Source organism: Anopheles ziemanni, chromosome 3 (assembly GCF_943734765.1).
Source record: "Anopheles ziemanni chromosome 3, idAnoZiCoDA_A2_x.2, whole genome shotgun sequence".
In the NCBI taxonomy this organism is placed as follows: Eukaryota; Metazoa; Arthropoda; class Insecta; order Diptera; family Culicidae; genus Anopheles; species Anopheles ziemanni.
This window is the reverse complement of record NC_080706.1, coordinates 54,945,969-55,090,147: the sequence shown is the minus strand read 5'-3', so window position 1 is coordinate 55,090,147 and position 144,179 is coordinate 54,945,969. Positions and strand designations below refer to the sequence as shown.

Sequence of the window (144,179 nt, the reverse complement as noted above, 5' to 3'; positions counted from 1 at the left end):
TCGATTAGTTGTAGTTGAGAGGCATAAGGAGGGTAAGCAGTGTGGGGTGTTTCAATGATGTTTGACCCGATCAATTCCTCCGATGCTCTTTGCGCGTGATTTACTGTGGATAGGTATGTCCAAAGCACTGAATCGTAGTACGATATTTTCTGATAAAGTTTCTTGATTACTGAAGACACTGCACATTATACACTTCTCCATACGCAAAATAATTCCATAAAATTTTGTAACAAGCTTCAAAAGCAACATATACTACCAGGGTTTTTTACCACTTGTCGCCGTCTGGCTTTAAATAAGCTTTGGTCAAGTGGTCTGCGATAATTATGGGTGTTTTAATATGCAATCAAACGAAGTTGGTTTAATATTTTGGCCTCGGCGTATTCATTTTAAATGATACAGTTGTCAAATTTGTTCTAAATTTAAAAGAAAGGCTACTCTTTATTTTGCTTTTAACAGAAAGTTGCTAGCGTTTTACGTTTTTGAATGAAAAGTCGTAAAAACTTGTCTATGTTTTTTTATTGCAAACGTTAATAGCTAGTAATGTCACTCAGTTTATCTCAGCTCCATCCGTTGAATATTATTTTTTGCAGAAGTTATCTATTAACTTGTTGTATTGTAATGTGTCTCAAGTTTGTAAAGAACTAAACCGATTCGTCACCGATGTTTATGTTTTTCTCAAAACTATTATTATTGATGAGTCACTATAGGAGTGCAAAAACATTATAAAAGTAATCTTTTTCCTTAGCTAACTGCTATACAGACTTCAAAACTACATACTAAATTACGATCCTGCCTGTACAGTAAACAACATAATTTCATTCCAAGATGGTTACATCTTATGCGTATGCAAGTTGCAAGTTTTTCGTCCCGTCATCGGTCGGTTATAAATTAAACCATCTCCACTATCAAACCGCCTGCCGTGGACTGCAAAACCAGAGCATCGTGAGTTTGGGTACCGTGCGTGCCTTCATAATTCCCGCGCCCTAGCTTCCCTACGGTCTTCGCTTACGGTGAAAATACAGTCTTAAAAGCATGACGGTCAAAAACAAACAAATTTGTTTTCCATCAACTCAACGCGGTGCGCTTCGGTGGCGTTGAACCGACGACAGCGCCGGAGCACGGAGGGCATAATTGTTGCTTCCCTTCGCGCACTGTCGTTCCGCAGGACGTCGGCCAAGACGCTAGAAAGATTTTGCGCCACCCGCCCGGGCGCGCCCACGGCCGTGACTCCCCCGTTTCCCACATTAAACTGTCGTTTTGTATGTTGCTTACTCATCGGGCGGTGGCAAACTTTCGGGGCGATGATATTCGTCGCTCAGGTAAGTCTGTCTCCTTAATGCCCATCATGCGGTTATTGCGTTTTGTTTCATGCCCTGTAGCCGCCACAGCCGCACTCAGGTTTGGTTCGGGTTGGCGGATAATGTATGTGCCCCCTTCGGTGCGTCCTTCCCCCACATCCTCACGAAAGTCCCCTCAACGGACTGCGATGAAGATGTTCAGACAGACGCGACGAGAGCCTTCCTAAACTATGCTCGCAGATCGCGAACCGTTGGAAATCGGGGTTAATTCTTTTGTTTTGTAGGCCTCGCGGAAAGCCTACTTTCGTTGATCGTGCCCATCCAGCGGCGAGGACAGAGAGTTGAACTGAAAAAGAATAAATGCGATCCCAGAGCGCCCTGAGTACCGGGCGAAGCCCAATTGAGCCATTTACCGGATCCGGGCGCGGCAGATCCTACGACCCTGGCCCAGAACGGAAAATAATCGCTGATGGTTGCGATGAGTTGGCCCTTTTCGGCTCACCTTCTCCGCGCTTCCCTCGTGCACCGGATCCGAACGCCGGTAGATTCGTGAATCGTTACCACTTTCAAAGGCATCGCTTGATCTTGCGATATGATCGCTTCCGGTTGTAATTACTAAAACGATCTCGTTGCCTGGCTCGGTGTGGGATAAGTTTCTCCAATTGCTTTTTTTCTCTCGTGCCCTCCATCGCTCGGGCCTAGGGTTGGGTGTGACCAAGGTACGCAAAGTGAAACAGTTCCATTCTCCGCTCCGGAAAAGCATTTGCTCTGATGAATGGGTTGCAGGTTGGGTCGGTTATTTGGGGATGGTTTTAATGATAGGGTTTTGCAAACTAACGGAAAAGTTCGTTCAGACCGTAGCGGAAAGGGCTTTGAAAAAGAATAAACGCACTAACGCTGCGAAAGATTAGAAGGATGATATGCTGCCTGAGCAATTAAGTTACAATAGAAATAAAGTAGAGCTGTATCTTTAGCTATCATTCTTTTTGAATATTTGCTGAGTGGAGAGAAATTAACATCCAAACGAGCGACCAAACCACGTATTTAAGATTTAACGAATAAAATATTATTGCTTCCACATTCCGCAAGGATTTAAAAATTTCGTCTTACGTCTTGACTCCAAACCTTAGAACAATTGAAGCATTTTTGCGCTCTTCCACTGCCACCGAGCCTCCGAGCGCACGAAACTAAGGGGTAAACCATCGTCCACGGTTGTTTTCATAAATTATTTAAATTCCTCGGGAGGATTGCATAAACATAATATTAACAAACCGATGCTTGCCAAACGGGTGAGTCCAATCCTTCTCCTACAACTAGAGTTCTAGGCCCGACGTCGGCGGGGACGAGGTCGTGCAGGAGGGCGATAAAAATGCGCTGAACCTTAAATTCAATTAGATTCAGCCCCAAGAGGATCACCGCTGAAAGGAATATAAAATGCAACCGACAACCAGGAGTCCAATGTGGGGAATAGTCGGACCCGTTTCAGGCGAAAACGGGATAAGTTGTTATTGTTTGTTTTTCTTTTCCTTTTGTTCTTTCTTCCCGTTCTTCATTTTTTTATCCATCATCCCGACGGTGGTAAGGATTCGCGGATGGGGTTACGTATCTGAGGGACGAAGGAATGGAATGTTACGCGCCTCGTTTATTAACTTGTTTGCGGCAGTTCGCTCGAGCACGTTAAGCATCCTGACCGAACTGTGGAGAACTGTGGAGTTCGTACCGCGGTCATCCATTTCGGCATGGCTCAACCCGTCTCGTCCTAATATTGCATACAATGGCTTCGGATGTCCTACGCGGGTGGATGATGATGGACATCATGTCGTCGCTTCGATGGCGTGGGCTCATGAATTCTCCCCTGCAAGTCCCCCGGGTCGCTGGGAAAATGCAAAAACAGCTCGGTTTATGCCGAAGACATCTCAGCGTCTCACTCACGTAGACGTTTCGTAAACGTCCTCCTTTAACCCTTATCAGCGACGTGAACCTTTTGCTTCTGGGGTTCAGGAGTCCCCCTAACTGAGGAGCTTCAAACCAGCAAACTTGGTGGACGCAACATTTTGCATGATAAACATAGTAGGGATGCAGCAGAAGGAAGGTAGGCAAAACGACCTCAAAGTATTTCTCGTCCAAGAATGCGTCTTCCGCTTTTGAAGAATGTGATGCAAGAAGATGAAATTTGCATTTATCAGTGCTTTCATCATAAATACGTCTTTTTCGAGTCGTCGCGATTTTCCCCACGGGCGCCGACATTCCCCTGGGGGATGCAAAGCAACCGGGTTGCTGGGGAGGGATTATCAACCCGACAGCCGATACGATGCCTTAGAGACCCATTCCCTTCTTGGGGGAAGGCAGCAAACAGGACAAAACTTTTTGCCGTGACGAAAGACTTGGACAAGAGTTTGACCAAATCGCAGGGATTCTGTTTTCTTTCTCTATGCCTGAAGAATTTTCCTCCAGCTTCCCGGTTTGGTTGAGAGCTGGTTTTTATGAATAATGTCCCCCGGTTGGTTCGATTCAAGGGAATGAATATTAAAACAGCACAATTCGACCGAGCAGCCGAGCGGCGTATATGGGCAAAGGAATCAATCTTCTTCGACCGGTAATACAAGCACTCGGTGGTGCACGTCAACAATCAACCGCAGAACAATGGGCTAGCAAATCTAGCCCTCAATCCATTTTCCCGCAGACGACGTGCTCTGTATGTGTGTGTGTGTATGTTTTAGCGATGATTTCTCGCATCGAATGGTAATTTTCCCAAGACCGTTCCTGGGCCGCATCAACGTTCCGAGTCGGAAGAAATAGAGCTGCAGGGCTGATACGGTAGCTTCCACACTGTCGTGATCAATGATTTGGCAGAAGACAACCCTCGGTTGCATTGGACGCCTGCGGGCTCGCCAGTTTTCCGCATACTAATAAACTCCTTGAGTTGCCCCTGGGTAAAATCAATACTACGGAAGTAATAAGTTGTTTGTGAAAACCAGTTCGTTTTTCACTTTTTGTTAAAATTTCTGAACGTTGGCGAGGGACCAGCTTTTTTCTGTCTTTCGCTCTTTTCTCCCAACTGTTAACCGTGACTTTCAAGTGTGCGTTCCGGGGCCTGTGGCGGTAGCGGATTTGCACTTCAATCGTCCACCAGACGCCGAACGAAGATGCCGGAGGAGTTTTTTCACGTACCACGACTGATCCCTCTCCAAGCACCGCACGAAATTGGCTTTGGTCACATGTTGCCAAATTATTATGCATTACGCCCGGAAGGTGTGATACAGTTGCAGGGAGTCACTTGGGCCAATCGAGACGTGGCCGGAACGATCCGCCTGCGGTTATTCTACAGATGAACGCTTCATTTACACAATTGTTTGCAAAAAAGTACAAATTGCTGGAGGCTTTCCGGTGGGCTTGTTTTTTCATGCCATTTATCTATTCTTTTCACCGATAGGTTTTACCGGACTCGTTATCGTTTACTTGACGACTCCTTTGGGTATTGGAAGACATTCTATGATATTGATACTGATACAATCAAACGATATGCAATGTTTACCAAAATGGGTATGCTATCATTTTTATGGTTTATTATATTTTCTAATCAAAAGACGTGCCTAAGGCATCACAACGTCGAAGTTTTGGATGATTCCAATGTTTTGAATCACATTTTCTATGCTCCGAAAGAACTCTAGAACAGATATTCAAATGTTTCAAAATCATCATGAATTTCGTATTTGATAATTTGACAAGGCGTAAAGCTTAACGTGACATAATCCACCGAATGTTGATAGAGGTAAAATAGGAAGTACAAAAGATACAGAACAACAAAGGACAAACATTTGTTTTAGTTTTTTATTAAAGATTTGCTTTTTTAAGTTAAACAATATATTTGGTGTTTTTTTTGAAAGATATGCTAATACAAATATCTTGATTACTAGAATTTTCACAACATAAAATTTAAGAAATCATCTGGTAAAAAAAGGGAGCTTAATTTAAAGAAGGCAAAAATGATACGATTACAAATCCTACATATCTGTATATTTTTAGTATATACAAGATTATACTTTAATCTAGGATAGATAATAAGTCAGTCATATCCTTTCGTTTTAGTTATAATAACCTGCAAAGAGAAATGCGGAAGATCTCAATGCTTCTACATCTGTTTGACTGATTTTGAAAGATTTCCTTCTCCCTGCAACAGTTTTTATGGCAGAGAATTTTAAAGGACCATCCTGCAGCACTATGAAAAGAAGAAAAGAAACATAATGAAACGCTCTATCTCTGCAAAAGAAGAGAGAAAAACAAATTCCCTGCATGCTTTCACCCCCAACCAGCACGTGGCATAGGGTGCAAAACAAAACAAAACAAAAACTAAGCGAAAGTACGATCGGAAAAAGCGGAAAAAACAACTACAACACCATAAACTGACTGAGGAAGATTGAAAAACCAAACCATCACCAGTCACCGAGGAAGGGATGGGGGAAAAAATGGCCAAAATCGAGATTCGAGGCTGGTGAAGCAAGTTGAAAGAAAAAAATCAAACTCCCAACTAACTCCCTACGAAAAAGCTAAATGGAACCGAAGGGAAAAACATAGAGTTGGAGGAAGGGCATTAAAAAAAAAGGAACCTGTATCACTGCCACCCCACAATAGACATCATTCGCACACACATAGACACATGCATACACACCCTCGGGAGACTCATTCAACAAATGTCCTTTCGGCGGAATCGACTAGGTGTCGAACCGGATATGGCTCAAGTGCGACGCTTGTTGTCGGAAGGGAGAAAGAGTGTTCGAGTGCCGTCCTGGATGATTGAGGCGGGGCGCAAAACACCCAACACCCTAAACATTACGACGCGGCCCAATATTCTTGCTCTGGCTGCAATGCTTGCGCCTCGCTGCAAAAAGGGGGAAAACTAAATCAGCTTCCATTTGGAAAACAACGAACGGGGGAAAAAAAAACACAGCAGCAACGTAGAGGGGAAAATGGCTATGCTTGAATTTTTGAACCACATCGCGATGAACCGCGTAAGGCGTCTCATGATAGTAGTAATAATGTTATTGTTTCATTTGCCTGGTAGGATTTGAATGCCAAAGTGTTTTTCGCCGCGCGCGATCTCTGTTGCCATTTGCCACCGTTGTTTCAGCCCGCCGGCTCGTTGGGAGCGTAATGCGACTACGTAAATAAATGGAGTGAACGAATAATTCCATTTGCCAGTCCCTCATCGGCGCAGCGGTTCACTATAGTAACGATATTTTCCGGCCGAACAGCACGAGCCCGTGAATGTACGCCAGCGGTACGGTTGTAATCCTTTGTGAGGTTGAAACTTATTCAAACACATCCGAAGCGGATCCTTTCGGTGTAGGAAATCCATTCTGAAACTCCATAAAGGCGCGCGTAAACGAAGGGTGAAAATAGTAATTTATTATTTCTTGATTTTTTGATTAGCTCTCGCTACCATGCGTACCCTCGCTCCACTGCTCCTGATCATCCCAACCCTACCCGATATTGCCGTTGTCGTCAATGATGATGATGATGATGATGATGATGGCAAGTGAAAGGACGACGAACTATCCGAATAAATGAACCAGCGACGTTGAACCATTCTCCTTCTAAGCGATCGCTTTTTGCCTCGCACTGACTTCCAAACGCGGAAACCACGCTGCTATTTATCTTCCAACCCACAGCAGAACCACGCGTGGTAGGCGCACGACTGAGGCAGCCAGTGGAAAGCCAGGCTTAGCAAAGAATCCTCGAATCATCGGCAGGGACGAACCCGTGTTCAACCCCGACGCTGAAATGAAATGATGCAATGATTGAGAATTATGTTTGACACTTTAATTTTAGTTTTGTTCGCAGCTCCGCACCGAAAGGCTTACGCGAAATAGGGACGCAACCGGGGCGCCCTAGACCCCGACGGCGGCTCGAGGCTGGGGTGGAACAAGGGGTTAAGGATAACGGGGACGATGATGGACGGTTTTCGAACTCGTGCCGGGTGATCCGTAGGGTGCACAGGCGCACCCGGACCAGCATCGGGTTTGGGAAAATCGATGGTGAAAAATGAAAGTCCATTTCGAATGCCAATTTCCACCGTTGTGCACCATCACCGCAGCCGAAAACCGTTTAGTATCCGTTTTGTAGCGGTTCCATTTTATGGCTGATCGACACTCGTTCCTTTTCCAGCCGTTTCTCTTCTCTTTCGCTACCCTGCGCCGGAAAGGACCATCGGTGATGTCGCCACACTTGCCTGCCAGAAAGCCTACACCGCCAACATGGTGATTCGAATCCGCCTGGATTGGATATGGATTGGGCGCGGAAGCTAGAAGGCGCCGGATTTTCATCCCTTCCCTATATGGTGCGAGTAAAATCTGTCACATTTCCGATAGCAGTTTCTTTTTTTTATGTATTTCAACCCTCCCACAGCCAAACGTCACAGGTCAAGATGCTACCGGCCTGCGGGCCGACGGCATCGAAGGGCAGTCGAGCATGATAAACGATATTAATTATGTTGCCTTATCACGTCGGCGTGGTGCGGTGGGCGCATCAATGAAAATCAAGTCGTGCGTTCACGCGTCAGTGATAGCAAATTGGGTCGGGAGGTTGGAAAATAGAGCGCAACAACGACAGCTGTTAGCACCGATAAGGAGAGAAGGATGCAAGCCATTAATAACCGGGCCAACAGTATCGGAAAGTCCTTAAACTTCATTTCCACCAACTCGATACTCGTGCGGTTTGACACGCTGGGATAAAGTCGGTTATTTTATTAGTTTGATATTAGTTTGACATTAGACAGTGGCTAAAGAAGAAACATTTTGCTTCGCTCATGTTAAAAATGAATGAAAATGTACAACTAAGTGATCATCGTTATTTCAAGTAGAGGTTAGCAGCAATTTTGAAGAGAATGAATATACATTTTTGCAATCATTATTTGTAAAAGTAAAAACAATCCTTAAACATATTCTGTGAAAATTAATAAATAACTAGTACCACAATAAGAGTTTAAGCATTCATTGCAAGAATATGATATTCTTAATAAGTGTGGTCACTAGCTACATACAGAGAAAAAAAAGACACAAAATATAAAAGTTAAACGTTAAAAATATATAGCTAGTCCTTATGAAAGATAAAAGTTATTTCATCTATTTATGATCCTGAAGAAACCATCTTGAAGAATTTGTTGTAGCATTGTCGTATTTACCAAGAACGGATGAGAATGATCACTAGACATCTAATATACCAGATTAATTTACAAATCAGCAAAGTTTATCGCTGCTTCAAATCCAAAAGTGGATTCCCGACTATTTCGATGGTAAGTAAACGAAAAAGAAACTTCGCAAACGCGCATTCAGTGCATTTCCCAGTGCTGGAGCAAATCAGACCCAAAAGCAGACACGGCGTCCGACACGAATAGCTCGCTTCCACCGTCACTTACCCTTCCTGTCCACCAACGAACGCGGGCTTGCGGGGAATGGCACGCGGGACTCGCGAAGAATATTTATGTCGTTATGTTAAATCACTCTTATTCTTGTGCTCGCTAAATTGAGTTGCTGACTTGCTGAAAACGTTTGTATTTTTATTTATGTTTACGAGCGATGTTTCGCTCGTTCCATGTCCGTCCGTGTATGCCCCCCTTTCCCCCCTTCCTCCCGCTGCACAAGGGCTCGTCTGCATCCGGGGTAGTCACTTTTCGGGACGGTGCACGTATACAATGGGGGCCAAATGCACTGGCCACGGGACGGGCGTAAGCACTGTCGGCAGAGCTGCGGTTAGAAGTACCCCAAACGCGCGAACTGACATGGACGAGACACGAGCATGAGAATGTTGCCAACGCAAGAGGCGCGAATCGCGGAACGAATCATCCGCCGTAGTGGGCCAGGGGCCGCGACAGGTCGTGGGGTGCGGGAATGCGGGAAGACTTCCTGTCACTTTTGGCCCGTCGGGTCCGGGGAAACACGGTCGTAACATTAAGCGGCAGGTCGATGAAAAGCTGCGGCTGGTCGCGAATTTTCTTCGTTTGTGCGGACGTCCGCGAGCCAAGTCTAACCAAATGATATGTATATTGCGCTATTTAAACGGAATTAATGTAATTTATTTGTATTTATTGTTCTGTCGATTTGTGTTTGTTTTGGAGCTTTCGCGGCCTGTTTGTGCGGCCGCAAAAGGCGCCCTCGGCTTCAGGAGGCCTGTGAATGCTCTTTGCTGAACGAGAACTGCAAGCGAGCAACGAAAATGTATCGTTAACGATGTAGATGGAGTGAGTCTCCACCGAAGCAATGGGAAAAAATAACACGAACAATCATCAACCGTCCTCCAACGAAGGCTACGATTCGACGCCGACGTTGGCACAGGTTGGACACGCCGATAATAAAGTACAGGTTTGTCAAGTTCTGTCGATGAAACATTCGAAAAATGCATTCATCGGATGTTATTCTTTCGTATCGGTGTCTTAGAGCTCATCATGTTTGGCCTACGAAAAGGCTTTTTCTTGCCAAATTTGTTATGTTTTTATTCTCTCTTACATTCGTTTTACAAAATCAAATTTAATTTTTTTATTTAATTATGATTGAAATTTGTTCATATTGGATTGAAAGCATAAGAAAAGAAGTATAAAACAGATGGATGAACAAATCATTTAAAGGTTTTGAAAATTAAAATTTTGAAACAGTTACACAGTGTTGATAATTTCATATTATTTGAAAAATTTACGCCACGTGTTTAGTTGAGTTTGTTTTTGCCTTTGCACTATTTCCATTATTGTGAACCTTTTCTTAACATTGGAAAAATAATGAAGCTTCGCTTTTATAATCATCAAACATTTCTAATAAAGTATAATTCAACTGCCTTGCTCTCAATGCGTAAATGCACAATTGATTTTTAAACTAAATCTGTACGTCTCGTTCATTAATTAGTGCGTCTAACTAATAAGTGCATGCTTATCCACTTTTTCTTCTCTTTACCTGCCGTACCTACCTCTTAAAAGCTTCACAATTTCCGCTAGCGTACGTAGCCAGTCAGTCATCTTGTACAAATAAGGTTTTGGTTTCGGTTGACATATGATAGAATTCTTTATTTTCAGTTTCTCTCCCGTCTATGGACCTTACACTTTTATAAAATAAACAAGCTAACAAATAAACAAAGACACCAATAAAAACATGTTGTTAAGAATGCCTTTTGAAAGTGACCAACTATTTCCTATGAAGTCGTGTCTTATTCGTAAAGTATTATTAGACATCTCCTTCATTCATCACATGAATAACACCAGCAATGTTAAATCCTCCTAGAATAGGATCAATTGCTTTTAATGTAATTTCACATGACTTAAATCACACAGAACTCCTCCCTTTCCCCTACCATTTCAAACCCAAACGATAGGATTGCCACCGTTGGCAACCCAAACTTTCCGACCCCAAAAGCGCAAAGTCATAAATTCTCATTTGAAGGTGTCGAACATCAAATCCAAGCTGCCATTTCCGTCGGCTTCTCGACCGAAAGCCATCGGCTAGGGTACGATAATCGTATCTTGTTTTTGTTTGATCCGGTATTAAAAAGTTTGTGTCTTCTCACCCGACTTCCCGCGCCATAGACCACCCTTCCAGAGGGAGGGAGAAAGGAGGGAAATTGGCTCCTGGTCGCCATTTACACGCCTCCCTTGCCAAGCGAGAGACTGTCATTGGGTGTCCCAGGGATTTGTTTAAAATGCAAATAACTTTGACCAGCTAGCATGGCCAGCGAAAAAAGGGATGTCGTCCGCTTCGGTAGCGACCGAGAGGAAAATTACGAACACTTTCAACACTGATTATCGCAGCCCGATTGAGCAGCAGGGACGCGCGGAGCAGCGGGGATCGTTATCCACTTGAACAAACACCGCTCAAACGGGACATCGTCGAGAGGAACATTCGGATTATGACGATACGCAAGGATCGGAATTCGGAAGGATGTGAGCACAGCTGGGAAAGAAATGATGATGATGATGATGACGACGACGACGATGGCAATGAATGACTCGACAGTTGCCGACTAGGGAGCCGAAAGCTGAACTGATCCAAAGACTGCCGAAAGCAAACCGAAAAAAAAGAAACAAACAAACTTCAATCTTTCGCTTACCGCTCCTCTTCCTTCACACCTCGAAGGACAGAAAACAAACTAATGGTAATGGCATTTGTCGGAAATTCTTCAGCTAAAGAACATGTCGAGAACGGTGCGCCCTCGGTTGGGCAGTTTTTGGGCGCTTCGGAAGTTTCCCGGGCAGATAATTATACACCCAATGGCCCAGCGGTGAAACAAATCATGCAGGCACGACTGCCCGAACTGCAGTTGCACCTCAACGGAGCTCAGCCCCACACCGGGTCAGAGCAGGAAGGAACACACAGGGAACAACCGAAGGAGGAAAAGAGATGAAAGGGCAGCGGGAGCATTGCATCGAAATTGAGTCATTTTCTTGCAAGCAAACGGTTCAGTTCCCGCGGGGTCCGTTTTCCTTCCGAGCAGGTGTGGGCCATTAACCGGCGGACGGCAGGGCCCGAACCGGACGCGTCCCTCGAATGCTGGTTGGGCTTTTTATCTTATCTTCCTGAGGTGTCCCATTATAATGATTATAATCATCATTCAAACGGACGAACGATCGAACGTTCTTATTTGTTTGCTCCCGGCTGGCAGCCTGATGGCGGATGGTAGCGTTCTGTTACATTTTTATTTTTTCCTCACTCGAGGTCCTAACTTTATCGCAAACGAAGATGTATCGCTGTTTCTGACACTTTCTACACAACCTGAACAAATAATCATGGAAGATGCTTAGGAATACAGCGAACACGAAGGAACCCGCATTCTTCGGACGCGTCGTCGGACAGGATGTGTGTTGTGTCATAAATTTAGCGTCAAACATTAAGTTGCAGTAATGATAGTGGCGTTTTTATTTTCACGAAAGGTACCACTTTTTTGGTGTTTTAAGTATCATTTATCTAGCTTTTGATAAGTTTGATCACACTCTCCTTCCAAAACACGCAGCCAATGCACATCCCAGCTGCTCGCGTCAGTTAGGTTATTATGCAAAATAGCAGCAACATTTTATACTTTCCGCATTCAACGATGTCGTTGTTATCTTTTTTACGAAGTGGAAAACACTACATTTCATATCTTACCAAACCTGATATTCAATTTCAAATAAATGTCCATGGAGTTTAAAATACAAGCAAAAAGAACCAAACCGCTTTGCACCAGAGGTATCCCATCGTGAATTTGATGTTAAATACTGCAGACACTGCTCCAAATAAGACATCAGCTTTCATTTTGATGAACTTCTTGTCGATCTACGATTAAATGAGATCAGGTCAAGTTGGCACCCTTCCAAAGCCGATAACAAATGCGAGTTAATTCACCAGCACTCAAGGTTTCATATTTCAACCAGGTTTCAAAGAGGGTGCATCACAAATACAAACGACCATGTGGTCAGTCAATGGAGGGAAAATTCAGCTCATTCCTCTTTTGGAAAGGAACGATTTGACTTATTTTAGCAGAGTTCATGGAGGCTTTACATTTCCGCCTCCTTCTCTTCTTTCTTCTTCCTCCCTTGTTTCTGTTATGGTTTGCAAGGTAAAAACACGTTGATCTACACCGATAAAATTATACGAATAATTGAATAAGTGTTTTCCTTTCTACAGGAAAGGAATCATTCCTTGGTTGGACCTTTCCGCACCAAAAACAATCACACATGTACCAAGTAGAAAGACGAAAACCACACAATAAAACCTATGATGTTGAAATTGGAACCAAGACAAAATGCCTAATTTCTAGGCATTACAATTCGTCCACGCCTTCGCAAATGTAGTTACAATCGCTTCCGTAAAGTTGTCGCCGCGCATGTTACGTGTCTGCTTCAATAATTTACGGTCCCGTGCTGGTTCACGTTCTCGTTTTATGACATCTCCCTTACCACATTGACTTTTTTTGGACACCGGTCATTCGAAACGGGTTCTGCTGATTGCTTGATTATAAGCGACGGTTCGGTCGGTGCGGATTGTTTTCCAACACAGCGAGTGAGTCAATCAAACCGTCCGAACACACCGGCCATAGATTTCACTCTTCCGCACACATCAAAATCTCAGCTTCGATCGGCGGCCACTCAACGCCGCACAGTTCAATTTTAAAATTTACGACCCCATGCCCGAAAAGGCCCCACCTTTCGTGCCGGCGTGGGTACCTGCGCCTGAGAGCATTTTATTGTTTTATTGATCCTGATCTAAATTTATGATTATCGATAACAGCACGATCACCTGTCGCAGTTTGCTCGCCGGTACACGATAATCAATCTTTATTTCGACCCCCCGAAAAGCTATTCTTTCCCAAAATGGCGCCGCCACCCGAAACACGATACGCCGCCGACGGACAGGTTCCTTATGCGTCAGCCAGCACGGAAGGAACACTCCGAACTGTCTCTGACAGGGAAGGTGAATAACAAAGTTTGACGAAGAACAAAATTTATAAAATTGGCCAAACCAACTCAGTGGAGTCGAAAAAGAAGTCATCGGGAAGGTGGTGTAAAAAGAGCATCAAAAATCGTGGCCTTTCAATGAAGCAAACAAAAACACACACACACACAAATTAAACCTTCCGATAACTTTTGCCACCCGAACCCTTCTCAATTTCATCCACGGAGTCTAGGTAATCTATCACTGCGATAAAAATCTTTCAATCATAATTTATTCAATTACGCTTGTCAAACGCAGTCATTACTCTTTCCACGGTTTCGTTTTCGTTTAGGATTTTGGTACTGGAAAAGATACATTATACAAAAAAAGAACTCACGCTGCACTAAGTAAGCTACCACATAACGGACATTACTCGCGCAAGTGTTGGTCCAAGGAAAAAAGACACACGCTATACAACGCAAAAGAATCGGCACAAACCAGTGCACCGGCCTCAGTTCGGGACAGAAAAATACACAAAAAATGCAAAACAAAATTTAACGAATGATTTATTCGTCTCGCAGCCGTAAACTGTCCAACGCCGCCACAGCGCACGGAAGAGATGCCAGATTTCGCATAACGGCTTTGACAAATCGGGCACACTCTAATGTTGATCCCGCGCTGGTTGGCCGCTGGTTGCGGACTCATCAGTGCCATTACATCGGCCGTCTCCGGGTGGCCAGCAACATGTCCACGGCCGTCGTGGTTGTTGTTTGTTTTGCTCGCTTTGATTTACGGCCCCATCCCGATGGTGAGCCGCAAGTCCGGCGACCGCTGGAGGTGCGAAGGTAACCGAGACGAAACTACCTAATGGCACCAATTTGTCTTCCTCTAATGACTGACCAGGTTCTTGGCCGCCGACTTGCTACCACGGATGGGGAAGAATATTTTATATAAATTAGCTACCAGCGGAATTACTTCCACGCGAGCTCAACTTGCAGCTGATTGCTCAATTTGAGGTGATGGCATAAATATTGTTCGTGTGATAGTTCCCGTTTGGAAGGTGCCGGTTTTAAATGGCTAAACGAAGTCTTACAGTTGTTTGCGCGCTTAAACTATTCATTGGCCATATTGGGCTCGGGGCATTGGGGGAATGCTCTCCTACAAAACCGTTGTTGTTGTTTGGTGACGATAGCAACAAGCATTAATACACTTTTCCGCATTGGTTTCAATGGCTATGAAATATGAAGCCTCGCGTTCTGAATAAAACAAAACTGTGTTTTATTCAAGCCCTACGACGGCGGTTGCCCTGTGCGACACCGACCGACCGGAAGTGTAATGGAGCTCCCGGTTCCCTGGGTCACGTTTACTGAATTTTTAACTAAAGCCGACCAAGCATGCGGCAGCAGCGCGCATAAATCGCACCGGGAAGCGTCGGTTATCCTGAAAAATGTTCCCAATACTGAAGCCGCTACCAGCGTGTCCTGGGCGTGAGTGGAGGCCGGCGTTCTTTTTTCTCTCACGTGTGTTGTTACGTTTTGTTTGCGCGCCCGTTCGTCTGGGAATTCGGCCATCTGCACCTGAACTAATGAATGCGACTGCGATGCGATTCCTTGCCAGGACGGACGGACGGACATTCCGGCGCACGGATCCGGGGTGGTCGGATTTACGGCCCACCAGTCACCACCGCCAGTCGACGAGCGTGTGGCAAAATGGCGGATGCAAATCGTTGTGCAGGCCTACGTAGTACTGGTTGGAGCACGTATCGGGCTGCTAGTACTGCGCCAGCCGTGAATAATAAACGAGGACTAATGCTATTTTTTGGTTTACCTTGGGCTTCTATGTCCCGTTTGCACAAATGTGTTTTGGTTCCTCTAGCCAGCAATTTTTTGTCCCACCAAATGAGACGACTTCTCTGGTTGGCATTATCGTTTAATTCTTTCTTTTATAATATTTATTCATCGGTATATTTTCCGGCTTTCCTTTACTACAGGTACCCTTTTTTCATTCTTTTGATTGCCTTTTTTTTGTTGAATCCGAATTTTTATTTATAAAGTTCCGGAACCCATTTCACCACCAACTTTGTTGTCCCATTTTTTCGATGACTATGTCCTTTTGTCTGTATGTCTTGTTGTGCTTCACACTCAAACATCACACACAAAATGGTACGAATATCGCTTTCAGATACGAAAGTTACCGCTTGGTTTGAACCATTTTTTGCCGTCCGACCTGCCCGAGCTTTGATGCTGCCAACCCAAACAACCAGCCATTACAGCTCGGATGCACTTTCATGTATTTTTTAACATTTTTTTTTAAAACACATTTTTCGTTTGTTGCATCGTTGCAGCGCACACGCGTGTCGTACGGAGATTGATGATCGTTGTAACGTGGAATGATTATTTCGCACATTAATTTTCCCCACCGCTTGGCGCAAATGGTCGTTTTGGGGATTTTAACGAAAATTATTGCACCGGTTTTGTTGTGCGTTCGGTTTATAGTGTCTCACGTTACACGGCCACACCGAGTTTTGTTTCGCTCTCTGTTTTCAGTGTTACAAAGTACGTGAAAAGAGATTAAAAATATCGGTAGCAAATCTGATTTGGGAAATAACATTGTTGCAGTATTTTAAGTTTTGTTTATTTTATGTTGATAATATGTTTTTTGGAACGGATTACATAATTTATAAAGAACTCCTTTTTGGAACTTTGTTCGCTTTTCTTGTTTGTATGAAATATGTACATCAACTCTATTTGATCAATTCTTTGTGTATAAATGTCATATTTTATTATTCTACCCCTAACTCGTTCAATATTGTTTCAATATTCCCAAGATATTCTATTTAGCTTGAATATGACATCATAAATGTAACTAAGCCTACATTTGTCATTAAGCTTAATTTGTTCAAAAGTTCTCAAACCAACATAATGATCCAGAATGTTTGGTAGCTTTAACCAAACAATCCATTCAAACTTTCAATGTTCGTTCATCAAAAAGATCTTCGAGTCCACTGACCCACTGCCTTAATCATTATTTATTTGAGCTGGCAAGCAAACTGGAACATAACCCTTTTCAGCCCCTCGTACCCTTCCCGTATCATCCAGGTAGTGGGTTTTGGCCTGCACCCAATGTTCAAAGTGATTTGCTTCGTTAAATTGAAACAACCTTCTCCGATTATGCCTTCGGGTGCGCTTGGCAATCGGTACGCCCAATAACTTTTGGTTTCTTGCTTCATTCTGTCTCTTTTGCCGCGAACGCCTTCACGTTCCTGTTCCTGTTGATCAACACCCACGTCCTACCTCCCCAGCGTAGATTAGACGCCAGATGCACTAACGAGATCACGCAAAGGTCTCCCGCTCGTCGGGTCGTTCTCTTTGTGGAATGCGATACCGCACTTACCTTTAACTAGCGGCCCAAGGGGCGGCAGCATCGCGTTATGCGTCGCCCGAAGGTACTGGCTTGATTTGCGTACTATAGTTACACTTTCTTCCACCAACCCACGCAACTATACACACACACACTCACACACAGCCGAGCAAGGCGAGAAACGGTGACTATCATCATCGTCTAACAACATGATGATGGCGGGCGGATGGCGCAGCGAGGCCAAAAGTCGTTGAAAAGCGAAATGGCACCAATGGCATCGTTCCAAATGGTCACCGTGGCGCGATTTCAGACAAAGTTCCGGACCGGTGGTGGAGCATTAAAATTTATGTACCGTGATGATTGCCTTACAATAAGTGCAACAATTGGACGGTGTGATGTTGATTAGTGCCCCATCGACATCCCAACAACCGGGATGTGGTTTATTTTTAACTCCTTATCTGCATTTTCTTTATGTTATTTTGGAACGCGAACTGTTCCCAGCCACATGGATGCACGTGAAGCGGAGCGCTTAGTTCAATCTCGCACTGTCAGCAGGAATGCAATGACCGAGCGCACTCATGATTCACGAGCTGTTTGATTATTTTGTGACCATGCTTTAGCCATGCGGGGCGTCCTTTTTCCAAACAGCAAACCAATCGAACCGATAGGACAGTAAATTCTTCGGTTATAAAATAAATAATCCAACGATTATCGTCACAATTGCGCCGGTTGTCGTTTACGAGCTCAAAAGGCGAAATAAAATGAAGCTCCGCTGGTGCCTTCCTCTTTCGTCCAAATCCTCCCCCCTCCCCCCAACAGGAAGATCTTCGCACGATCCGTAGCCGATTGTTTGACTTTGATTTTATGGCCATTTTATCGTGCGTTTGGTTCCGGACACCTTTCCGTATGCACTGTGCAAGCTTACTCCCTCGGTTCGATCTTAGTTATAACTCCATCCGTTGGCCAAGGACCGAGTGTCGCTGGGGAAAGAAATCACCTTTCTAACCGTAAAGCTTGCAGTCGATTTCCGTTGATTGCAAAGTTACGACGGCGTCACTCCTTTCCCGTTCTGTTTTATCAGACGTTGCATGTGGCGATGGCATCAGCCGTACCGATCCCTGCAGCTTCTCGGATATGTTCATTAAAACCAAAGCATAAAAGATCCAAGTTGAATAAACAAAGGGCAATGGAGGAAGCAAGCGTAGAAGTTGCATCGGAACGCACTCAAACGTGAGGCTGAGGCCGAAGAGTCTGAGCTTTGCATGGAGTCATGTGGTCATTCTGGTTCCGATTGTGGCATGTTGCGCCGCGGAGTAAATGAGCGTTCCCGTTGACTTAATCAAGTCGTATTAATGCGTGTCGAAATGAGCTTATTTAAATGCAACTGCAGTCTTTAAATAAGGAAAAAAGCCATGAAGCAGATTGTGTTTGAAAGTATATTTCTTCAAATAGCAAGGTGACTTATTAGTTTGCAATTATTAAACCTTTCCTGGTTTGTTTAGAAATTGACTACTTGCTAATTTCAGTACTAATTATTTTACTCAAAATGTCAGCAACAAAAGTTGTGATGGATTACTTTATTTGCGTCAGTTCGCCTTGACAACATTGGTGGATCATGGGGTAAGCAAACTAAGCAGCTGCTTGGGGCCTGAGCTTTCAAGGGCCCCGATCTTTTGACCCATATTTTGTTAACTTTTCATGTTGAAATCATTTTTATTAATTAGCGACAAAGTTGATTGTTTTACCAAATACGTGATGAATTTATGAATTTACTGTTGTTGAAAGAAAGAAAATGAAGACTATGAAAATACGTGAACGCTCCAACTTAGCTGCATTGTGTTTTGATGCAGAAACAGAGGCGCGTTTTTTGGATAAAAATGATAGATTATTTACTAACGTAAATTAAGGAGATCAGTATAAAGATTTTATTAAAGAAGAGGAACATTCTCATAATAGATTGAGGAAAATAAAAATTGATAATGCAAAAGTAATATCCTGCATATTTTTCAAATACAGAATTTTGCTGAACTCTTTGAAAACTAATTTTCAAACATTTTATGATAGTCAATGTTAAATCGACTATTAATAAATTAATCAAAAAGTAAAAAAGTTAATTACTTGTCGAATTGGTTCAAAGAAAATTATATTCGTGAAAAATGATTGTCTTTGAAAGTTGGTTTCGATTGATGATGGCTTCGTATGAAATATAGCATTGAAAATCAGGTTTTTGGCAAGGAAAACTTTCAACTTAATAAAAATATGTAATTAAAGCGAACTTTAAAATTTAAAAATTTTGAAATATAAAATTGCTGCTTGGGGCCTTAAAGCTGCTTGGGGCCTTTAACGCTTACTCCGCCTCTACTTGACGACTTAGTTTGTAGAGACCGTTTTATCTTATACTGATGTCTAGTGTCATGGCAGAGAGTAATCGTCAGTTACTCGAGGTACACCTGTCGCATACCTTTGTAAAAGTTTTAATTCTAAATTTATGATTTATCGTTTGATTATCATTCAAATAAAGTGTTATACTTTCGCTAGTCATATAATTAATAGTTGTACCTCGTTGGATTTTCTACTTCGGATCTAAGAATGACTAACTGTTTACACACAATCAGACAAGAAAACAAATTTCTACAAACATGTATAAAAAGTTTCATGTTTTTGTTGTTTTAAATTACTTAACATTTGTTTTGAAAAAACCAACTCGTAATCATATTCCAAGAAACATTTATTACCGTATTCGCTCATGCAAACGGCATTGATGCAATTTCGATTGCATAAAATATACATTTAGTGCGCCTAGCAGCAAAGCACCATAATGGCGTGCACTAAACCGGATTATGAAATTCGCTCGGCGAGCATAAAATGCTAAACAATGACACCAAATTGAATCAACTGAATCACTGGAAAGTGCCGTGGCGTGTAAATGGAAAATAAAAAGAATAAATTCTATCACCCACGCAAATAGTTGTTAGTATTGCATGACTGACTGCAGGCCCTCCCGGTGCATTTGGGGTGCGTTCGGTCGGTTAGTCGGCCGGACCAGCTGGCAGCCGGAGCTGAGCTGCAATCCAATTTACACGAACCTTCAAATGCCCCCTCGCTCCCCGACGCCCCCCAACACCGATGATCCGATTTGGTGCGGATTTCATTCCATCATCATCGCGCCGATTCGCCGGTGACCAAATTACCGGAAAATTCATTTTGTCACGCAAAATATCGACACATAATGAGCCGGGCAACCGGGATCCTAAGCTCCCTTTCGGAATACCCCACTCCAAGGGTCGGTTCACGCCGGGACGTGTTTGGCATGGTGTTAGTCGCTGCGGCCGGCTCACGTGCACCATATACAGATACGGTCAGCTGGCTAAACCAAACCGACTGCCAACCAGGTGCAGTCGTTATTGAAAACCGGCCCCAAACCTCAAACCGACCGTTACGTGCAAAAAGCCTCTTCCGGATGGGTGCTAGGCGGGGAAGAGAGAGGGTGCTAACCAATAGGTATGCAAATGTTTCATGAACCACACACCAACCACCATTCCCAGCTCACTCATTCCCCCACGCTCTCGGACCGGACAGCATGATGCCCCTGGAAAACCGATTCGTACACATCCCGTCGTCGGTTTGGTCCAGCAAACCGTTCCCTACAAGCCTCTCCCCGCGATACACTCCCCCGCCCAACAGCACTCAACCACGGACGAGGTGAAAATACACAATCACTAGCACATCGAGTGCAATCGGTGATCGTTCATAATAAATAATAATGACTTTATTAGAATGTTTATGCACCGTTTCATTTCTGGAGCGAAGTCGTCGTCGCATCGTCGTTTGGTTTGCTGTGAATAGGATGGCCCCACTTCTCCTTCACCAACACTCGCCCCGGCCAGTTTCATGACCGGACCGGACTTAACGAGCCCGACCGTGTGTGCACGCAGAGTCGACTCCACCGAAAGGGGCCATGTCCAACAAACGAAGCCGGCAAAGGGTTGCGAGGCGGTGAGTTATATTATTATCATTATTACTACCATTATTAGTGGTACGGACAAGCGATACCGTGTGGCGCTGGCGCTCGGTGGTCCATAAAGCCCAGCCGCTTCGCGAAGGAACAGGACTGCGACCGCCGGGAAAGAGGTGCGCACTTTCGAAACGTCGAAGCATATGCTAATGGTCGCGAAAAAGGATCATTGGATGGGGGAGCTGTATTTACGATTGCCTTGAGTTAATTTAACTGTTGCCTATTTTTTGCCTTGGCATGGTAATTTGCCGTAGAATGATGGAATAGTAGTTGAATAACGCATATAAAAAAATGCACAGAACAACGGTGGTGCTTCATCTCGAGATGCTTTACATAAAGCGTTTTAATTTTGGAACTGTTATTGCATTTTTAACAAGATGACTGAGTATGTCGTATGGAATAAACATTCTTCGTCAACGTCCAGCTTTCTTAATAAAACAAATCGTAGAATGCATGACATGTAAAATTCATTGATTATGTTAGGAATTCTACAGATCCCTTCATTTGGTTTATTAAAATATGCAATATTGCAAACAACGGCTCAATACATCAAAGGCCCAAGTCCACGACTACCGAGAATAGATCAAAGCATCTACACGAATCACCGTGTCAAACCAAAGATGGGCCCAGATATTTATAAAACACTCGCTTTCCTTTAGGTACTTTGATTCAATTAACCCTCCGATCAATAAAGTGCATCCTCTTGGACGGAGGTTGGCTAATGGATGAAGAGACGCCCCTAAGACGGCCCTTGACATCCTTACTATGCTGCGTCTTATTACTGCCGACCAACAGGCGCACCGTGATCTAGTGAAATGAAGTAGCTGTAACCGAGCCGGTACCCGGGAGGGGAGAATGCAAATTGGCTCGGAGAATGCAAAGTAGAGCACGTGGGCCACCGTCCGTCAGTTGCGGGAAAGGAGGTTGGCAAGATGACGTCCGTCGAAAGTCGTTGAAGTCCTTGAGGAGGAAGCTATCGATGTTTCAAAGAAGATGCTCCAGTTCAATCGACATTGCCGACTCGCAATATGCAACGGAATCACCCCCGTTGGGGATCATTGCCCGGGGGTCAGATTCAATGGGAGAGGCGAAACTATGCTGCAATACTATTACACCAAACCTCAGCCATGCTCTGAGGGCCGAGAGGGACTTGAAGATTAAAATTAATGACCTGAAGCAATTTGGTGTCACTTCTGTTCTAACCTGGCACGGTGCATCGGTGTGCGAAGGGAACAACCACTTTACCGGGTCATCCCCAAGTATTCTCCGGACTCCGTGTGTGCATGTTCGTTACCTTTCCAATCACGTCGACATGGCCGGGATAGCCGGGAGGGGAAACAAACCGAAACTTAAACCAAACCTGAGCTGTGAACCGGTGCACGTCTTGCACAATCAACCACAAAGTAATTAAATAATCTGTCAAAATGAAATTGAACCATCATCTGGAAGTTGCTCGAAGTATCCCACCGGCATTCATCCTCGTCGTCATCGTCGTCGTTGTCCTCGTTGATGATGCCAGCCATTGTCAAGATGCACATCAGCTGCACATCTTAATTACACGCTCAATTCACAGGGACTTGGTAAATCCAGAGTGAAATGCTGAGAAAGTGAGTCCTCTACGTGCTGCTTTTATCATCAGATGCAGCAATGGCAGTTAGTGCAAGCAATATAAATCAGGGAACATGATTTTCTTAGAAAGTTAGTCTTTGATATAACTTTGCCGCTAGCAACTAATTCTTCGCATTTATCTATAAAAAACATATTTCCAACATTCTCGCAAATTCAACATAGAACGTACCTCGAATAATGCATTATAATTTCATATATTGATGCATTATTTGCGATACTTCTACTTTGAATTTTCTCATCATCCTTTTATCATTCCCGTATCGCACGGCCTCGATGGCGACACTGCGGGTTTGAAGGAAAACCGGCAAGGTTTCTGCGGCACATGAAAACAACGCGAACCGACTAAATCAACCTGTCAATCATAAGATTTATGTTTACCCACGTCACCGGAGCTGATGTTCACGGAAAATGTGCCTGTTTTTTTTTCCTCAACCACTCGAGAGGCCACATCGGCAGTGTGAACGGCAATGACTCTCCGGGGAGTTCGATGTTGCCATCGAAGTCGACAATGACGGTGGCCAATCACGATCCTCTTCCGGGGCTGCTCGGCAGGATCGTACCGCCTCCATCCTTCCCTGGACCATATGTTTGTTGCTCCTTGGAGTGTCATCAGTTTAAATTATTCATACGAGTGCCGCCATAGTTTGAACGATGACGTGTGCGCCTGGAGTATGTGTTGGGGATTGGAAGCTTTTTTTTTGGATAGAATTCGCCAGCTGATTCTCCCACATCAGCAGTGACATTTTCGTTTTTCTCTGTCTAGGCGTTTTTGCGGAGAAGTGGAACGTATCAACCGTATAGAACGGTTGTCTTTTGTGCCCTTTTGTCCGCATCAACACCGACAGCACATACTTTGAATAATAAATGTATCTCGAGTGACATTGACACAGATCATCCTCCGTGCTTATACATTTTTCATGACCCGGAGCCAGCCAACCCGGACCGCTACGGGTTGCGAAAAACTATCGCGGGTGCAAAAATTAAGACACCGGATCGGCCGATCCAGCAAACAAGATATCCATCACCAGACGCACCATCTTCGCACGCTATCGACGTCACAGTGAGGATCGGGGACGCACAGCGACAGATAATGTCTTTATCAATTCGGCAAGAATGGGCAGGAAATTGACAGAGTAGCGTGACTGTGCGAGTTCCGTTTGAGAAAGAACTTTATTTAGACTTCGGTCCCGCAACCGCAGCAGTGCGAGGCCTCTCTAATTAAGACATCATCTGAAGATTATTGCGCTAAATTGAATAATTACCCGAGCCGAACAACAATCCGCGCATATTTTCTCGGTAGCCTCATGCGAGTTGAGTATCAGCTCAGCCTTTCCTTGTTTTACCCAGAACACCTACTATATAATTAACCACTGTGCGTTTCACACAAAGTTTTATTCAACCCGCATCTCGGGGCCAAATAGCTTCCCGCGTGGAGCATCTAAAAGGGAAAAGACCTCACCATAGGCGTTGTTTTAACAGCCTTTCTGCTTAAAAATGTCTAGCGCTCGAGCAAGTTCTTCAGTTTAGTTTCCCAGTTTTAGAAGTAATACACACCCCCGTCCATTATTATACGCACAAACAAACCAAACTCAAACGAACCACCCATCCATCGCAAACGAAAACAATATGGCCGGATAGTAATTACTTTCTGGCAAACTGTAACTTCTAGCGGCGGGCGGAGTCAAGCGGTTCGCCTGCAGCCCCGGTGATAAAAAATAACCTCAATTACAGGATTATTTATTCCGAACGGCAAAAAGCAATAGAAGCCGTCATGGAATGAAGATTTTAGAATGTCGACGTACGAATTAAAATTGATGTACATGTTGGAAATTTTGGGAAACTGCTTTCGTATGCAAATTCGATTCAATGCAGTCCCGAGTGCTCGGTTCAAATGTTTATTCATGTAAATTTACTTATTTCGATTGCTTCCTGTTTCTTGAGAAATGTTAAAGATTCGTTTTCAACGTACTCGCAGAATGATGCCATAACACCTTATGAAAACTGTTGGGAGCATTAAATTGGACTAATTGTCTGTATACAAATACGCAGACAAAGCAAAGCTACATGCTACATAATCCTCTTCTTCAAGGTGACAATGAGTTCGCCATAACTCCAGTTAATTAGACCCAGATCTTGGAGAACCCTCTCGTTGGTCAGTTGGGGAAATGCCTTCCAAATTATCGGTACCTTTCTCAATCAGTCGAGTTATCAGCCCTCCTACACAGGAATAGCTAGGATTCGGTCTTTTCAAAAGTGGAAAGGCTGGACAAAAGCCAACATCTTTCACGCCCCCCTTGATTGAGCGGGTGTCATCCCGCCAAGACCCACCTCGTTCTAACACGTCAGGTAGAATCGTTCTCCGAAGGTTCGGTAATGGCTTTGAGGGACTCAAACCAATCGAAAAGAGATCGGAAGCCTAGAAACGAGCCCCTTCGAACCGGCGCAAGGTTTTGTACGAAACTACGTGTAATACCTTCATTTGGCGGCGGATGAATTTATGGAAAGGATCGTGGAGTTTTCTTTCTCCGTCGGAGTACCTGCTCCGGTGCGGGGCAGCAAGTTCGCACATCCTGTCCGAGGTCGGGGTCGGAGGGTTAGACAACGACTACACGGTTAATAAAACAAAACCATACATCTTTCCATTGATGGGTTCCATATTTCAGCCGGGACCGGCACGGATGTTGCTGAAATTGAGGATGGTTCTGATGGCAAACACCTCGCAAACATGCGAACCTATCTCACCAGCCGACCGTGAGCCCCGCGCGGGCACTGCTTGTTAGCATAGGGTTTCCACGGTTGACCTCGTTGCCCGAAAACACCGGCAATGGTGCTATCCGGAGTCGCAGCCTAATCCCTTTGCCCATTTGCCGCCTTCCTTCGTCATCTCGCCGACAGGTCCTTTGGCTCGCGGTTCCATGTATTCTTTTTACTTTCAGGAAGACTTTATTTAGCTGCAAGGTTGTTAACTTAACGAGCCCTTAAGTGACATGTACAATAAAATTGTTTGTGATCATCAAACGTCCGGTTCGGTTGGCACCGGGGATTTGTGATCCTTGTGTTTCTCCTTACCCCCATCGGTTGACCCAAAATTCATACCTATCCGTATCGGTGAAACAAAACACACCGTTGGGACCGGCGATGGTGGTAATTTACTTTTTTTCCTCCCGAAAATTTATGGGAAAAGCCGAAAAGGTGCCAAGTCACCCTGATTACGACGCTAAGATATCCCATATCCGTCCGGCTGGCGTGAGAGGACGGGGCGGTTCTGGCGTCTTCATTTGTTCGGTTTCGTTTTTCCGTTTTTGCCTCGCCGGACAATAATACGCACTTTCCACGCAACCGGTCTCCGCCGCCCGCATTCATCAGACGGAACTGCCGGCCGTAGCTTTCGTTTGATATATTTGAGCGAAGGCGAAGGTAGATCCTTCCCGGTACGCGCCCCGGCATCGGTGGATCGGTGCAGTGTGTTGCGGCAAAGGTGTCAAAGAAAATACGGTTGCTGGCTACGGTACGGGCTTCCTTGCCGGCCTTGCGCATGGTTGGCTTTGCGAGGACGATTTATTGGTTCGATAATATTCAACTTCCGCCCGTTTGGTTTTCGGACCCGGTGCGAACCTTCGTTTGATTGTGAAATGTTTTGTGCCAGCATCGAAAAATATTGAGGGCCTTAAAAAAATACGATTCCATTTCTTGGAAAAAATACTAGAACGCCAGTGGAATCTTTTGAAACATTTATGTTAAGCTGTTAGCAGTATTGGCGTCAAAAATAGAACAATTATAGGTTTGACGTAAAATAACTGCCTCTATACAACAGAGCATGTAGCTCCGTAAAACATTCAAATTTTTACGTATTTTTACAACATTTGTTCTATGGAGTAAGTTTTGTCAACATTAGAATTGCACCTTCTTTCGAAAAAATTAAACTACAGAAAAAATGAACTTAGTATAGAACACATTGAAATCAAAATACAATTCCACTCTAATCTAAAGTGACTCACGTACAATTGCAGATGGTATGTTAAAATGTTTAGCTAAAACCTTCAATAGCGATTTCTTTGAAATTTGTAACAAATAGAACAGTATCTTTTAGCAAGTTTTGTTAATATCAGTAATGTTTGTACTGGCTCTGGTATGGTTCTTTTTACTGTTATGTAAGTTATGTGATTGATCTTCCTCTTTCGAGTTTCAAGTGTCAACTAACTGTATTCTTGAGTGCTTAACGACGAATACAATCTATTAATAACCTTACACTACGCACACTTATACAATATACTAACTTATTACTACTAATTCATACGTGGCATTCAGTGCCGTCGCGTGTATTTAGCGTTACCTATCTAATTGATATTTCCATTTTTTGTTTTGATTGTTTATTTTTTTCTCTATTTTCCAGCTCGTTTAAACTCTCTGAATCTTCAAAGTGTATTCAATATAGCTGTTTTTTAAGTGCAAGAAAAGTATAGTTTGTTTGAAAGCATTCAGAGCAAGATTCAAGCGAACTACACCAATCACCGTTCAACAATATTCTATTCCTCCAAGAATATATTTCCATTTCATATCCTCGAATCACGTAACAAATGCCACGTATCTTTTCCTTTCCAGAGCAAATTGCTGTAGCGTCTGAACAGAACGCTGCCAGTTGTTCCGTAACAGATTTCGCATTAGGCAAACGATCGTCCTGATCTCGTGCCATAGTTCGCCTTGAACCTCGTTAGTTTGTGCTGAGGTGGTGAAGGAAGCAAAAAAAAACTAGTTGAATCGAAAGCAAATCGACACAGCCAGGCCGATTTTACGGAAATGAAAACCTATCGACATCACGTTGCGAATCGTTTCTCAATCGCAAATCACCACGTTTCGGGGCACGTTTTCCGATCATCATCACAATGCGCATTAGCTCTGTTAGCGCACCAGAGCCCGTAGCGCTTCCGACACGCGAAACCAATTTTGTGCCAACAACGTCCTTTGCTTCGAGCGAGAGTGAGTATGTTTGTGAATGTGTGTGGGTTTTTTTATGTCACTACTCTCATCTGCTGTTCGAAACAGTTTCGATCAACGCGCGCGGCTCAAGACCGAGGACACACAACTAAGGACATCCGTGTCAACACGGCAGCAAACATCACATCAACCCGAGATCTCGAGCAAATTGCAGGCTGTTTCCTATTCCTTTCACCCCGCTCCTGTCCCACTATCCCCGCTTTCCCATGTGCAACGACTTGCCGCATTGATTTCCGGCGAAGATATTCCGGCATCTGTTCAAATATTTGCGCTCCACTAAATAGCAAACAAGCAACACAACACTGCGACCGCCGCCGTTCCGCCAGGACGCTACCTTTTAATGAGCTCCGAGCGAACCGTTGGAGGGTCCGGATCGGATCCGTGCAGATTCGTCCTAGTCGGTATCGTGGGCTCATCCTCGACTGCTAGCCTGCTTTCGCAGGGACGCGCGGGACTATCGAGTAGGATCTTGCAGCGGCTGCATTTGAGGCCGCGGGCTCGTGTAACTCCAGGTGGCGGTTGCAGTTCGCGCTACAGTTTGCTGATGTCGTTGCGCTCGGAAGGCGAAGCATTCGTCGGTGTCACATATGTGAGCGCGGTGGAAAACGCATCCGAGAGGGTTGCGCTTCCGCCTCGGAGGAAGCAACCGTAAGTAAATAATTGAGCTTCATTTGTGTCAATCAAAGCGACAGCATCGCTCGATATTTAACCGTAGCCCATCGTCGGCTTTGCGACTAGATTTGTTTGCGTTTCCACACGCCTCGCCGTGTGCGTATTCCCCGAGGGTTTAACGGTACGCTAAAAAATCTAATTGCGTGCCATCGTGCAGTGCGTGGTATTATTCTCGCTGTTAAATTGAGGTTTTATTTAACTATCGAGACGAACGGGCGAAACATTTCAGAGTTTATTAAAAGAGTGTTGGAAAACTGAATCTCCTGCAATAGGTCGGATCAATCATGCAGCAAGGTACTTGCCTTCAACAAGCATGCAAATATAAATAAAGCCAATACATTACACCAATATTGATTGTATACTTTATAAACCGCTTGCACAAATTTCTACTGCCACGCTTTTCCTTCCGAACGGTACGGGGCCCGCCCTCGAAAGTATTCAATATCTGCACTCAATTTGCGAAATTTACACTCCACCAGGCACGTGTCTCACCCGCCCCTTGGGGAAAACGGTACGCTGGAGGTGGAGAGAGAAAAGAGACCGGATTGAAAAGTCGTACAAAGCAGGATCCACCGCGCGGGTTTGATCGAGGAGGTATAATGCGGTTGGCCCGGTGGAAGTAAAATGCGATTTTTCAAACCACTTTTCCATACGCACGCATGAATGATGCTTTTTTGTTGTTTGTACGACAACCCAAACCGGGAACTGGGAAAGTCACATCCTTCGCTCGTGTACATACCGCGTTCGGGTCGATGGGTTTCCCAAGCAGTGGGTCTTCCCACACTCGTACACGAGGTTTTTCCTTTTCTTCTGCGCCGCGTGGAGCGTCTGGCTCTGCTTTATCGTGTTTCCTTGAACCACTCTTGCCTGAAGTGTGGTTTCCCGGGGACATCCGTTCCTGAATGACACTCACGAAACTAGAGTATGGTCTTAGAATAGCTTCTACTCAAGCAAAAAAAAAAAAAAAATAATAAACTGGATGACATTTTTGAGGGATTTGCCTCAAAGAATCGATCCAACCAATGCTTTTCAATAACGTTTCACGAAATAAATAGCATACCCGTGCGGGAAGTGTCACCGCTCCCGAATGGGGCAATAATTTGTGACCCCCTCCCTTCTCCGCCCTTTGCCCTATTTCTTTAACATTGGAGGCCATCATAAATTCAATGGGAAATTCTGTTTTTTTCTTCTCCAGCGCCAACGGACAAGAGTTTCGCATGAAGTAAAATTGCGCTAAGTGAATGAAAAGCATTGAAAAATAAGAATAATGTACACCACGGCTCATGTGTACGGGCACTCGGGCGTGTATGTGTGTGTATGTGTGATGTAGTACATCGTTCAAACATAAATTCAAATTGGATGAGATCTAAGTGAATTTATGCGACGAGCGAAGAAAGGCAACACGCCTTCCGTTCGGAGAAATGAAAATCACTTCCCGCTCCAAGCGGGAGCGTTCCGTTCGGTGCTTATTGCCCATTTATTGGCAGCCTATTTTCATTTTTCATACATCCTTTACCGTGTAAGAGCTGCTCGGCTGATGAATATTAAATGGAAAGCAATTTTTCTACCTTTCCGTAATGTGTTCACTGCTAGGCTGTGAAGGACGCTTTCAATTTTGTAGTCTACCATATATGTATTTTTAATACATGCGGACTTCAAACAAGTCGGAAATTATTGCTTTCAACCTTATATTCATGGGTTGATTGATGCATTTCGAATCATGGAGTACAGCGTTCGTGTCTAGTCAAAATCACACTCTAAACAACGCTCCATGCCGTGAACATGTTGACACATTTGACGAAAACGCCTTCCGAGTCTCGGAAAAGTATTGAAGCCCAATGCTGCGTGCAATTTCATTTCCGTCCATTTGTTGTCCGTACTCCGTATTGGCTCTTGACTTCCGGTTGGACTTAGTCAGGCTCGGCTAAGCGTAGAAATTACGCTTCGTACTATGGATTTTACTGACAGCCTGTCCCCGAGCGACTGGCACCTCCTTCACGTATCCCTTTCGATTCCACCTCCCTGCTCATGCTCTCAGCAGCAAACATCATACCCACTTTCGGTCGAGGGCTTCGACGTTCTATTCGTCGTTTTTTCCATTTAAAAAGCATTCCCTTTAAGAGGATTTGGAAACGAAAGGCTCCGGTCGCGGCTGCATGTGAAGGGAGGGATGATCGATTAAACAGCGACGCACCTCTGCCAAATCCTTTTGGGTACGTCGGAATTATTTTGCTTTCACTGAACATTCACGAAGAAAAAATGAACCATTCTTAAAAAAAGGGACAACACCGGTTTTACCGTTGACAATGCCCCAATCGGGTGGCGCCCGGGACGTATTTTTACTTTCCATCTTTTAGGTTTCAGGACTTCCCTTTCTAGATCAATCATCGATTCGTAGCCAACCCTGGGCCGCATCGACGCAGATTGCCGGCGGTTCGTGAAGGGACGCTAAATAGGAAACGGAATGCTCGAAAAACGTCAAGAACATCGATGATTTTTGAGAGAGCTTACACGGTTTAGATGTCAGAAAAATGTCCAGCTTGTAAACAAGTGGAATTTTGAAACGAAGTAAGTTTATCGGACAACGACATGAAGCATCGATAGACGTGTTGTACAGCTTATCTTAAAATCGGTACGAAAATAAGTGGCTGTGGTAGGTCTCTGCACCAATCAGTGTGGTTCATGTTCTCACTTGGCTGAATAAGATTGATTACATTCTTTCGAATAGAAAACCTGATAGAGTCAACATTTAACTCAAATATAGTATAAGTGACGAATAAGGTAAGGAGGAAACTTTTGAAAACGGTTTGGTAAACATAAGATATTAAATGATAATCTTAGCATTAATTTTATTTCTTGTTAAACTCTTAAACAACGACGAATGAAATAAAGATTTAAGTTTTTAGCTTTTCAATCAAGATTTGATTGTATATTTGCCCATGTAAATTCAAATTAACCTGACAAAACAAAACCTTATTGACTCAATTATTTTGCTATTGTTCCCCTTATGCGACTCATCACTCTTCTCCCTTCGAAAGCCATTATTTCTCATCAAAATAAAATACTAATCCGATCACCTAAATTACTCACACGGATTTGGCCACTGTTGTTGCATCTAATTTGTCATTTCCTCACGTACATTTCCACCGCCAACGAACGTCACACGCTTGGCAATTATGATCAATTATGTGCAAAAATATTATGCTAAGCATTGGCCGCCAGCCGAAGGGTGACTCCTTGGTGGTGTTAATAAATCGATTAAACGCCGATGGCCGATTCGCTGCTTCCAAAAACGGTCCGCACATTAATGACGGTTGATAGCGCCGAACCCGATGCTGTCTCCAGTTTCCCGCTGGTCCAGCGTTAGGCCGGGTTCAAGGTCGGTGTTAATCTCTTCGATTATGCGCTGCCATATGGTTGGAATTATGCGCTTGCCGTGCCATACCGTATGCCACTTTACCTTATTTATTGACCAACATCCGTCACCACAAGCACCAGGCGTCCGTCGACGAGGTCAGGAGGGACGCATTAACATTAACGCGTCCTGATCCTTTCGCATCGGTTGATTGTTTTGAAAGCTGGTTAGCGTTTTGCGGGTAAATCGATAAATATATTTCCAGAATATACCATTCAAACAGACTGGCCAACCATTCCAAATACCATCCCATTCTATCTCGGTACATCCCTTCTACAAAGCATTATAATATCCTTGCTCTTCAGAGGGTTTTTGGACGGAACTTTGTCAAACGCCGGGGGAAAAAAGGTCCGATCCAAACATAAACAACACCGTACACTTTGAGCCCTTATTTTCTTATATTCTCTCCGGCCTCTTCTTTGGTATGTATCATTAGTTTTACGGATTTTACTTTTCGACTCTTCTCAAACGGCAAAACATGCTCGTTCGCTCCGAGCCTGAGTCCTGGGTAAATCCAAACCTAAATGCGAACGGTCCGGCCGGCACATACTGTTTAGACTAATAATGCAAAAATATCTGATAATTTATAGTCTTCCTGCAACCATGGGACGGTCATGTGGTCCGTTCATGTTTGGAGTAGAAATGGCCACAACCGTGACGGACCGTAGTCTACCGTCGAGCATCGCATGTGCTTCCGTCGGGGTCATCAGCATCAGCAGACCGTCATCATCTGTGTCCGTACATCACTTACGATTTCGGCTACATCTGGTAGCCTATACCGGGGAAACGACTGCAGCTATTTTTCGATTTTTTCCCGTCTAGTTCAACCGAAACCAGACATGTGGAAGGACACTTCGCATCGGTTGATTTATTGTAGAAACCCAAAAAGGCAAAAACATATACAATACGTCTGGTACCAGGACAAAACGCACTTGTCTAGATAATCTGTTTAACGGCAAAATGTATGACAATACGGTAAGACATAAAAGTGTTGTCAGTTGAGAAACTGGACACGACTTTCCTGAAAACCAATAAATATTTTCGGTGAGTTAATCTTTTCTTCTGCAAAAACCTTAATGTTTATTAAGTTTAGTTTATTCTTGTTTCCAAAATAATTATACGGTAAATTTTTCTTCAAGCAGCTATAAGCCTTCGGTGGCTGCAAACTTAACATTTTAGAGAACAGCTAGGGTTTTTTTATTTTATTTAAGTGTAGTGTTTTGCTGACGAAAATTGAATTACTTTGTCACAACAAAGCCAATTCCCAGGAGTTTCCTTCCTTCGTTCTGATGTACACCGCTTCCGGTTTTAGGGTGAAAAAGATATTGCATTTCTCTTCTTCAAATATAAAGAGTTTACTTCTTTATCTTGTTTTCCCCATTCCGCTTCGTTCACGGTGCGATATTGTTGAGGTTCGCTTGGAAAGCCAAACCAAACACCCTATTTTCTTCTCCAATTTAGCCCAAATTACTCACTAGAGTATTTTGTTTTACCTATGCTTTTTCGTCTTCACCTCAGTGGCCTCTTTCATGCACACACACACACACACACACACTCGACTGAAGGAAAGCAGTAAAAGGATGCCTGGTCTATTCGGCGTTTTCGATTGCCATTGGGGGCGGAAAACCTCGACCCTCGACGCTCGCACGATGAGGTGCCAAAAATCCCGTAAATCTTTCCTCGTCGGCCAAGAGAAAGACGAGCGAGTTTCATCAAATATTAAAAAAGTCGAGACTAACTTGCCCCTTCGAATCGGGCTCCCAACCGGCCCCGGTGCCATTTATCAACACCGGCTAACACCATCTTCGGGATGCTTCAAGCGACTTCGGCAATAAGGACTGCCGATCTATCCGGTTTCCCGCGGCAGCAACGGTTCTATTTCTTCCACGGGTTCGGAATGATTCCCTCGGGAGCTGGCCCCTTACACCTTTGGAAGATGGTTTGCTCTGTTACGGAAATAGTAGTTATCAATGAACTTTGCCCGAGCATCAAAAGAACAATGGTGTAATGGGAAGGGCCCTGCTCGAGAAGAGCACGCGGCCATTTTGTCCGACCAAAAGGAAGGAGAGTTCCTCGAAAAGGATCGGCGCTTGGTTTAGGATGATGTTCGTCTTAAATGAGTCATAAAATATTTAATAACACCGCCTGTTGCATTATTCAGACTAATGAAACTCTTTGCCAAACAACTGTTACAATTTGTTGCAGTTAGACCAACCGTAGAGTGACGTGAATTGATGGCCTTCGACTGTAATTTGGTTGCCGTGTGCATGCCGTTTGGAAGCCGGACCTGTAGCCGAATAGTCAATTAGGAGTGGAAATACTAACGAATGGAGAAACCCTTTCCGATGGTAAAATTTATTATTATCGTTCTGTTTCCCTCGGCGCGGTTCCGCATGCGGTTCTAGGAATACCGGAAAATTCTTGATGTTTCCTTGTTTGGAAAAACCTGATTCCCATCGAGCCGGTTCTGACAATCTGTCGCGCAAGCCAACGAGAACCCATCCCGATGCTCTCTCGCTGACAGGTGAGCAGAACACTTCTCGGTGTGTTTAATGTGGCAGCAGAACAAATAAGTTCGCATGTCACACCGGTCAGCACCCAGGTCCAGGTTTGGGTCCAAACTTTAGACCCGGAGCGGAAGAGGAAAAATGCTGCCTGCTGAAAACAAAAAGATGAGCCCGTCACCGGCAGCCGCCTTCGACGATGTGGTCAATCAAGCTTCGGGCGACCGGAGTGAGGTTGAATAATTCATGAATGGATGAAAAATTCCAAATTAGATTAGAGTTGCCGAAACTTTGCAAGGCCTCACAAAAATGTCACCCGGCTTTCAGTTTTGACGAGGAAAGGTTCGACGTTTCTTTCGCTTGCTGCAAGAACTTGACCAGCCCCGAAAATGGCACCGGTTTTTATTATCTTCAAACCGGCCGGACTCACCACTCGCAACTGCTCCGGAGGTCCGTTTTTGGACACTGTTGTAAAAGTGATGCGCATGATAGGCTGGCTTACGGGCTGTTCCGTGAAAACTTACCACATTCTGAGCTTCTTAACAACGAGAAATACAAATTCGGGAGGTCTTCGAAAAGGGAAAAAATCATCCCGAAAAGCGCATGCCGTGCCGGCATACGGCGTGAGCACCAGGTTGCCTTCCAATTATCATAACTCATGCCACACCGTCCGTTATTGGTCCAATTTGGGGGCGCTTTTTGCCGTGGCGGAACCGTCACACCGTCGGCGCACACCGGGCACCCGAGAGGAACGGATCGTTAAAGTACAAATCACTGTTTCCCGAAAGTTTTTCAAATCTGTCCCAGCCCGGCCCTCGGATGGTCCTTTTGTTATTGCGTGTTTTTATTTCGCCTGTTTTCCACTCAGACCAGATGATATTTTTTTTGCAGTTTTTAGTAAGGCGTTTTTTTTCTTCCTTCTTAAGGTACATTTTACGATAGTTTGCCTTTCTTATCCCGCGTTTTTTCTCACCTTAACACCGGTAGGATGGAACCGTTTTTTTTATTCGAGAAAGTTTTCGTTTATCATTTATCGTGTTCAGTTCCTTCCAAGACTGCATCGACGACGACGGCGACGCTACTGTGCATCCGCTCGGTACATTTCCAAGGCTCACTTTTTTTACCAACGGCCAAGACATTGGGAAAGTTTCCGGCGAGTACGATGCTCGTGTTAAAATTATAACGAACGATTTGACCAAAACTATGCCGGAATGGAGGAATTCAACTTGTCGCGAGTTGTTTTCCAGCGCCGGGACAAGTAATTCAACTTCAAAATTACTTTAGTTTGATCGTATCGAAACAAATAACAATCATGTGACAATGGCAAAAGTTGTTGCCATCATTATCATATGGCTGGCGGTTATACGTGTTTTTCCTTTAACGATGAGCGTTTCTTCCACTCTCCAACTAAAAACGTACAGGGTAGGTTGTTTTTGGGTCTTGTATAGGTGTTGCAAGCTTTTTCGGGGGCTTTTTTTGCTATCTAATCGTTTCCTATCGATCGCCATAAATCTTTGCGCTGCATCGAATTCCGGCATTACCAAAATGAGAGTTTATATTCTTTGATTTTTATCAAATGTCATATTTCAAACTGTTGTCAATTTGGTACTGCAGTTTGATTAATGTCGCTCGACCAATATGTACGACATGATAAATCCATATAGGCTATAACATTTCCAAATTCAACCTACAGAAGAGTGCGATATTTTTTAATCAAGCCTGCTTACAACCATCGTCCATCGAACAGATGAAAGTTTCTGGAACAATAAATCAAACCCTGGCAATTTATAAAAAAAATTCTTGAAAAATTCTATTAGAAAAAAATGTTTGGTCATGCTGAACAAGGTTCAACTCAAAAACACATTTAAAATCCTTCACCATTTAAACAATTTTGCATCACCCACATTGAATTGTGACGCACAAACATCGACCGAGCGACCTTATTCGTTTGTTCAATTTGAGGAGTTCACGGCGGAAGCGCACAATCTGTTGATGGAAAGGAACCCGGTAACGATACCGGTAACAGCACGATGCTTTTCATTAAATCTAGAAAATGCTCTAAGCACAAAAAGCTCTTTTCCAAAACGATCGGAACGATTTTCTGCTCGGAGGATGCCTTCTGCTGATCTGACCAAAAGAACTTAAAACGGGGGAAAAACTGACAACACCTGCGCCAGCGGGGATTACGGGGAGTGAAACAAAATGAAAAAAGTCTCCACCGCTTTGAACTCTTTGATGCTCGGCACAAAAATGAACATCCACTCCGGAAGGAAAAACTATAACAAACAACCCTGCGGAAGCATTCTTCTATTCTACTTCTAAATCTAACTCCGAACGGTAGCAGCTCTCTTCAACTAAACAGGAACCCAATCGGGAGCGAACGATGTTTGCTGTGTGGGAATTGCTTTTGTTTATATGGTTTGTTTTCTATGTTATCGCTTGTGAAGATTTCACTTTTTCAATCAGAGCTCTATTTGCTTTAAACTGCTGCTTCTTCGTTGTGCCAAACTATCCTTTATATTCGCTACATTAGTTGGCTCTAAGAGTTTAATCTGTTCGACAACAGTTCATGTTCTTCAATTCTGCGCTCATGCAATCGAGAACGTGATTTATTTTTTTATTAGAAGAGAATCAAATTCAGTTAATTGAATGCTTAAAACCAAACAGTGTGAAGCTAAAAGTATGAAATCCATTTCGTTTAACCAGTTTCACACAGATCGAACGGAGATTCACAGAAAACCTCAAACCTCGTCCTTGATCTCCCATCGTGTAGTACGTTTCGCACAGGAATGTGATACTCTTCATCAAGCATAAGGATAAAAAACTGCACACCCGTTCGCTGTGTTCTCGACAGATTCATTGATGATGGGTTCAATGACAAGTGGGTGGGTACCCCTAGATCATCCTAGTCTTCAGCACGGTACAGTATGTGTGTTTTTTTTTCGTGTTTCCCCCCTTTCTCGTTCACATTATTTCCGCTTTGCTTCAAACGTTTGCGCTCGTTTCCGTCGAACGCAGGACATGGTTTGCCGTCGTCGCTGTTTCGAGCCGACCGAACCAGACGAGACGTCGTTCGTGGGACTGGTCCGCGCATGAGACAAACAGTCCTGACAACCGGTTGAGAACTTCTTTGATCTTCCGCTAATTTTACGTACCACCACAACCGGTGCCGGTGCGCTGCTTGTCCGTGCACGTGCACGGATATGGAGTTGAGGCGGTGGAAATTGGCCGTACGATTCCGGCGAAGAAAGAGATTGCAAGCGCTTATCGATGCATTGCATGGTCCCCGACGAGTGGCGCGAGCATGCGGGACGTTGAATTAGTCGCCTGCAAAGCGGGTCTCCCGTCATATCTTCATTTTATTTTCCTTTGGCAAAGCAACACCACAAGGACTGGCGTTGGATGAGCTTTGATCGGGTTTTTATTTCCTTTTTTTATGATGTTGTCTGCCCGCGTCTGCTGTGAGCTAACGACACTAGTGGGCGTTTTGTGCGTTTAGCAACTCGTAGTTGAATCGAAAACCTCATAATTCATCTCTGAACACATTAATCTGGAACTGAAAGTGGTGAAAACATCATAAATCCGCAAGAAGTAACCTTGACGACTACACATTGGAACAGTTCAAATAAAACGGAGTTTTGAAAATTCCATCATGCCATCATTAAGATCATATGGTCACAATGCTTCAAGTCTCTTCCCTTATGCCCTTACCCAGGCACGCCCTCCTACACCCTTGACGGATGCAGTCGAATACCATGTGTCGCCTCCATTCGTCGAAGTCACCAGATTCCTTCCGTTTGGTAGTTGGACCCAAATTCCAAGACATCCGACCGTACCGTTCTCGGTGATCGGCTCGTACAAGATCATATGGCCAGATTGCTGTTCGTGCGACGATCAGCAGCCGACGGATGGGACGGGCTCGGAGAGAAGGTTTGTAATTTGAGCCAATTCACGCCTTCCCTGTCATCAAGAGCGGACAGAAAAATTACCATAAAATATCATCGTTTCGACACCCGGATAAGCATTTCGTTCAACAGCAAAGCATGCCTCCATGCCTCTCTGCCTTCCGTCCTACTACTTTCCCGCTGGCAGCCATCCGCAGCCCGAGTGGCCAAAACCTCAACGCCAGATTTTACGTTCCCAGAAGCGTGCAGCGGTGGCGTAAAACGGCCAGCGTATTTTAAAAAGGTCTGGCCGGAAAACCACCGAACACAGCCTCTTGCAGCGGTCCCCGAAGAACATAGGCTAACGTTAGAACAGCCCCGAGGGGCACCGAGAAACAAAGATTAATTACCGCCACAAATCACAAACCAATTTCCCGGATTTGGGTTTTGCGGAGCCGTGTTCCACTTGAATGGGTTTGAAATGGGTCTTCGGGGTGGTTTTAAGGTGTAGCGCTAAGAATCTATTGAAAACGCATAAACACACGGTAAGCAGTATCATCGTTACTAAACACTCGCACCGACGTTCCAATCTTAACCCTGTGGGATTTATTTAAGTCGCTTAACGCCACCTTACAATGACTAGTGACTAACAACCATCTCAAAGGTTTTCTTTCATAAGATTTAATTATTAAGATACAAACAACCTAGCTACAGGTACAATTGTATGTGTCAGTTTGATTTCTATTTTTATATCGCAAAATATCCAAAGCAAATTAAATTCCTTTCATTTACAAGGTACTAAGGATTTTTATAAATAAAATTAAGCCATCCGTTGTATGCGACATCCATTTTCGCTTCGGGACAGCTTTCCCCCTTGCACAAGACAATAAATTACCAAATGTAACTCCACTAACGTGGCATTGTTTTGAAACAGTACGCCATAAGCCGGAGAAAAGTGAGTCAGAACGCCTTCTTTTTGTAGCAGAAGATGACAGTTTAATTTATGAACTAGGTTGTTCGTTTTGGTGAAGTTATGGTCGTCCTTTAGTTGCGTCTAATAGCCCCGAACAAGTTTTAACTATGAGAACCGTTGAGACTGCACCCAATTGGTGTTACGTTTCGGCCAAACAGATGTTGCCATAGATTGTTGAAAGTTCTTTTCGAAAAAGATGTTTTGTTTTGAGCCTTCACGGTATGACTTTTATCTTATAGTAAAACGTATAAACATGGTCGCACTTTCAGTATCCATCTTCAAGTGACTCAAACAATCCATCCGCCAATGGATTGTCGCTGTTGATTCCTGGCCCTTGCGTAAGCAACGTATCGCAAGCTCACCGCAATCAATGCAACCGATTGCAATGCCTGCGTTCAATCCATACGGTCAGCTGGAATGCCACAACCGGTGGTGGAAGCGGTTGATGCAGCGGGGCCGACACTGTTCGGGCTTAAATCGACCATCACGCAACCGCATGATAGTGCTAGAAAAGTTGACCAATGTTTTGAGGCTTCCCGTGGCTCGGAGATGTCCTGCCCCCGGTTGCACCTGGACCCATTCCCAGGTCCTTCCGGCTACAGTTTTGCGAGCAATGTTCGCAGCTATCTCCATTGGCCGCTACTTCCGTGTCAGTCCCCTTTCCCACTCCCTGCCCATGATGCATTTCGAAATGTTGAATTTGCCTCATCCCGGAGGCGTTAAAGGCTACAGGACATAAACCGAACAGTGAGCACACTCGTTGAGTGTTCACTCGGTCGAAAATAATGTACAAATATGATGATGGCTGCGGTCTGTCGATGGATTATTAAATTTAATTACACACATTTCATTACCCGGCCGCCCCGGATTGACCCTAGGGGGGAAACTTCGCTGGAAGGTAGGACTCAAATAGCCGGAAGATGAGGGTGTGCGCAGTGAATCGTCCTTTTAGCAGGATACACTTTTCCCACAACATATCCGATGCCCGGTTGGTTTGCGAAAATAATGGCAAAGAATGCACATTCAATCTCATGCAATCGGTTCATCCAAGCGCATATCGATTGCTTATGGGTCACTAAATTGTGAAACAATTTGAGCTTTATTTACATTTTTGAATTCCCACTTCAAATGGAGTATAGACTCGTTTCTGTACGGAAAGGAACGTTACTTTTTAGTAATTAAATTGAAAGTTCGTCCGTACTGGCTGGTTTTTATTTGTTTTAAGTATTCCTTTCCTTCTACTTAATTTTCCAGTGAATTTATTAACTCGCCCGGAATTTGTTAGCATGCATGATGCTTTATACTCAAAGTGAAGCGAGTGATTAAAACAATTTTGATAAGTAAATTAACATTTCTTAGAATAATTTGTTCGGTTTTTAACATCAAATGTCTAGTATTGAACAAAGTTTTAAATTTTCATTAAATTTTCATTAAATATATTGTAATTTTACCTCAGACAATGCAATAAACATAACTGTGGAAAACGTTTAAAATTCATCATTCCCAGCACCTTTTAGTTTTACAAAATCACCCTTAATCTGTTCCATTGACCATTTTTGTAACATCTGACCGTCAGAGGAAAAGCTTCAGCAGCAACCGTTCCCCAAACCCACACCGGCCAATTAATCATCCTTAACGACGTCGTGTCGACGTAGGGCCGTTGTTATCTGCGTCTGATTTTTATTTATAGTGTGCATCGTATCATAAAATCAAACCATACGAAGCGGCCATCTTCCCCACGCGACGCCGAGAATGGCCATAAAAAATTCCGAGGGAATCGTTGGACCAACAAAACATGCGCATTATGCTGCCCGGATTAAAACACCGATACTTTCCTATAGCAGTTTTCACACACACCCAGGAGTCGTTTTCTTCGGCAAAGGCTAGCATTATTTTTACTGCCAAAATTTCTCCCACGAAGGTGATCGTGTTTTTGGAGCACCATTTTCAGGACGACCACCAAAAGTGTGGCGATGGACGATGGTCTGAAGTGGAGGAATCCGTCACGAGCCTTCAGTCAACAGGAACCGTGACATTCTTCCGCATGATTTATGAAGCTGACCGCCACAGATTGATTCCACTACATCGGTCCAAGCTCGTGCGATCGTGTTCGACGAGAGCGAGGGTTTGTTTGAAACTTTTATTGCCACCCCGCCATGGAATGTCGTACCCAACCCCGGTGCGTTTGTTTAATTATTGTTTAACGTCCTGCGATGTCCTGCAACATTGGATGATAAAACTTGTCACCCAGCGGGGGCGCTCGTGAGGCAAATGGACATGATAAAAATCCTCCCAAGCTGCTCAGCAACGAGAGGGAAGATCTTTACTGTTGAGTTTCGTCAGAACCTTCCGGCAGATTTCGATGTCCAATGATCGACTCGACTAATGTCAGCCCTCGAACTGGCACCGGTTCGATCTTCTCTCGTCCATGCTGGCCAGCAGGGAAAATACAGCAATAAAAATGGCGTGAAATTTATTGTTGACACATGTCCCACTAATTGGCCATAATGAACGCTCGGCGATGAGTCGCTGGGAACTCCAGTCGAAGCGTAATGATCCTCAACGCAGCGCTGGGGTAAATGGGTTGCAAGTAAAACTTAATCACTCGATCATCCGCACCACACTCCCAACTAAAACAATTTGTTGCAATATCGCCAACGCCCATTTGGAAAGACACAAACTTCCTGCCATTCGAGTTCTGCAACGTGCTGGACATTCTTTGGTTTGGGGCCAGGAAAGAAAGTGGCTTGCCAAAATCCTCAACAGACGCAAATATTGTACTACCGACGCCGAGAAGCCCAGGGGGTGTTTATTTCCTTTTGCATCCCTGCAGCGCCAAGCACCAATTGGAACTTGCCGTCAGGCCATCGAATCCACCCTCGGGTCTGTCGTGAACTGGAAGAGCACATGGAAAATGTATCCAATTTTTAAACTACTCAGCAGGAATAAGGAATTATATTCTGATGTGGGGATGGTCAACGAGTGGAGGATCGTTTTCCGCTGCTTTAATTTTTCCTCCCTCTTCAGTGCGTGATGGTCAATTTGTCCAATGTCACCCGTTTTCCCCTTTCGAGCTACAAACGGTTTCTTTTCTCTCCACTGCCTCCGTTTGGGTTCTTTAAATCGTGTTCTTTAAATCGTAAGCAATAAGGCCGAAAAAAATGTCATATAAAAGAAAGACTAAACGATCAAAGTTTCTGCTCGCAGTGGGGCTACATGCAGACTGCGCCCCGGAACTTTCCCCGCGTGTACATCAACGGTTTTCCCCTCTGCCATATCGCAAGTAACACAAGGGTTATTAATGTGCTGAACGTCTTGTGGCACGACCAAGTCGTTAATTATCGACCAATTTCACAGTCGTTATGTTTTATGATCTTTCATCCCGCGGGCAGCAGGTTGGTCTCGATGGCTGCTGGAGGTGGTGAAAAATGCGGTAAAGGGGGCCTTAAGTGGCCACGGATGTATATTTACTTTCAGTCAACAATTTATAAATTCCCGAAGTATAATGGAAAGTTTCCGCGGGTTTTCCGCACGGCGGTACGGAAGCAATAAAAGCGAACCCACGCCCGTCCCGGACTTGTTGCGCAATCAATGCCATGACGCCGGGGCGTCCCCGCCTGTTAAGCAACCAGCAACCAAATATTGCGCCCTTATTGGCGATTTGGAACCAAAACTCTCTGTTCCTGTTGCCAAAATGAAGGACCGTTATGAAAAGGTGGTAAATATTGACCGGGCATCCCAGCGTCTCAACGTCCGATCTGCCTTTGGCCGAATGTTTCTTCGGGTGGAATATTTATTTTTTAATTGTTCAAAGCCTACACGAAACCCTCAGCTCAGGCACCGCGTCCTGCCGGAGGACACAGCGTGGACTTCTGGTAGTTAATTTAAATGATTCCTGCGTCCTGCGACGTGTTTCGTGTGACGTTTCGTGCCGTTGTTTGCCGGTTGGGTTGGCATGATTTCTGTTGATTTTTTTCTTCTCCTTTTCGTTTTCATCGTCCACGCACTTCTGGTACAGGTTGTAAAAGCTGTTTATGGCTAGTGTCATTTATTTTATTTTACTGAATTGCTCGCGAACCGATGCCGAAGTCTACAGCAGCAGGGGACGAAGCGCGGAGTTTATGATTGAAATCTTGTTCGGTAGTGTAAAGGAATCTGCCCCGTGGGGCGGAATGTTTGTAGGTTGTAAAATGCAATCATGACTATGGTAGCAATATAAGGTATTCCTGTCGATAGTGGCGAGTGCGTCGATGAGATGTTTGAGATACCGTGTGTACCGAAATGGTGCAACTAAACTTTACGTCATAATTTCACAACCTTTTGTTTGATAAATAAAACAAATTATATTACCTTTTTAGCTAATGATAGTTGTGTACAGAAGTTATAATTTTTTCCTAACCGCAACTTTAGGTATCTAATTTTTCTCAAATTCGATAAAGAAAATATCAAAAACACGGGTCGTTACTGAATAGAACCAAGAAAATATATCCGCTATTCAATAATATGGACTTTCCCTCAACTTACACTCAGTGGTCGAGTGGTCGTAAACGATTTTACAAATTTCTTTACATGTTCATGGGCCTGGAATCCCCAGCGGTTTACCGTCCGATGCCATTACGCTGGCGACTGTCATTGGCCTAAGAAGGACACATCTTACTGCTCATAAGTTTGAAGCATAACTTTGGGTCTGTCGCGGCGTCCCAATGCTTACCTTTCTTTGGTACATAGTTCCAACCCGTACCGGGAGAACGCACTCGAAATATGCAAATCCACCGCACGTGGACTGGTAAATCCCAGGCCCGGTGTTTTTCGGGTATGTTTTTGAAAAACCGAAAGCCTCTCGGCGTGCCGCATGGTTACAAACATTGTCGTTTTATTTATTTATTTATTTTTTCCTTCGCGCACAATTTACCCGTTTGTACTTTTCCAGGACGGGGAAATATTTTTGCGACTTGCTTTACTCCCAGGGGCCAGTCCCGCGTAACCACAGGCTTCCAACAACTGATAGCGTACGATAGCGAAAGGGCCAACCTTGTCTGAAGATTTTCCTTCACCGTCCTTGAAGATCCTGTCGAGCGGAAGCATACGGTACGCGACACACGGACCACATAAAATCCAGCTTCCTTATACCTCGTAAACTCCACCACCAAACGAGGACGGCGTGCACACCCGGCAGCGGTGCCTTCAACAGCGTCCCTGTAGCTGTCCGTACGGTTGCCGCTGTGACTTCCGATGCATGAAAACATGATTTTATGTGTCGACAACATGGCCAATATGGCATCGCACGGCATGTCCTCTCGTGAGACACTGAAGACGCCATCCCGGGCTGGTCGGAAATAACATTTGAGACACATATTTGGCATGTGGCACCAACCGGCAGCACCGGGGCATCCCCCTCGGGAGAACGTTATCGGTTGAAGTTTAATATGTTTTGAACACATTTGATTCCAGCCACGACGGGAAGTGTTCTTCGAGACAATCCGCCTTGTCGCGCGCCATATCCCGATGGATGATTGAGTAATGAGCAGAGGGAGTTTACTGCAATATGCTCCGGGTGATTTACAATCCTTACCGGATTGAACGAATGTGTTTAGCATGACAACTCCCAGCGCTGGTAGTGTTTTGGGTACGACAATCGTTAATTTCCATTTGGAAGCCAGTCGGTTTGTTACCCCGGGACGATATGAAAATCCAACGTTACAAATAACAGACACAGGCTCAGTTTAATAACATTTTTATAAAGAGATGAATCATTTTCAACGTTCATATTCACTTGAGAACTGTCCTGTTCTTCGATCCTTTAAAAACACTTTTTCCACAATAAACTTTAAAATAAGAACCGGGCTCAATAATTTGTACGCGTCTATAAGTACATATAACCTAAAAACGGGTCCAACATTGAAACCCAATCGTAAAAGTTAATATAAAAAAAATCTAACCAATGTGTTCTAACAATTAATTCAACGAAAAATCTACCAGCTAACATGAAATCGACGACTAAATCACGAAAAATGTCAGATTGAAAAAGACCAAATCTATCAACTAAAAAATTACAAAAAAAGAAAAAAAAATCAGGAAAGAATTTTCAGATAAAATTAAAGATGACACGTCAATTCTAATATGATGGATTTGCGAGGCTCACACTACCTTATGCTCCTGCATGATTATCAAAACTATTTATATTTTATTGGGGTTTAATGTCCGTATCTATTTACGTATCTATTTAACAATACGCTGGCCTTCCCAACCATTACTTCTAACATTACACATTAAACATTTATCAATTGTAGCCTAACGGAGTTCCTTGCCTCTCCTAACGATATATAAAATCTAGGAATGAATTATCTTTCAAAATGTAAAATTAACAGTCAAATAATGTGTTGCATTTAAGTGAACTGCCCCACATACTTGTAAGAGTTTGACACCTCTGGTGGAGATGATCTACTCTAACTGCATCGGCAACGTACCTACATTGAGCTGATAAGCCTTGTATAGCCTTGCCCTAGAACCATCGGCAATAGTGCGAGAATGCAAAACTACGCGCATATTTATTTGCAACCGATTTGCTTCTAGGTTAGTCAGGATTTTTCAACCGATCAGTTGCAATCAGCTAGTTGTAGAGACAAGTATTGCGTGGAAAATCAAAAAGTTAGTGGCGCCATGGTTCGTTTGTTGATTTTGTGTTCTTTCGTGCTGATTCCGGTGGTCTTCGGTGCTCCCACTGTGGTATGGATGGTTGATAATAACCTCACTTTCAAGACTAAACTCCTCTGAACCTTTGCTTATAGCACCTACAGAATGAGTTCTACGAAAGTGCGACGGTTCCATCAACTCCCGACAAGAACGCTGTGGCGCTCGATAACCGAGGATCGTTCAACCAAATTCATCGAATTCCAGAAAAACCTCACATTGTGGAACCAACGTGGATCACCGTCACGATGCCACCGTCCCTGCCCGGCCAGTTCGGCCATTCCGGCCAGCCACCGATAATGCAGCCGTACTACACCTACATTCCCGTTCCACCGCTAAATCAGCCATGGTCCGGACCGTGGCCCACGTACCATCCACCCATGCCGGTGCTTCCTCCACTGCCAAGCAATCAGCTCTGTAACCAACCATCGAACGCTTATCGTGTGACATACTAAAACTCGTGCGAGACTCGCACCGAACATCTTCAAACTGCATTTTTTCACTTCCTCGTCCCTTTCCGAAATATGGCTCCCGGGGCACCACGGTTCCATCCTTCCCAGGTAGGATATCGATTACATGCTTCTGGTTAATTTATTCCTCCCCGTGGAATCATTTTTTAAACCTCAGTTTATGCTGTGGAGCTTCTTTAATACTTGTTTTTAATAAAAATTCACCTTCCCTCAACTGGTCGATGGTGCAGCGTCGATGTCAAATAAGTTCATCACAGCTATATGTTTCGGTGAATAAAACCAACTCTTTCCGCCCTTTGCTCATTACCTACCGCAAATCCTTAGTTTTGTTTGCAAAATGCAATAATCTTCCGTGTGCAGTAGAAATCGACGTCCGATTCATGCCAACATGGTTTATCGGAGGTGAGAAATCTCACGAAATTCTACGGACAAAAACACCAAAGCATTCCATTCAACTCACTGCTCAGTGTCATATTTCAAGGTTGTTATTCATTACAGGATTTGTTTCTGTGCATGCGTAACATCGTTCATATCTGTGTGACAGCTTAATGTGAAATGATTCTTTGATAAATCTCTCCTATAGGATTCGACAAGCTGTAAAGTGTCTATGAACATTTTCATTAACTAAACAAGAAAAAACAAATTAGTAACATGGCGAGGTTGGTTGAGACTGTTGCAACGTTATGAAGCCAGCAATGAGCAATACAAATTTAAACGCGCATTTCACATCTGGTGAGCTGATTAAATTGTGCCTTATCGATTAAAGGATTGTTTAGACTCCACGGACACTCGTTTTCATAGCAATTTACAATAAACCATTACAGTCATCGTCGAAATGCAGTGTGAAATTAACAATGGTACAATGTTTAACCAACCCAATAAAAATTATTGCAACAAAAGCTGCCTAAAAATCCATTAACGTTTAAACGTCGGCCTTCAATAACATGATGACAAATTTATTTATCATAAATAAAATCATTAACTGCTTGAACAATTTAGTATTAAATTATTCCACACCGAGTTGGTATAATGCAACAATTATTGTGCAATAACTCTCTGCCATTTTTTGATTCTGAAAAGTAAGTATAAGTATATTATTTTATTTCATATGAGTAAATTTACCATTTTCTTATATCTATTATTGGTCTTAAAAAAATCATTACTAAAATCGTGATCATGAAATAAAGTCACTTACAAACACCCAGCAATTCTGTACGGAATGCATACCTCATAGTTTTTGTTAATTAAATACAGACATCGGTGTTTGTGTTTTGGTTCACAACTTTCTGTACCATCTTTCCGGAACTACTGTAAAAAAAACTTGCAACCCAAAGGAATCGTTTAGCTGGCCATTTTCGGCTTATTCAAATGAAAACCCCACGCGAACCGAACGAAATTTATTAGCTGACCACACTCGCTGCACTTTGAGTGCATCCCACAGGAACCGAAGCAAACTCATCTTTAGTTCGTTATTTTTTGCTAGTGAGCTTCATTTGCACAGCCCGGTTTATTTTTTCGTTTGCCCAACCGTAGCACTCAAAAGGCGCGATTATTCCAAGCACCGAACGTTGCTAGCCGCTCGGTGGGTAAACAAACCCTCAACTTCGTGGTGCAGCAATCCTCCCAGCCTTGTCGAATGCAACCTCCATCAGAGCGGTAAGACTGACGCTTACGAAAGCTCTAACTTTATTTGTAATAAACACCCTCCGCAGCATACTGCCTGCTGCATCCGCATCGATCGCCCGGGCGCTGGTGGCCACGCTTGTGGCGGCCACAGTTTCATCCGCGAGCACGGATGAACTAAGAGTAAATTAAAGTCGGATTACGCTGATAATGGGCACTCGACAGAGGGAACACCCGACAGTTGCTGGGTTGGATGAATGGCCCACTTTTTATGTTCTTTTTCGAAAACATGACGAACGCAGTGATGTTACCTTTGGGGGGTCCGCGACAGCCGAGCGGTAGCGCCGGTTAGAAAATCGGCCCATGAGCGCCGGGGCTCACCACCTCGACGGCGTGGGTTCGAATCCCATCCGAGACCGGACCCTCCCCTGTACGAGAGCGACTGACTATCCACGTACAATAGGGAAACAAGTCTCGTAAGCCCTTAACGGGGCAGGCATGACCAAGAGGTCGTTACGCCAAGAAGAAGAAGTGATGTTACCTATCCACCAAGGACGCATCAAGGACGGTTTTACATTGATTTCAGTGTAGTTTTCAGATTTATTCCTGTATCGGATGAAAGGAAAGTCATGGTAGGATTCAAAAAGCGTTCGTTTACGCATTTTTTTTTCTTTAAACATCAATGTATTTCTCAACCTAAGGCCTAACATCATATGTACTCAACCTAAGGCCCGATCCGCTGAGCCCAGATGGTGGAAGAGAGACACCATACAACAACTTTCAAATTCAGCTATCGGACGCACAATTGAGCAATATATAAAGATTTAAAATCGAAAATTTCCAAGATCAGCCGAAAAATTAAACCTACCATTTGGTTACCCTTAATTCATGCATTTTCCAGATGCGTCCTTAACATGAAACGCTTGTCAAGTAGAACGCCAAGATCACAGAACGTCTCTGCACGATCCAGAACACAGTTTTCCACATGACAGTCAAACGAGACTTGAACCGTGGACCGAGCAAGCGACAGGACACTTTTATTCACTATAATTACACCAGACACTAAAACTGGTCAAGACCTGTGAAAGGTGCATCAAATCGTCAGGATCCTTAACTAAACCTATCAACTAAATTTGCTAAAAATTGAATCTTCTGGTCGGAGTACATCAACAGAGCATCATCATTGATGCGATAGCGTCGCAACATCGGATCAATGCGATCGCCGGAATACCGTCAAGGCCTACGTTGGTAAATAGTTTAAGTCTTCTTATACAAGTAGCCACCGAGCTGCGTTCACATGTAGATAAACCATATTCAGAATCTTGGAAGGTGTGCTAGGTATCAGCAATTGATGACGGATCCAGTGTCGCAGCGGTAAATAGAGCTTGAAATCTGGGATGGTTTCGTAGAGGGGAGTCTCCTGCTGTCATGGTCTCCCGAGTTAGTGTTAATGATATTAAATTATTTCTGATGATATTAATCTATTTAAAAAAAAAGCTATGATACACACATGCTATGAGTTGCTCCTTCTGTTAACAATGATAATGAAACGTTCCTCAACCCATTTGAACATCAAAATTTAATATTAAATGTATTTTTCATCCTAAAAAAGTGCTGCATTTCTCGCCAAAAGCTCTTTCATTATTCGTTCCATCAACTTTATTATATTCTTGTAGTAAAAATAATGTACACCGTCGTTTGCTCTCAGATTGCTTGCGTGGTGACCACAAATTGGCTTCTCTAAGATATCTGATGAATGAGGTTGAGTGTTTTTATTTTATTTTTTATCTGTTCCATTTTTCTACCGTTATTGTTACATTGGAAAACTCTTCAGGCCTTAGCATTTCTTTCTCACCTTTAAAAACTAGTCTGTGTATCGAGCGTTCCTATATACAACATTTCAATCCACAATGTCCCATACTTTATCTTTTAGTCCACATAGTCCATTTGTGGACTTCCAATGGGCTGTTATCATACATATATTTCAGATGGGAAAATCAGTGGGTTTTATCAACTTTTTTGTTTGTCAACAAACAAGAACACGAGCCGTAAGCCCATCCTCATTAGCAGTTTGAGGAAACAGCGATAATAGGATATCTCTGGCGAGCAGCAATCAGTGTTCAATTTAATTTCATTAAAACGCCATCATTGCTGCCTCCAATGGATTGTTCTACATCTCATTATCCGGTATATCGTTGGTACGGACTAGTTAACCATGAAGCGTTACAGTGAATACATCTACTTCTGTGGAGTGGTGCTCGGATGGTTGATGCCAGCCGTACACGTTAGTACTATCAGCCGTATAGCCAGGATCGTTGTATCTCACTGTTTCATCGATTTCAGTCTCAGTCGAATGAAATATTTGTCTCTAACGAGCCAGCTCAGAGCATGTTACTGGATGAGTCGGTCCACCCGAGTGAAGAGTCCGTCACGAATTCCACCGATCTGCTGCCCGAAAACATATCTAACAACGGGTTTTCAACGGAACCACGATTTGACTATGACAACGTAACGCTTACGAACGAGATACTGGATTTCGAAGACGCTGGAGCAAGCAATAAACCCGACCAGGAGCCAGGAGAGTCAAAAACACCGATGGCAATAAACTACGTGAATTCGTCCAAGGATTTCGACTATCGCTACCCACCATCGTACGATTATTCGTATGATGGACAAAGGAATGGAACGAACCGGACAGATTATGGTAATCCCTTCAGTAATGAATACTCCAAATTCATTACACCTTGCTTTGCAATTTATTCCCATTGCCTCATTGTAGGGGTCATTCAGACTATCTTTGGCGGAATTGGAAGCGTGTTGGCGAATCCATTCGACCCTGCGTCGCACCAAGAAGCAGAGACCAGTACTGAGACATCGGAAAAGGCTAGCAATGTAACGGATAGTATTTTTTTGTACCGCAATGCACCTCCGGCGAATAGCACCTTCCCCAGCGTGTATCTTTACAAAGCACCCGTCATGATGGACATTCCGAGTAGGATGGTCACACAGGACCCTGAAACAACCACTTTCAGGGTGGGTTTTGTAGTACCGAACCCCTTTGGGACACTGTATCGTGGTAGTTTTTATAGTGCCAGTGGTGTACAACCCAGAATAGCCCAGAATAGACCGGAACTCGCGGTTGGCGGTGATACGCTGCCCGTCCTTCCGCGGATGCGTAGTCCCACAGCTACGACAAGGAACAAACCTAAAACCCCCAGAACAAGCAAAAAACGAACGACCACAGGGCGACCGAAAAAGAACACCGCGGCTCCGACGGATATCAGGCGGTTCCGAGCGTTGCAGCGCACAATGCGGACTACAGCGGCTCCGTTGTTGCGAATTGCAAGGGTCGGTACAAGAAGCAGACGTCTTACAACGACCAAACAATCTGCCATTCGGTCGCGGAAGCATATGCGAGGCTTGCGGAATACGCGCACTCGACGCCGGATGCAACCTACCAAACGGATCCGGAAACGACCCCGGACAAGGCCAACCAAAAGGGTCCGAACGTTAGCCAGGCCACGGCAACGACAACGTCCTGCAACGTCCCGGTTCCGGTCAACGATTTTGGATTACGATTTTTGGTATTTTTGAATCGTGCATAATATAAACGTCTCTTATATACATGAAAAGTAAAAAGCAAGGAACCTTCATACTAATTGTTGTGGAGGCTTAGTTTGTAGAAAAAAACACCGATTAATCGATCGCTACTGCAATATATTCAATAAAATATTTCACCATTCGACAATTTTTAAAACACAACACAATTCATTTCATCTATGTGCAGTATAACACACATACAGTATTCGAGAATATTTCTTTCAGTGCAAGTAAATATTGTCAAACCAAAAATAGTCCGAGAACAAACAACCAACATTTCTACAGTGTTTCGGAAAAAAACAACGCAATGTAGCGTTGTCTAGTTTTTAAGTTTGATTCTGAACAAAATAATATGCGTAGGATAAGCCAAAATCTAAAATATCACGAGGTAATTGTTACCAAATATCAATCGCATTATCCTGCTGTCTATGCGATATCATACATTGATTTCTGTGCATCAATTTTATTTCTCGGTAATCAAACACAATTACAAACGACTGCAAAGGTTTGCGAATGGTTTTGCGGTGTACTCCGTCGGCAGTTATGCTCATCGTCTTACAATAGATGTTGGTCAAGCCGCGAATGGGGTTCCAAACTGTAGTTTTTGTTTACAAAATTGTGAAAGGCCTGATGCTAATGTATTCGAAGGAAAGAATAGTTGTTGCGTCTGAAGTGCACTGGTATCACACTCGTAATGCGCATGAACCAAGACCTCTCTATGGTACAACAGGATGCCGAGGAAGATTAAACATGCTCGAAATCTAAGGGAGTTCAAACGCCTATGCGCCGTATATGTGAAACGGGTAGTTTGACCCATGCTTGTAGTGTATTTAGTAAAGGTTGTAGTTTTTGAGCCCGTATGTCAATTAGTCAACATGGTCCGTTGATTACGGTGATGATAAGTAAAAAACGAATAAATACTTTTGGTTATTTATTGTTTAGTTTAAATAAATGAAATGTAAGAGTCTACATAGTTTTGACACACGCGCACGTAAATGAGGACAAAAATGACCATACGAAAAGAACTAGATGTGTTGTATTTCCTTTCTGTTCTTGATAGTGGCACCACATTATCCACCAATTGGCGGTGGGAGCTACAAACAGAGCAGTAATACCCTTTTACACTCCGGACGGTGGTGCCTCGTTAACCTTGGGGGATTCGGTGATTTACCTTTCGAGGTGATTGCTCGGAAACGTTGCATGCAAGGAACAAGATCAAGTCCCTTAAGTAGCACTGGCATGTTTCACCACATTATCAACTATTGGTAACTGGCGACGTAAACTAAAATTATGAAAATAGCTGCCCTACTCTCGAAGTGGTGTTCTCCTTTTGCTAGTTGAGAAATCTAAGATGTATCTCTTTGTGCAATTGATGGCGACCGTTGTATTAATGGAGCAGAGTTGGATATGAATATTGTGGAGCGTAATGCCCCAATGCTCCCTCTCGTTTGATGATTTACAGTGACCCGTTTTTTTTGTTGAGAAAAAAATAATAAAAACATACATCTAAAAAAATAGTGAGAAGATAAAGTGCCCACTTTGAAATTTCGAGTTTTGCATAAACTTTTGCATTGAAAGCTAACCAATTCATTGTTTTTTAAAAATGTGTTATAGGTTTGTTGGCACCTTTTTTGACAAATTTGACATTTTTACATGTATGATCACGTGTTTAGTACATGTTAGGTTTTAAATGTAAATTTGTTAATATTAGGTTAAGGTATCTAATTAATTTGAGTGTTACCAGAAATTCAATAGCATAAAATATGTTTTATGGCACTTATCTACATTAAAGTAACTTATTCAAAGCACGAAATCCGCATGGCAACGGTAGGAAAACTTATAATTAAATTTAAAACGTACGAATCGGTTGTGGATCACCGTGGTAGAGGAGACAAGCGCAAAACAGATGCGCACATGGCCGCTAAGATAATCTGTAAGGTTAAAAAATGCGAAAGTGACTATCAGGGAGATCTTGGAAACACTTCAGCCATCAGTTTTCGAAAGAACTATCGAAACTATTGTTGCATACTGAAAAATGATTCTGTGGTCTGACGAATTTGAGCATTTTAATCCGAAATGGCATGAACGTGTATGGCGCAAATCGGACGAAGCACTTCAGGATCGTCACATCCAGCGCACAGTAAAACATGGAGGAGGCAATGTGATGGTCTGGGGTTGTTTTGCGTGGATTGGACTGGGAAGCCTTGTGAAAATAGATGTTATCATGACTGCAGATTCCTGCATAAACATCCTGCAGGAAAATCTAGAGATTTCACTGACCCAGACGGACCTGGAAGAGAAGTTCGTTTTTCAGCAGATCAACGACCCGAAACAAACTGCCAAGAAGTCGAAGTCTTTTTTCCAGTCTTGTCTGATAAAATTGTTGAAATGGCTTCCTCAGAGCCCAGATCTATACCCTATTGAGAATTTGTAGTCAATTCACAATTCCAGGCTGGACTACACTGATGTATCGAATAAAAACGACTGTTTTGAAGCACAAGTGCGCGCATGGGAAGAATTAGATCCCCAACGACTAAAATCCTAGTGAAGAACATGCCAAAGCGCGTTCCGCAGGCTTTAAAAGCTAAAAGAGATAAAAAATAAAAATCTTAAATATTAAAATACATTTATTATTATTTATTTTTATGTATACTAATGAATAACTGAAGCGGGCACTTTTATTTTGTCACTGTTTCTAAAGGTACATACTTTTATTATTTTTTTCTCAAAATTTCAATGTATTTGTTTTCTCTAACTCATATGTAAATCTCATAAGGAATATGTAAAATATGAATTTAGTTGGATTAAGAAAAAAATATTGAGCAAAAATCAACAAAAGTTCGAGGTATTAAAAGTTTGAAGATTCGATCACACATGTTTTAGTTTTAGTTTTAGATACTCATTGGGACACTGTTCGGTTCGTTGAGTTTTCCATTACAAATAAACAAATAAACAAATGTGTATTTTCGGCAAATTAAAAATTCAACAGAATTTAACGTTCGCAATTTTGTATCTAACGATTTTAGAAAAAAAAACTACTATTTGTTTCGTAAACCAATTAAATGACCAAAGTAAAATCTATTCTAAACGTATTTTTTGATTAATCGAATCTTTAGAAAAATAGATTATATGAAAAACTGCGAATGGATAAATTATAAATAGGAGCCATTAGTAATAAATTTATTGGATTATTTTTTGAAATTGTTGATGAGCATACAATTAAAAAAAAAGTAAATTTTAATAAAAATAATGATAAAATTTTTTAAATTAAAATTTCAATTATTTTCTGCATATTGATAAATAAAAACATTCAAAACGAATCGATCTAAATTCAGGATTATCCTCCTGTCCTGTAAATCCTGTCTCAAATCTGCTGCCTTGCGAGATGGTACGACAAATTAACAAGAGTAAACAAGCTTACACATATGAGTTAAAGGACCGCAAGGGCACGAACTTTGGCAGTTCCACCTAACTACATTTCCAAGTTTAGAAGGCATTGGTGAACGTAAACAAAACGGTTTCCTTCCAATCTTTCTACACTAGCTTATTTTCCCAAAATGTCGTTGTTTTTAAACGAGCTTTCCTTCTCAGCGAGGGAATGTCACCTGCCGAGATTGAACGGGCACGGAACCCTGGCGCCCTCCAAAGCATAGGAAAGCTAAGGCCCCTAATCCTACCCCTATCGCTTTCTCCGGTAGCAGCGGCAACTGGATAACTACGACACACTGTTTGATCAACGCGTAGACAACTTGAGCAAGCCTTCCCATCCGGCAACACCTGTGTTATTTTTGGGATCATCTCGACCTTGGTGACAGTGAGAGACAATGAGATTGTCGACGGCGCGTTACCGGCGGTCGAGTTGATAAAAGAGTGATAAAACTTTGCAACTCCCGGTACTACGCGACGGTCCTCGGCGCGGCTCGGACTAGAACGGGACGCGCAAAAGCGGCACGGGTGTTTTAATTACGCAGTGTAGTGACGCCATCGCACCGGAGGTGTGAACTTTCGTGCCGACCGATGGCAGCCAGTGTTGGGACGCCGTCCAAGCGTGTCCCGCCGGAGGGTGGCTGGGGGCTCCTAGTGGGCGTCGGGATGGCCGCCATGTTCGTCGTCACGCTGGGATCGTTGCCCTCGTTCGGGCTCATGTTTGGTGACTTCCTGACCGAGCTGGGCGAGGAAACGGGGGCCATCGCGCTCATCACCAGCTGCTTCTTCAGTGCGCTCAGCTTCGCCGGCCTGTTCACCAACACGCTGATGAAGAAGACGTCCTGCCGGACAGTGGGCTTGATCGGGGCCGTCTCCTACATCGTCGGCAGCCTGCTGACCGTCTTCGTGCGCTCGACCAACGAGCTGCTCGTCTCGTTCGCCGTCTTCCAGGGTGAGCCTGAGCTCCCTCCCTGAGCTCCTGAGCCGATGACCACCGAGCGTGTCTAATTATTCACCTCCATCTTGCAGGTGCGGGCTTCGGTCTCATGATTCCGGTGTCGTACACCACGTTCAACGCGTACTTCGTCGAGAAGCGGGTGGTGATGATGAGCGTGGCGCAAACGCTGATCGGCCTCGGCACCATGTTCTATCCCATCTTCATCCAGCGGACGATGGATGCGTTCGGGTTCCGGGGCTGCATGGCGGTGCTGGCCGCCGTCAACAGCCACACGCTGGTGGCCATGCTCGTGATGCACCCGGTCGAGTGGCACATGCGGCGCGTGCCGCTCGTGTCGGAGGCGGTCGAGGCGGAGGCCGAGCTGGACGAGAAACCGGAGCGCGCCGAGAAGGACGCGGAGAACGGGGACGGCCCGACGGAGCTGCCGAGCGCGCAAGCCCTGCACCATCGGGGCCACCGACTGCGCGGATCCCGGCGGGCCTCGTCGATACCGGGACTGGGCAATTGGTCCGGACCGGTCGTCGTGAGCGACAGCACCGAACGTGACAGCGAGCCGGCCACCAAGTGGCAGATCCTGGTCGACTTTCTTGACCTGACGCTGCTGAAGGATCCAATTTACGTCAACATCGTCCTCGGCATCTCGTTCGCTCTCTACTCCGATCTGGCCTTCTTCACCCTGCAGTCGATGTACCTCTTCATGATGGCGTTCAGCAAGGTTAGCAGCAAGGGAGGGGGGGAGGAGAGGGATTATTGGACGAAAATGCAATTTAAATTCGGACCCGGCCGTCCCGTGGCCACGACGCAGCCGGTGGTTGACGCATGGTCCTGAATACTAATACGGCCGCTCATTCCTCCCCGAGGCCGCGGCTCGCTGCATTTCCACGGTCGGAAATAGAAAACCGATCATCACATTGGTTTTTGTGTCCCCCGTCCCCAACCGTTCTACCGTTTTAAGATACTTATACTCACTCCCGGCCAACGGGCCCCTGGTTGGGTTTCCCTTTGTCTTCTCCCATTGCAGGCCGACGTTTCGCTAATCATCGCCATCGGTGCCGGAGCGGATCTAATATCGCGCATCTTTCTGGCCATTTCGAGCACATGCTTGAACGTTAAGGCCCGATACGTCTACCTAGCAGGAGCCCTCTTCACCATTGCGGCACGTTTTGGTAATTATTTAAAATCTATCCGCATCTTGCGCTCGCAATTTTGCTGTTTTTTTTATATAAAAAAATTACTTGCTTTTACTTGAACCGCCCATTTGGTTTCTATTTAAAACGTATCGTAATGTCCGTTTGATACTAAACGTTTTCGAGTTGAAATGGAAGATTGTTTTATGTTTTCAAAATTCTTTTCGGATTTGTTTGTAATACACATGGAATTTGGTTATAAAATCAAACTGGTTTTTTTTTTACAAACTACCGTATATTCGCGCATAACATCACCCTTGTAAAACACATAAATTAGTTTTGCCTTATTTCTACGATGTAAAAGATTTACACATTTGTTTTGTTTTTTTTTTTTTTTTGAGGATAACACCACAAGACCTTTTCGCTTCTTATGTTGATCCAAGATAACATTTTCTTAAATTTTCAAACAGCAAGTGGCATTACAGTTGGACTTATTACCTTGAAGAGCAGTAATCCTCCATTGCGAGGAAAAAATTTTGACAGATAAAAATGTTGTTATACATTAAAAACGTTATTTCCAACAAGTTTCTGATTTCCTTGTTTCGTGACGTTATATACCGTATTTTTCCGTGTATAACGACCCCTTTTTAGTTCAGAAATGATCAAAGTTCGATTAAGGGGATCGTTATACACGAGTAGTAACTTTTCGAATCGATCATAGAGTGGAGGTTAAAACACGTATAACATTGTTACAACTGATAAAAATTAGAAAAAAAAACCTTTCTTTTCATAAACATTGAATAATTTTTTTAAGGGGTCGTTATACACGGAAAACCCACGGTCTAATAGTGCAATAATGAGTTGAACGTAGTAGCGAAATATCCTGAACGTACTAACGAAAAATCTAACGACTACTCCAGATTACTTTACCACGACTATGAAGTATAAGACGCCTTTGTTTATTTGCAGGATTTTTGTGCGTGTTCGATTTCTACGGAATGGCCATTGTGACCGCCATCATGGGTTTCCTTCGCACCTGGATCCACGTCCCGATGCCGCTAGTCTTTTCTGAGTATTTGCCACAGGAGCGGTAAGTCTTGACCAAAGGCGCCCAAACTTGATTGATGCTCAGCATCGATCGGCGTAGTTTCCGTTTCCGAGCGTCTTATCACCACCCGACGTGGACCGGTTCGCATCCGGTTCGGTCTGTTTTTGCAGGTTTCCTTCCGGCTACGGGTTGTTTATGTTCCTGCAGGGGAACATTACGTTTGCCATCGGGCCGCTCGTCGGGTACATCCGCGACGTCACCGGAAGCTACACCATATCGTTCCACTGTCTCACGCTCGTGATGGCGATGTGCGTCATACCGTGGTTCTTCGAGATATGCTACTACCGGCTGAAGCAGAAGGCGCACCGGAAGGCGGCGAGGAGGGAGGCAGCGGACGCGCACGTCACGATACCGATGATACGCGAAACAAAGGAGTAGCTTTAAGCCCCATTCTTAAGACATTGCGACTAAAATCGATCACCAAACTAGTCAACTGCTCTACGATGGTTGAACGCGTCGCCTTTCGATTTCGAAAGGAATTGTTGAACAAATGGCGTTCTTGTTGGAGCCATTTCACACCAAAATAAATTCACTTATTGTCAACCGATGGTTTTCATGCGGACGTTGCCATTAACCTTATTGTACGATACAAGTTTAAACTGATGCTTGTCTGTTTATCATCACCATGTGTCCATTTTCTGTAAGTCCAACTTGATTTTCGTTCGAGTTTCTATCATCATATTGGAAAATTATATCTCATGGATTTCTTGTTTGGAAGCTAGTTAATTTGGGTACACAAAAGACATAAAACGTGGTATATAATAAGTCAAAGTGAGTGAACAGTCAACCATCTTATGTTACAACGATGGAATGTTCCAATTGCGGTGTAAAAACTGCCCAAAACCTATGGGTTTCTGCCGACCAAATCAAGCCACACTATATTTTTATTGCAAGATCCCTTTAAGAAAGGCAGTATGTCATGGTCCAACACTTTGATTCAAGTTGCTTGACGGTTGATGATTTGCAAATGTTAAATTAAAGTCTAAAAATAGGCACGTGAAAATGGTTAAAGTGTCAAGTCTGAAACAAATAGCATGATTTGTTCTCAACCTGTAAAAACAGTATGTTTTATATCCATTTTATAGATCCATTCACAGATTATAGCAAAAACCGATTCGTTCTTTAGGTATTTAACAGAATATTGATTGACTATTTTATCTTCCCGGATGAAACAACGAGGAAGACATGGAAACGCAAGAATAAACGTTATCGTTCCTTCTTTTTACGTTCAAATTGCTATTTCAAATTTAACTGCCAACAATCACTAGCGCCCTCTATTTACATTGTTATGTTCCAGCAAATTTCAGCGCCATGATGTATGCATTACAAGTACAGCGGCTTGCAGCGTTTTAGGCCCAAATCTTTTTTTAATCCTATTTTTTCGCTTTGGATTAGGATGATCGCAACATTTTGCTGAAAAGGTTATTTTTCTTAGAAAGTTCTTTCATTTGAATGGTCAATCGTGAAAATCGGTTCAAAGAATACCAAGTTATTGACAAATTAACTTTTCCGCTGAAAGCCGTTGTTGACAATAGTGTTGGGCTAATTGATTCCCAGTTGGGATTCCAATCATTCGATTCAAATCTATTTGGAGATTCGGATCTTCAAATCCGAATCCCAATCCACAATATCATACATGTACATTTAACTTGCGGTTTTTCACATGATTTATTTAATTCATTGAACGATTTACGCAAGAATATCAGCATATTTGACATTACATTTTTAATTAAATGCAAACAACACGAACACTCTTGCCCTTTGTGAAAATATGCAGACTAACTGTTTTAGCCAAATTTATTCCGAAAAGAGTGGCATTTATTTGGTTGAAGAACAAATATGACAGCGTTATCAATCAAATTGAGTCCGTCGTGGGTCACTGAAACAATAAAACAAGTCCGTTTGATGTTTTTTGCGCACTTCCCCGGCGGGGGCTTTATCGCGGAGCAAACATGCTTGATGTAATGAAAACATTTTTTTACAAATAACCTTGAACCTACGGCTATGATGGCTGATGTGATGTATTTGAAGCTAGATTACAGCGACAGGTAAGCGGTACTTTGCGTCTATTTTGAAAGATATTGCAATGTATCTTTCGTAGATGAGACATTCAATTCCTAAAGCGGCCGAGCCGTTACTCACGAGAGCTGTTTTATTCACAGGTTCAGGTTTGTATGACCCACCACTAGCGCACCCTTTTCGCCGCTCGTTTTGGGGCGAAAAGACGAATTCTCTCCCAAAATTCGGAGCGAAATATGCTCTTTCCCGGAAACTGACCTTGAAGAGAGCAGATTGGCCTCTCTTCGCTCGACGAGAGCTGGTAGAAAAACTAGAAAAGATGGTCATAATGTAATATATTACTTGAAGCAAAGCTACGTGCCTTGAAAAGACCTTTCGTTTGAGGGGTTATTTGTGGAAATCGGTCAAGGAACTAAAAAGTTATGCCAGAATCGGCTTTTTAACCTAAACTGCAAATCAAGTCAGCCTTACCTTTTCGCCCTGTCGGGCGAACACGTTTCGACACAGGTTTTTATCAAAAACTAGAAAAGACGGAAAGATCTTTTGTAGTACAAAATTTTGCGTCCTGAAAAGACCTTTCATTTAAGGGGTCACACGTACAAATCAGTTATGCTTTCATGAAGTTATTAACAAACTAGCTTTTCCGCCATTATTTCGAGTCGTGATGATCAAAAGGTAAACAAAATGCTTTCGATCTGCCGTTGTTGACAACACCAAAACAGTCGTCTCGTAACTGTTGCCGTTGTCGGACGTAATCGATCGGTCAGTGCCGGGTGGTTTGCCGTCGATAAAGTGCTCCGTCGAGTCGAGTGCGTTGCCTGTTTGTCAATTGTTGTGAACGTAAATTTCTCCGTACCCGGTGTAAGTAACCGGATACCCGGTGGGGGGCCGGGTAATCGGAAACCGATTGGTGTTGGCCAAGTGTGTCGTGCAGAAGACTGTGTCTCTTTTCGAAATCAGTGCGTGGTTTTACGAAAGAGATGTACAGGGATGGAATGGGGGAAAAGTCCCCATTTCCCCGTGGACCACCAGCATCGTCTCTTCGCCTTTTCGACAAAGTTAGCCATTGACCTTTATTTGACATTTAGTTCTTCTTTGGTCCCTCGTAAACTTTCCTATCGCTCCCCCTTGCTTGCCCATGCTCCTCGAGCTCTTATTTTCTAGTACTTATCCCCTCTCGAACTGCCCTCCCCGAGAAGGACGCTTTCCTCCACCCCACCCCTTGAGAACGGATTGCAAAATAGATCGAAGCCTTGCAGCGCCGTGCCAGTGTGTTGTTTTGTTGCAATTGAGGAACAATATAAAATAAATCCCCCCTGCCGCTCATCTTGCCCTTGGTGGCTGGCGCCTTATCACGAACGCACAACAGCACCTTATCGGTAAAGGTTACTCTCGCGCTTTCTATCTCCGCTTCCTCAACATCATGCACAGAATTGTCTTACCGGCGAAACCAAATCCGGATTGCTTTAGACCCGACAGCTTGAACCGAATCCAGTCGACAAGTCGTTAAAGGAACCATGCTTTAAACCACGGGACCGTAGATTTCTCGTTCAACTGGTAGAACTGGTTTTCTGGAGTGGTTTCCCAGAAGGTTGTTCCTTCCGATGGAATGCTTTCTTTCCATCCCATTGCATAAGCCGCAGTCATTTTGATTTGTTCGTGCAACAATGACCCTAGAAGGGCTTGCAACGACCGGAATGGTATTTTGATGACCCTAGCATCTTGTCGCCGAAGGGTTCATTATGGGGGGGCTTGTTTACATAATTTCTCCCATCCTCATGGCGCCACGACAACGGGCGACGACGATCCACCATTTCGCACTTCCTTCCTCCAGATTGTCGTGACATTGTCGCGAATGTCAAGGTCGTTTGATAACCTTGAGCCCCCATGCGACATACGTTTTCCGCCCCATGGAACTACAAATGCTTTCTTTCGTTGCACACCACGCAATTTTATATTATAGAATGAGAACCCGAACGAAAGCAAATGCGCGTCTTGGGCGTTATTTCTCTTGACGGATCTATCTGTAGATGAATCTAAAATTAGGTCCGCGCGCCGACTCTGTCCCCGTGACCCGCCATCGACGGCAGCGTGGGGGTTTTTTTTTGGTTTTGCCTCCCCAGCTTGTTTGATGCGAGGTGATGCCAAAATGCACGGTTTTAGTTTTGTTTATTTGCAGACTGACCACAGAGCGCCAGGAGGACGAGATGAGTCGCCGGTATTCGCGCGTCGAGTCCAGCTCGGATTTGCTGCAGTTTCTGGACCGTGGTCACTCGGCCAACACGGAAAACCGATGGACGTTCGAGATAGCTTGGGAGGTGGCCAACAAAGGTAGGGCCGAACGAGAAAGGTCTTGGGAGAAAGGGTGATTTTATACTGACTGCCTTTGCTTCCTTCCCCGGGGACACCTGTTGCCAGTCGGTGGAATCTATACCGTCATCCGCTCGAAGGCGTTTGTCTCGACCGAGGAGCTGGGCGACCAATACTGCCTGATTGGCCCCTACAAGGAGGCGTCGGCCCGCACGGAGGTTGAGGCCTGCGAGTTTCCGAGCAATGGGCCCTTCTACCGGGCCGTGACGGAGATGCGCAACCAGGGCTTTAAGGTGCACTGCGGCCGCTGGCTGGTGGACGGGAATCCGCAGATCATCCTGTTCGACATTGGTTCGGCGGCGTGGAAGATGGACGGCTACAAGCAGGAGCTGTGGAGCTCGTCCAACATCGGCATTCCTCATCTGGACGTTGAGTGTAACGATTCCATCATTCTGGGATACACGGTGGCGACCTTCATCGATGAGGTGAGGAACTCATAATTTCAACGTACAAAATCTTCAATGTACACTATTCTCATCATATTCTCATCTAGTCGGATTTTCTTGTTATATTTTTTTTATTAAAAGGTAATTTTATGAAGACACACATATGTTTTAGAAAAACGTATCCACATTTTTTCCAGCTTCAATAAATTTCCAATTCCGTTGCAAACGATACGCACGACTATGCTAAAAAGTAAAGTAGAATTGCCCGACATCAGTTATAGACCAGACAAGTAGTATGGAAAGGTGCTCCGGCTTCTATAGTATAATTTCATAATGCACATTATCTTCCTTTTCATACATTTCCTCTATCTTTGGCTTCGTGACATTCTCCAAAACACCTATTATAGCGTTGTACTTGACTCCTTACTTGAGGAAAGCAGCAGAATAGCACGTTCAAGCATTTCTTTTCCAATTGAAGATTCGTAAAATCAGTAAATTTCATATTTTTTCACAAGGTGGAATCCCATGTCTCCCATATTTGAAGACATTAAAGTCAGCGACTCGTATAAAATATCGCCGAATTATTTCCTGATGAAATATGAAAATGTTTTTCCACTACGACTGGATTTGACTGCAATGTAATGTATTTTTCTAGCAGAATATCATGAAAACATTTAAGATAAATAAAATGAACCTTTTCTAACAATCCAAAACCCTATCCAGCAGAATGTTTCTCCTTTTTTCTAATGTACCAGTCAGGATAACCAATGGGAGCAGCTAATTTGTCCATATTTTTTCGAAATACTAGAACTTCGTTTTTTTAGAAAATTTTTCTAATTTGCTGACTTCTGGTTTTTAGTACTTTTGTCGACTATCTTTTTGCTTATTTGTTGGTAATTCATAATTTACAAAGCTCTATAAAGTCTGTTATGTTCAATTGTTTTAGATTTAAATTTTTATATTTTGTTAATTTTTAATTTCACTAAGTACTACAACCTTTTAAAACTGTTTAATAACCCTTCCTTGTCTAGTTAGATCTAAACAAAATCAAATTTAAAGTTTCAAAAACAATGTTTATCAAAACGAGAAATTTCAACTGATGAGAAATTTAAAAAATGGCATTGGAACTAATGTAAATATTCTTCTGAAACTTTTTTGTGTCCTTTTGTTTTTAGTTCAAACGTTGCGCCGAAGTGTACTCGAGGGAGAATGAATACGGACCACCGAGAATCGTCACGCACTTTCACGAGTGGCAGGCCGGCGTTGGTTTGATTGCGTTGCGGACACGCCAGGTCGACGTGGCAACCGTCTTCACAACTCATGCCACCCTTCTCGGACGGTATCTGTGCGCGGGTAATACCGATTTCTACAACAACCTCGACAAGTTCCCGGTCGACGAGGAGGCCGGCAAGCGCCAGATCTACCATCGATACTGCCTGGAGCGGGCGGCCACTCACCTTTCGCACGTGTTCACGACCGTTTCTGAAATCACTGGCTACGAGTCGGAGCATCTGCTCAAGCGTAAACCGGACATCATCACGCCGAACGGGTTGAACGTGAAAAAGTTTGCCGCCATCCACGAGTTCCAGAACATGCACGCTATGGCAAAGGAAAAGATCCACGAGTTCACCCGCGGGCACTTTTACGGGCACTTTAACTTCAACATCGAGAAAACGCTGTACATGTTTATCGCCGGTCGGTACGAATTTAGCAACAAGGGGGCGGACATTTTCATCGAAGCGCTCGCCCGGCTGAACCACTTGCTGAAGTCGAGCAACTCGGACGTGACGGTGGTGGCATTTCTGATCTTTCCGGCCCGCACAAACAACTTCAACGTGGAATCGCTCCGAGGACATGCCGTCACGAAGCAGCTGCGCGACACCATCAACAGCATACAGCAGGACATTGGTAAGCGGATGTACGAGACGTGTCTGCAAGGCCAGCTGCCGGAGGGTTCGGAGATATTAACGAAAGAGGACATCGTTAAGATCAAGCGCTGTCTTTATTCGCTCCAGCGTGACGGAAATCCACCCGTCACCACGCACAACGTTGTCGACGATTGGAACGACCCGGTGTTGGAGTCGATCCGGCGATGTCAGCTGTTCAATACCAAGTTTGATCGCGTGAAGGTAGTTTTCCACCCGGAGTTCCTCAACTCGACCAACCCTCTGTTTGGACTCGATTATGAGGAGTTTGTGCGCGGTTGCCATCTCGGTGTGTTCCCATCGTACTACGAACCATGGGGCTACACACCGGCCGAGTGCACGGTCATGGGAATCCCCAGCATCACCACCAACCTGTCCGGGTTCGGGTGCTTCATGCACGAACACGTGGCGGACCCGAAATCCTACGGTATCTACATCGTCGACCGGCGTCACGTGGCCGTGGAGGAGAGTGTCCAGCAGCTCTCCAAGTTTATGTTCGATTTTTCCAAACTGAACCGTCGCCAGCGTATCATCCAGCGAAACCGCACGGAGCGATTGAGTGATCTGCTGGACTGGAGAAATCTTGGAATTGTACGTACTTCCGCTTGACGCCTCGTGTGCTTAAATTAGATTTAATTAAATGTACGTGTTTTACTTCTCACAGTACTACCGTCAGGCTCGCGTCAAAGCGCTGCAACGTGTTTACCCCGACTATGTTGACGAATCGACGGAATACCTTAAACGTGCTGGCGACTTTTCATACCCGAGACCGGTCAGCGCTCCACCAAGCCCAAGTTCCTCCAGTGAGTCGTTGAAACGATAGCACACCAAGCTATAAGCACTTCTAATCGCCTCTATTTCATTTTTTTTTCGCTTGTTAGGACACACCACACCAGCTCCATCGCTCCACGGTTCCGATGACGAGCAAGATTCGGTAGATTCGGAGGAAGAGCTACAAGAGCTTAAAATAAACTCCCATCACTAGAGAGCTTGACGAGCTCGAGTGATCAAAGCAACCATGCACTCCTCAAACTTTACGCCTGCCTTTGGAGAGGCGTGAAAAACTCCCAACAAACACCGTGTCATTGATGTCGGATGCGATTCAAACAAAATAGGTAGAATGCTAACTTGCCACTCGCATGGGGAGAGACCGTTAAGGGTGTAGCTTTTAAAGCCACCAGGAGAAAATCAATATGATATTTTAGACAATGATGTTGAGCGTTTTAAGTTTTATGTATACCTAGATACTTGGGGGGACGCTGCGAAGTTCGAAGTGGGCCCGTGGGTTTACGCTACCTTCCTAATGTTGGCAGTCTATCGATAAATGTGTTCAATCACGTCCGTACTAGAATAGCTCTATTGGAGAATATGTCTCGGCAGCGTTGTCGCCGTTTAAGAAATAAAACCATGTTTAATTTCCAACTTTTAGCGAACTTTCTTTAAACACTTACGGCTGGATCGTTAAATGTTCCGCGGTTTAAATGTGTGTTTCATTTAATTTCTTTTCTTATCCCATATACCATGCCTACAACGACCCGTGCTCTTTTCAGTCGTCAGAACAACTATTTTAAATTACTGCCCGGTTTTGTTTCTGCCTTACTCTATTGTTCGCCCTCTTTCTCAAGAGTTTTTGATGATCAAAAAAACAAAGTAAATACAATGGTAATTTGTTGATCCATTTCCTTCAATTTAGACTCTATGAATGGATTTAGGCTCTACGAATCACAATCATTTCTTTTATCAATATACTACATCATTAAATGTGCCGCCTTTGGAAGCATCTTCGGACTGTGTGGATTACAACTCCTAGTACACTACTTCTATAAGCTCTCAGTAATTTCAGTAGTCCAATTACTTTTATTTAAAAAAAACTTGATCTATGAACCATGCAACTTATTTTTTTCTTTCTATTCGTCCTTGGTACCTATATCTTTTGAATATTTTACCGATTAGCTGCGGAACTGGCGTATCTGCGGGTACCGTGCGGATTGGGAAACCAATGTGGGAAGTAAAATTCGAGGCAACATGCAAAATTTATGGTATCAATCGACTGAGTCATATCGTTTGTAATACCAGATGGACAGTAAGGTGATAATATAATAAACTTTCAATTGTAACAAGTTGAATAGCTGTTTCCTGCATAAAACGTTTATTTAATTGAGTATGGTATAGGCATAATTGGTTAATCAACTGTAAACTAAAGCATTTGTTAGTAGAAATGAGCTTAATCCTTATCTTCAAATCGTAATAAATGTAAGATATGGTTTGACAAGCAGCTCCTCGAAAACTGGGCAACATGATTTACTTTAGAGGGTCGTCAAATAAAATTGGATTTCAGACACTGAGATATTCACATTCCCGGATCGTCGCTGATTCTTGGCAGAGTTCCTCGAGTTGGGTGTACTCACAACCACCGCACTCCTCATATGTGAAGCAGTACTTTGAGCAGTCGAAGCTTTCATCCCTGCAATCGGCGCAGTTGGCAGAGCCTGGTAAAGATGAAAACGATTTGGATCAGGACCGAAGATAGAGTGATTTGCAAGGTACACTTTTGCTTACCTTCTTCATTTTCCTCCTCGTCGTCATACTCATCCTCGTCACCTTCTTCCTCAGTTTTGGGCGCCATAACAAGTAGCGTATCGTTGACCGCAATGTGCGAGGGCACCGTCAAATGGATCACCGCACTCTCACTAGTGCACAACCGAGATGCAATGTCTGTGTAGCGCATCTGCTCGCAAGTCCAGCTCACTTCGTCCATGGTGTTACAAACGCGTGGCCCAACAACGGTGCAACGCCGCTGTCTGGTAGGACTTTCCGTACGTGTCTCCGTGGCAACATTGACCCAACTGGCGGTGGTAGTTGTATATGGCCTGGGCGTGGCCACGTAATCGCCATCGAAAGGCAGTATGGATTCTCGGAAGTAACGACTATTACCCGCGTCATAGCTTGAAACACCGAACCGTGGTCTTACGTTTTCCGCTCGAAAGAAGTCGGCGAACCTGTCATCATCAGGGACATGAGCCGAACTCGAGAAATTCCTGATCGGTGGCACATAGATACTGTCCACACTGGTCACTGGCGTCGGTGACACATAGACGCTGTCCACATTGGTCACTGGCGTCGGTGGCACATAGACGCTGTCCACTCTGCTCAATACCGTTGGACCGATCGAGTTGACCGTCTGGATGGGTTGGATGGAGTTGATACCTACGGAGCTGACGATCGGACTGGATGTAATAACATTCGAGCTCGTCTGATGTGTGGTACAGGTCGCCTGGACGTAGATCATTCGTATACACAGACTACCCTGCATAGTGTAACCAGGCTCACAGTACGAGCTGGTGGACAACACCGACGATACGCACATGCCATTCTTCAACTCCGCCCCACCGGTGCAGGTGGCACGAACCTTGATCACCTTTGTGCAACGACCATTTGAGTAGCGATAGTCGTCGAAACACTCGGGGCGTCCGACCACACAATAGTTGTTACGCAGCTGGCTACTCGGGGGGCAATCCGGTTCAACCGTTTCCCGCCGGAAGCAGACGCCGCGCCGGAATTCATACTCGGGCGGGCAGTTCGGACCGGGTGCTACACAGTCTCCGTTGACCATATTGCCCCGCTGGCATCTGAGGATGACGGCTGTAACCTTTTCGCACTGGTTGCCTCGCAATTGGTAGTCGGGCGGGCAGGTGGCGCTCTTCACGCATTGCCCATCGGTGATGATCGTACCCGGCGGACACTCGAGGAAACCGTAGCTAACCTGAATGCAACTACCGTCGACAAGCTTGTAGTCCAGCTCACATGCTGGCCGGCCGATATAGCACATATTATTGTGCATGGAGCTGCCTGGTGGGCAGATGAGAGTTTGGCGCTGCTCCCGAACACATTCGTTTCCGCTGAGGTAAAAATCAGATGGACAGGTTAACTTCCGCGTTACGCACCGGTTGTTGCTGATAATAAAATCAGGCGGGCACTGGATCGGACGTTTCTCTATCTTTGTGCAATGGCCCGCGGCAAATGTGAATCCAGGGTTGCATTGAGGTCTCTGCTGGGATACGCACGCCCCATTACGTAAGTGAGTATCTCGTGGGCACACTGCCGGCCGATGCTCGGTACGCAGGCACCGATGGTCCCTGAATTCGAAACCAGCCTCACACGAAGGTCCCTCGACCACGCACCATTCCTGTACATGGCGTGCAGGTGGCGGGCAGGACACGGGACGTTGCAAAGTGCGTACACACTCGTTGCGCTCGAGCCGATACCCAGACGGGCAGTTGAACTGGCCAATACACTCCTGACCGTTGTATACGAAACCGGGTGGACAGGTTATGCTTCTTTGCTCCACTCGATAACACTTGTCGCCCTGAAGCTGGTAACCAGGCGCGCACTCGAGCGTGCCGACGCAGAAGTTGTTGCGCTTGTAGCTTCCAGGCGGGCAGGTCGATGGTTTGTCCTCGAGAGACACGCAGCTACCACCGATGTTACGGTGACCGGACGGGCAAGAGGGATTGATTAGAATACAGTGGTCGCCGGCGTTCATGAACCCTTCGCGGCAGCTCGCCCGGCGTGTCTGGAAGCGCACGCACCGGCCATTCTGTTGCGTCGTCCCAGGACCGCAAACCATGCCGTAGTACATGACGCACTCTCCAGCATCCATCGTGTACCCGGTCGGGCACTCCATCTGTATGGAGGTGCGTCGCGTACAGAATCCTCCATTGGACATGTAGCCGTCTGGACAGCGAGCGGGTTGTGAGGTCTGGATCGTCTGCATGGTCGCCTGCTGAGACTGGCATCCGGATGCACATGGTGTGCCGCACAATCCTGTCATGCAAGGGTTGCATCCGCCATACATGCAGGGCGATGGAGCGGGTGCCGGAACACTCGACGTCACCATGCCGATGCACTGTCCATTCTGTAAGGTGTAGCCGGCCGGGCATGTTGGGTAGATGGTTTCCTGTATCTCACAAGCGCCGTTGGATGGCATCGAGCCGGAACGACACACGGTTGCTACTTTCGCCCGACAACGGTCATTATGCAAGGTTGTCCCCGGCGGACAGACTGGTGCAGATGAGAGGCGTAGAATGCACTCGCTTCCTTGCAGTGTGTAGCCCTCCATGCATACCATATCCCGGCTGACGCAGCGATCGTTCTCCAGGTAGCTGCCACTCGGGCAGGACACAGCTGTGTGAGTAGTCCGGTAGCAGGTCGCCTCCGTCTTGTTGTAGGTGTAGCCGTATTCACATTGTGGTATTGCTAGACAGAATCCTCGTTGATACACGAACCCTATCTGACATGTCGGTTCCAGCAGATTGGACCGAACGCACTCGGCACCTTGTCGCATGTAACCGGGCGGGCAGTCATCGACGCGGTAGACACAATTTTCTCCACGGAACTGCGAGCCAGGCGGACACCGGGGTTGCTCCCTCTCATGCAGAACACATATGTCTTCACGTAGCTCGTAGCCGGGTTCACACTTTGCTTCGGACACTACGCAGTAACCATCGCGCAGAATACTCCTTGGCGGGCAACTGTACTGTCCAACTTGATGGCGAACGCACTCATTATCTTTGAGAGTGAAGCCAGACTCACAGGACAGCTCGCGGGACGACACACATTCGCCCTCGTCAAGCTGTAATCCCGGTGGACAAGCGGCCTCCTGCTTCTCGACTCGAGCACACTCCATGATCAAGAAGCTAAAGTCGCGCGGACACACGTCCACGTCAGCCGCGCACACATCTCCTAACATGCGCGCTCCCGAAGGGCATCGCACCGGTAGTCGTTCGGTCTTGATACACACCCCGTTGGACTCTTGATAGCCGGGCTGGCATTCCAAGTTGCGCAGTACGCACAGTCCGTCGCGTATTTGCGTTCCACTTGGACAGCGCGGCATCGAGCGACGTTCCAGTATACACTGGCCACCAGAGAGGCGATACGGAGAAGGACAACGAGGTTGCTCCACCCTGCACACACCGTTCACCAGTGTCGAGCCGGTGTCACAGTTGACATTGACTACATCCCGCTTGAGGCACACACCCTTCTCCATACGGTAGCCATCCGGACACCTTGGCGTGTTGTAGAGGCAGAGACCATCGTTAGCCATGCGGCTATCGGGCGGGCAATTGGCAGGAATGGTCTGATTTACGATGCACCGGCCGTACTCGTCGAGCTGATACGAACCGCGACAGCTGGCCGGTAGTACGCACATGTCTTCGCGCGGCAAACCTTCCCTGCATCTGGCCTCGGTGTCACTATGCTGCAGGCACTCTTCGTCGTTCAGATCGTATCCTGGCGGGCACGTCACCGCTTCCACGTTGCTGCCCATGATAGTGCGCGTTTGGGGGGCCTTCGTTTCCGACTTCATGCACTGGTTGCCCGTCTGCGTGTAGCCCGCCTCACAAGTACACACCACGGTAGGTAGAGGCAGTGGTGCCACCGCTACCGTACCACACGTCTGAGTGGCGCAAGGCGCCTGCAGATGGCATTGACCGTTCACCAGATTGTAGCCAGGTTGGCAGACGGCCGCACCGACGCAAGTGTTGCCCACCAGATTGTAGCCCGCCCCACAGTAACTAACGCGGCTCATGCATTGGCCGTTCTGCAGGACGCTACCGGGTGGGCAAAGGATCGTAGAACCAGCCGTACCATACGGAGTTGCCTGTCTGGTACCATACGCAGTCGCACCAGGTGCTCCAATACTGGAAAACGGTAGAACGCCTGCACCGTAGGGGACCTGTCGTTGAATACGAGTTACATTCTGCGCCAACGGAAACGTACCGTTCAGCGGTTGCGTTCGGTTGCCCGCTAAGCCGTGCGTTAGTGTTTCATTTTTGCCAGCCTGCACACTTAGAATCCACACTGAGAGCGCTGCAAACAATGTGGCCTGAAATGGAAAAAAAATGTAAATGTGTTGAATAACGTTTTCACAGGAAGATGCACTAGAGGATAAAACTGAAACAACTTAAATAAGCTTGTTGAGTAAAGTTTCAATTGTGTATATTTATATTGTGTTTGATTATAATAAATAGTATAATTCTAATGATAGGTTAAGTTCTGCTAACACGGTCACGCTCAGCTAGGATGCTGCTTCAAGACATGTTAAGAGGACCATCACTCTCTTTGTGATCGAACAGCCGAGCGATACACATGTAGAGTAATTAGATTAGGGAATGAGCTTAGACTATGTAATAAAATATAAATTATTACGGTTAATAAATAAATTATTGCGGTTTTTGAAAACCTTAACTACAACTCAAAAAGTTCCCTTAAATAACCAAAATCTTTTATTTAACGAGACATCCAATTCAGCGCTTTTAGGTACTGCATTGAAACAATTTGCAGTTCACCTATGCTTTTTCATTAATAAGGGTTGGCTTGATCTTCTGTAAGGTTTAATTTATAAAAACATCTTCGAAACGTAAACTTTCATTACTGATAGATTTCATTTCGAAAATTGCTCAACTACTTTGGAAGCTTCTGGATTCTTTTTATTACACACTCCACACGTCTAACCGATCCTTAACCCTCCCTAGACGTCTACATCACCAGATAAGCTTGCGAAGGCTCAGGAAGGATGTAATAGCCACATAGGAATAAATCCTCGTAGACACGTATCCGAAAACGAAAAAGAAGAACACTCGTTTACGTCACACCCGTTTACGATTACCCGTTATCAAAGTCATAAAAAAATTAAATGATTTTGCGTTATCAACATATTTTTCAAAATTTGACACGCACTTCCGAGTAACCGGCCCAACGGTCATTGGTAGAACTATACTTATCAGTGAGACTGCGAACACACTTCCTATTTTAAACGTGGACCATTTTCACCCTATGACAGAATGAAGTTTGCACTAACCGAACGATTTATAAAACATTCTCTAGAATAACGAAATTATTAAATTACAAGTGTCTACGTTATAACATTTTGAGTTAATTGAGTTAAAATCTATTTGAAAACTACTATGTAGTTCTCTATGTATCTTAACGGTGTTTCAATTATTACATATGCTAACCACTTTATTTTGCAGCACTGTTCGGTTGGTCCGACTTCTATGTTTAAAGGATACATTAGAACCCCGACTGAGTTACACAACAGCATACCTTAATCTTAAACAGTCCCATGGCCCGAAATCGCTGTACACCATACACTGTCTGTTTTCGACTGAACCACTTCCAATTTAGGACTGGCCCCGTAAGTTACCGTGATAGTAATTTAAATATTTTCAAATCAGCTGATAATACATACACCATTGACTCAGCATTCGCATTGGTATTGTTGGTTCGGCATGCGATTTGCCTTTTATTTTTTGTCGTTGGTGATATGTTAGAAGGCTGAAGGTGTATTATCAGTACCATGGATTCATCGGGTGATTGGCGTGAACCGACTGATGCTGCTAACAGTAGATGATTCCCAGGTCTACAAAATTCTTTTTCGGTTCACGTTTCACATGTATGCGTACAAGCCATCTTGGTTGATATTGCGTGTATAAAAGCATCATGAGACGAACATAATTCAAAATTCAAATGTTCTTATCGCGCATTCCAAGAAATGAACGACTGCCCCGCTCAAGAACAGGTCAAATTAAATTCCTGGAAATTTAAATTCAGTCGATGCCAAACCCCGAATAAGAACTGATCGAGTGATGTGCTCCGTTAGAAAGTGCGCGATTCGGTGCATTATCTGGTTGCTTGTTGTGGCAACTCTGTGCGTAAGTGAGTCTATGGCTCAGGAACTAGTAACTAAACCTCCGACGATACCTAAACTATGTTTGAACGGATCTTTTGGACGCGATGGACGATGTGTGTGCAATCCGGGCTATAGCGAATACAAAGGGAATTGTTTTCAACAGAGTGTGTCAAGGTCGGTCCCAACAACCAACTGCCCGGAAGGAACGTACCTGTGGAACGGTTACTGCCACTACAAGATCGTTCCACCGGTTCAAGACGTTGTGCCAGCCCAAGAAAAGCTAGTGGTCGTGCCTCCGTTACGCATCAACATCCCAATCCCGGAACTGATCGACCCGCTGGATCCGAACTACGTTACGGAAGTGCCGGAAAGCGACGACGACGAGCCGGAGGTTATCATGCCTCCGGTTCAAGGACAGGGTTTAAAATTGAACTTTGAAAAAATCGTCAGCAACAATAATGTCATTAACAATGAAACCATCGTACACACACACAACGTTAACAACGTGGTGGTTCACTTCTCTCGTCGCACACCAAACGGTGGATTCCGGACCGTCGTGATAAGAAACAACGACACCACCGTTTACGAGGACCCCGGACATATTCGAGAGAAGGTCACGGGTGAAGATCCCAGGCCAAAAAATACCACTGCAAGTACCACAGACAAAATCTCCCCTCCGAAATCGACAGAACAATCCCGAGAGTTACCCTGCTGTACGATCGTTTCACCGAGGATCTGCCATAAGCGGGACGACGAATGGGTTTGCCTCCACCGGAAGCAGTACGTCTGTAGCACGGTTTGTACTGCTGACGTCATGTACCTGCGACCAAGGAGGCCCATGTATCGCAAACCATGGCTCGTTATGCCTCCTCTACCGAATCCTTTCGCACGCTTCAAACAATGTCGATGGGGACGATGTCCACGGTTAGGTAATGTGATGGCCCTGAGAAGTAGCTGGTTCCCGCACGGTCTTATTGTCTGTAATTTTCCATGTGTTTTTTTTTATTGTTCCAGACTGTTCGGGATGTATCGATGGTGTAACGCAGGCGTGCAGTCCGATGTGCTATACGTACGATTGCATGGTAGACAACAGTTGCCGATTCATAGACAAGGATCTAAACTGCCCCGATCCAACCAATGAGCTTTGTGTTCTTCTGGAGGAGAAAACGATAGATCTATTGAAACCAACCGGGGAGGATGCAAAGCAGTAAAATACATGAAGCACGAGGTTTTATGAAAATGAAATGAATGATTTTCAAAACAACTACCCTTGATTGTTTATTTTCTGACCATTGACAATGAAAAAAAGCAAACAATGTTGATATCCCACTTAAGTTCTATTTTCTGTCGTACTACCCAGCACAGATAAGCTCAAGGTTGGTCATATCAAATGAAGAATCTAAATGAATCAAAAATATTGGCAAAGAGCTGCAAAACCTATAAAACTAATAAGTCGTTCTTCCAATATCCGTGTTACAAAAAAATATGCTGATGCTGAACAAATGTACAAAAAAATTTCAAATTATACACGATGAATTTATTATTACTTATGGATCGTCATCAATGTATTTGGCAGAATAAGATAATCTAACAAACTATCCTGTTTATTACGTTGCAACAAGCAAGTTTCCTACAAATACTTACTTCACGTCGCCTTTGAATAACTTATTGCTTGTAGGTTTTTTATTTCGTAGGAAAAACACTGGCCCCAAAATCTACAGTATAAAATCTTCATCATCTATGTACTCCTCCACGAAGGAGACCTCATTTTTCATTGGACCGTTTCCCGAACCAGGAACCTTAATGTCCTCATCGTCGTTCTCACTCGGTTCATCGGGATTTGTTATGTCATCATTGGATTCTTCAACGTCTTCTTTTTCCAGCGTTTGGATTGTCGTTGGGGGGACAGTAGTTTTGCCATCCTCCGAGTTCGGTGCTTCCGTGGGCTTGATAAGGGTTGGCGGCTGTGCACCAGTTTTTGTGCCCTTGCCGGTGCTGGGAAGCTTTGGAGCCGCCAAGAATGGATTATCGACCTCATCCGTACAGTTCTTCACCGTGATTATTTTGCCATCGGTTACCACGGCACACTTTGCCGTGGAGACCCCCCAATCGTTGGTCTCCTCGAAACAATCCGGATTGTAATAGATCGAATTGGATGAACCCATCGACGGGTCACACTCATTCATGCCCGGCTGGGGTCCCCAGGCTGGATCGATACGTTCGTGGCCGTAGCATCCGTAGCCGCAATTTTCGTAGCTATCAGGGCAGCTACCGGACAAGTAGCACGGTACTTGATGGTAGTAGAAGGGCTGTAGAACGGGTCCTCGGCGATACAATGGACCCACGTTGAACGCATCGTCATAGCACCCGACGCACTGCGGTTGCATCCTGGAGTGACCATAGGCTGTCTGATAGCCGCGACCATAGTGATCGTAGCAACCGGCACAGATTATGGTCATGTTTGCTTTCTTACCGCACACTACGAAAGGCCACTCTTCGACGTACACGCAGGTCGGTTTCTCTGGCTGGGGAACGTAGGCGATCTTCTCCTCGCACTCACCGGTAGCTCGTTTGCATCGCTTCCGTTTCTGAATGTGCACCACCTTGGCCGTGCACTGGGGACCGCAGGTTTGGAACTTTCGGTGCTTACAGTGCACTCCCTGGGTCGACGTTTGGCAACTCTTGGGACGTACAACCGTGCAACAGGGCTCATCCTGCTCGAATGGATCGTCACCCTGCTCCGTAAGATTAGCATAAACGTGGATGTTGTTCACGTTCGTGTTGTTGATTGTTGTTGGCATGTGAATGTTATTCGTATTATTAACGATATTGGTCAATCGGATCACCGTCGTGACGTTCAATGGCAAACGGTAGTGGAAGTTACTCTCTTCCTCATCGGGGTAGTCATCGGTCAGGTTCGTGCCCGGCTGAACGATGATCGTGCGATTAAGTGATTTGAGCTCAGGTTTTTGCACGATTTTCAACGGCTTTACCGGAACAAGCACCTCAAAGGGTTTAACAGTCTGTACTACCGGTTCCACTACATGTGGTTGTTGGCAGGGCATGGCGATTTGCCGTTTCTCTCGAACCATCCCTCTACTTGCCTCTATGCAGGCACGGTAAGCCTCATACTCGGGTTCATCGCAAGTTTTATCCTTCAGTTCCTCGCACGGTGTGGGAGCTGAGTCGATCTGATTTATGTAACTAAAACAGAGTACCACTAAAATTATTCCTAACAGATTCATCTGCGAATGAAAATTAGAACAAGCAGGAAGATTAGAAGCGTATACAAAAATGGACTCATTCCCACGCGATACAAATTACAAACGACACCGCCAATGAGTGCACCAACGTTAGTCACGTTGCAGCTAAAGCTGTTTTCCTTATTCGTTTATTAACTTATACCAACATCACACTCCTGATCAGCCGATCAATCATGGCATCGGTAAAATCAGTTCTGGAAACCGCATGGCCGGTAATAGTTAAGCGATACATCAAATTCACCGACGCATGCGTCTACTCTTGCTTGTCACAAATGTCACCGGGCCGGTATCACTAACGAATCTTTTCCCCATTTTCTTATCTTGCAAGGGATTGAGCTGTTTTTTTTTCTTTAATTTTGCCGAACTCTGATACCCAAAACTCGCGGAGGGCCACGTTTTGATATAATCAATTTAGTTACCACAAATGAATAGCAATTGTCAATAGTTTTGTGAATTGGTCATTAATTTAGCTGCTAGATTCATAAGCATGTATTCATCGATAGATCACTACACATAGGTCACGATCGCCACCTAAACTGCATTGTACTGATGCACCGATGGTGTCTATATGACAATTAAAACTGTCGAGCGAATTCCGAACTCAGTTGACCATTGGAAGCCAAGTTACCTTTGAGAACACAGCAGGACTCAAGTAGATGAACGAAACCTCCGTTCTAAACTGTACGACTCTCTGGCTGACGCTCGAACTGCTGACTGATATCCCTTACAGCGGTGACCGGTCCAGCCGACGTTCATAAAATTGTCGTTATCAATTTCGGAACTGATATCATTTGCTAATAAGATATCACCCCTTTATCTTGTAAACTAAATGGCACGCAGAAAACGAAAGTATTCAAGGTATTAGAAAATTTAAGCGGAAGAGTTTTCTTTTACAAATTAAGTGTTTTTTTTAAAGAAAACTATACCGTTATAGAAAAAGTTACTCTCACAACAAGGAATGAAAAAAACTGGATGAAGTGACCCATCCCATTGTGCGGCCATGCTGCATGTTGAAATCAAATAATTAATTGTGTCACCCAAGGTCAAACCTCTATTTAAGAATCTAACCTTTTCCTATATCCAAGATTATCTTAATCAATGGTTAAATCGGCGATTGTAAGATATTCAAAATTATGACATGTCTTGTGTCGCTCGTTACAACTAATTCAGTAAAAGAAAATGTTCATGACTCTCCGACGTAGTTCGAGTAGGTAGTTTGGGGGTAGTTATCTGTGGTGTACGTTTCTAACTGTAATCATTCAAGGACATCGTTAAACCGTTGCCTAACGTCGAGTTGTCGTGATTGGAATGTTTTATAATAGTACTAGGTCAACGTCGCTGAGAACGTAAGTCTCTAATCATGTCTCTCTTTTTATCAGCTGTGTAGAGATTATTGGATTAAAACACACTAGTTCCCTCTGCACTAACTCATCATGGTGTATTTCAATACCAGTTGTAAATTTCATTTCAGAATTGTTAGTTTCTGCTAGGCCAAACATCGTACCCTTTTCTCTCCTTTCGGTCAACACTTTGCAAAACCTCTCCTTGTTTCGTTCTCTGCTTCATGTTTTTATTATGTTCAATGTAGAATAGTTTACAAATTACTGTTCCTTTATTGACTATTCATTTCAATAAAAGGTAGTTTTATAACAAATCTATTTTCGTCATGTCTATTTTAAACAGCGTTAGCGCGAGGAAACACCACGCCGCAGGTGTGGAATCGAGTCTCGAGTCTGCCACCCCGCGGTATTACGAACGGCGCACGAATCATAAATTGATTTACTTGTCAGCTCCATAATCATGTTGGTCATCATATATATACTTCTTCTGAATCTAATCATCGACAGTGCTGTGGCACATTCGTAAACCTAGAGGATTAAAGTTTAGCTACGCTTACATTGCAGTTGGTTAGTCAGTAGGGAGATAGGAGATAGAAAAAAAAACATGAAAGATTATCATTCCTCACACCTTATTGGAGAAGATATGATAAAGGTAGCTAATCAACTACATTCCGAATAGAGTTTTTAACTAAATTTTCGGCAACAGTGCGCTATGGCGCCAGTGCGGCAACAGTAATGAAATGACGCTTGTGCAAGATCTTAGTGACCTTTCGGATGGTTTATTTAAAAATCTTGTCGGTGCGTGTGTTATAGCTTATGGGTAGCTGTAATTTCGATGACTATCTTAATCTATGGAATTAGCACAGGAAATTCCCTGAGCGAAACATTTCAACTAGCTAACGCACTCAGTTATATGGTAACAGAGACGTTGGATTTGTAAGATGGCGGTATGTAAATGTTCCTGTCGATTATCAGAGAAGAGGGCTCGTTAAGCCCTGAGGTTTTTTTCGTAGACGTAGAAGAGGTCTCGTTAAGCCCTGAGGTCAGGAGTTTCCTTGTCAAGCGACATAGAACATGTCAATAAACTAAGGACATTGCAGTTGCATGCAAATCAACATTTCATTCTTCCTGCTCCACATTATTAAAAAAGTGGTGCTTTTTTGAATGTTTGTTTTGTTATTCGAAACATGTGCATTTTGGGAGAACACGGTAGGTCGTGCTACATTGACTACATATTATTAATTTTTCTAGACAGGTTTTATTGTTCGTGATAAGAACTTATCTTTTCTAAATATTTAATTCTACATATTTTGTATTTTTTTTTATTCATAAAATTTGGTTCTCTTTCACGTAATGAATTCAGCCGCTATCGTACATTTACAATAAACTTAATTAAATTAGAAACTTAACTAAGAATGGCTTTTGAGTTTGATAATTGATTAGGAATCGTAAGGAAACAATTACTCATCTCTTAACTGCAGATTTGAATGATGATGATGATGATGATGAGTCCCACCTCTTACCCCAACACAGGTTTGAGAATGGCGGAGTTATCGTAAGATATTTGTCTCAAACTTTAAAGCAAATCACGAAGTGGTGGTATCAAAGTGACCCTTCACGAAAAAGACCAGTCAGCTCTCTTTTCCTTGCGTACAGCGGTTAGCACAACTTCCAAAAGATAGAAATCATGGAACCACTCTAAGGAGTGCGCGGCCAAAAAATGCTCTCTCCTATTCGTGTAGCCGGTATCTCCCTTGTCCAACATATGGAGGGGAGTTACCACTTTCCAGGATCCAGGCAAATTAAGCAAACCTTATCCATGAGACAATTGGTCGCGTCGAAAAAATCATCCATGGATGAATTCGAGGCGCCTGTCACGTGATTGCACAAGAGCGACTGATGCAGTTCGTACAGAAAGATCAACTTCAAATTTCCACTTTTACGCGCGAGTGTCTCAAAGATATGTTGTTCCATTTTTGTTTATTTACATTTAAATTTGCAAAACAAAAATCTCATCATAATCATCTGTGAGATCGTGATGACAAGTGCGATGCTTACAAACATTAAATTTTCACAATACACAACTACGAGACATTACACATTCTACTGGGTGCTTCTTAACAACCTGCTTAACGTACACGGCACACAAGCGCTTGAACTCGCGAACGTTTGCAGCCTTGGCAATCTCTCTAGGCATCCATTGCAGAACATCCAGCATAACAGCAGACGGCGTGTACCGACTACAACACAACACTAACCTCATTACCCTATTTAGCACTTTTTGCAACCTTTTGAGCTGTGTCCGATTACCGAGGAACAATATTGATGGACAAAAATTAAAATGCGGTGAGATAATTGATTTGTAGAGGTGAACTTTCCCAAAAAAGTTTAGGTTGTTCCCCAGTCTGCTCATCACCCCACACTTTTTTGCCACCTTTTTTTTTTTGGGTCATCGCTAAACCCCATCAATGTGTACACTAAATGTAAGCCCATCGCCCAGAGTAACTCCCAGATATTTAACCTGGGAGGCTCAGGAAATTGGTTCCGTGTTGATGGCAATGGAAAGCTGGCAGATCCACTCCCTCCACGACATTACCATATAGTGTGTTTTACCAACGTTTAATGCGAGTTTCTTGTATTTCAACCAGCCATCCAGAGCCACCAACTCTTCATTCAAAAGGGACTCTGCCTGTGTCACGTCGTTTCGCGATATAAATATTACTGTGTCATCAGCAAAAAGATTTATCTCGCAGGAACGTAAGACCTGCTTCATGTCAATTATATACATGGTAAACAAAATTGTTCTTCTTTGTGGAACACCAAGAGTGTTTTCAATAGGATCTGAAAAAGATTTTTTGAAAATTGTTCTCTGGGTTCTACCTGTCAGATAATCGCTGAACCAACTGAGTTCCCTACCCTCAATACCGAATCGTCTAAGTGTTGTGAGCAAAAAGGGTCTCGATATTGTTTCAAATGGGCCTCGATATTGTTTTAGATCCAAGAAGACGGCAAGTACCGGTTGCCCACTATCCATCAACCCCTTCCACTTCGCAAGCACCAGGTTCGGTGCGGTTTCACAGGAATGTCTTTCCCGATATCCCGACTGCTCCCGGGCGAGCAGGCCGTTCTGGTCCAGGTATTGCACCAATTGGTCCTTGATCACAACCTCCAGGACCTTCTCGACAATATGAAGCATGTTGATGGGGCGGAACTCCTCCGCCTTGATAGCTCCAGTCAACTTTGGAATAGGTACAACCGATGACACCTTCCATGTCTCCGGAAAAACACCCCTCTCCATCGATTGGTTAATCAAATCCAGAAGCGTCTCCCCTGCCACACGGAAGCAATCCTGCAAAGTTTTTGCATTTACATTTCCTATTCCTGACGTTTTGGTCAGGTCAAAACATATCTGCCTAAGCTTGCTGATGTCTGGTTGAAAAGAAAATCTATGCCTGGGAGTATCAACCTGTCTCAGCTCGACTGGTTCGTCTACCGTCGGAATGTTGCTATTAACAAGTGTGACGCTATTCACAAAAAAATTGCTGAACCCTGCTGCGATCACCGCCTCATCGGACTCGAAGCAGTTATCGAATTTCACGCATGAAGCGGTATTCTCGACGGGTTTCAACATGCTTTTAAGAAGTTTCCACAGTTCCCTACTATTACCCTGATGCTTGCTAATTTCCCTACTGAAGTATTCCTCACGAGTAGTTTTTAAAGACCTACTGTACTCGTTTCGTAGCTTAGTGTACTCACACCAATGTGAAGTCAGATTAGTCCGAACAAATGTTTTATACACTTTGTCTCTTTTCCGCTTTAGACGTTCCAGAGCCAACGTATACCATCTGCCAGAGTATCTAGTCTCCATGGTCCTTTCATAAACTAAACTATTCATAGCACTCTCTAGTGTATCCTTCAATAGATCTGCAGCTTCATGGAAATTTGTAGTTTCCCTCTGTAGACCCAATGTGATCGCCTGACAAAGACCCTCTTGAGAGTACCTATTCCAGCATTTAACTTGTTTTTGAACTGTCCTGAAACTTTCATCATTCAAGTTTAAAAGCAAAGTCTCATGATCAGATATTTTTACACAAGCATCTGTTACCACGCTAATTGAGTCTGTGTTGCAGTACACATGGTCAATCAATGTCCTGCTATTATTCGTAATACGAGTAGCTGCAGTAACCTACTGCTTCAGGCACACCGAGTCCATAAGTTGATATAATAAGAGAATACAATTTTGAATTTGGTTTTTGCTCTGATATTTTAAAGCGTTTTTATTCAAAATCAGGGCTCGTTGGTTAAATACAAACAATTCCCACCGGTTTGCAGTTGCTTTGTTATCATTGTAAATTTTTCTTCATGTAATTCTTAAGAATTATTAAATGGAAAAGTAAAAACAACCTAAGGAAAAATTTTCTGCTGAGCGTACGAAGAGCGTTTGGAATACCTAGTATTGCTGGGATAGTATTGGATTACAAATATATAACAAAACTAAAATGTTGTTATATGCTTCACGTTAATGATTGTTTGAAACTGTTTTGAAACTATACTAGTATTGATTACACTCAAACAAGCATTTCACAATTGTAAGATCCTGAATGACGTTATTAGCAATTATAACAAACCTCAGGGAAAGGAATTTCGGTTATAACAGCCGCGAGTAGATTTTGAAAATTCCAATTGCGAAACGACAAAATCATCATATCACGGAAATCATAATTTGTCATAATCTGCAAGTTAAAGAAAAACATTCATTGTACAATCATCGTTGAACGCTTAGTAAAACTACTTACCGCACGTGAAATCATCTGCACGTATTTATTATTTGGATGTCCAACAGTTGTAATCCTGTTCGAGTTGTCAATGGACATGAACTGCAAAGAACCCACTGGTGCCGTTTCGTTAAAGTATTTGGTCACCTTCAATGGGAAGTCAAACTGATTGTAGGTGACGAATAGGGTTCCATTACCCTGATAATCTTCCAAATCGGCTTCAAAGTCCAGCACCACTCCTATATCGTGCCATTTGAGGCTACCTTCGATCGATACTTCCGTATTTAGCAGAATTTCTTTGAAACGTTGCATATCTAATTCGATCGCACCGATCTTTGAAATAAATGCCGAATGAAACGACACCGTTCCAGCAATTGTTAGACCGGAGGCCGATATGCTGTTGGTAGGGAGAACTCATTTCATTAAAATTTTCTTCAGTTCCAAATAGGTTTGTTATCTACTTACTTGATAGGAGCTGTATAATCTGCGATTGGTAACGAATTTCCAGTAATGTATCTTCCTTCTAGTATCTCTACCACACGTTTTGCCACCATTTCCAGATACGACTGTGCACCCATTACTAGAATGTTACAATTGCGCACTTATTGCACAAATCCCAGTTAGCAAATTGAAATCAAACATACCCTCAACGGCTCCTTGTGCGAGACTTGGCCACAAAATAGTAAAAAAGATCAATACATAGCTTACGGAGCTGAAAAACACTACACTTTTGTTGAACATATTTTTGCCTTGCATTACGACACTTAATCCACAAACTAGATTGAACATACTGCGAACGGTAAATCTGCAGCCTACACATGGATTGATATTTTTGATCGGGTTATCTAATCTCTTGTTGATATCAACCTTACAATCACAGTGAATACATCAATTAATCGCCTATTTAATCACATTCACTAAGACTATCGCGAGAATAATGATGAATAAGACCTTTGTTGCTTTTTTGACTACGCACAGGGTTTCAGTACAAGTTATTTTGTTATTTTATTTGTGATAAATTACTTCCTTAAGTTGAGTCAAAATGTGATAAAAGAAGTAATATAACTTTGTTCAACCCGATACAACGGCTCAGTAATTTTACATAATGGAACATTATTGCGATGGTTTCTTGCAAAGATTTTTGAGAAACAACTAACAGACTTTTTAAAAAAACAACCCATGTAGTGAGACGTTTTTCTCACATTTCACATCTCATCGCGAGTTGTGTCGATTCAGCCAACCAAGGTTTCTATACCTATTTTATATTTTAAAAATATAGAGCTGCAACGTTTTTTTCTCATTTTAAGATTTTGTTCTTCAAAAATATGTTTTTTGAGAGGTATTTCGTTTGAATCACCTTAGACACTAACAAGTTATTAACAAAATGACTATTTTAGCGTTTATCACAAATTGGGACCAAGATGATTTAAGCTTGTTAAACTAACAAAGTTGTGTGTCTTGAGCAGACCTTTCATTTCAGGGGTCACATGTACAAATCGGTTCAGCAGTTGTAAAGTTATTAACAAATTTGTTATTTCAGCAGAAAATACCAACCAAGGTTTCTGCACCTACGCCTCAAAATTTCATAAACTAAGAATTACGGAAGAGTCTTTGTTGCACAGAGTAATCAGTCTTTAAAAGACCTTTCATTTGAGGGGTCTGTCGCTAAAATTGGCCACTAAAAAGTTATTGAGAAATTAGTTGCTTTAGCCATTATTTACAGTTGTGACCAAGGTGATTTAAGCTTGTTCAACTAACCTTGGTTAAAAGGTAAATATTTACATATGATGTTTTGGATCAAATCAAATTCGTGCGAATTCTATCGCAAGCCACCATGGATCCTCCGGTAAATCCGTCTGGTGCAAACCCCAGCGGCCGAGGCCGTGGTACTGGAACGGCCAATCGTCGGCCTGGTGGATATCGTAGCCGTGGAGGTTTCTGGCGTGGTAACTATCGTGGTAACTATCAGAGTAGCGTCCCAAGGGAAAAGCCGGTTGGATTCGCTTTGCCATCGACCGCTTCAGGAACATCGTCACCACCAGTGTTCACACCAACTTCCGTATTGACGACAAGCTTAAAGAATGATTCGTGTGAATACATTGGATGGAAATTGTATTTCCCGAAAGAAGGTATGATATTGTGGCGGATACATAAAGACGTGCCTTTTAAACTGTGGTTTGTTTTCTAGATTATAAAGTTGGATCAAAAACAGTCCATCACGTTCGAACGATGCAAACGCATTATGAGGAAAATGTAGAGCACTACGACATTGGCCAGACGAAGAACAGTAACTGGTTTGAGCTGAAACTCGATGTATGCGATAGTGATAGACGCTTGCGTGAGCAATGGTCCACGATGCGGCAGGATTTAACCGATAATCCTGAGTACGCACTGGCTTGCTTCGGGCTGGCGATGCATCAATTATTGGTTAAACACAGAACGAGTGGAAGTTCGCAGCAGAACGCTAAATTGTGCCTGCAAACCATTCGACCGCGTGTAGTCGGATTTGGACCGGAAGTTTCAATCGGTTCGATCAAAGTCAGCAGTTTCGGTAAACTGGTGTCCGTCCGGGGGACAATCATTCGGGCTGGCGCCTCGCAAATAATGAACACATGGTGCGCCTTCCGTTGTTCATCATGCGCCAGCGAACAGGCAGTACAGCAGAAGGATGGTATTTACACCACTCCGACATCGTGCCACAGCGGGTGCAAGGCTCGAAGCAATTTCATGCTCCTTCAGCATTCCATATTCACCCGGATGGAGTCGTATCAAACCATCCGGCTGCAGGAAACAACTCAAGGCTCACGCACCGTCACGGGCAGTGTGGCTAAAAACATCGAGGTGGAATTGACGAATGAACTGGTGGACAGTGTTTGCCCGGGGGACGATGTTACTGTGACGGGCATATTGAAAGCGCGCTCCCAGGAGGACGGCTCTACCAACAATAAGGCCAGTCTGTACAAGGCATACATCGAGGCAGTGTACGTACGTAGCAACAAAAATGTGCTCGCCAATTGGAACCGTTTGGCGGAGTTCACCGAGCTCGACATGGAAGCGATACGGATGATACAATCGGAACCGTCTCCTTTCCGACTGCTGGTACAATCGCTCTGCCCTACCATCTACGGGCACGAGGTTGTTAAGGCGGGCTTACTGTTAGGTCTGTTCGGAGGGCAAGCAAACACCAGCCGAACGAGAGCCGAAATCCACGTGCTCGTCGTGGGAGATCCGGGAATTGGTAAAAGTCAGATTTTGCAAAGCTGTGCGAAGGTGTCGCCGAGGGGCATATTTGTTTGTGGCACCAACTCTTCCAACGTTGGCCTTACGGTGACGGTCAGGATGGAAAAAGGTGTTGGAGCATCGCTGGAAGCTGGAGCTCTCGTACTTGCCGACCAGGGCGTGTGTTGTATAGACGAGTTCGACAAAATGTCCGGCCACCATGGGCTGCTGGAGGTGATGGAGCAACGGTCGGTTAGTGTGGCAAAGGCTGGTGTCATCTGCACCGTACCCGCCCGAACGACCGTTCTGGCTGCTGCGAACCCTGCCGGTGGTCACTACAACAAGGGTAAAACCGTGTCAGAAAATTTGAAACTTCATCCGGCGCTGCTTTCTCGCTTCGATTTGGTGTTTATTTTGCTCGATCGTTCAAACGAAAGGACGGACAATCTGCTCACAGCCCACATCCAGAAGGTACATGGACTGGCTCGTACCAATTCCACACCTACCCATCCATTCTTTGATGCCTCGTTCAGTTCATCGTTCGACGGAGAAGCAGAACTTTCGTTGGAAGAACGCCTACGCTTAGCGCCGGGTGAAAAGATGGACGTCCTGCCAGCGGAACTGGTTCAGAAGTATATCGGTAAGTTGTTTCTACGATCAAGTGTTCTCGACCCTTACCACAACCAATCGGCCACATTGTCCACCAGGGTACGCACGCAAACACATCCAACCGAAATTGACGGCAAAGGCAGCCGAAGAGTTGCGCGACTTCTTCGTCGAACTACGGCGGGTGCATCGTGAGATGGACATGATTCCGGTAACGACGCGCCAACACGAAGGACTGATTCGGTTGACACAGGCCCGGGCAAAGATTGACCTTTCGCCGGTGGCAACGGTGGAGCACGTGCGGGACGTTCTTGCCATCCTGCGCCAAAGCATGTTGGATGTGTTTAGCACGGACGAGGGTGAGCTCCAGTTCACCCGACTGACGAACGGTAGTGGCACCAGCAAGACGTCGTTGGTGAGAAAATTCACGAGGGTACTGCAGATGCGTTCCGCTTCCTCCGGTTCGACCGTTTATACCACGGCGGAACTGCGGGAAGCGATGGTGGCCGGCGGTATTATGGGCAACTGTGCCGAGCTGATTGACACGATGAACATTCAGGGATTTTTGCTCAAGAAAGGGCGTGATTGTTATAAATTTATCATTGATTAACGTTCGGTAAGGACGGGAAGGAAATAAATCGTAGCAATGTGATATAACTCAAGGGCACGAAACAATGGCATGGTGTTAAAATAGGAGCGAATTTTATTTATGTACACATATCCGACATACGAGGGCAGTACTTTAGAGTAGTTGGAGCTCATTTTAATTTTTAAATTTCCTCATGTTTCGCTCGATTGTTTCCAATTCTTATTTACAGCGTTTTATGTACGATTTATCGCCAGAGCCTTTCCTTATCAATATGCTGAAGCTCGTAGAACACATGGAGCATTGGAAGAGTGTTTTCAATAGTTGCTACGACCACGCTGGGTCAAGGTTTATGCGACCGGATCGGCCCACAGTGGTAGTTGTTGGAGTTATGCGTCGTTACTATCTGCATCGGATCGGACGGATTATCTTTCTACTATTTACAAGGGGCTGGGACGCAATCGTCGGTTGGCGATGGCCGACCCAGCGTCAAGTGACTTTGCCGATCGTCGAACTTCCGAACTAGTAATAAATATAAAACAGTGCGCAATAGATTCGTCTTGCACGTGCGCCTTCACAGGAAGACTCGCTCGAATCATAGATCTGGAGGGAAAAGAGACATTTAAAATCAGGTCACAAAAATGTCACACCCAACTATGGTCGATATACGATTGACTTACTCATTGTTTCCTGCTGAATTTCGACCTTATAGCTAGGATTATCGTAAGCGGCATCGTTTTTCCTTGGCGGCGTAATGGTAGCGCTCTGCACGCGTCGCCTTGTTAGAATCAGTAGCAGTATCAGCGTCGACATGACGGCCAGCGCGGCAATGACCGCCACCACCACCAGCGGTCCGTAGTAATCGCCGTTCGGCGAACCGACAGCACTAGCTGCCGCAAGTTTACCTACAAAACACAGAAAAGGGAAGTGTTTAATTTACAGCCATTTGTGTTTCTTTCTTGGATGGGATTTATTGATCGACTTACCGGTCTTTCCAGGCACGGCTGGTCCGCCAGGTTTGGTAATGAAATTGACCACATTGCTCTTCTTGATACTTCCGTTCGTGAGGTACATCTCAAGCCACAGCCGATACCGGGTACCCGGCTTGAGGTCGGCTATCAACGTGCCAGTCGTTGAATCGTGTTTGGCCACCTTGAACACACTGAAAAAAGACGCAAGAGGAACGGCGGGAAATTAAACCGATTGATTCCTGTTAAGAACACAGAGGAACATGATCGGAAGGTATTCGTACCTAGAGTCCTCTTTACCGCTGTCGCTCTGATAGATCGCTCGGTAGATGTTGATGTACTTGTCCTCCGGGTAGGGCACTCCGGACCAGCTGACCTCCACGCTGGTAGCTTTGATTTTGCTCGCGTTCACCACCACATCGAACCCGTACACGTCCACCCGCTCGGCCGTGGTAATCGGGAGCATCTCACCGGCACGCACCTCTTCCCCGTGGCCCGGGAAAGGTATGAAAAAGATGCCCACCTCGTAGCGCGTCTGCGGTCGCAACCCTTCCACCGTGTACTCGCTGAGCGCCCGATGAATCAGTGGGGTCGCGTGGTACACGACACTGTCGATCTCGCGGTAGCGCAGCTGTATCCCGTCCACGTAGTCCAGCTCTTCGTCGTCCAGCTTGCGCCAGTTGATTTTGGCCCAGGTCGAGTTGACCTCCGAAGCGCGCAGCTCCGGATCCTGGATGACCTCCTTGAGGAAGTTTGTCGGATGCTGCATGTGCGGGAAGTGTCCGGCCCCGATGCCGATGCCCGGTGCCGGCGGTGGCGTTATGACCCGATCGGACGGCGTACGGACCGTGTACACCTGACTAGATGGTTGCGAGTTGACGTCGCGCAAAATAAGGGTGATCTTTACGCGATACTCCGTGTTGGAGTTCAGACCCGGCAGCTCGAACTCGAGCTGCGGCGTGGCGATGAGGTCATCCGGGGGCGCAAACACCTGCGACTGCCAGGTGCTGGTGTCGTTGTTTCGAGTGCGGGTGTACCGGAGCTCAACGCGACCGTGCAGCCCAACGTAAACCTGTGGCACGAGGAAGATTACCCGCACCGTGTTCGGATCGATCGCATCAAGCGCCAGCACCTTCAGATCGACCTGCAGCGCCGAGAATGCCAATCCTCCGGGACCTCCGGGACCTAGTGGAACAAAACGGGAAAACAAGGGCAATTAGTAATGGATGGAAAAGCGGGCTAAAGTTCTATCCCTCCACATAATCACGGGTTAAAGGGAAAGTGAAAGCCATGCGGATGCTTATGTCGGGTAGGCGTTAGCAAATGAAAGAAGGGAAGGAAGCGCTAAGGGTTGGTGCGGTAGAAAATGAGTATGTGAACCTGCTGGTGCCGATGGTGGTTGCTCGTGCGGTGCAAGGCCAATGTCTACGTGCGATGGATTGTGCGCGTCCGTACCGTACTGGTTGTAGTTGATGCCATTGCCCGTCGCCGGTTGCGCCGGGTTGGGTATCGGTGGTTGGTAGGGTGCGTGAATGTTGGGAAGGTTCTGACCGTGCAGCAGCGGTGGACCTTGCGGCACCAGGCTCGGATCTTGCGAGTGGATATGCTGTAGCAGCTGTTCGATGCGAATGTTCGGTGGCAGGCTGCCGGGTCCGTTCGGTCCGAGTACGCTCAGCAGTTGCTTGTCCAAGACTGCGTGCACACCCGGCTGTTGGCCGGTCGGTGGCACCGGCTGTTGTTGGCCACCGACACTATTCACCCCGCCGGCCAGCGGATGTAGGTACGGATTAAACTCACCACCGTAGTGTGGTTTAATCTCCGGCCCATAGTAACCGGGTGGACCGGGTCGTTGCACACCGAGGGTGGCCGGTTTCGTACCGTCCTCGTAGCTACCGTAATCGTACCTTCCATCGTCCACCTCGCCGCCCGGCTGGGTGCCACCGAAAATGTTATTAAAGTGATCCTTGTTCTTGTTCGACTGGTGCGAGGCGTCCTCTTTGGTGTACTTCTTGTGCGGTTTCTCCTGGGGCACCTTGGGCGGTTTGCCGTCGACCGTCGGATAGAAGGGCACCGGTGCTCCCATCTCCTTCGAGCCGTCGGGGTGCTTTTCTTTCTCCGCCGACGGTTTCGTTGCGGCCGGTGGTTTCGTCGGCAGGAACTGATCGATGGTGTCCGGCATGAGCAACGGTTTGAGCACGTCGTTGCCTGTAAATGCAGAACGGATGAGTGGTAATGGGGGAGGAGGGGTGGTAAAGACGTCATGAAGTGTGGTGCCTATGTATTGATGGGCTCATGGAGATGGCGCAGATCGTGCGGATGATCAAAAACCGAAAGGGTAAGAGTGAAAACAGAGACAGTGTGACATCGCGCGTTGCGGAGGAAGCTCCGATCACGGTGTCTTGCATTCGCATGCAGCTGTGCACTGGGAGGCCAGAAAGACACACTCACACAAGCACACAAGCACAACTGTAGTATAGGGGTGACGATACTTACCGCTCGCTATGCCATTGTCACCGCTTGGACTGCAGGTCCAGTGTTTGCAGCACTCTTCACCGGGAATCGGCATTAGGCGGGCCTGTCGGGAGCTGCACGGCAGATGGGAGGGTGGTGAGGCCGGCACGGGTGCGCAGGCCGGACGGCACTCGACAATGCCCGTATCGCAGTAGCAGTGCTGTTCGCAGCCGGTCAGATTGCTCGGTATGTCGGACCAGTTGTCGAAGAACTGACCCTTGTACTCGCAGGTGCCATTGTCGATGCAACGCATCCGCTCCGGGCAGCAGCGGGGTGCGATCGCACGGAACGTGGCCGGATCCGGGCCCCACTTGAGACAGTGCGGATCGAGCACGTCCAGTCCGAACTCCGAAGGGCACTCGATCTTCGCACAGTGTACGCCGGCCTCGGTGCACAAACAGAGCGCGTTACACTCGTCGTGGAACTGATCGTGCAGCTTGTAGCGGCGTCCCTTGTACTCACACTGGCCCGCCTCGCCGTCGGCGTCCAGCGGTAGCTCCGAGTCCGGACCGTGTGTGGTGGAGGGCGAGGAGGAGGATGAGGCCGGTGCCATCTGCATCATTACGCCGCTGCTCTGCTCGTGGTCGTCCAGCGTTACGTCGCAGAACTCCCGCTTGCAGCACGGATCGTGCGGATCGGGCAGGACGACGCACTGCTCGGAGCGGGTGGCATTGAGCGGGGCACACCTGGGGCTGCACTCCATCTCGCCCTCGCTCGTACAGGTGCAAATCTGCTCGCAGCCCACCTCCATCCGCTCGTTGATGCCATACGAACGGTTTTTGTAGATGCACCCGGTTACGATCGCTTTTGCGGTGGTCATCTCCTCCGAGAGCGGTGTCGGTTCTGTAGACAAGGAAAGTTGGCAAAATTAGTAGAAAAGATTTTGTTCTAGATATTACAAATTTCAAATAAGGTCTGAAAAACCAATTCCACTTTCTTCAAACTCCAATCATGCTTTTTATTCGCAAACAATATTTGTTAAAAGTAGACGTTTTCTTCTTTGCTTTGGGGTGTTTTTGGTTGGGCTGTGATTGATTTATGAATTGAAAAGTGATGTTTAATTCAGGCCCCTTCTATGATTTGCGTGGGAAAACGCAAATTATTGGTTACAGTGAAAATTATCTGAATTAATTATGAAGACACAAATAAGATAATTGAAAGTTTAGAAGTCAAGATCTGCATTATTGATCATGACGATTATAATTTAATCTTATGTTCCTCTTCTTCTACTTGACGAAACGTCTTAGGTCTTTGGTCATGCCGGCAAGTAACTTTTTGCCTTTGTATACGTGGATTCGTGGATCAGTTCCTTCGGAAAGAGAAGGGGGAGTGGGGGGGGGGGGGGCGTAGGGCTTCTCGGTTGGGATTTGAACCCACGCCGTAGAGGAAGCCCCTGGGCGCACGTGAGCTGATTTACTAACCGGCGTAACCGCTCGACTGTCGCGGAACCCCGTAATTAAACTTATATAATTATCATATTTTTGCGTATATAACATCACGGTTCTATGATGGGTATTTACGACCTGTTTCGCTCAAAACAAGGCTTTTGTTCAATTTTGCATTTTGCTGAATTTATGCATGTAACATGAAAATAGAAGTTAGATTAAACACTTTGAGTTAAAAGAAATGATTTCACCTCTGCTGTTTGTAAAATTAATGCTTTTCGTTCTATTTTACACTGTACCGCCTTTATGGGAATAAAATAACGGTCAAATTTAGTTAATGTAGGATTTTTAAACCTTCTTCAGTTTCAAAGCGCTTTTGTGTTCATCCTATTCAATGTTTTGTCAATTTTTAAACTTTCATTGTTTCTGAAGAAATTTTTTTAAAATCTTTATTTAATATGCGTTTATGAAATATGCATACGAGCTACCTTAAAAAAAATCGTATGGGCTACCTACTTATGAAAATTAATAAATCGACACAAGCATATACTTTTACTGCTACTGATGGTAAAGGTGGTGTTAAGCACGCGAAAATACGATTTATCTTAGAATATCAAATTGTGTGACCTGTTGATTGGCAGGTAGATACTACTTTTGTCAAAAATGTCCGCTTCCTGAAACCTTGCATCGTTTATCGTGGTCGTATGCCACTAATCAGAAATCGTATCGTTATGGCACGTTCATATAGGCACTAAATACACTGCCTCAATTTTTACATCATTCTGAGAGGTTGCGCGGAAAAGTCGTTCGTTAATGTGAAGCTCCGCAAAGTATGAAGAATTGGTCGACCTGCTTCATTCTTTTGCGAGGATGTAATTACACACCCCAAAGTGTAACATTCATTAACGGGCGAAAATTGAATTTAATGCCCATTACTTCAACCGAACGTGCGTGAACAGCATGGTAACCCAGATACCTCCCGATCACCGGGAAGTAGTGATGGGCTGCGATACCGACAACTGATGTAATCCAGTCGCCATTTCGTCGGTACAAACCTGAAACCTTAGCGCGGACGTATTCGCATAATCGATTGGCTTTCGCGTGGCTCTTAAAGAGGGAAACCCGTTTCGTGCTTTAGTTTCCGCGTCGGTTTTCCCGAGCACGCCGTCCAATTATTGCCGGCCAGGTGGTGCCGCAGTTTCGGCCAACGCGTTGGTGGATTGATTGGGTAACCGATAGCACACGGGGACACGGGAAACACTTACCGACGCGTCCATCGGTGAACCGTTCCGACGGGCAGATGACGGTGGCGCAGCATTCGTCCGTCTTGGAGGGATTCTCGTAGCAGCCGGCGGTGAGGGTCTCGCTTTTGGCACGCTTCACGAACGGTCGGCCACAGCGTGGCTCGCAGCGCCACTTGCCGTCCTCCTCGCAGTGGCACCGCTCGTCGCAGCCCTTCTCCACGGTGGCGTTCGTCTGTGTTGGTGGGAAAGAAAGGAAAAACATTTCCTCGCGGCATAAGTGAAACTGATAAGTGTAGCTGTGGTTGCAACATAAGATGATTTTTGGATTTTCTTCCCCCTCCCGCATGTGAAATACGATCGCGCGACCCGCGGGTGGAAAGTGATAGTTGTTTTCCATACAGCATCTCTCCATACCAACCCCCTGGCCCTCGGTAAATGGTGGTTGTAAGGCCAACTGGAAACCCCGTCGGCAGAGAGGATGGAACTACTTTTAAAGGTTTCGCGGGTACGCGATCCCACGCGCCGCGGATCAACCGGTTCCAGTGTTGGACGAAAAGATCAACTCGATCGACGAAAGAAACAAGCCAAAACAGACATTGAGAGTTTTGCGTCGAATTTAGGTTAAGTGGCTCTTCATGCCGGCCCAGGTGCGCGTGAAAGGGAAGCTACGTAGAAGTTACTAAAACCGATCGCACCCGAAGGGCAACCCTTTCCGAGAGTGTCGGCAAGTATTCTTGCGAAACGGTGTAGCGTTCACCAAATCTCAAGCTGTTACATACGGCTAGACAAACGCTCAGTTTCCCATGTAAATGAGGCACTGGAGCTGATCGGACATGGGAATCGCGTTGTAGGTTGCGGACCCAAAAAATTGGAAGCTACCAAATGCATCGAGCAGGAAAATCAATCATCCTCAGATGTGAACGCACGATTCTCACCATCCAGTGAGAGTCGGGTCCGGAGCACGACTCAAGGTTCTATTTTAAAACCATGAAAGAATCGGTGAATCATCTCAAATTGGCCGAAAAGGTAACGTTGTGTGATGAAATTTGTAATGTTTAATGATCTGCACGAACACGACCAGCTTTGTTTGGTTATTTCTTCCACCAATAGTGCATCTCTCTTTGCAGAGACTACAATCCATCGGTAGGGAAGACCACACGTTGGCCATCCACTTATCCGCACTAGCTACATTGTATGCTTCAATGCTTGACTTTCTGGTTTCGCTTCACGCGTACCGCGCGGGATCGTGTCATCTAAATCATTCCAGAATGTTTTATGCTCGTAGCAATAGGTTTGATTTATGACAATACGTCAAGCCACGTTTTAAGACCACACTGTTGGCGCTTCTTGGGTCCGTGTTGGGGTACCCGTTCTCTTTTACCTGGTTTTGCTATAAATCTAAACGCAAATCTTCTTTGGAATTACTCGTGACAACATCTTGACTTACGGTTGCTGCATTTTTACCGACGGTCGGCATATGTAATGTGTCAGACATTACAATGTTTTCAGAAGTATTAAATAAAAATAAATATAAATTATCTGGATTTTATAATTTGTTAGGAATGAGAGCAAGAGAGCAGAAGAAAAACCTACAAGATTGAATTACAAATTGCTAACCGATTACTTTGCACATTTAAACGGGTTTCAACTCGCGGGAAGAAACATATTAAATGGTGATGTAACGTTTCCTCGAAAATTTCCGGAATAAAACGACGAATAATAAATAAAACCCTCAGTTGTGTTTCTTATGTTTTAAGGGCGTTCTATCTGCCTTCATTCTTTTCTCTCTCTCGATCCATTGTTCCGAGGCACTGTTCCATGACCGAAACATAATCTTCGCATTGTTGATTCATTTATTACAAGTTTAAAAGATTGCTTTCAACTCCAAGGTGCGACCGAAGGAAAGGTAACCATTAATCCCGTCGGTTTTGTGAGCACATTCCTAGTTGGATCAAATTGTTTTTAACTAAGAAGGCACGCGGTTAGACGTCTGAGTGCGGCACGGTAGCACACGGATGAGTTCAAGGGCAACCACGCACTTGCACAATCGGGAATGCCTCCGTCCGTCATCATACTTCAAATTGCACACATACCCGCCATTCGTCGAGGGTGCGTGTGCACGCGTCAGAAATGATGCACAATGGTTATGCGCCGCGATTATTTAGTTTTGCCCTCCTAATGTGACCCACTTTCCGAGAGCAATTGTACACCCTGCCGTACCCTTCGTCGGCGATAGTAAAGGTGTGTGAGTACGTGGTCCCAAGACGCTTTGCGGCTTTGCGTTACATTTTGCTTTTCCTTAGCGTTTGCGCAAGGAGACGTTTGAGATTTTTTGTTTTGTCGCGCTCCGTTTCAGTGCACATCACGCCGCGAGATTCATTGCAGTTGCTTGCCTTCTTGGAATATGCTGAACATTAGGGCACGCGCCTCCCTGGCCCCTAATGCCGATCGACTGCTATGAAGCCTTGAACGATAGCTGCAGACGCTGTTTTCTGTACACAATTGGGGCTGAGTATCGTGCACTTGCAACTCTAGGAATGTGTCACTGGCGGCATTTCAAGGTGAGCCACATAAAAGCCGGTGAATGTGGAATACAACGGTGCAACTGGTGCAAGTGCAGCTAGTGAGTGCTCTATATTTGAAGATTCTATTACCAAATCAACTGCAGAACACGCTTTTGCGACTGGTCATGCTTGTAGGAGGCACACGCTAAATAACCAACTGAGAAGTACACAAGCAACGAATTATGGTGGACTGAAAACAAATACAATCTAACAAATTGATCATCAAACAAACTTTCCTTCTTTCTGTAAATTCTATCAAATGGAATAATTTTGGGATACAGCAAATGAATGAAATAGAGAAATCGAGGTAGAACTTCACGTGTTACAACTCTTCACAGCCCAAACTGCGATAACTAACTAAATAAATTCGTAGTAGCGCCAGCCGTAAAAGGTTTCAAAATTTCCTCAGTTCCAGTTTCAACATATCGTTGTATTCAAACATAGTAAAATCAATCAAATTTTGCTCGTTGATTTGGGGACTATTACTATGTCCCTACTCAAAACAAAGATTAAAGAGAGTTGTAAAATTGAAATCTCCTGAAAAAAGAGTCCTAGAAGAAATTTATTTTCAGCTATATGAAATCGGCCGGTATTCTGTATATTCTATGGGATATTTTAAAACTTGTCGGTTATTTTATTTTATTTCAATGACTCACAAACCAATAATATATTTTGTTAAATAAGTTGAATGGCAACTCCAAACATCCTCTTGATAATATGTAAATGGGACCTTCGGATTAGAACAACTTGCAAAACCCTTTAAACATCGCTGCATGTTCCAGACCGTAAATTTTTCCCCACCATCAAGCATTTTACGTTCTAGCGATAGAACTATCGAAACGTTACAACAGCAGAGAGTGACCCGGTTCCAACCATCCAAGCTAACCTTTCATCATATCCGCACGAGTCACGAACAACCTCAAACGGCTACTAGAACCCGGTACCTACCGGCCGGTAACTATCTCTCCGCAGTGAGGTACCGCGTGTTCGGAAAGGGTTTGGGTCGTTGGCTTGCCGGTGAGCTACTTTCAACGCTCAGTTAGGCACCGCTTGGAGGTAGTAAACAGCGATTAGCTGCTGACGATTGACTAACGCAAATGCGCCCATTTAAAATCGCTTCCAGCGGATGCCGAGCCGAGTGGGGTTGGTCGCTGTTTGATGTGCTGTTTTCGTAATACGTATGGATACTTTTCTAATGCGTCGTCTACAATGTTGCTCTTTATTACTGTTAGGTCCAAGGAGAAAACGCTTTGCTAAACAAATGTTGTTAATGTACTCGCTAATATGCTTTGATAAACTTTCATTTTAATTGGTACCGAATTGTTCTGCTTATCCCTAGAGCCGATTAAAAGAGGTGTTAAAAATCTGCAATGTTTACCTTGTACTCGATGCCGTTGAAAATACATTCCCCGGGCGAGACCATACCGTCGGTCGCGTTCGGCTTGCCTTCCGCGCTGCCCTCGGACGATGCGCCCCGTGTTCCATTTTCCGCCCCATAGCCGTCGGTCGCTTCCATGCTGATGTTGCTGAGGTCATCGAACGCGTCACCGGTGGGCGGCTTGCTGGGAGGGACCGGACTCGACGGAGGTGGTGGCTGCGTCGTGACGAGGTTCGGTGCCGTAACGAAATTAATCGGCTCGCTCGGCCCGAAGCTGATCGCCCGGCCGCGCACTTCCGCCGACGCGCGGCCATCGCTCATCTTGAGCAGCTCCTCGGACGAACTTTCGCCGCCCGGTAGGAAGTGGTTCAGTATCGAGGGAGGGTTCGCGCCGGCCCGGTCGCTGGCCTCCTCTTCGGGCGACTTGACGTGCAGAATAACCGGTTTCGGGCTCGGGCTCGGGCTCGGGCCGGGACCACCGTCCGCCTCCATTTTGGTCGCGTCGTCCGACTCGAGCGTCGTGGTCGCCACGACCGTTGTCGAGGTGTTCGTTTCGGCCGGCAACGGCCGTGCGGTTGTGTTGGTGCTTCCCGTCGCCGGCTGCTCGGTCGTGGTGGTTGGGACGCTGTCACTTTTGACCTCGGAAGACGTCCCGGATTCCATCCTGGCAACCGCAGTCGAGTTTTCCTCCATCGAGTCGGGCGTTCGCGGTGAACTCATGCCCTCTTCAGCGATCGGCTTTGGCTCATCCGTGGAAGGCACGGGTGATTCACTTGCATCATTCTTGCTTGCCAGCGGTAGCACCGCAAGGGCAGCCTCGGTGGTGTCATCGGTGCTCGACCCTTCCAAACTGCCCACCGTGGTCGAGATGATCGTGGTCGTCTCACTGCTCGGGATGGCTGTTGACGAGTTTTCTGTGAACGCCAAGATGGAAAAACACAAACATTAACTTCAACGTCATCAGACCGTGGCATCCGGTGAGGATGGGGGAGGGGAAGCAGTTGACGCGATGCCCTATATTTCCTAGTACGGATTCCACGCCACGCTCGTTCCCTCGGCCGCATGTTTACGTATGTGGCACATTGCGCAAAGACAACGCGCCCCATTCTCAGCAGCATCAAGTGAAGACAGCCATCACATAATGGTAACCCCGCTTGAAGCGGCCCACGTCGGTAAACAACCCCCTTCTCGGTGCGTTTAAAATCTTTTACACCCTGTCGGACGGAAAGTCACACGAAAGGGTCGTCGCTTGGCGAAGGTGCGTGATTTTGGGCTTTGATTTAAATTCACCGAACGCGACGTAAGCGTGTGAAAAGTTCGTACTAGCCGGACACCTTCGTTAATGGGTTCGACTTACTTTCCTCAACTACCTTATTCGGTACGGTATCCAGAAAGGGCTGAGGGATGCATGCAAGGGTGCACCCTTTTCTGCTGCATGCCAACCGGCCACGTGATCTGACGTGTGTGCGTGATGGCTTCATTAATGGCGATTGGAACGTGATATAAAAATGGGCGTCTCAGACCGGTTGTTGTTACCGGCCAACCATTTATTGAGCTTTTAATGAGCCTGACTTGAAAAGAAAAACCCCTAAACCTTGTTCGTAGAAAAAATTCTCGCATGTTACAGGTTAGTGGAACTTTTCCATACTTTTTCGTTAATTCTATTTCCTTTTTTAACAGAACGGATAATTGGAAATATTGTCATGATCCGGAAGGTTGATCGACGCACGTGTTCGAAATAGAATTCAAAAATACACACAAATGTACCAGTTTAACCAGTTTGGCAAGTTTTGACAAGCCCATACAAAAAAATCTGCTCGAAAATGAGGCCAGAAATCAACGATAATTATAATTTACACCTTTCGGCAAATCCCGCGCCAAACTCCGCGGACCGTTAATGACACGAGAAACATATTTAAAGTGAACTCTATTTCGATTCCCCCGTTCGAAGGTTATTAGCATTGTTTACAGCATCGTGTTTATTTATTTTTTCTTCTGTGCCTTGCCCTCCCGAACCCCCGCTTTCTCATATCCTGCTCTACGAAAAAGGCCTACCAGGGTTGGCCAAGAGACCTGGGCAGCAAGCGACGAACCTTGCGGGCATCGCACGCGGCAACGCCACGGTCATCTTCTTGATTTGGAACCCGACAGCTAGGTCACAGTACGCACGTGTGCGAGTATGTGTGTATGTGTGTGCATGCTCAAGGCTGGTGCTGTGTAATGATGTTGTGGAATTTGATTATTGCCCAACAAAACGTATGATGGTTCGGAAAATGGATGAGACCAACTCATTTGGTTTGATCGATCATTAGATCAATCATCGGTTCGGCGAAGGGCCACGAAAATTGGTTGTTTCATTGCGTTTTGTTTACGTTTTGGGTTATGATTGTTTTTCCGGTTTCGTTATGCCTTATTTTCGTATGCATCTCTACCCTTTGGTAGCTTCGGAACGCTACTTAGAAATGATTAGTCTGGATATTTTAACTTAAGCTATAAGTTGTTCAAATAAAACGACTAGAAGTTTCACTTACCGACTACTTCCTGTCCCAAGGCAATCCAATGAAACACACACAATCCTATTAGAAACACTAGGTGGCCTCTGAATGCTCCCATTTTGGCCATCTTCTCACAACCTATTCCTTGAGTACACTCATTAACTTGCTCAACTAGAGCTGGTGCCAGCAAATTACACAGGACACTAACTGGGTTCGCATTCACCAGCTACACATCGATCTTACACAATCGAGCTGTGAGTAACTTTTTCCTAATTTTATCACTTTTTTGTCAATCTCGATTTGAACACATGTGAACACAAAAATATATTCCAATAACCTTTGTGAAGGTCGATTGCACTACTACATCCCCAGATGGTACTTCCTAATAGGCAGATATTTAGATTTCACACCATTGAACTGGAAAGATATTTTGTTAGAAAATGCACAAATTAAAACAAACGCCAAAGATGGCCGGTTTGATGAATATAAGACTAGCTATTTTTCACTTCCACGTCTTTTCTCCGGCACTTAATACATAAGCACTCGATTTCAGCTCACATCATAATGGAGAATGTTATCTCTAACTATCGTCGCCCGATCGCAGTCACTTCCTGCGTACTCAGTGTCCAACGTTTAACTGTTTCCGAAACTTTCAATTGTCCAGACGCTGGACGCATTTCACCTTTTCCAGCGGAAGTATCCGAGAAAAACACCATCAAAGAATGCAGCAGACGGGAGATTATTATTAACGCCACCGGTCACACGCAGCACTGAACCACAGAAACGCACCTAAAACTGAACCACACTGTCTTTTTTTTTTCTTTCGGTGAATTTCTCCCCCGAAATCTGTCACTGTAAAGCCTTTGTTACTTTCGTTTGGTAACCAATTTAAATTTTTCTCAATTAGCTAAAACCTATTTTTTCCCACTTTTCCCCGACTTTGGATGCGGTTTTATGAGGTAACGAAAGTATTAACGATTCACAGCGGAATGGGAAGGAAAACGGGGAACAAAAACATCCCCCACGGCAACGGAAGTGGCTTTGGTTGGCTTCGTGAGCTTTCGGGAATTTCTCCCATGGCCGTAGAGCGGTAGAGTTGGTTTGTGCAAAGTTTCACTTTCACGCTCAAGGGTAATGATTCGGCACGATTTGGGGCGATAGATCAAAATGGCATCATCTAACAGAAAAAAAAACGCTAACCCCCTAACGGTGGCGGTAAAAACTTTTCCCGGATAGTGATGGCAAAAAGTGGACGAAACACAAGAATACAGATTCACCCACCGAACGCGTACGATGTGGACGGACCTGATGATAAAGCAAGACTGACTGGTGGAATAAAATCTGCGCGCGAAACGAAACCGAAAACGAGCTCGAGTAACAGGATGCAGGCGATGCGTCATAACGGGGGGGTTTAGGAGAGGTGGCTGAACGGGTATGGTTGTGCGAGGGCCGCACGTACCCTGACGTGAACTTGTACTGTACGACGTAAGTGCGTACCCGGTGCCCTCCTTTTCTTCCGTGCACTAACCGCTCGCGAGGTCGGGGAAATCCGCATCGATCGCGGAAATAACCGCCGACTGTGGTGTCGATGAGGCAAGCGAATGAATATCCCTGGCCACTTTCGTCACGAAGGTGGGCGCGAGGAGGGCGCCAATAAGTCGTCACATATTTATGAGCGCTCGATGATGAGTAATTCGCTTGCATCTGCGGATGATCGCAACTCGCGAACAGAAGCAATTCACTCGATCAGTGATCAACGCCATCGATGAAGGCGGTGCAGTTGACGAGGCCTCCGATACGAATTGAATATCGAAGAGTGCACGTTGCGTAACCTGATCGATTGCAATTATTTGCATTCCGATCGTGGCGCTACCGGGGCACCTTGGCAGTTTCCAGTTTTCCTCGCACCCACACACACCCACACACCTGCCCACACAGACAGTAGCACGAGTCATTTACGAGTTGACCAAACCCCCCGCCGACCGGGTAAACAATGTATTCGGGCCAGCGCCGAAGATGAAGATGTTGTGAAAAGCAAACAAAAGAATTCGCGCACAAACGGTAGCCCGCCATCTTTCTCGAATCGAGCGTCATTGATTTATTGCTCATTTGCACATAATGGTACCAGTGAGGAGTGGGTGCGGGGGAGGCAGGGTGTAACAGAAGTTCGTGTCTTAGTACCATGCAGAGAAGCTGATGCGCTAGAAGAAGGTAGACCCGGTTGCATCAAAGCACGAGATTGTTCTACCACTTGAGGTTCGTCTCTTTCGGTGGCGTTGAAGTCTATTGTTGCTCTTTTGCAAGGCCGGAATACAAACCGTCGCGTACGCTGTGTTTTCCTCTCATCTAGCGAATGAAGGTGAACGAACATTGTGTTTTCAGTTGTTGTCACTGTTTCTACGATGATCTCTGTATGTGAAGCTTTTTATCCTAACAGTTCCTGCGGATAGGAAAATTTCCTGTTGAAATGAATGCTGTTATATTTCCCTCCGAGAAGCATTATCTTTCGTCTGACAATGACACAATTTCAATCCTCTTCGTGTTTGTTTGCATCATACGAACAAATTATCCCGCTCGATCGCTCACGATCTTCTTCAAAGCAAACCCACCCGAAGGATGCCGCACCGTTACCGGATTCGATTAGCGCGGGACAATAATTCTATTCCCCAGCATAATTGAGCGAGTCTGGTAAAGTGCAGCTCGCCGTTCATTATCCAATCAGTGGGATGACATTTAGCAGAGTTTGAAATGTCGCCGGTATTCTGCGAAACCGGCTCCACAGCGGGCGGGAATCGGTTTCGGAACCGAAGGTTGGAAAGGGGGGTCGGCTCGTGTTAGGCCAGCACAAACCACGTAAACCACCGATGAGCCGGGATGAGTAAGCCGACCAGACCGGGGGGGAGATAAAAAAAATTAGCCATACGAATACGGGTTTCTACGGTCTCGTTGAAGGTCTCGCCGTCGACAGAATCATAAATAACGGCCGTGGCTTTGTCTTCTCTCCCACGCGGGGCCAAATCGCTTGGACGCTTCTTCTCCGGGAATGGAAACCCCCATTGGACGGCCCGTGCCCGCGAGGCTGGGAAAACTGGGAATGGAAAAAACAAACGCTTGCAATCATTCAATAACGTTCCCATGGGTATTAGAGCGCAGAAAATGTGATCATGTGATTTTCCCCACGGCCTTATTGTTTTTTCTTTTCGATGGTGGGAGGGAAAGAAAATTGGAAAGATCAACCGAAAACTTCCGCCACAATTACGCGAGTTTTCCATCGCTACGATGACCGCAGCAGACCGAACGAAAGCGTTCATTAGGGAAATATGATCATCAGCGTCGGGACCGGTGGTGAGAAAACTTTCGGTGACTCGTAACGAACGGAAGAGAAAGGGAAGGATTTGGAATCGAATGCAAATCGCATCCCATCGAACGATGGTCATAACAATAAAGATCAACCGTTTTCCGACGCGTCGACGAGCGATAGTTAAAATTGTACCCCCGGGTGCCCAACGTCGCCATGACAACCGTCACGGGAGGGCAGTTTTCCGGGCAGCTCGCTGAAAGTGGAGCCGTTGTGGTGTGTGTCTGAAACGCGATCGCGAATCGATCGGTGGTAAAAAAGAAAGGTGAAATATTACCACAGCACCATATAAAAAGGCACACGGGGGGGTTGAAATCGGGAAACTGAACCGGTAGAAGTGCAAGGAGGGCGAATAGAAGCCAATCGCGCTATATCGCGTCCGGGAGTAGGAGAAAGAGGGAGTAAAACGGATCACCCGAACGGGTTCGTTACGAAAGTCTCCCGGAATCGGACCGGGGTGAGCCCACACCTTCGCCAGAAAAAGTGAAACGGGCTCGAACCGGGCCAGCACGGCCTTTCAATCACCCTCCCTTCCTCCTTCCCGTCAGTACGACCGGCCATTGCGTGCATTCATTAGACGACCGTTGCAAACATTGCTCGCGCGAAACCCTTACCCCCACGGTGGCACTTTCCCGAGCACGCCCCAACGTCTGCATTACATGACACCGGCACCGTCAGTTTTCCACGCGCCACGAACCCATCCTCCCGGGTGGCCACCGCGATGCGTCGTTATCTAACACCGCCACTTTCCAGTCGGTGGCCACGTTTGCCGATGGGTCCGATTTTCCGACGGGCTGCAGTGCAGCATAAAAGCCCGTTTTGTAAACAAGACTTCTAGGAGAAAGGGAGCACTGGTTTGGGTGGGGTGAGTAGGTGGGTGTAGATTTTCGACTTTCGCCCCGTAGAAAGATAAGCACGGCGTGGAGACGCTGGTGCCGCGGTACTGGAGAACAAATTGCGGACTGTTGTGGTAAGGCAATGGTTGCATTCGTTCGGGCTGGACCATTATGCTCATCATCATCGTTTTTGTTTCTACGTTCTGTGTTGGGCAAGAGGTGTTGAAGGGGAGCTTTGGGGTCTGTTGTGCGAACAAACACGAGCAAACTCATTACAAATAGAGCAATTAACCGTACCAACGGTCCACCAACGTTCTTGAGTCGCGTGTAGTGACCACGGTGTATTGGTAGATTATGCAAACGCAGGTTAAGCTAAGGTTCGTTTCCTTGTTTTGATTTTGACGAGCTATTTCTAGAAAGAAAGTATATACTTTTCCACGCGAGTCCGAAGAAACCATTTTTCATGAAACAAATTTGCAGGCAATGTTACGAACGTTGTTAACCAGGAAAATGGCACATTATTTTAAATCCTGATGTATAACCATCATTTATATTTTTAAACGATACATTGAAACAGTCGGCAGGTTTTGGAATTTAAAGTTCCCTTCTTGTTTAACGGAATTATTGAGGTTGTAAAAATAAATATTAAAACTATCTTTTAGATGTGGGTTTACTGACATTCAAAAATCTTTAAAGGAAGTATTTAAATAATACGAAACCATAATAAAAAATTATGCTCGTTAGCAAAAGCAAATCTGTGTGCATAATTTCCGCCATTTTCTTGACTTTTTATTACCCTAATTTTCTGATGTGTCTGACAGAATCAAGTTTGCACCAATCTCCTAAATCCTTGCTAGCCCTTGTGAATCATCGTCCCAAGTGGAACCCCATTTGTTTTGGCGGTCATTCAGGCGATGACTCAACATCCGCTTTGGAGCGAGTCGACGCTTTTGGTCGCTAAAAATACGTGTCCCGTTCAAGGCAATTTCGCAGGATCGCTCGTTCCATTCGTTTGGTTGTAAATGCCAAAAAAGAAACCGCCTTGACGTTATGACTGCGCGGTGCAGCGTCGTATGCAAATTGGAACCGTACACATCACCGATCGCTGCTCACCCCGAGACACTGCGAAGCGCCAGACACGTCGTCCTGCGTGGTGTCAGTTGGACAAATATTGGACGTCTGCGCTGGTTATGTGTCCTACCCCTTTGCGGATCGCGGAAAGAGAAAGTGCCCGTGTTACACGCACTCCAAGAAGTGGTCGAGATTGCGCAGCGAAGACGGTGGAATGGTGTTTATATTTTCCCTGCGGGCAGAGAAAAGTCTCAATTTCTCCACCGACACTGGCAGTAAACAAGATTTCTGCTTACCAGACCGGTCCAGCACGGACGTAAATGTCTTCGGGCGGAGGAGAAACGAGTCCGATGACGAGTGTAACCTTGTCGCTTACAAAAAGGTCTTCGATCGTCCGGCTCACATTTGAATCGATGATCGTATTTCATGTATCTACCTCTATCAGGTGACACCTTTCACAAGTAAGGTGCAATTTTCATGAATATTCCATCATTCCCAAGCCCAGAACGAATTATCATTTTACCCAGAAAATGAAGTCAATCATTCCATTCTGAGAGTACTAAGGCATCCACATCCAATCTCCCAGGATCCAGGAGCAAGAAGCAAATTCTGCTTAAAATGCATAATGCATTACACATTAATCGACATCGTCTCTTCGGGTTGAGTACAGATGCGCTCGAGGTCCTCGCGAAGGGTGTTTGTTTCTAAATGTTCTCATCCAAACATACAGTTGTTTTTCTCCTTTACGTGGCAAGTTTTTTGCTTTCATTCTTGGGGCGTACCTTCCACAAAATTGGAGAGATTGATCGGTCATCAAAATTTTTCACGCAGTTTTCTGTAATACTGTAAAACTATAATGCCTGTTAAGTGCAAACAATTTTTTCGTTAATACTTATTAGATTATTTAGCCTTCATATGGAAAACAGACTTCGGTATATGGGGTTTTGTCGAACCAAATGACCGGTTTGTGAGACACTGTGTGCCGATGGAATTCCTTCGGAAAAGTGAATTGAAATAAATAAAATACAAGACACACCTTTAACCAACGCTCCAGCAGAACCAAGACGCGGAAGACCGAAACAAACGGTTGAAAACGGACGGAGAAAGATATACCATCTTTCCTTTTCCTTTGTAAAGAAAATCATCAGCCTCGGTCGCATCGCTCGACGATCGTGGAAAAAGGTTTTGTGGAAACGGCGCGAAAAGGTGGCCCGCAGCACGCAAAGAACCGCGGTGTGATTTTTCTGACTCGTCGAAGCGGGACGTCGTGTGGGACGCTTCCAAGTGTCAGAGCGAGCGGGGGAATGGCTGTGCCAAGTGCCGAGCCAACAAACAACAACACACAAAACCCGCTGAAAATTAAATCGAATGCCGTCGTCCTCGTCCTCGGGACACAAAACTTGCCTTCCTTCAGTTCCGAAAAAAAGCACACCAAAACCAAAAGAAAGACACAAAAAGTTCAAAACCGGTTCCGAAAGCATCTGCTGGCAACGGGGAACGTTTTATGGCCGCGGGGAAGCATTCTACGGACGGAAGCGTAGAACCGGGCGGCCCCTTGGATGCTGGCCGGGACGGAGCGGTAGGGAAAAGAAAGCATCGGACAGGTCGTCGTGCGTGTTGGTGTCGGACGCGCATACCTTGAAAGGTGGACGCTTCAGGTGGAAATCGGTCAACATTTCGGCCACGAACGGTTTTCTTCTATTTTTTTTTTTTTTTTTGACAGAGTCTTCTCCATTCGACTACCTTTTCCTTTGTCTGTAACAAATTGTGATGATGCCAAGTGGCTAATAACGAGTCGAGTTTCTGAGAATCAGGTTGATCAGCAAGAATGGCTGTATTTAAATTAATTTTAATGACGTTAGGTTTTTATTCTGATTGTTTCCATGTAAAGACAAACCGATTTGATTAGCATTGGAGTTGTCATTTAAAAAGGAGACTGGATGCTGGAATTTTTAGCAACCTTACAATACCGAAGGTCAGTACACCTACAGCTGAAATTGACCTCGGCGAGATTTAAAAAACAACGGCGATCATTGACCCTCTCTATCTGAGTCTCAACTCCGGAAGCAACCCAAACGAAACCGACCACCAACGGGAACCGGCAGTTTTACGGTTCGCGGTAAAATTCACTTCCGGTCAGGTCGCACGCATACAGCCCACTGCGCCACAGCGCATTAATTAATTAATTTGGGCAATTGTTTATCGGCCATCATCAGCCGTTCCGGAACCGAATGCCGGCCGGAGGAAATTGTCATTCGTGTCTTTGTGGACGTACCGATTCCGCATGGAGATTGGAGCAATGAAAATAATGACAAAGTGAAAGAGCTGGCGATGGCGACTACGATGGCCATTGTCGCGGCGCGTGGTGTCTTGAATAATTTTATTCAATTCTAACCCAACGGCAAACCCGGATGGCCCGGATGAGCTGGTTGGGACGATTCGGTCTATCCCGTTGTCATGCGGCGGCGACGACACTTCAGCTTAGGCCCATCATCTGCGGTCGTTAGAATGCATACTCAATCCTATTGACGGCTTCCGGCGTTGATTTGTTGCCTTTTGTTTGTTTTAGTATAACGCCTGGCCGTCCCGCTCTGACTCACGCCAGACAACTGGTGCCAATTGGCGCAATAAAAAAGTGTGTGTTTGCATGAGTAAGACATAGGACGATAACACTTGCATATGCAGTCATCCGGTGCGCGAAGAAAACCTGACCAACAAGCAGTTGTCCGATCAAGACCACGGTGGATGACACGTGTCGAAGAGTGTTTTTTGTGTTTCTCCACCTTTAACAAGTTAAACATCATCGCAGTTGAACGAAAAAGATCTACACTCATTTTCACCTGCGTTTAACGAACCTGTCTAGCCAAAGTAAGGATGTTAACCCCCTTTCTTGGCACGCGCAAATTCCTCATGGTTTGATTTCACATACACCAAAATGTTATGGCCTGAAACACCAGCTTCACTTTAATAAAACTCTTTTTCTTTATGATCATCCCAAAAATAAAGTTGTACAGTTTTCAACCTTAGCATCTGTTTTCAGTATAATGGTCGATCGAAAAGAGAATGTGGCTAAAGAAGTTTCAATTATTTTCTTCGGAAAAATGTAATACGAATTTTTCTATTTATTCAGTTCTTCGTTCAAATGGAGATCGTCGTGAACGACGCAAAGATGGTCAGATCTCCAAACAACCACATCAACAACAACCAGTCGTCGCTTCAATGAACAGGCCTGGGGTGGAGGGTGAAGGGTGAGGGAGGAGAGGCAGCTGCTGTTTATGGCCAAGAAAAAAGCCGTCTTATACGCGCTGTCCGGATGAAACCGGGCACTGAACGATGGTGTGCGGCCTTGTCAAACGTGGAAAAACGTTTTTCTCTTTACGACTGAATTCCACTGGGAAACCGGACCCTGCGTGATAAGAGAAAACGCAACCAGGGGCACCGCCGATGGATCGATTTGGAAGCAAAAGATGAGTAAGAAAGGCATCGGTAGTAGCGGGCAGGCAATTTGAGAGAAATGGGGAAAATAAATGCTATAAAGTGAAACGCGCCCGGCACGGATCCAAGCGGCCGAAAACGACTCGCAAACGGCACATTTTCCGTGCTCGAGCTGGAGTGAAACTGAGATGCTGGAAGGAAAGTGAACACGTTTCGTTTGATGATAAGTATTGGCGTTTGAATGTGGCAGCGTTCGAGTGAAGTTTATCTTTTGGAATAAAGGGCGAATTTTATACGACACTTTGGATTTGGATCATTAATATCTTTCGTGGCAATTCTTGTCTGTGCTATTCAAACCGGCGTCCGCCATAACCAATCACACCTGGTGATGATGACGTTGATTATGTTTCGTCGGAAATAACGAAACATTCTTATGCGATTAGTCATAGCCCAAGTTGGGTGGACATTCAAGCTTGCAGCCCTCACCATTCCTGAATACCAAGATACGTCGTATGACTGGGCGAGCAGCGCGAATATTTGTAGAAAGTATCATCAATATTTTTTGAGGTGTAGGAATACTCGTTTTGATCAAAAGAAAGTGTGAAACATGTTAAAAGAATCCAGCCGCTATTTTACAATAAGTTGTTGATTTCACTTCATATTTTTTAAGGGTTTTTGTTATAACATCTTAATTTTGGTATCTTTTCTCGGCTTGCATTTTCTTTAGGGCACTTGTATTCGCCTCGATTGATCCTCTGTTTGTTGGTTACGGTTGTCCATGCTTTCTCTCGTTCAGCCACTTTCTTTCTTGTTTTCTCTTTCTCCCCTCTCCGCTGCACGCAGCCCTCCTTCCCGCTTCTTCTTCGTCAACCTTTGCTGCTGCACACGTGGTGCAACTCTGCAGAAAACTGCATAACACTGCAATCCTTTTTGCGTTCAAGGGTCAAACACACACACACACGCACACCAAAGCGCGCACACACACTCAAAAAGCAGGTAAAGGTGGGCTGGAGCTTGCAGGATGGATCAAAGCGCAAGATCACATCATCGATGCAAGACAGCTTTGTAAGTGCCTCAGCACACACTCACACACAAAAACGTCAATCACAAACGCATATACACACACAGGCACACGTACAGGGGATGGTGTGTGCCCACGCGCGCAAAAGTACAACAGACCTGTTGAAGCAAACGGCAGCGGACAGAACCGACGCGATCAACGATCAAATCTCAACTGAGGCTCGCGACGCGAAAGCCGCGACTTCTATTCGATGCACAGGTTTGTATAAGAGTTGGGAGACTCAGTGAGTCGGAATCATACCACTCTTCGGAATGAGCTCCTGCTCGTTTAAATCCGATGAAATTTCGAACGGTTTCTATGACATTTCATGGCACGAAATGGAATTCAGAAGAAGGGAAGGTGGGGAGGGCAAAAGCGATTCGCATTTTGTGATTAATTGTGAAAACAGCCTACATTTGATTCAGGTTGTAGGATCGTAATGCTCACATTGGCCCATCTCTAGCAAAAATCCTCTAGTGCTAAGAAAATGAGCTTTACAGTTGTCTTCAAATTTAATCAAAATGGATAAATCCAATGACATACTAATGAAAAGTGGAAATCATACTTGCTTGAGCCATCTGCCCGTTCCAAACATTCATGTTGCTAAGCACACATTAACTAATTGTTGAATATTCAGGGTGATAGATAGGCCGATCAAAAAGTTCATTTCAAACCAGACAAAAGAACTATATACACACCAAACGAAAGAACATATTGGATGACAGGAATATTCTGATTGGACCTCGATATTGATTTAGTAGTGAACTTATACAGTAGCAGCAGACTATATTTTGATTGCCCTCCCTTTCTTCATCCCAACAAAACTGTACGAAAATGCAACTGCGACGCAGACGACGGAACACTTTGAGGGAAATTGCTGAAAGAAATCAAAGGGCACAAATTTGCGACAAAATCCACGATCGCATATCCACGCGGTAACACCTCGTTTTTAAGATCGGGGACGACTGGTGGGGGTGCAGTTTTTATGACCAGAAAACCGAATATTGTATTGAACTAAAAAACATCTTCTTCTTCTTCAATGGCCCGCTCGCAGTTGAGCACGTCGTGCTGACATGGCCTGGTCACCAATCGTTCTCCAGGTAGCTCGGTCCATGGCTGCAGCCCTCCAACCCCGGTCGCATCCGATGTCTCGCAGGTTCTGCTCCACTTGGTCCATCCACCGAGCTCGCTGAGCTCCTCGTCGTCTCGTGCCGGGCGGGTCGCTGGTGAGCACCTTCTTGGTGGGGCATGAGTCCGGCATCCTCATGACATGCCCCAACCAACGAATCCTGCCGGCCCCTTCGCCACCGTCAGGATGTCCGGCTCGCCATACAGCTCAGCTAACTCGTGGTTCATTCTTCTCCTCCACACGCCCTGCTCGTACACACCACCAAAGATAGACCGGAGCACGCGCCTCTCGAAGACTGCGAGGGCGTTGGCGTCTTCCGTGAGCAGAGTCCAGGATTCATGCCCATAGAGAACGACTGGTCTTATCAGCGTGCGGTATATGACACATTTCGTGTGTGGGAGAAGCCATCTGGACCGCAGGAGTTTGTGGAGTCCATAGTAGGCACGATTCCCCTGAACAATGCGCCTCCGGATTTCACAGCTCACGTTGTTGTCCGGAGTTACGACAGTGCCAAGGTAGCAAAACTCCTCTACTACCTCAAGTTCGTCGCCGTCCGCTAATACACTGCTCCCCAGCCTGGCTCTGTCACTGTCAGAGCCTCCGACGAGCAGGTACTTTGTTTTCGTCGCATTGATCATCAATCCAATCCTTGCGGCCTCGCGTTTCAGTCGGGTGTACGCCTCGCACACCGTCCTTGTGTTCCGCCCGATGATGTCGATGTCATCCGCGAAGCCGAGGAATTGGAGAGAGCGGGTGAAAATCGTGCCACGGATGTCGAAGCCCGCGCTCCTCATGGCACCTTCAAGAGCGATGTTGAATAGAAGGCAGGAGAGTCCATCTCCTTGCCTCAGACCCCGATGAGATTCGAACGGATCCGACAGCATGTTCGAAATCCTCACCTTACACTGCACCCCCTCCATTGTGGCCTCCAGCAGTCGAACCAGCTTCTCGGGGAAGCTGTACTGCCGCATGGTCTTCCATAGCTCCTTCCTGTCTATGGTATCGTAGGCCGCCTTGAAGTCGATGAAGAGGTGGTGCGTCGGGATCTGGTGCTCCCGGCACTTCTGGAGGATCTGTCGTAGAGTGAAGATCTGGTCGGTGGTGGATTTGCTTCCAACAAACCCAGCTTGTTAGCTTCCGACGAAATCTGTAACAAGGGGCGCGAGTCTGCAGAAGAGTATCTGGGATAGGATTTTGTAGGCGGCATTGAGAACTATGATGGCTCGAAAGTTGGCACAGTCCATTCTTTCACCCTTCTTGTACACTGGGTGGATGACACCCAGCTTCCAGTCCTCCGGTATCCTTTCCTGCTCCCAGATTTTCACAATTAGCTGGTGCATACTGACGGCAAGCTCTACCGAACCCATCTTGAATAGTTCTGCCACCAGCCCATCGCTGCCAGCTGCTTTGTTCTGTTTCAGCTGCTTGATGGCACTAGTGACTTCGTCCAAGGATGGTGGGAGCACATCGTCATCTACCTCCTCGCTAATGTGCTGCTCGATTCTGCCTGCGCCACTGCTGGACTCCCCTAATTCCGCTCCGTTCAGGTGCCCGTTGAAGTAGCACTTCCACCTTTCGATCACCTCTCGCTCGTCCGTAAGGATGTTGCCCTCCTCGTCTCGACACATTGCGACGTTTGCCATGAAGCCGCCTTGTGTCTTCTTCAATATCCTGTAGAACTGGCGAGTTTCCCCCTAACTCAGCTGCATCAGTTGTTCATCCGACTCCTCGAAGCGGCGCTTCTTGCTCTCGAAGAGCCGGGTTTGCTGTGTCCTCAGTCGTTTGTAGTGTTCCACGTTCTGACGGGTTTCGCGCTGCAGCATTCGGGCGCGCGCTGCGTTCTTCTCGGATAGTGCCCGCCTGCACTCGTCATCGAACCACTCTTTCCTCTGGTTACGTGGCTTATGGCCCAGTGTCTGCTCGGCTGTGCTGCTGATGACTCGCTCCACCATACGCCAGTGGTCATCGAGGGACATCGTGGCGGTCGCGTTGTTGTCCGGTAGCGCTTCCCCAAGCGCTGACGCGTATCCCTCGGCAACAGCAGGTGTTCGCAGCCGATCCGTGTTTAGGCGTGGGGTAGGCCGGTGACGCAGTGTATTGACAGCGCAGAGCTTCTGCCGTAGCTTCACCATAACCAGGAAGTGGTCCGAGTGGACGTTTGCGCCCCTGTACGTACGTACGTCGATGATGTCCGAGAAGTGCCTTCCGTCTATGAGAACGTGGTCTATTTGGGAATATGTCTGCTGTGGTGCTCTCCAGGTGTAGCTGAAACGAGGTTTGTGCTGGAAGAAGGTGCTACGGATGTTCATGTGCCTGGAGGATACGAAATTTATGAGCCGGAGGCCGTTGTCGTTGGTTAGCTGGTGGACACTAAAACTACCAATCGTAGGTTTATAGGCCTCCTCTCGCCCGACCTGAGCATTTAGGTCTCCGATGACGATCTTCACATCATGTTGTGGGCAGCAGTCGTACTCCCTATCGAGCTGCGTATAGAAGGCGTCCTTGTCGTCATCACTTAATAATGCTCAGGTTGAAGAAACGTCCACGTATCCTCAACCTGCACATCCTGTCGTAGATCGGCCACCATCCGATCACACGCTTCCTCATAGCACCCATAACAAGGAACGCCGTACCGAGCTCGTGCTTATCTCCACCACTCTGGTAGATCATGCAATCGCTGCGGTAGCGGCGCTCCGAAACTCCCTTCCAGCGAACCTCTTGAAGTGCTACTATCTCGAAACCGCGGGCTCTCACTTCCTCTGTGAGTATTCTGGTACTCCCGGGTGATGTAAGAGACCTGCAGTGCCATGTACCGAGTTTCCAATCGTAGTCCTTTTTCCGTTGCGAGGGTCGGGCATGATTGGTCCAAATCGGGTTTTCTTTTTGATGACTGTTCGTTGCAAATGTACAGAGCGTGGCTTGCAAGGCCTCTCCCCCCGCCTCCTATTCTCCTAACGTCCCGTAGGATGCCAGGACAGGGTGTACAACCGCCCCTAACATGGGGAACAGACTCTGGTTCGAGTCGCTCCTAACATGGAATACAGACGCTCGGGGATGGACTACTAGCAAGTAGCAGTCCATTCCCCTTCTCAATTCACCCTTGCCGCCCATCCGCCCAAGGGGGTGGGTTTCCCCGTGTACCCAAGCTTGGATATTTAGACGACCAGTTACCGTTCTGTACGTCGCGGACGTATTGAGTAGGAGTTGGGGAGGAGAGCCTGTGGTAGCCTTCAGGAGGCGCAGTAATACAGCATCTAAATAAGATATCCATAAAAGTAAACGTCGATGGGCTTCCAATCTACAATAATACTTTTCAATATAGAAGAAGCTTCAAGTATACAACCAATGGTAATAGGGATCTATTGCGGAAAAAGTAAGCCCAGTAATGTCGGCTTATTTCTGAACCCGTTCGTCGCTGAAATGGAGGATATGCTGAAGCATGGTGTGGTGATCAATGGCCACACTTTTGCAGTCTCCATTCGTGACTTTATATGTGATTCCCCAGCCAGAGCTTTTATCAAAGATATAAATCTAATTAAATAAATGTAGTAATTGTTTTACTACTAGTATGTAAGTAATTGTTTTACTACTGCTAATTTCAACAACCATTTTGGTTGCCAAAAGTGCATTACAGTGGGGGATGAAGAAATGTTTGGTAGGATGGCGTGATGGAAAGTTCGGTAGCTTCAGGACAAAATGGGCTTTGAATGATGTGACTGAAATCTCAAATCTTCTGATGATATTAGAGATGCCATTAGAATTACATAGGCCAGTTCGTGGGCTGGATTGCGTATCACGTTGGAAGGGCTTAGAAGCCAGAACTTTTTTGCAATATATTTTTATTGTCATTTTGAAACTTTTTCTTCCTGCCGATGTTTATGAACATTTTTTATCATTATCATCACAGAGTGCAGTTGCTATATGTTCATCTAATGAGTATGCACATTTTCTCGATTTGGCAAATTCGCTTCTTTTTTTTTGTCTAATTTTAGTGCATATCCTCTCGAAAGTAAATTGTATCAGATTAAAAATTTAATTCGATCTGGATATAAACCGTTGGCACAAATAGCTAAACGCATCAACGAAATCTATGAATTCGGTGAACAAAAATTCCCTACACAATCTTCAAATCCACAATTGAAACAGCCAATTGTGAAAAAAAAGTAATATCACTAGCAATGCAACTGATATTAATATCGCCAAATATGTATGCGTCGAGTTTGATGATTATTGTTTGAAAATGATTTCAAAAATAAGTGGTTCTTAACTAAAGAAAATGAAATAGTAGAAATGAAATATGGTTTAGAGTCCAATGATACTATTTCGATTCACGGAATACCAGTCAACGATCAGAGGTTATTTTTCGAAAAACCAATAAGATCCTCCTATTTAAACATTTATGTTTCATCTTTGACACAAAATTCGCAAAATGCTCGAAATTCGTCTTGATTTCATTTAAACATTTACAAATTTTAATTCCGCAAGCATTTTAGAACTGTTCAACGGACACATTAAACGGAGGCCTGTGATTGGTCGGCCCGAACCGGTCAAAAACGGTTCTCCGAAACCGGTTCTCCGAATCACCGACCACCAGATGACGCCAGTGAGGCCACCAGATGGCGCCAGGAGTATTTACGGCATAACCGGTTCGCTGGGAACAGACCCCGGTGATTTACGATTTGTGACCTTATTATGACCTTGAAGAACCGTTTCCGGGATCTGTTCCCAGCGAACCGGTTACGCCGTAAATACTCCTGGCGCCATCTAGTGGGCTCACTAGCGTCATCTGGTGAGCAAAGCCATGTACTACTATAATTCCCGGTTCGAACCGGTTGGAAATTGGACCGCCGCTAGCGCCATCTGGTGGCTTCACTGGCGCCATCTGGTGGCCTCACTAAAATAGTTATGGCATAACAACAATCTAGTTATGGTGTAACCGTAGACACGAACCGTTGGAAATGTTTCGATTATGGTAATGAAAAGATTCATTTTCAAATGTTTATGACAGTTTCAATCTTGCCGGTGGCTGTTGGGTTCTTGCTATGCAAATTAATGCAAATTTCGTCATTTTGCAATAACTATAAACATTGAGAAATACAACTTAATAGTTCTGAAGTACAAACAGTAGCAAATTCGATAAAATTCTGTCGCGCAAAGCCATTTCATTGATATACCAGGGAATTTTCTTAGAAAAGAGGTTCATCTTTAAAGAGCACATCGACAACCTTTGAAGAAGATACATGCGATACGAAAGGCGCAGCAAGTACTTATGAATCAATAAGCGATCTGACCTCTTAATTAATTAGTGTTTAAAAGCTTAAGACTAGTTTTCGTTTAATCACAGAGTGTTTTTCCCAGTTCCTTTTAAAGTTTTTTCCTCAAAAAAACCCCGTTCAAAAACTACGAAAGCTAACCAACAAATCAATTGGCCAAGTTAGCTATAATATGAAAACATCCAATTGGATCTCATCCATAACATTCACAATGGCAAGAATGTTATGGACCGTTAAATTGACCCCATTTATATTTAAATAAACACCTGCAAACGTAACCGGAGAAATACTATTGTACTACCGCTAAAATACTACTACTACTACTACTATTTTTCAAAGTAATAAACGTAGCTGCAAATAAATGGCAGTATAGCAATTGGCTAGTGAGAATTTGGCTCGATTCAAAGTTAACCGAACAGTAGCTTTCTGGACTCGGCAGTGATTAGACGTGTTACCGTGTACTCCTCGTTAAGATCAAACAAAGCAAGTTTTTTTTATCTCGATAGTGACTGGCTGACGCTCTCTCGGAATGGAGACCAGTGTGAAGAGAGACACTCGTGGCAAAAGGGGAAGACCCCCTAATGTGTTAAAAAGCGATCACGTGATGGAGGGCCGTAGCAGGTCAAACTCAAGAGGAAACCGATATTCGCTACTCAGCTCAGATGAGACTGAGATGAATTTGTAATTTTGTAATTTTTTATTGAAATTCAACGGACCATATTTGGCCCCCTTGAAGCGTTTAAGTTTAGTACAATACATAGCTTAATACTATTTACATCTAACGGGTGACCGGTTGCACCCCACGAATAGAAAACAAAAACGCGGATCTAGACATGTCAGGTTCAAAACGATCACAGACTGCATTAAATTCGCGGCACATAACAAGAAACGGGTCTGAGGATCCAAAACGGGTACGACGAACCTCAACGTCAAGTAGCGTTCTAGCACGGAGTGTTCTCGCAGGGACGTATAAACAGAGCCCAGAGAGAAGTTCCGGCGCGTCAATATGATGGTCAAGTAGGCCCGCAACAAACAATCTCTGCGCGGTACAGTTACGCTGTCTGAGCGAGTCGAGGCCAAGTAACGCGCATCGTCCATTATAATCGACCGGGACACTCCAGGAGCGTAAGGCCAGCCGCGTAGCCTTTCGCTGGATCGACTCGAGGCGCGCCTGTGGACGCGGGCCCGACGGCCACCATACCACAGAAGCGTACTCCACGACAGACCGAACTAACGAGCAGTACAGCATCTTTATGGAGGCGGGATCATCGAGCTCGCGTGTAAGTTGCCTCAGCAGACCAATCAGCTGGTTCCCCTTCGCGACGACGTGTTCCAGGTGGTCGTGGAAGCTCAACTTTTCGTCAAGGAGCACTCCTAAGTCACGAACACAGCTTTTCCGCTCCAGGACCACGCCGTTCAATGAGTACCCGTGAACTAATGGTCTACGGCTTCTAGCAAACGAAATTACGGAGCATTTGTTGGCGCATAGCTCAAGACCGTTCAGGGTACACCACGACTGGAAGGTCAGCAAGACGGCCTGGAGTTGGACCTGGTCGGCATGGCTTCGGATCGGAAGGAATAGCTTCGCATCGTCAGCATAGAGGAGGTGGCTGCCAGGGGGTAGTACAAGCGTGACGTCGTTGATGTACAGCACAAAGAGAAGCGGCCCCAGGTTGCTTCCTTGCGGTACCCCCGAGGTGGCACTGATGCTGCGCGACGTGTGCGATGCACATCTGACGCAATATGAACGGTCACTCAGGTAGGACCGCATCCAGGCCAACAGGCAGTTGGGCAGTCCCAGGACGCGAAGCTTGGCGAGCAGCAAGGAGTGCGGAACGCTATCAAAAGCAGCTTTGATGTCCGTGTAAATAGCGTCGACCTGGGAGCCGGCATCAATCACTCTATGGCAGTTGCTGACAAACTCAACGAGATTGGTAACTGTTGATCGTTTTGGGGTGAACCCATGCTGAGCCGAGCTGACGTAATTCGAAGCTGCGACAAGAAGCGGCTTATAGACGAGCAGCTCGAACACTTTGGCGCAGGCGCTTAATGATGTGATGCCTCGATAATTCGCAGCGTTGTTTTTGTCGCCTTTTTTGTACACTGGGACCAGCCACGAAGCTTTCCAGGTCGCAGGGTAAATTCCCGACCGAAACGACTCGCGGAAAATTGCGACCAAGATAGGGGCCAAGGCAGCAGCGCAGCGTTTCAGGATCAGCGACGGAATCCCATCAGGTCCAGGTGAAGTGGATGGCTTCAATCGCTTGATCCCCTTTATCACGGACTCTACATCGACCGATGGCAGGTTCGGGGCCATGGCGTCCTGCGGTACGTAAGCGAGCGCATCAGCTATCCGACTATGGTCAACAATGTCCGGAAGGAATGTGTCAGCGAAACGCTCTGCGAATATGTCACAAACCGCAGACGGGGAGTTGCCGCTTCGTCCGTTGTAGCGGACACATCCAGGAAAACCGGTGGATTTCCGTCTGGCATTCACGAAATTCCAGAGAGCACGAGGGTTTTGGCGTGAACGCGTGCCTAGGCGCCGTACGTAACCTTGGTAGCGGAATTTGTTGTATCGTCGATGTAGAGTGTGAGCAACATTGAAATTACCTCGCGACGTTTGGCAACCTCGGGATCGATATATGCGATAGGCGGCAGCCCTGGCCGTCTTCAACCTTTGCAGAGTCCGGTCACTCCAGGGAGGACCACGTTTCGGGCGCTTTAACGGCGTGCATTCATTAAGCGCGGACACCATAAATGCAGCAAATCCATCGACAGCGAGGTCAAGGGAAGCATAGTTCGTGCACTCGAAGTCGGCCGCAAACGAAGAGATGAGCGCAGAGAGCTTGCCCACGTCAGTCCGCGCGTAATTGAGGCAAGGTGTTGGCGCAGGAACAGTCAAGTCCGCATGAGGAACCGAGAAAACCAGCTCAAGCGGAGGATGATAGTCATCCATTGGAAGGAGAGGGGTACTGCAGGTGGTTACCGGCGAGCAGGCTGAGGCGACGACACAGTTTGCAAAAATCAAATCAAGCACTCGCCCAGAAGTGTTGAAGCAGCAATTTAATTGGAATAGTCCGCTACGGTGCATTCCATCGGCAAACTGAGCAGAAAGTGCGGAACGCGTACGCGGCTCATAAAATACAAACGGAACATCCGGATCAGGCTGAGCAATGTTCCAAGAAATCGCTGGCTGGTTGAAATCCCCAAGGAGAAGGATCCCGTCACCAGGGTGAAGAGTCGCACATAGTGCGCTGATGCAATCCTCGTATGCACGGAGCGTGGTAGCGTTAGCGGAGAGCCTAGGCGGGAGGTATCCCGCAACAATAAGCAGGCGAGTGTTTCCCAGGTGAATGATGACACATGTGAGCTCCAACGACGGCTGCCTCGAAGGGAATTCCCGTGACGTCAGCAGGCGGGAGCACGCAATTAAAACTCCACCGCCGCGAGAGCAAGTACTGTTGACTGAGTCACGATCGCAACGGTACACCCGAAAGCTATCGTCAAAAAATAGCGAAGAAGGCAGACTGGGATCAAGCCAGGTTTCGGTCAGCACCACCACATTGAAGTCGGACTCGGACACAGCTAAACGGAGCTCATCAGCCTTCGTGCGCAGACCGCGCACGTTTTGGTAATAGATCGACAAACGGGAATTAGATGCGCGGCGGGGTGTAGTAGTCCGAGTAGTCGAGTCGCTGTGGTTGATGTAACGGGAAGCCCGGTGCGTAGTGTCAAGCGGTGCAGGACGGGAGCACTGACGGGACGATCGCCCCGAAAGTAGTGCGTTACTGCAGAAAAAAGTTGTCAAGAGAAGTCTGATGCAACTTTCTCATCGCATCATTACGCATCACGGTGTTTTTGATCAGCGATGGGCCTTCAACGAGCGTCACGTTTGGAGCCTCGGATGTATCGTTCATGGTGCCGTTGCTGAAGTGAGCAGAAGTGTGTGTAGGAGTGTTTGTGATGGATGGTTGCACTACCCGACAAACAAAGTTGCGCGACGGCGGGTTTAGGTGCAACTTTTTCCATACAAAACCCGACAAACAAAGTTGCGCGACGGCGGGTTTAGGTGCAACTTTTTCCATACAAAACGCCCGGGCGATGAAAGTGCTACCCCAGTGCTCCTCTCCGCGAGTCTATACTTGCAAGCGGTAGCACAACATCGCAAACAAAACACCGCGACGAAGCGATGCATCAGGAGGAATTTCCTCATCCCACCCCTGATGGACCCATACTTGCAGATGGCACTGCAACACGGACAGGTTCGGACCAAGGCGCATTAAACAGGGTAGGTTTGGTAAATGTCGTTAAACTTTTCAAACCACAAAAACCCTGAAGTTGAATCGGAAAATTGATTCATATCAAAACTTAACCATGACTACGATGAAGGCACTTAAAAAATGAGTTTTATGAAATGTCCATGAAAACCATTTTTTTAACTGTCAGTATTTTCTATGTATTGCTGCGTTAAACGCAGTAAGGGACTTTCTCTCGCGCTTCTCAGGCGACATCAAACTTCGCAGGAAGTTTTTGAACTTCTTGCTTCAGCGTATATACTCGATCAATAGGTTGAAAATTAGCACTGCACTTGTTTTATCTTGAGCAGTTGCGAGAGTAAGAACGATCGCTCGCACAGACACCAATCGATAACGTAATGCTATGATGTTCGTTGTATACAGCTGGAAAAAAATATTGTTTATTGATTACTGCGAAAGCGAAAAACCAAAACAATCGCTATACATTTCTCATACCATGATTCATCATGATTCATAATGTAAAGAAATAAAATATTATGTCAAAAACATGGATCTTCTATCGAGCTATTACTTTCAGTCGTAGAAGTGTAGTGGAGAATTAAAAAACACATTTTTAAGTGACTGAAAGCAAAATAAGTGAACCAGATCCAAATATTGCGCAAAATAGAATCAATGTGTTCAGTTTTATATCAATCATCACTTCAAACACTGCTCATAATTACCAAGCAATGAAGAAAAAATAAAATATTATTTTGACAATTAATTATGAATTTGAACCAAATGTCAACAAGCCAAAGTAAACCAACCTACAGCTCTATGAGCCTTGGGCAGTTTTGCCTGCTGTCAGCAGAGTTGTTTTGATTTTGCCACCGCTTGCAGAGTGAAATTGCAGTTCACCAAAAATGTGAAGAAAATAGTAGTATAGCGGCAGTTTTCGTTAATATTCGGTAAGTAAACGTTATTAAGATACATGAAAATCAGAAAAAATCCAAAACTGTGCTAATTTTTATGCATTTTCTTTTCCAAAGTTCAACGCAAGCAACAGCGGCACCAGAAGCCCAACCGCGGTGTCTTCACGCGGTGGAATGCAAGTTACGTGCGGAGATGGCTGATTTTTGCAGTAAAGGCGGCTCCTGGCGAATAAGCGGTTTGTAACGTGGTTTATAAATATATTTCAATAAAAAATGTTCTTTTAATATAAAATTACGACTCGGGAATTTTCCTTTGTATATGATGACAAAATATTGAAAACATCGCCTCCATTAAAACACCGCGCATTGTATAAAAAACATCGCGTCACGTCGTTTTTGTCACGCAACCTACATATTTCGCAGGTTCCATCAGGAGCCCGATGATACCATGAAAAACGCCCCTTTCATAGCGCAACATGGATATTCTTGTTACTCGGGTAGAGATGAACGGCGACGTTCAGCGGTAATCGGCGACGACGAGTGGCGGAGTTCATGATCATGAGATCGAGCCCGCTGGCTATCACGATAACGGGATCTCATCGACGGGATGAATTCCCGGACACCAACGTCGGCGGGCCAGGTCGAGGGAGTGAGAGCCTTGTCCCGGAGGCTCGCAGGGACTCTCACTTTGAAGGACAGCCAGCTCAAACTGTCCGCTTTGGTCCCTTTTTTCAGCAAGCAAAAGGCCGCGACATCTTCGGTGGCCAGACGACGCTTCACCGAGGCAACGACATCATCGGTGGTGACGGCCGTGGAGATGTTCGAAAGCCGTATCCAGATTCGGTCAGTTCGGGGCTCGGGAACAGCGGCACGCATCGGAGAGAGAAAAGTGTCAGTACCAGTAATCTCATCCTTTAACGGTGGTGGTGCCGGGCCGCTGGATGAATTAGTGATATCGTCCGTGATTTGTTTGACAACATCAGACGAATCGACGCCATCATTGTTTACAGTTATGACGCCGTCCGATAACGCGGGCTCCATAATGACACGCCTGCGTTTACCAGCCGGGAAAGGTTGCGAGCCAGAATTGCGCGTTCGCGGCACGTTGGTGGGATGCAAATGTGCAAGGCCACTTCGGATCTCAGCAACCAACGGCTCCATAAGCTTTCCCATTGCAGCCACGGACGAACTGAGCGCGGTCTGGAAGCCGGCTTGGAAGCCCATCTCTTTCACTGCCCGGCTTCGCGGATTTTTCAGGATGGTGGTGCAGCCGTTGCAGCTCCAATGAAGGTCAACATGAACCTTAACCGCGTCAATCAGCGTGGCAGGAAGCTTGCAGCAACCGCGATGGAACGAAGCTTCACAAAAAGCACAAACCATAGTGCAGTCGGCAGCGTCGACCAGTTCAGCGCACGAAAAACAAATAGCGGCCATCGCGAATATGGGTGGGATACGCGGCGTAAGAACTCGACCGGGGAAATTAACGGTAATAGGACGGTAATAGTGCGGTGAAAGGACGAAACTCCAGCGAAACGACTAAAAGAAAACGCTTAGCGAGCGATAAAGTCGAGCAGTAAAATAAACCAAACACAAAATGCAGTGAGAATTAACGAATTATGTTGAAGCACGGTGATTCAGCATCCGAACGAGACAGACGACAACTCGAATCCGGAGATAGAGAGTGGAATGACCTCCACCGATAAGGTATCTATTCTGAGTGATGACCAATTTGGGCCAACAGCAGTAACCGCACCGAAACCCGATCCTACCAGCCAGCAGGTGTCCGGTAACCGCAATAAAGTACCACCAATCTCGGTGGCCAGCAACTCGGTAGCTTGCGTGCACAGGCTACTGATCGAAGCAAAAGTGGTTCGTTATACGACGACACAAAAAAGAACCGGAACGGTCGTTCAACTGACCTGCACCAAAGATTTCCGGACAGTGGTCAAACACTTCAAATCTCGAAACGTAAACTTCCACACGTACCAATTGGAAGAAGAAAAGACGACTAAAATCGTCTTACATGGTCTCGTTGATCTTCCGATCGAGGAAGTATCACAAATATTAGGCGAAGAAGGAATCCTCCCGACTACGATACGTAAACTAGAAGTGCGAAATAAACGCTATGACGAGCATGCCGTCTATCTCCTTCACTTCCCAAAGGGCCAAACAAGCATGCAACTACTGCGCTCAATAAAGGCTCTCTACCACTGCAAAGTGACATGGCAGTATTTTGTTCATCGTGTAGGTCCAATGCAGTGCAAAAGATGCCAATTGTTCGGCCATGGCGCCGCGAATTGCAATCGAGTGCTCAAATGCAACAAGTGTGGAGACGAGCATGCATCCGTTAGCTGCTCGCTGAGTAACTGTACAAACGAACTAGGTAAAATACCAGACCACAAGCTGAAGTGTGCAAACTGCGAGGGCAACCACACTTCAACTTTTACGGGATGCCCAAAGCGACCAGCACCGAGAAAGCCGACTGTTAAGAGAGATAAACAAAGCTACACTGCCGAGGACAAAGACTTCCCCGCATTACCAAAATCCCCCGTGCCCCCCAGTTGGTCTTTATCGTCGGGTACAAACTTGTTCACCCAGAACCAACATCCACATCTCGCCAACAATACACGCACAGATCCCTCCCAAATCTTCTCGCCACAAGCCAACACACACATGTATCCCCAAAATACATCTTCCAGCCACAAAGGGTCGCATCATATCCCGGGATTCGATATTAACGAGATCGGTTCCATTATCCAAGAAGTCTGTTTAGAGCTTCGCAAGTGTCAATCCAGAGATCAAGCGATCGCTATTATCATCCAGCTCACGGCTAAACATATCCTCAATGGAAAATAAGAATCATCTGAAAATCATATCCTGGAACGCCAACGGGCTTAAAAACAAATCTATTGAATTCTTTAATTACTTGAAAAGTGAAAAAATCCAAATCGCTGCTGTCTGCGAAACCTTCCTCAAACCAAACATTCGTCTTAACCATGCAGATTATAACATCATTAGGATAGATCGAATAAGTAGAGAAAAAGGCGGGGTGGCTTTGATTGTCGATAAGAGTCTTGTTTATGAAACCTTAAAACATGTTCAATTGATATGTCTCGAAGCGGTAGGGGTGTCCGTACAAACGGCAACAGGAAAACTCACGGTATTGGCATGCTATAACCCCGCGCCGGTTAAAAAATCGGCCCATGAGCGCCGGGGCTCACCACCTTGACGGCGTGGGTTCGAATCCCAACCGAGACCGGACCCTCCCCTGTACGAGATGATTGACTATCCACGTACTACAACAGGGAAACAAGTCTCGTAAGCCCTTAACGGGCAGGCATGACCAAGAGGTCGTTACGCCAAGAAGAAGAAGAAGAAGAAGAACCCAGGCTCTAATAGAAGCCATCAAAACTTCAAGAGAGACATTCGATGCCTTTTAAATATTCAAGGCAGTTTAGTCATATGCGGTGATTTTAATGCTAAACATCGTCTATGGAACTGTAGCACAGCAAATACGATGGGAAAAACCCTTCTTGACGTGACGCAAGAGGAACATTTTTCAATTCTCCATCCTGACGATTATACCTTCTACCCTAGCGATCACAACTGCTCGCCATCCACGCTCGATTTAATATTGTCAAACTGTTTCCATGAAATCTCAAAGCCTATTAGTGTCACACAGTTCTCTTCAGATCACCTGCCAGTCATCTTCAACATAAAAACATCTAACATCTCAGTTCGAAGTAGACCAATGATTCCAAACTATGGCCAAGCAAACTAGAATAATTTCAAAACCTATTTAAACCGTAGCATACACTTAAATCACTTAAACCTAGCAGAAATTAATCACCCTGATCAAATTGACACTATGATCAAATACTTAACCAAAATTATTATACATGCCCATGACACATCCGTACCTCTTGCCCCTACAGACGGATATAAACTTATCCTACCAACAAACATTACCAACAAAATAAAGCTTAGGAACTCTTATAGAAGACGGTGGCAAAGATGCAGGAGGAACTATTTTCTCAAAGATATGCAGAACACACTAACTAACGAAATCAAATCAGATATCGAAAAACTCAGAAATGAATCGTGGGGTAAAAATCTATCCAAGATTAACAGTTCTGCAAACAACAACCGACTCTGGAGATTCATCAATATAATTAAAGGCAAGAAAATGGCAATCCCACCGCTTCGAATAAACGATAATACACTAATCACCCCAAAAGAAAAATGCGAGGCATTTAAACAATGTTTTGAAAAAGCAAACGATTCCACTAGGAATTACCACAGTATGACCATACCGTGGAGGATGCATTAAACACATTCTTGAACTACCACAACTCCGCCGACTGCCCGCAAGCAAATAATCTGTTTACAGTTAAGGTAGTACTAGCTATCATCAAAAACCTAACTGGAAAAAAGTCTACTGGAGCAGACAGCGTGAACAATAGATCCTTGAAAAGACTGCCAAAAAAAGCATTAGTTTTCCTCACATTTATCTTCAATTCGTGTCTAAAACTAAACTACTTTCCCGACGCGTGGAAGATAGCAAAAGTTTTACCGGTAGCTAAACCTAACAAAGACGTTTCAGTACCTGAAAATTATCGTCCAATTTGTCTCCTGAGCTGCATGGGTAAAATCCTAGAGAAGCTGATATTGAAACGTTTAGTAAAACATTTAAACAACCATCAAATAATCCCCTCATTCCAATACGGCTTCCAACCTGGACTTTCCACTTCTCACCAGATACAAAGACTCTGTAACAACATAAAAAATAATAGGAACATCAAAAAATCAACAGGCATGGTTCTACTCGACTTAGAAAAAGCTTTCGACACAGTTTGGCACCAGGGTCTAATATATAAGCTTATTTCTTTTAATTTTCCTCCAAAAGACATCCTCATGATCTATTCGTTTCTTACCAACCGCGTGTGCTCAGTACATATTGCATCTACTACCTCCGAGACTTTCAAACCCCGTGCAGGCCTTCCACAAGGAAGTGTCCTTTCCCCTACACTATTTAACATATTCACGGCAGATCTCCCAAAAATGAAGTTTATAAAGAAATACGCCTTCGCCGACGACTTCGCCATGAGCTCGTCCAGTGTATTCCCAAAAACAGTAGCCAAAAACCTTAATCATGGCATGCTTAAGTACAGCAATTATTGCAAAGATTGGAAACTTAAAATCAACAACTCTAAAACCGAAGCTATTTATTTCTCTCGTTGCACTAGCAACAGGAAACTCCCGAGTCGCAACTTGACCATCAATAATGTTGATATTAGCTGGAGCAGCGAGGTGAAATATCTAGGAGTCACACTAGATAAAAGACTTACCTTTAGTAAACACATCGAAGCTAAATTAATAAGCGGAGAAAAATTATTGAAATCCCTCCATTGCTTCTTAAATAGAAAATCAAAACTGACGCTTAATAACAAACTACTAATCTATACTTCGATCATCAGACCTGTACTGGTTTATGCATGTCCGGTATGGTCGAATTGTGCAGAAATACACCTATCTAAGCTTCAAAGGTTTCAAAACAAGACTCTTAAACGAATTTTAAATCTACCCCCCTGGCACAGCACTAACGATATACATAGAAAAACGAACATCAAGAAAATGTCACAGCATATAGGAAACATCTCTCATAAACACAACAACCGATTAATCTTACGGCACCGCGATCGACGGTAATTATTGTTATTCAATTAGTTGTTAAGTATTAGGCTTAGATGTTTTGTACAAATAGGATATTAAGGTAGCTAGTAGATATAACTCAAAAATGATAGGCAGAGGGTTTTTTCACATTTTTCCCTGTATCAAACATTCACGGCCATCCTCCTAGGAAAAATTCATACCCGCAAACAGCAGCAAAAACTTATATGTATAGAGTTGTGGTAAAAACCGAAACCTATGTTAATCCAATGTAAAATCACTTCAAAATTGTTCCCGATAAAAAATAAACAAACTGTAACTGTAACTGTAAAGATAACGGAACACTTTCAATGGATAGTTTTTTTTATTAAATATATTTTCTAACAATGCTAAGAGGCTTTATAGAAACAGGACGCAGCATATAAGAGCTACATATTTGCTCACATCATCTGAATGATCAACAATAGATTACGTAAACACTTAATGACATTAATACCATTATAGTATCTTTTAATACTGTGCCATCTTAAATCGATTGATAACAGGACTATTGATTAAAGATGAGTGAAGGTAAAATAAATATATTTCCTTAAAGAAAACTTCTTGCAAGTGGCGTTGATCAGTTTGATCTAGGGTCAAAAAGGGAGAAGAAAAAAATGTATAAAAATGCATACCACGGGACCTTTTCATGACAGGGAGTTTTCCATTGTGGCCATACGTAATGTAAAGAAAAACCACTTACGATATAATAAATTGGATTTACTTTTCCCAGTCAGTTTCTAAGACGTAGACGAGTAACGAAGTTGTTCCTTAGGGGATAGCAGAACATGTTTAATAGCTACAGTCTATTTAAGGGTTCCATGCAGTGCCCCGTAGCAGAATTAAAGGTGTGATGGAAAAATGGTCTAATTCTTTTATGCTTTTGGCTAAATTATTCCATTGCCAAATAATTAATTACACTGTTAAGCATTTACTTCTTGTTAAGCAAGCTATTCATAAAAAAATAGAAAATCAGTTCTATCTCAGTGTGGTCAATTATTTAAGAGACAATTGAGAATCATCGTTTGGGGTGTCTGGAAAAATAAATCATTCGTTTTATTGTATAACATTTAACTTATATAAGATATTTAAAGCATTTTGGACGCTATACATCAAATCGTCTTTAAAATGGCAAAATTATCCCGAACAATCAATACATTGGTGTCAACAGTCCTTTAGCTAACGTGAATTAGTGTTTACAAACATGCCACATCAGGCTTGGTCTGTGGTGTGCCTTTCGTACAAATCTCTTAATGACCTTATTTGCCATTGGTCACAAGGTCTGTATCCGGAAATGAACAAACCGAGTCCAAAGCATAAGGCTCTTACTGAACGGCGTTCCTCAACAGACTAACGTCGACGTGTTGTAAGTTGGCTAATAAGTGTAGCAAAATAATCTTCTCTACCATGCTATGCTTTCTACTACGTATGGTGTACGGAACGACATGAGACACCCCACACAACACATATGCATGTAAATCGAATATCAACTTGAAATAATCGTACTTCTATGCAATATGATTGAATCGTAAATGATGCTAAAATAATGCCTATACGTACAAAAGTGGAGGCGCTAACCGTACATTGTTCAAAATGTATACGTTTAGTCGTATATTTTCTAAGTCGGCAACATATACGACTTACGATCTACATCAGCCGTACATTGTTCGTATATCTATACGTATGCATAAAGAAAATCGTATTACATTCTTAATCGGCATCATATGCAACAAAGAATATACATTGCTCGTACATTGTCTATGCATACTGCGATTCCGATTCGAAATATACTAATATGAGATTCAATTTATTCAACTTAATACGACTTCGTGTTGTGTGGGACATAATCTTCCCACACAACATATATGCATGTAAATCGAATATCAACTTGAAATAATCTTGAAGTACTTCTATGCAATATGATTGAATCGTAAATGATGCTAAAATAATGCCTATACGTACTAAAGTGGAGGCGCTAACCATACATTGTTCAAAATGTATATGTTTAGTCGTATATTTTCTAAGTCGGAATCATATACGACTTACGATATACATCAGCCGGACATTGCTCGTTCATCTATACGTATGCATAAACAAAATCGTATTACATTCTTAATCGGCATCATATGCAACCAAGAATATACATTGCTCGTACATTGTCTATGCATACTGCGATTCCGATTCGAAATATACTAATATGAGATTCAATTTATTCAACTTAATACAACTTGGTGTTGTGTGGGTTGGTGTGGTAATGTAGAGTAGCTCTTCTACCTCAAAACGTACAATAAATTCTACAGTTTTGAGTTTATTAGTTGTTTTCACTGAAAAATTATCAATTTTCGAACACACTTTTTTATCGCTATTATGACTCTACTTGTACAGCAGTTTTGTTCACATTGAATAAAATATATGTTTTTTATATGCTTTAAGTAACCTTTAAAATAGTTAAGAAACGCAATTTACGTAGATTAAAAAAAAACGTTATAAACAGAAAGGAAGTATCAAGTGATACCATTGATGGTGGTACAACATGTGCGGAAAGTTGTGTATAAAAATTCTCTAATGTGAAAACCAAATTTGCTTATGGATAATAAGTATTTGTATTTGTTTTGTACTAAAAATTCACATTTATTCGGTTAATATTTCTTTCATTTATACCAAAACGGATAACGCTATAAACAAGCCTCTATTAACAAAATCATAGAAAAAGAACTAAAAATACATTTTTGTTGCCACAATCACGTATCCCAGCCAACAAGACATTTTAGTTTTGTGGTTTTGAACCATTTCATTGTTTCATAGTAAAGTAGCGTACATGTTGCGAAAGGATAAACAAATGAAATGAATGAACGTACGCGTTTGGCGATGACAGTGAGTGCCCTTCAATTCCATTCAACAGAACACTGTAAACATACAATGTCGACCCCTGGTCTACGGGACATTATTGAAAAACAATGCGCGTTTTCCTGCTGATTGTTGCTCAGCATTGTTACAGATTCTTCAGATTACCAACTGTTGATGCTGTTGTGCGACAAAGCATGTTAGCAACATCATAACAATGAAAAAGGTCTATTGACTACAACATGTAGAAGATTCTTGATCTGGTACCATGGAGGATCTGGCATCCGCAATGCTTCACTATTGTTTGCAGTATTTTTCTATCAATAAAGAATTAAAGTTGAAAAGGTTAAAAAAACCAATTGGAAAAGAAAGAAGCATCACTAAATTTCGATTCATAATAATTATGCTGCTTATAAACGCTTGGATAAATAAAATTAAAAAAAAAACCGTAGAATCATCAAAAAACCTCTTCGAAAGTATTTTGTTTAAATTAAAACCATTTAATCAAACATACCCGCTGGCGTGAAGATAAATGTCGAACCAATTATCCATCATTCCGAATCGCCAACATCCGCCAAACAATGGCACGGTGAATCTATTTCCAATTTGTTTCAATTCAAGCCGGCGGCAAAAGTTAAGAATGGTCAGTTTATTATCGACAGCGGCACCCGGTGGTGCTGACCTAACAAAGCACACTTTCCACCGAAGGGACACCGGTTAATGTTATCTTCATCACGGCAATCCTCTCCATGGCCTCTGCCGATTGTGCATTTGTGTTTTGTGCGACGAGTTTACGAGCGAACCGGGTGTCCTTCTCCATGGGATCCGGCCTCGATGGTGTAACCGGTCACGCTAGAAGCGCTGCTGGCCTCCGGGGTGCTAAAAAACTTTTCCAATAAAGCAAAGGTTTCATAACCCATCCAGGGGCGTAATGGGAAACCGTAACCGGAATAGAAAGCCAATGCTACCACCTCGATGGGCACCGGGATGGTCAGTGAAAGGACCACGGAGAAAAAAAAATGAAGACAAAAAACACGATCCTTCTCGGAGCAGCCCATCGTCTCAATTGCTCGAGGATAAACAAAAGAATCGGACCGGACAGCGGATCGCGCACAGAGACGAATGACGATCCGTTGGACGATTGCGGATTACATCGTGATGGGATAGGATTACAACCCTTTAACCTCGAGATCCCATCCCCTGCGGCATCACGAGTGGCAGCATCATCATCCGTAAAGTCGCCGATTGTCGTCGACGGCTTGAAAATGTAGCGAAAAAGTTAACATTGTCAGGACACGATTGTATGCTGTAAGGGCAACCCGGTCGGATTGGCATCTGTTTGCATTCCGATTCTCCTCCGGAGCTGCACATCACACTGTACGTAGGATCGAGTAGGTAATTCAACACCTGGATGACATTACGCTCTTCTTTTTAGTCCCTGTGGCTGGATGTGATATTCGTCGAATTTCACCCAACTCAACCGACGGGTTGGAGGTTTTTATAGGATCCCATCATTTTCGTTACCCTCAAACGTTCGCGGCGTTGATGGGCGAGTATGGAGTTGGTTGAATTTCACGGTCGGTAATTTCCGACGACTTTACGTTCCGGATCTGTGCTGCTGCGGTGGATTACGGCGCCCACTCATAACGCGAGCCGGTGGTAAACGCAATGCTCAGCTGAATTATCGGCCACGAGCAGCGTTGGTCGTACCGAGGTTCGTACAAATCCTTGGTTGGTAGGGGCTTTATCACTACATTAAGCCACAACAATGAGCATACAGTTGGGTTTGCCTCAATGGCTGCGGTTACTGCTAGAGTAATTAAAGTTGTATCATTTGCAGCAATGCTTCATCGGGATAGTACATTGAATGTGTAAACAAATATTTGGTCCTCGAAACATGGCTTGGAAAGCTTGGAAAATGGGATTCAATAAATTTCAGTAAAATGTACCTTATTACGAAGTACCACTGTGAAGCACTTCTTGTATTTCACTTTCCAACCTAACCTGCTCAAGCCTCGACTTTCCATCATCAATGACCCGAGTATGTCCAGTTTCCAGAGGAACAGGTTTCGAATTTACCAAACGCAAAAAGAGACCAAACTAGCTCGGAATGGATGGAATCGTCGGATATTGAGGATGCTGCGGTTGAACACCCAGCAGTCTCTCGGTTCGTCGGTTCGTTCACTGGCGTTCACTGGGAAAGCCATCATAACGGCGCCTCGGGCGGGTGTGTTTGTTTTTCTCCTACCCCCGGTGCGATGGTGTCTGGAAAAGGCGTTCTTGCGGGAAAGCCAAGAGTGATGTTTCACTCCTTTGGCTACCGTGATGCCATACGGTCGGTCTGAGCCGTCGATAGCGTGCATAGGGGAAAGTGGGGTGCAAACAAACCAGTACATATGAACTGAAAATTAACAAATGTAAAATTACAAAACCAACATTATTGATATGTGTCGTATTTGGCCGTATTAGAATTTATGAAATGCATTCGAAATTTGAATGAAATTCTAAATTATTGCTTATTCTGTGTTGTTTTGTAATTCAAGATGGGCTCCAAAATTCATGCAAGTTTTTGTCAACCAATGAGGACTTTCTGTTTCTTCTTCTTCTTGACGTAATGACCTCTTGGTCATGCCTGCCCATTAAGGGCTTACGAGACTTGTTTCCCTGTTGTACGTGGATAGTCAGTCCTCTCGTACAGGGGACGGTCCGGTCTCGGTTGGGATTCGAACCCACCCCGTCGAAATGGTGAGCCCCGGCGGTCATGGGGCGATTTTCTAACCGGCGCTACCGCTCGGCTATCGCGGATCCCGAACTTTTTGTTAAAAAATGCATTATTTTGATGATTCTGATTTTTATAAATCACATACCGTTGAGAAACATGCGCCTAAAAGTGGAAATTTGAAGTTTATCTTTTTGTAGGAATCATCAGGCACTCTTGTGTAATTACGTGTCAGCCGATTTGAATTCTTCCATTGATGATTGAAGGTTTGCTCAATTTGACAATCTTTAAAAGTGTTAACTCCCCTCCATATGTTGGAAAAGGTAGATAGTGGTTTTTTTCGTGAAGGGTAAATTTGATACCACCTTCGTTAATGTCTAACAAATAGCTTCAGAAAACTTCACCATTCTCGAACCTATGTTGGGGTAAGGATTGGGACTCATTATGATCATCATCCATTTTTTACATAGTACATATTGCTCATTGCTTCGTGTCATTTTGTACCACTTGTTTGAAAAAAGTGTGGATAAAATCGTCGTGAAAAATTTTATTTTTATTAAATGTCAGTTTTATTATTATTGTGTTATATTTGTCCACAAGGAAGATTTCAATGCAATGAATTATTTATATAGAAGTGCTGCAGTTAAATGATTATTCCGTTTTAAGGTTGTATATTGCCTCCCCTTCTCCTACGTATGTTCCTATGTCGCTATGGCACACCAAAACGGCTTTCAGGACCCAAGTGCCCCCATGAAGAAATAGCTCATCGTAACCTGACTACAACGTAGCGGTTTTGGGATTTTGTTTCTCTGTTCCGAGGGAAATGTTTCCACTGGGAGGGGTAAACGGTACAGCTGTTAAGAGTATTTACTCCTCGGAAAAGCTTCCGGCCATGTGAGACGCACGTCAGGCATGGTATTGGTTGGTCGGGACGGGGCAATAATCTTCACCGAGGGAGTTGGGCGAAAATTTTGTTTTATATATTTCGGAGCAAATCGGATTCTTTTCCTGGCAGCTTGGCGACCCACCACCGGCACTGTGTTGCCACCACTCCGGCGAAAACTTTTGCTCGTTTTCCGTCCCCACCAACGGAAAACGGCCGAACGCGAGATTGATTGTATCGGAGCAACCTGTTGAGCCGGCTTAGGCGAGCGGTGTTGAAGTAGGATATTAAGAAAGGTGCTTCACATGTGTACGAACGAACGAACGAACGAACGAACTGCGTGGAAAGCACCAACCACCGTTCCTTATCTTCCAGTCCCGATGTATGAGTTCGCGTTCGTGTTCGCCTTCTCCGAACTGGTTGCACGTGCCAAAATGGATGACAAACAGCTGGATCACATCTGCACAAACGGTTGGAAAACGAGAAGATAGGTAGCAGCTTCAAATTTGAAGAAAAAGGTTGATTCTCGTGCATGATGATAACAGCTTCATTAAAGGTTTGGCAAGCAGTTTGGGTTGGCCGGGAAAAGGAAATGCGGGATTACTTGTGAAACATGTGTGTTGTTATTATTTAGGCATATATTTAATACCAGGGCGTAAGAAGAAAGAGAGGCCTCGAATTGCGCCTTGTATTTCAAAGAAGGGACGGATTTGAATATGTTCAATTATTTTTTATCCCTGAATAAAGCAAATAAATGTTACATCCCAGTTTGAGAACGAGAAGGAACTGAAAATGTGTTCACTTTATTGTAATTGATTTACTAACCAGTACAAACGAAACTTGTCTATAAGCTGCTAAAACCGACCTATTTATGTTGACTAATTTCCGTATTATATTAACTTTTTTGCAATAAGCATATCAATTCATAGGAAATCAGATATCAAAAGGATGATATCTGAAACAGAATATCATTCTCTAGCGCATTTTATATTATTTGTAATTCAATTCCACATAAATAATCAAGAAGAATAGTTTACATCAATTGTTAAATGTATCAATTGTTGGCGACTACTACATTGAAGTTTACCAGACGTATTGATTTCCAAAGCGAATGGAAGATTATGTTACTAAAAGAAAAATAATAACAAATTGAAATTACAAGTAACAATGTTTTGCAAAAATAGCGGTGAAACTGTATTGACCAAGTTAATTGATTATGGTACCGTTGTTTCTTGGTATGCAATGGGTCAAACAAATTAAAAAAAATATATAGGTGTATTTTTGAACTCTAAGGAAAACCTTGTTTTGTTTGGAAAACCGTTCAGTCTTTTAAAAATATTTTAACCTTTCAAATTTATTGCTATTAGATACCAAGTAACTGGTGAATCTTTAAATACAGTGCGTTTAATAAAAGGCTATATATTATATTCCCCTTTTCGTATGGCTTTGTCGTAGGTTCTGGACCATCACTTACATACATAACACGCATTATCCTCACTATGCACACAATATTGTAACGCAATATTTCCAGCAATCTCGGAACTATTTTTGGAACCTCCCAAGACACCTCTTTCCAGCAGCTCGACAATCGTCTATTCCGATGGACTACCACCACTCAATAAACGCTGGTTTGCCAATCATACACATTTCCCCCACCAGCATATTCTATTGCTACGCCATCTCGAGCTATTGCTCAAATCCCTAAGCAAGTCTGAGTCCGTCTACCGTGCCCTGTTCGCTCTAATACGATGCATCGATGATTCGTTTTTCATCGATTCCCAAAAATCGACGAACAGAAAGTCAACTGCTTTCCCTTGAACGTGCTGCATCCTGCTCGTTGTTTACTAATGTTTCGTCTCTTTCGGTGCCTCGGTGAACCATCGTGAAGTGCCATTTTGTATGGTTTCCATGGGTACGAAGCTCCACGACGAACTTTTCGACCAACGTAAAAGCGAAGGAGTGAGCGAGCGAGCATGCCCAATGGAGGCGCCCAGTCCGACACGCGTGCAACAGGCTTCCACAGTGTTGCTTCGGGCTCGCCAGATGATGGAAAACACGGAAACGAAAGCTCCGAACGTGGCGCTTATCAGTCGCCGGAGTCGTCACGAGCACGCCACTTGCTTCAGTCGTACTCGAACCGTGGCGAGTTCCGGTAGAGCGTCCGTGGCGCGTTTACTTTTCCGAAACAGGTGCACCGGAAAGAGACCATCACTCCGGTTCTCGTGTTGCTCATCGTTCTCGTGGTGGTGTTTGCGCAGACAAGTGCCGCCAAGTCCGGTTCCGTTCGCGCACGGAACCATTACGCAGGGACGCAGGAGTTTTTCCTCCGTACGCGTGTCGGCGTGTGTGGCATTGTGTGTGCGGCTCGTGTGCAACCAGTTGCAACCGGAGCACGAAACCGTCCAGCGGATGGAGGCTTTGCACTTCCGGGCTATTGCGTGATACGATGCACCCCGAGTGCAACCGGTGGATCGTCACCCGAACAGCCATCAGTCGTTGGGAAGACGTGCGCGCGAAACCATCGGTCATGCAGAGTTGGCTCCCGCAGCTGCAAGCAGCAGGAGAACGATGGCAACCAACGGCAAGGACTCAGGCTGGTCCAAAAATAGGTTCCTGCCGGATAGCCTCGGGAGTGCGCCGTAGCTAGGATAACAACTGCTCGAAGGCCATCGGATCGGAGTTCCGTCGCTTTCATCGCAAAGCGAAAAACATTTTCCGACTTGGTGTTTCGGTTCCATTTTCTCGTACCGACCAAACTAGCGTGCGGCGGAGTGCAATCGTATCGGCGAGTGGGCGAAACGGAGTATTTTGTGTGGCTATTTGTGCTATTGGGCGATTCAAATTTAAGGACCAAAGTCAAAGCAACGGAAGAATCGTGTCGCGGGCAGTAAATTAATCTGTCGAATCGTGCAAAACCTGGTGCAGCAAAGCCAAGCCGTCTCGGTGTGGACCAACTCAAACCCCGCTAACATGCATAAAGGGGGTAGTTTTCAATCATAAAACTAATCAAATCGGATACGTTGAGCCCGGGCCTCACCGATTGATGAAAGCTCTTTGTGTAGGCCGAGATTAACATTCGTCCCCGTGCAACGAATACCAATGTTTAGCGGACGGTCATCGGTGCATCGGTGCTACGATGAAACCCGAACGGCCAACAGGTTTGGAAACGCGAAGCATTTGTGCGTGGTGGTGATTTTGGGTTTGTCGATGGTGAATCAGCTCGAGCTCGAACTGCAGTTGGACGGTATCCGTTGTGCATTCATTTAGGGAAAGGAAAAAGAAAAATCAAAACTCATTGCAAGAAAGAGGAAACCACTAAACCTGGTTGTTTATGTCGTTGCTCAATGTGATATGCAGTGAAAATCAAAAAGTGTGCGTTTTTTCTCCAGTGAAGGTTTCCACAAACAGGGGTATCAAGCTTTTCTATGCGTGTACACACTCTCGTTTTTGCAACCTTTTTCCCTGCAAAGGCTTGTAGTCGAAATATTCGAATCCGGCGTGCTGGTTACTCATTGCCTGTGATATCTTTTTATCGTGTGTGTGTGTGTAAGTGTATGTGTGTTCGATGTGCCATCGGTGTGGATCGACGTCCTTTTTCTATGCTCTATTGATAACATCGGTGCGTAAGTGAATTTGTACATCCTCAACCACATAATTATCGTCAATGTCGAAGCTGGTCGGGCTTGTCGCTAGCATAGAATGCGGGTTTTATCGGTGTGTCGGCAACAGTTTTCTCCAACATAACTACAAAAAATAACATTTAGTTGAAAGCCTGCCGATAGACGTGCCATCGGCAGATAACAGTTTTAAATTTTAAGCCCGTACAAACGAAGTGTGTAGAACGATTGCGCAGCAATAATCCTGCGGACGTGCTTCAAGCCGGATGGAAAGAACATCCCAAAAGTGTAATGAAATCTAAAACGTGTCGGTAAGCTTCTCGTGCGCCTGTAGTGTTCTATTCGCTTGGGACCGGACTGAGCAACGAAGGAAAGTCTCGTCGGTCAGGAACAGGTTCTAAGTTCGTGCCGGAGAGAAATTTAGTACGTTTGTGGTGCACGAGCGGGGGTAAAAAAAGGTCCAGCAAGATTGACAAATTGGACCCGAGCATCAGGTCGGCTGGGCGGTTCAATAATTTACATTTTGCCCCCCCTCCACCGTTCTGCCGGGTTGAGTTATAGAAATTGCAAAAATTCGCAACTCTTTTCTATTTCTTCGGCCTCTCTCGGGATTTCTTTATTTCCACCGGTCAAATAATGTTCGCAAGACGGCCTAGCTAAATATTATAGATGCCGTGATTTATCCCGTTCGTGATCCGGCAGGGATTGTATTTCTTATCGTGAATACCATCAACGCTAAAGGGAGAATCCTTCGGTTCGATATGTGACCGGGATTCGCGGGAAGAACTGTCTGAAAAAGTGATCGAATGTTGGGTAAAAATGGAAACGACGTGAAATCGAAGACCTACGGAAACACAAAATGGTGAAAGCATCGTGCCAGAATCCAGAACCAAAAGAGCAACTACCGAAAAGGATAGGAAAAATTTAAACATCCGTTTCCGACAATCAAAAGGTGTAAGGAAGCCTTCCGGTAGCGGTTGCTAGCGAAAGAAAAGTGAAAAAAGGAAACCCTACGTCATAGGTCGTTGCGAAATCGCGAGCAAGCAAGCAAACGTGGACAAAACCTCGTCGTCATAGCAGATCGATGGATTTTCTAAGATGGTGAAAGGACCAAGAAAGGTTCTCTAACTTAACAAAAACAAGGTGAATATTTTGTAGATTTTTACTTTCAAAACATATTGATGTAAACCTTTTCCAAATCGATTCAACCTAATTTTACTATTTCTATGTTCTTTTAATGCTAGTTTTGTATAGTTCGAACATTTATGGTAATTTGTTGAAAAAAAATGTTGTTATGCTTTGTAAGTTGCGAAATGGTTTTGATCATCATTTATCAAATAAAAATTTTTAATTTTGAAAGCCATTCTCGAGAAAAAAGTTGAGTAAAAGGAAGCAACCATTTTATATTTAGAACGTTACATAGTCACAAAACTTAAAATATAGAGGCTGTACTTGCAAAGCAAAATATTTCAAAACATCTTCAAACAATGCAAAAACATTGAGTTTGAACTGAAAAACCACTCCTGAGCTCTCAGGGAAAGGTAAAAAATAAATTACTCCAGTGGTACACATAAACACTGAAAAAAACTTCCACCGGGAAAACTAATTTAATAAATTGAATATAGTGTAGGCATCAATGCCAAAATAAATTGCGAAAAAAACATATCTACTCATTCCATGAATATATTTAAAAGTATTTCCATTGTTTGTCTAATTTGTTTGAAAGCATGTCTTCAAGCATAAGGACGGAACTCAATGCTCATTTCAATTACTGTTGTCAACACCGTTGTCAAGTGTACATGGAAATCGAATCAAACGGCAGACAGTTGGAAGATAAAATCAAAGGCAAGACATTCCATCCATTTTCAAAAAGGCAAAACAATTCGTTCCACTTTGTTGTTGGGTGTTGCTATGGCAAAGAGTCGCCTGTAGAAGGTAGCATGAGAAACACACACTGGGAACAAGTTGTCCTTCATCAAGTGAGGCACAAAGTTAAAAACGTAACTAAATCATGAAAAATTAGTTCAACTTTGCCGAAGCTTTATTCTTTTCAATGTTTTATTGTTTTTATTCTCTATTTGGAAATGCATTGCAACCTATTTTCAATTTTCTTAAACTTATTGAAATACTTATTTTGCTGCTTATAGCTCTAGTTTGAAATGTGGTACAACGTTAATTACTACATACAAAATCCACTGTGTCAGGACAAGAATAAATCCTTAAAATCAATGGAGAATTGACTTTGTGTTACGAAACAAAACCCGCTACGAAGTTTCACATATTTTTATTCCATTTCCTGGTAGCTCAAAGTACGATAGTATAATTATTTTATACGTTTCTGTAGTGGTCATAACTGTTCACGCATTACGAAAAATTCTGGTAAGCAATCTACAAGCATATTTACAAAGGCAGTCTTTTCATCAGCGAGGAAGTTTATCACCAGGTTCTTCCAGACGACAACTGCAAAATTGAACGAAGGATATTACATTTTCACTGAACCGGAACCATGCGGTCCGTTGGTACACAGCGTTGGAAGGTTTCTTTTCCTCCTTTCTACGAAGAATTGTGTCTTGTTGTCTACTTTTATGGTAAATGTTTTCGACATCCTTCGATGATCGAGTACATTTCATGGGACACTGACCTCATGCAGTTGCAATGGCTTGAACTTCATGCATTCGATAAAAAGAGTCAGAAATATTTGTGTTGGAAAGTATTTGCGTTTGAAAATTTAAAAAAGTCATAATTTAACTTGTAATATGAAAGCACTTGCACGAACATAATTTTTTGACAAGTTTTCCTGTTAGGTAGTTAAACGGTTTCTTGATAGCAGTTGATAGATAGCTAAACTATGCATGATGAACATGCTATCATATTTTCTTCTCCCATCTCGGCGTAAAGTAAAGTTTTCATAGAAGCGATACAGGTAGGTGGTATCAGCGAAGCGCAAACCACTCTGCACGGGACATCCTTGCATAATTTGCACAGGAATGCTTTCAAAGCAAAAGTAAACATTTCCCGACGGCCACAGAGTATTCTCTTTGGAGCTCTATGAGGGACGAGCGGATTTTTTTTTCTCGTCCCGCTTCCCATACTTGTTTTTCTACACTACTATTCATCAAATGCATTCAGCGTGAATAGGCTCCGCACATGGAATACGGCTAGAAGTCAGGCCCAGCGATTGCTTCAAGTACCGGAAACGGAAAAAAGAGCTCAGCTCGTCGGGTTAAGCCGGGCCGTTTGCTGTGGCTGAACCTGGCCTCGCATGTGCGATTTTGTAGTGTGCTTGTTGTTTTCCTTCAGACCATCCAACCAACGGGTTTGGATAGATTGAGCTCGTTACGAACGGTAGGGGTTGTGAATTGTCGGAAAAACATCCGCTTATTTTCCGGTATTAAGAAAAGGGATGATCTGGTTGTTTCAAGTATTTTATTTGGTCGATTTAAAAGTGTGTTAGAAAATCGTTTAACATTTTGATTATTTTTTGATGGAATTATTGTATGGTATCTTGCAGCATCTTCGATTTTCTGTAAATTTCATAAGATCACCGATCAAAAGTACCTGTGTTTGTTCACATTGGACAGTGACTATGGAATTGACGCCGAGATGCTGCCAATACATTGGACAATCCATTATTATTATTTTAAGTTGGTGCAAATTAATTCACGTGATATTTTATGTAGGACACAGACCAGCAATCAAATGTTGCTTCTGTCCGTCCATCTGTGCTAGTTAACTGTCTCCGTTAAGTGGAAGTCACGTACTCACTAGGTTGTGCGTAATATTTCATTATCGTACCAAACGTGTGAAAAATCGATCGGAAAAGATAACGTGCATCCGAACCTCACCCGCTTTCAGGGGGGCGTGATATCAACCTGGCAAATGCACAAATTGCTGTGCTTTTTACTGCCAATGGCATTCTGCAAACGGGTTGAACTTTCCCAACGGGCCGAGCATCGAGTTTCGTTGCTCGTGGAATACAAGCGGAACGAATGATTGCACACCTGCAATATACAATCAATTTGAATCACTGTGGGAAGCTTCCTGCTATAAAAAAAGTTGTTCAGCACAGAAAGAGAACAAAAACGAAATTGAAAATCTTTTTGATCTTTTGAATTCGATTTACCTCAATTTTCCTTGCTGTGAGTTGGAATGACTTTTCCACCCTAGTTGTATCGATTATTCATGCATTCGCATGCATGAAACACCAGCTTCCAACAATCGTGCAGCTTACGCGAAAATAAAAGCTTCATGGTTTCCAACGGTCAGTTTTTCGTCGGTAAACCCGGTAGGGAAAAGAAAATGAAAACCCGCGTTAAATGATTCACATTCTATTTGGAAAAGCTTTACATCAGCCCTCTGATGTACGGTAGATTCTTGTCCGGGAGCCCTTTGTTCTAACATCGTTGTTTGACTTCTCCCGAGTATAGCTAAAACTTAAGCCACTAAATTCAAGCAGGAAAAAATCCACTTCGATACTATGTGCAATCGGTTCCGAAATCATCGATTTATAAGATGGATCCAATGTTGGCTGGAGTGCATCGGAAAAGTGCGTGATAAGAATGGAGAAGCTATCGATCGACCTCAAGCATCGCAAGCACTCCGCTCGTGGATCATCAAGCTCATTTTCAGTGGATTTCCTTTTGTCAGAACGTTGGGTCGAAAGCTTTTACATACGATGAATCGACGGTAGGGAATGGTCCCTCCGGTTCATAGTTTACCTCGTACCGGCAATATGGCATATCATCTTATTTTCCATCCCATTAGAAAAGTTGTTGGCAACTGTCCTTCCCGCCCGTCGGGTGGCGTACGTTTGCGGTTTAATTTATTTCATTTCCGAGATTCGCTCCCAGTGCGAGCATATCTGTTTTTTGCGCAAACATTTATTGGAAAATGATTAAATTTGGCTCCACCGCCACTCCGTCCCGCCGCCTGGATGGCCTGGATGGGTCCGGAAAATAGAGGGAAACCATAAACGGGCCCAAACCGAAACGGACGAATGTGTAGCTTATCCAATGGAACCTCCGGCCGTGCTTTTCGCCTCCACCTCGTCGACTCCATCTCGGCATATTCTCGGAGGTATTCAGGTACACACGTACACATAGGCACACGCACGCCGGATCAGCAGCACACAATGCGTGAATTCACCCGTGGTGTTGCAAATCGGGATCTCGGGAGAGCGATGAAAGCATAGGACATAACCATGGGATGGATAGCATGGTAGAGAGGATTCACATGAAACTTGACTTGCAGGTAGCGGAAAATGGATTTCCATTGAAATTCATATTATTTTATTAGCTTTCATGATGTTGTCTTTGTCAGCTCCACACGCCATATGCCAACGATGGTCTTAATCCTTCGTCAATTAGTTTTGCCTCTAAAATTTCCCCCAGTATGATATATGTAGAGAAAAGCCTCAAACCATTCAGCGGTAGCCTCGCTCTTTTCAGTAGGGGCTCTAGTAAGTGTGAAACGACCCATTTTACCCCAGTCTCCCACATGTTTATAACAAATGGAGCGAAAAAATGGTTGGTCAAGGTAAAGCTTATTTACGGTCATTTTGCAATTCCAACCTTCACTCATTCGGGGGCCATTTTGGAAAGATGCGTCTAGCGTTCGGGCGTTCGTCCAAGAAAGAAAACAAGAAAAGAAAACGAATGTGGAGACGGTCGCGATACCATAAAAGACACACCGGGTCGCACTCGATGAGATTATTTTTCCCAACCACCACATCAAAAATGCGCCCGGGTCAAACCATTCGGACCGATTTTCGTGGAAGGGCATAAGCAGTTTACATCTGTACGTGTGCGCAATGGGAGTTAATAGAAAATCGTCTCACTGTGCGAGTGAAATCAATGTGCAAAGTGAATAAGCTTCCGTGTTAAGGGTGTGGTAGCGGGCAGGGAGCTTGGTGGAAAAGCGTGCGGAAAATAAAAATACGAGCTTGGCGATGGATTTTCTTTTCGAAGATAGAGTGATTCGCTTTCGTGCGCGCCGGGAATGTATCATTCTGAAAAGAATCTTCAGCGTGCTATTTGAAGAATGTTAATTGCAATGTAACAGCGACAACCCAGAAAAGGTAGTATGCAACCGAGGGAATCGCACAAATTAGGCTCAAACTGTACGGTGGTATTGCGGACCAGCTTCTTCCGATCGTTCCTTTTGCCTCACTATCGTCCGGTTTCTTCCAGCTCCGGGCTCGGGAACGAATCTCAAAAGCCTAGCCAAGCGATCGATGAGAACATTTGTAATCAAAACAACTCCCTGCGGTGGAATGAAGATAAGATATGATTTTATATCATACATTTTTTTTGCCACCCCTGGGATTTAACAAAGTTGGATCGATTTTTCTTTATCTGATCAGGCAGTTACGAACGGCACCGCCCGGAGAAACCAACGGAAAGCCTGGAATGTTGTCTATTTGTTTTTTACCATTTACCATAATCAGAAAAATAAGATTTCGATATTATGAATACTAATAAACTAAGATTAAATAACATTAGCATAGTAAGCACTCGTAAAAGTTCTTTTTATCATTGTTTATTAGATAAAAAGGAGTGGAAAAACCGCATTCATAATGCTCTGTTCATAATTGAAACTGTTACACAAAACGAAAGTTTTCTGTGACAAACTATCTATACCAAAGGGATATAATTATACCATTACATATCAACAAAAATAATTTGAATTTCAATTGTGGTTGAAAACGAAAGAAAGTACGTGGAATGTTAAACATCTTGGGATTTCTTGAGAAGAAATGGCATTCTCGATGAAAGGCACATTAATTGACAGCATTTTTCATTACACATTTCCCATCAATAGCCATATCGATTTCTATGTTTGCTTTAACCACAGCCATTCTCTGGCGCCTTGGCTCCAGTCCCCGGAGAGCAATATCTACGTTCTACATTAACCCAGCGAAAGCTTGCCTCTGTTGGCCTTTCACCCGCCAGGGAAGGGCCTCCGAATTGGCAATCGAATGCGTTACATTAGGCGCTAGAAGTTGTAGCAATTAGGCCTCGCAGGCACCGCTCCACCGGCGTACGAAATGTATCGGTCAGGCACTACATTACTACACTTCCGCCGTACAGCATCCGGGGCGCGGCGGATGTGCGTGCAGCGTTGATCGGCTGTGCCGTCACATAAATTACCGTCGTAAGTTTTTCTTTCGTCTTCCTTTTCTGCAACCTGCCCGGGAACATTCCGGCGAACGCGAACCACA

The 144,179-nt window shown here is 44.7% G+C and overlaps 9 protein-coding genes across 9 annotated transcripts; 5 read left to right on the top strand and 4 right to left on the bottom strand.

The window, feature by feature from the left end:
- The first annotated feature begins 45,791 nt into the window (after nt 1-45,791).
- On the top strand, nt 45,792-46,276 carry LOC131285036 (uncharacterized). The gene is made up of 2 exons (XM_058313897.1): nt 45,792-45,857; nt 45,920-46,276. Exons 1-2 carry the CDS (start codon nt 45,792-45,794, stop codon nt 46,274-46,276), a joined length of 423 nt encoding a protein of 140 aa, XP_058169880.1.
- Nucleotides 46,277-55,531: 9,255 nt separating this feature from the next.
- Nucleotides 55,532-58,615, top strand: LOC131285035 (monocarboxylate transporter 7). The gene is made up of 5 exons (XM_058313896.1): nt 55,532-55,892; nt 55,970-56,613; nt 56,920-57,064; nt 57,995-58,115; nt 58,244-58,615. The coding sequence occupies exons 1-5, from the start codon at nt 55,532-55,534 to the stop codon at nt 58,509-58,511; spliced, it is 1,539 nt and encodes a 512-aa protein (XP_058169879.1). The 3' UTR covers nt 58,512-58,615.
- A 2,272-nt stretch (nt 58,616-60,887) lies between these two features.
- LOC131287163 (glycogen [starch] synthase) lies at nt 60,888-66,248 on the top strand. Its single transcript, XM_058316188.1, has 6 exons — nt 60,888-61,013; nt 62,316-62,483; nt 62,571-62,947; nt 64,084-65,424; nt 65,498-65,636; nt 65,715-66,248. Exons 2-6 carry the CDS (start codon nt 62,360-62,362, stop codon nt 65,816-65,818), a joined length of 2,085 nt encoding a protein of 694 aa, XP_058172171.1. The 5' UTR covers nt 60,888-61,013; nt 62,316-62,359; the 3' UTR covers nt 65,819-66,248.
- A 919-nt stretch (nt 66,249-67,167) lies between these two features.
- On the bottom strand, nt 67,168-72,957 carry LOC131285034 (zonadhesin-like). The gene is made up of 3 exons (XM_058313895.1): nt 72,937-72,957; nt 67,393-71,716; nt 67,168-67,322 (listed from the first exon to the last, which is right to left on the bottom strand). Exons 1-3 carry the CDS (start codon nt 72,955-72,957, stop codon nt 67,168-67,170), a joined length of 4,500 nt encoding a protein of 1,499 aa, XP_058169878.1.
- Nucleotides 72,958-73,556: 599 nt separating this feature from the next.
- On the top strand, nt 73,557-74,733 carry LOC131285033 (uncharacterized). Its single transcript, XM_058313893.1, has 2 exons — nt 73,557-74,451; nt 74,537-74,733. The coding sequence occupies exons 1-2, from the start codon at nt 73,557-73,559 to the stop codon at nt 74,731-74,733; spliced, it is 1,092 nt and encodes a 363-aa protein (XP_058169876.1).
- A 504-nt stretch (nt 74,734-75,237) lies between these two features.
- Nucleotides 75,238-76,767, bottom strand: LOC131285032 (uncharacterized). The gene has a single exon (XM_058313892.1). It carries the CDS (start codon nt 76,765-76,767, stop codon nt 75,238-75,240), a length of 1,530 nt encoding a protein of 509 aa, XP_058169875.1.
- A 5,955-nt stretch (nt 76,768-82,722) lies between these two features.
- Nucleotides 82,723-83,478, bottom strand: LOC131288655 (uncharacterized). The gene is made up of 3 exons (XM_058317813.1): nt 83,366-83,478; nt 82,922-83,297; nt 82,723-82,858 (listed from the first exon to the last, which is right to left on the bottom strand). Exons 1-3 carry the CDS (start codon nt 83,476-83,478, stop codon nt 82,736-82,738), a joined length of 612 nt encoding a protein of 203 aa, XP_058173796.1. The 3' UTR covers nt 82,723-82,735.
- A 1,256-nt stretch (nt 83,479-84,734) lies between these two features.
- Nucleotides 84,735-87,389, top strand: LOC131285031 (DNA helicase MCM8). The gene is made up of 3 exons (XM_058313891.1): nt 84,735-85,029; nt 85,089-86,759; nt 86,827-87,389. Exons 1-3 carry the CDS (start codon nt 84,735-84,737, stop codon nt 87,333-87,335), a joined length of 2,475 nt encoding a protein of 824 aa, XP_058169874.1. The 3' UTR covers nt 87,336-87,389.
- Nucleotides 87,390-87,906: 517 nt separating this feature from the next.
- On the bottom strand, nt 87,907-118,335 carry LOC131285029 (putative epidermal cell surface receptor). Its single transcript, XM_058313890.1, has 9 exons — nt 117,075-118,335; nt 97,362-98,275; nt 93,441-93,651; nt 90,773-91,633; nt 89,660-90,484; nt 88,564-89,464; nt 88,298-88,473; nt 87,992-88,216; nt 87,907-87,914 (listed from the first exon to the last, which is right to left on the bottom strand). The coding sequence occupies exons 1-9, from the start codon at nt 118,333-118,335 to the stop codon at nt 87,907-87,909; spliced, it is 5,382 nt and encodes a 1,793-aa protein (XP_058169873.1).
- Between the last annotated feature and the right edge of the window lie 25,844 nt (nt 118,336-144,179).

Coding starts and splice junctions, on each gene's coding strand:
- LOC131285036 (XM_058313897.1), top strand. CDS start 45,792: ATGGTTCGTTTGTTGATTTTGTGTTCTTTCGTGCTGATTCCGGTGGTC. Junction 45,858..45,919: donor TCTTCGGTGCTCCCACTGTG/GTATGGATGGTT, acceptor CTTTGCTTATAG/CACCTACAGAATGAGTTCTA.
- LOC131285035 (XM_058313896.1), top strand. CDS start 55,532: ATGGCAGCCAGTGTTGGGACGCCGTCCAAGCGTGTCCCGCCGGAGGGT. Junction 56,614..56,919: donor TCATGATGGCGTTCAGCAAG/GTTAGCAGCAAG, acceptor CTCCCATTGCAG/GCCGACGTTTCGCTAATCAT. Junction 58,116..58,243: donor GAGTATTTGCCACAGGAGCG/GTAAGTCTTGAC, acceptor CTGTTTTTGCAG/GTTTCCTTCCGGCTACGGGT.
- LOC131287163 (XM_058316188.1), top strand. CDS start 62,360: ATGAGTCGCCGGTATTCGCGCGTCGAGTCCAGCTCGGATTTGCTGCAG. Junction 62,484..62,570: donor TTGGGAGGTGGCCAACAAAG/GTAGGGCCGAAC, acceptor ACCTGTTGCCAG/TCGGTGGAATCTATACCGTC. Junction 62,948..64,083: donor TGGCGACCTTCATCGATGAG/GTGAGGAACTCA, acceptor TTTTGTTTTTAG/TTCAAACGTTGCGCCGAAGT.
- LOC131285034 (XM_058313895.1), bottom strand. CDS start 72,957: ATGGGACTGTTTAAGATTAAG. Junction 71,717..72,936: donor TGGGACTGTTTAAGATTAAG/GTATGCTGTTGT, acceptor TTTCCATTTCAG/GCCACATTGTTTGCAGCGCT. Junction 67,323..67,392: donor CGAGGAGGAAAATGAAGAAG/GTAAGCAAAAGT, acceptor CATCTTTACCAG/GCTCTGCCAACTGCGCCGAT.
- LOC131285033 (XM_058313893.1), top strand. CDS start 73,557: ATGGCTCAGGAACTAGTAACTAAACCTCCGACGATACCTAAACTATGT. Junction 74,452..74,536: donor GGGACGATGTCCACGGTTAG/GTAATGTGATGG, acceptor TTATTGTTCCAG/ACTGTTCGGGATGTATCGAT.
- LOC131285032 (XM_058313892.1), bottom strand. CDS start 76,767: ATGAATCTGTTAGGAATAATTTTAGTGGTACTCTGTTTTAGTTACATA.
- LOC131288655 (XM_058317813.1), bottom strand. CDS start 83,478: ATGGGTGCACAGTCGTATCTGGAAATGGTGGCAAAACGTGTGGTAGAG. Junction 83,298..83,365: donor GATTATACAGCTCCTATCAA/GTAAGTAGATAA, acceptor CCCTACCAACAG/CATATCGGCCTCCGGTCTAA. Junction 82,859..82,921: donor TGCAGATGATTTCACGTGCG/GTAAGTAGTTTT, acceptor TTTAACTTGCAG/ATTATGACAAATTATGATTT.
- LOC131285031 (XM_058313891.1), top strand. CDS start 84,735: ATGGATCCTCCGGTAAATCCGTCTGGTGCAAACCCCAGCGGCCGAGGC. Junction 85,030..85,088: donor ATTGTATTTCCCGAAAGAAG/GTATGATATTGT, acceptor TTTGTTTTCTAG/ATTATAAAGTTGGATCAAAA. Junction 86,760..86,826: donor ACTGGTTCAGAAGTATATCG/GTAAGTTGTTTC, acceptor ATTGTCCACCAG/GGTACGCACGCAAACACATC.
- LOC131285029 (XM_058313890.1), bottom strand. CDS start 118,335: ATGGCCCCGAACCTGCCATCGGTCGATGTAGAGTCCGTGATAAAGGGG. Junction 98,276..117,074: donor CCTCGACTCGCTCAGACAGC/GTAACTGTACCG, acceptor TGGCGTTCACAG/AAAACTCGTCAACAGCCATC. Junction 91,634..93,440: donor GTTCACCGATGGACGCGTCG/GTAAGTGTTTCC, acceptor CCTTGTCTACAG/AACCGACACCGCTCTCGGAG.